Source organism: Metarhizium acridum (genome assembly GCF_019434415.1).
Source record: "Metarhizium acridum strain ARSEF 324 chromosome Unknown scaffold_13, whole genome shotgun sequence".
NCBI lineage: Eukaryota > Fungi > Ascomycota > Sordariomycetes > Hypocreales > Clavicipitaceae > Metarhizium > Metarhizium acridum.
The window spans coordinates 1,989,536-2,098,698 of record NW_027094016.1 but is presented as its reverse complement, the minus strand read 5'-3'; the positions used below and the strand labels follow the sequence as shown (position 1 = coordinate 2,098,698).

Sequence of the window (109,163 nt, the reverse complement as noted above, 5' to 3'; positions counted from 1 at the left end):
ACTGTTTTAAAGAATATATACGTTAAGTCCTTAGTATTACTTAATTCCTTATATAAAATGTAATAGGCGTATTTTATAAGTTTATTTATAATAACTAGAATACTATTATAAGCTACTTTTATTATAGGTTCTTTTAACTTTAATAGTTTAATAATAAAGTCTATTATAATAGTTTATTATACTCTTTTAAGTGGTAGTATTAGTTATAGTTCGCTATATAATGCGTGTTATATTACCTTTACCTTATTACACGTGTCGTATTTCTTAATAACTTCTTATACTATTTTTTTACTTTTTAGGAAGTTATATAATCTTCTTAGCCTACTAATCGTTTTCCTTACACCCTAATATTCGTGTAATAGGTGCTCGTATATTTTCTTAATAAGCTATTCTTAAAGTGTACTAAGAATATACTATTATTTATTATATAAGAAGGTCTTACCTTTCTTAAATAAATGCGTTTTCGTTTCCTAATTATTTAAGTAGCTATTATTCTTAATATATAATACGATTTATTATATTTATGTTTTATTTAGCTTAACTTACTAGGTTATATTAATTTCTCGGGTACCTAGTATAAGGTTTCTATTCTTAGTAGCGCGTAATAAGGGTGTATTACTTACTTGCTTATTTAATTTTAAGTTCTCTCTTTAATTAAGCGCGTTTACTCTTTTGTTTTTAAATTCTTTATAGTATATAATCTTAAAGTTATAATTTATAAGGGTTTTATACCATTTAATCTATCGTTTATTTAAATCCTTTATAGTTAAGAATAATATAAGATTCTTATAGTTAATATAAACCTTAATTTAATGCTTTACTCCTATAAGATAATGTCTTTATTCTTTAAAGCACTTAATAATAGCTATAAGTTCTTTATTATAAATCCTATAATTAAGTTTAGGTTTATAAAGTTTCTTTAAGAAGAATATAACTAGGTGTAATCTTTCTTAATTATCTTATTATTTAAGCTATTCGCCTAATATAAAATCTAAGGCGTTCGTTTTAAGCTTATAAGGTTTATTTTAATTAAGTGCTTTTAATATAGGTTTTAACGTAATTAAATCTTTTATTTTCTAAAATACTATAGCTTTTAATTTATTCTATTAAAAGCTAACTTCTTTCTTTATTAGGTTTATAAGAGGTTATAAAATGTCTTTATATTCGCTTAAGAACTTATAATAAAAGTTTATAAATACTATAAATCCTTTAACTTTCTTTAGATTCTTTAATATAAGCTATTTCTTAATAGTTTTAATCTTATTTAAGCTTATTTATATTTCTTCGTGTGTAAGTACGTACCTTAAAAAGTGTATAGTATTCTAGTAGAACTAGTATTTTAAGGCTTTAACTAAAAGTTTATTATTCTATAGAGTTTATAGTATCTTATATATATATCGCTTATATTTCTTAAGGGTATTTAAGTAAATAAGGATATTATTAAGGTATATAACTATAAACACTTTTAGTTATTTTTATAAGATTATATTAATTATTCTTTAAAAGGTTATTAGTACGTTAATAAGCTTAAAAGGTATTACTAAATATTTATAGTATTCTCTACTAGTTTAAAATGCTATTATTTACTTATAGCTTTCTTTTATTTATATAAGGTTATAGGCTTCTTTTAAGTTAAGTATAATAAACTATTTAGCTTTTTTAACCTTATCTTTAATTTCTATTATAAGTAGTAATAGGTATTAATTCTTAATTATAATCTTATTTAAGTGTTAGTAATTAATATATAATTATAGTTTTCTATTCTTCTTTAATACGTATAGAATTAGGTATTCTATTAGGGACTTTAATAGTTATATATATCCCTTTTATAGTATATTCTTTAAATACTTTTTAAGCGCTTTATTTTACTTAGGGTTTTAAGAATAAATTTTATTAAACGTTAATTTAATACTAGGCTAGAGTTTAATCTTATAGTTCTAGTATAAATGCTCTAATAGTTTTATTTTTAGCTCTCTATTAAATAGCTTACTATACTTTAAGTATTCCTTAAGAATCTCTATTATCTTAGCTTTTAGCTCTCTAACAATTACATATATTCCTAAAGGCCTATTATAGTCTAAGTAAGGTGCTTTTTATAGGCTACTCTTAGCTTTATAACCGTATTCTAGTAAATTCTATTAAAGTTAGCTGGTTCTTTAATTAACTCGTGAATTACTCGCTTATAACTAGGGTATCCCTAATATAATATTATATTTTAAGATTACTATAATATTTAATATAACCCGATATTTTATACCTTATATATTAACGAGAAGTTACGCTACTTTTATATTAACTACTTCTTAGCTATACTTTATTATAGTTCCTTTTATAATTATAAGTTAATAGGGCTCGTCTTTAAGTGTTTAAGGTAATTATAATCTATTAATAAGATTTAGTAAGATAAAATTTCCTTATACTCTGCTATTAATTATTACTTGAATCTTTCGTTCTATTATAGTTATATTAATTATAAGGTATACTATACTACTAATATTTATAATATATAGAGACCTATTAGATTTTCGTTAAGAAATTAGTCTTAATTATAATAACAGCTATTATTTCCTAATTTATTAATTTTATTCTTATATCGTTCTTTAGCGCGTTATTTTAGGCGCTATTATTAGCGGTTATCTTTTAACGTATTATTAGAGCTTTCTTAGTAATCGCTTAACTTACTATTTATATTAATTAAACTTAAGCTAAGCGAGTTACTTATAGTTATATAATTCCCTTTCTTCTTATATTATAAGGTTATAACTTAGGTAGTATATACGTTATTCTTAGTATAATATAACTTCTCGTTTAATATCTTTGAATTAATTTATTATAATTTTAGTTGTATTATAAGGGTTATTCTCCTTCCCTTTTATTCTTATAGAAACTATTCGTTATCTTGCTTACTATTAAGGTACGTATAGTAATTATTATTATAATAAAAGGTTTAATTAAGAAGTTTATATTTAATTTTAAGTTTATCTTTCTTAGTTAAATAATTCTCTTCTTCTTAAATTTATTCTAGTAAAGGTTTACTTTTTAGTAAGAGTATCTAGTATTTCTAAAAGTTATTAGGTATTAATTAGGTTTTAAATTTCTAATCTTTATTTGAACTAATATTATTTACTAACGTAAAGCTTTTTTTATTACTTACTATACTAAGATTTCACGTAAGTAAGTCTTCTTAGTTTACGGTATAAAGCTTTCTGCCTTTAAGAATTAGCTTCTATAGCTTCTTTAAAGCTCTACATTTATTTATAAAGTGTTTAGTCTTACTATAATTATAATAAGTCTTCCCCCTTTCCTTATTTATAGCGTTAAGTTTTATAGGTTTAGCGTAGTACCCGTATACTATTAATATTTAGTGTAGCTTACTACTATTAGGTTTATTAAACCTAGTATATAATTTAAATTTCCTATAACTTTTTTCATAATATTACTTATATAAACGGTTATTTACCTTAATAACTATTTTAATAAAGTTATTAAATAACTTAAGATAATCTTCTTAATAAATGTTATTCTTTACTTCTTTTTTAAGTTCTTAATAGAAAACTTTTATTTTAGGTTTAATATTCTAGTTAAGTTTTATTATAATGCGTTTAAACTCCCTAACGTAATAAGCTATAGATTTAGTTTACTTAAGTTAAGTAAGTTATTATATAGCTTTCTTATACTTATTAGAATTTTTAAATGTAACGAGAAGTTATTCTTTAAAGGTTTTATAATTAAAGAAAATATAAATAACTTTCACTTTAGCTTTAATATTATACTTAAGATATACGCGAAGGGTTAGCTTCTACTATTCTATTACTTTTCTAGTTAAGAGGTTACTAATATAAAGAATTTATAACTTAAGTATTATATAGATTTTTTCGTTAACTTATAGGTAAGCTTAAGCTTATATAAGAAAGTTTCTTATATTACCCTTATAATTATTATATAATTTAAGCTTAGGGAATTTTAGTATATTATTATTATTAATAAAGGATATAAGTATAAGATTTTAAACTATTATAAGTTTCTCTTCTTATACCTTAAGTTTTTCGTAGAGATTATTTTATTAGTTAAGAAGCTATTAATTTTACTTTTTAAGCTTAGTAATCTTATTATAAAGGTACTTTATTATCTCCTTAAGGTTAATAGTCTTTCCGCTTAAAGTAAATATCTTAGAAGTTATTACTACTTAAAGTTTTAAGGTAACTTATTAAATAGAATTAATTAAAATGTAATAGTAGCTTAGGTTTTAAGGTATAATAGGTTTATTTCTTAGAAAGTAAGTTAAGTTAAATGCTATAAAGTAGCTTTTAAGTAGTATTATAATAAGGCTATTAAGAGTATAACTCTTAATAGTAAAACTATTACTTAAATTAATTAATAAAGAACTAGATTATTTAGCTATAGGAGATACCTTCTCCTTAAGTACTCGTTTACTTCTCTATTATAAATTTAAATTAATAGGCTTAATTAACTTCCCTTTCTCTTCTATTAAGTCTATTAAGTCTATTAAGTCTAAATTAATTAAATCGCTAGCCTAACGCCTTAAGCTTATTAAGCCGTTAATACTCCCTTAAGTCACGTGATATATCACGTGCCTCTCATTCCTTTCCTTATGCCTGTAGGCCGTGCCTCTCACCCTAGGCGGTGTGGTCCCGTCCCGTGTCCCATGCAGTGAAGTAACGTTCGTAACATTTACCTCTATATATAAGTTATAATATAAGAGAGTAAAAAACTTAATTTTAAATAAAGAGATATTATTAAAGAAAGAATTAATATAATAAATTAATTTAATATAAATTAATTTTTAAAAGAAAAAAAGAGTATATATTTACACTTAAAAATTAAAGCTATTATTAATAAAAGCTTAAAAAATGTTTTATAATTATTTTACGTAAATAATTTAATTTAAGAGAAATTAAATAAAAAGAATAAACTTAAAGAGAAGTTTTATAAGACTTAAAAAAATCTTTTATAAGTACGTATAATAATATTTTTAATATTATATAGAATTTAATTAATAAAGAGATATTTAATATAAAAAGTTTATATAAATAACTTAGAATCATTTATTTTATAATTATAGATTTTATAAGGGAAAGTTATAAATATTTATAATTAGTATAATAAAATTAATTTAATAATCGATTAAATAAAGAGAAGCTAGCTAGCTAGGTATACGAGGTATTATAATATTTATATATAGTGTTATTACCGCGGTAACCCCTTTACGGGTCGTCACGTGTGTAGCCTAACGCATTAGGTCAAGCTAACCTTTTTCCAACTAATCGGGGTAATTAGTGCGCGGGCGCGCTTGGCCGGGCCTAATAACACCACGTCCTAGAGTAGTAATTATTATAATAATAATTAGAGTAATTAAAGCTATTAAGATTTAATTATTAAATTTTAATTAATTAAAACTTAAAGAAAAGTAATATATAATAAATTTTAAAAGAGAGCTTAATATAATATTAAAGCTAACATTAGTTTTTCTTTCTTTTAAGCTATTAAAAGAGAAAGTAAACTTAATTGTATTATATAATAAAATAAAAGGTAATATTATTAGAGACGCTTTAGGTAGAAATTATAAAGAAGAACACTAATTAATATAATTAATACCTTAAATTATTATAATAGGCCTTAATATTACGCAGGTGGTAGAGACGTACTCCGTAGTAGGGTACCAGCTCGAGACGCCACAACTGTACGTTTAAATAGACGCCTAAAAATACCCGAGTATTTCTTGTAACTGAAAAATTCAAGCAATAGTAAACTTGTTTACATGGGACGTGCTTACTCTTTTAGTCAGCAAATCTATAACTTCGCGTTACAAATCACTCGATAGAGAAAATAAAGACTCAAAATTAGTTGAAGTCGCGAGTATGCTTCTTCAATCCATCTCATATTGGGATTATGAAATACTGCCCTCAGAGGAACCAGTCCACACTGATTGAGAGCCTATATGCCAAAGAGGATTTTTGTATCAAAAGGGCCAAAACAGAAACAAACTTCAGGTATCAAGTTGCCAAGGATACTATGCCCATCAACCAAACGCCAAACAATGCCGCAAAAGCCGCGCTGTCGATAATGAGATGAAGTAGAGTGGCTGTTGTTCCATTTATCCAGCCTTTTCCGGTGGCAGCACGTCGCTAGAAAAGCTGGACAGCTCAACTAAAACCGCCTGGTTCGAGAACATTTTCTTTCGGTAGCACCGACTCAATCCAGATTCAGTCCGCCCCATCCATATCCGCCATCCACATTTTGCCAGTCTCGGTGGTCCATTGCTCGTTCCCATCCCATCATCACTGCCAGTAGCCGGCAACCCATGGCGCTCACAGCACAGACGACCTTGGTTTAAGACTCGTTCCAACCGCAGAAGCTGGCGCATTACACAGACTCGATTGCTGACACGGCTGGCGAAGCCGTAGGGATTGGACTTTGTCGCAAGGGTTCCAAGGTATGTGGCGGCTCTGCCAGTGAGTCCAGCTTCTGTCCACCAGGCAACCGCACGCTGCCTCGAGATCCACGGATGATCTGCCCTGTTTCAACGCGGTCCTGGATCATCTCTTCGAGCATTCTATTCATCTCATCGACGCTCTTGGTCCGCCTCCTTTGGAATTGGTTGTTCGTAGGGCTACCTGGCGTCGTCATCTTGACCTGATCCGCGACTGGGGTTGGTCGTGGGTCGGCCGAGGCGTCGGCAGTGTCCCGGGAGCGTGCAGCACTCCTCAGAGCGGCAAGCATACGGTCTTTATCATCAAGGCGAGCGCGGAGATCAGCAATCTCGGCATCCTTCTCCTTCAAGGCAGCAGCGACGCTGTGGTCTTCGCCAACCATGATGTTCTTACTTGGCGCGGAAAATCCAACAGACGTTCGCGATGAGCTCGCCCGTCTCGCTTGGAGAAGTCTCTTCTCCAAAGTGGCAATGTACCGGTTCTTATCAACTAGGTCTGCCTGAAGCGCCCGATTTTGGGCCGTCAGAGAAGCCGTGCCGTCTCCATACTCCCCAACGCTATCGTCCTCGGCATCAATGGCCTCTCGCTCACATTCGCCAGATATTCTTTGGCCGCCGCTAGAACGTCGCCCAATTGTGGATGACGCTGACGTCATTGACGCAGTGCGCTCCAACAGAGGTTTTGATCCAATGGAAGTGGCAACTGATGATCTGATCGACCCCGTTAGGGAGAGTTGAGAGAATCGTGCATACTGTCCAAGCGAGCTTAATGAGCCGTTGGAATTGACCCCGATCGACTTGGAGCTGAGGATCAGTCGGTTGAGATGATCAATTCGTTCCTTCAGCGCTGTTCTTGCAAGCTGCATCTCCAGCATTTGCTCCTCGTGTCTCTCGACAGCCTCCATTTCCCTGACCTTTTCTGCTTCCTCGTCTTTTTCCTTGTCCTTGTCCGCCTCGCTGTCATTGCTACCCCTTTTGCCCTTTTGTGAATCAAGCTGCTGCCGCAGCTCCATAATCTCCATGCGATACCGCTCCAATAGCACTCTTGCACCGCCGTCGCCTCCTGCACCAAGAGCCTCTTCCGCTCTTTTGGCGTGACTAACAATACTGTTCTTGGCCCGCGAGGCAAATTTCAGAGTATTGATGGTTTCGGTCGTGTGGGTGTTTGCGGCCGCGGTACTTCCGGCGGCTCCAATCTGGATGGTGCAAAGGATGCTCACTAACGAATTGCCGGACAAGGCTCCCTGGAGGAGGCGTGTCAGTTTGCTGTCACGGTAAGGCAAGTGTTTGCCTTCTTTGTCGCTGCCTTTGCTTTCCTTATCCTTCCACTCGGATAACTTTGATATGACGGTTCCCAGTGTGAGAAGACTCTTATTGATGTGGGCGCCTTCTTGTCTCCGCTCCTTGGACTCGGCTGCTTTTTCAGAACCAGCCAGATCAATCAAACTCAGAGTGGACACACGAACACCTCCAGGAAGAATAGCTGAGCGCTTGGCTTCGTTCCCGCCAGCAGCGGCACCTGGGATTCGTTCGCGGCTTTCAACGACAATCTGAACGACTGCGTGGCTCCGCGAACTGCGGGCATTGAATTGTGTGCTGGCAGTTCGTCTCGCCTGGTCACCACGCGCAATAACTCGGAGCAATTGTGTAGGGCTCTGGACGATTTCTTCCTTTAATGGCGTGGCATAGACGCCACGCTTGCTGTCTTCGCGTAGTTTAATCTCGTCCTGCTGTGGAGCTCCGCCAATACCACTGCCCGTCGGCATACTTAACAAGTCATGAATTCTCTCGTTGTAAATTTCAAGATAGCTGACACGTAGCAGAAATTCTCGGGATGGCGTTTCCCGGATGTATGAAAAGATGTCGGTAATTGCCAGGGGAATGACGCCTGGTGACGACGCTGTTCCTTGCATCGAAAAGGTCTTGCCCGTACCGGTCATACCGTAGGCAAAGACTGTTCCATGGTAGCCTTCCATGACTCTCCGGACGAGTCGCTTTGCAATATGGTCATACACACGCGCATTATTGTCATGCGTGGTAAAGACATTGTCTACTCATTTGTTAACAGGGTGCTGTTTGCGTGGTACCAAAATACGCTTCGAGGCGCATGCAACTTTGGTGCAAATGTACATACCATAAATATAATCACCGCCTTCTTTTCCTTTGTACGCAATAAGAGACTTGCGTCCATCTACCATCCACTCTCCTTCGGGGTTTGACTGGCCAAGGGCGTTGTCTGGACGGACTCTCACACTGACAACCACATTGCCTTTGCCGTCAGATTTGGATGATCGTTTGTCGGAAGCGGAGCCAACAATAGCAGCACCTGCATCGACTTTTGATGCCGACCCTTCCCCAGGTTCATCATAAGTCGTTGCAGAAGTCGAGTATGAGTCTTGTGCGGAAGAGCTTCGGCTTTGCGGCGGCGAGGAAATGCTCATCAACCCATCCGACATGCGAGCGTTGCTGATGGATCTGCCCTCTCTGCTACCATTCAACAAACTCGGGGTAGATGGAGAGTAGGTCAGATGAGACAGCTCCTTGGGCGTCTTCGATCTCCGGGATCGAGTCTTTTCGCTGGCCAGCGGATTAGGTGGCAAGCTGCTAGACCTGCTGTCGCCTCGTGGGGGATGTGGAAATGAGCTGATGCTGACGGTTTTCCTAAGCGTCTTGCCCGCTGCGTTGACAGCGCCCACAGCGCTTACACCGGCAAGGCCCTTTGGATGAGGCAATGTCGTGGTCGGAAGCGGGGTCGGAGGTGCCAAGATACTCGAAGGAGCTCGAAGACCACTACTCCTTGGCGTGGACGGTGCAGACTTTGCTGGAGCATGCGATGGGATATTTCCTGTGCTTTTTCGAGTTTTGTGTACTGGCAGCGCAGGTAATGCCATATTTGGCGGGCCATTTGAGGACCGTGATGGCCGCGGCAAGGCTGTCGCCATTTCGAGTACTGGCTCAGCGGTTTGTGAGAGATGATGAAGCTTGGAGTCGAGAAAGTCGACTTGTTCACCAGAGGGCCGGTATAAAGTAAATAAGCCTGTGACGCGTATTGTGCCCATCCACACAGTCCAAGTATCAGAGCCGCCCGCTACCTAAATGGTCAAGATCTGGTTCGTGTACAATTCTAGAGGGTTGGCTGAAACACGAGGGTACCGAAAAAGGAGGACCGTCGTCTAGCATTTAGAGTGGTGGTCGAAAGGGAAACAAATGTCTGGCAAACAGGGTCGACTGCATAAAATTCGTGTCGTTGCCACGCAATTTATCGTCGCCCTAATATCCAGGGCGGTCAGTCTATATGATCCTGTAGGTGGAGAGCGGGTCGAGGGCTCAGGTCACAAAGCCGTGAGAGGCGACAAAGACATGAACCGGTGACATACGAAGGGGGGGCAAAGAATCAAAACATAGGCGACAGAACCCTTTGAAGGGGTGATCCGGTGTATAAACATACCAAGACCTCTGTTTTTTTTTTCCCTTTGAGAAGCAGAACAGAGGTTATCAAAAACAAAAGCTGCCGTATCTGACTGTCCGAAAATCCCACCCTCTCTCCTCGGCTTGTTGGCAATACCCGCTGATGAAGTCTTGGAATAATGCTGTATGTGAAGACGGGAAAACAAAACAATCAACGTGATGAAGCCCTGTCTAGATGAGAACCGTTACCGACTATCAGTCGCAAAGCTAGCGGGGCGAATCTAGCAAGATCGTTTTCTTTTTTTTGGTACCCTTCGGTCTCAGTCTAGGCTCGGCGAAGGGTTCGAGGGCGGCAGAACCTGGTTCGGTGGGGGAGGGTTGAATACTGTCTCAATTGCCTTCGATCCTCCTCAGGCTTTCCTCTCCGTCGTTTCGAAATGCGGCCTGGGACAACGCAACAAGCCTCCTGTCGGTGATGTCGCCGTCAATGACGGTGGTGGTTTGACGAAAACGACAGAGCAGAAAGTTGAAGTGCTCAAAAGGGGTGGGTACAACACCAAGGCTCCAAGTTGGTACTTCGTACCTCGTAGTCAGATGGGAACATCGGATGGCACTGGCATTGAAGTACTCTGCAAGAACTTACCTTGGTGGGCGCCAACGGCAACGGCAACGGGAAAAGCCCCGTCTGCTCCAAGTTTCCAATTTAACTAGGGAACTAATACCGGGGTTCTGCTCAGGACTGACAGTCAGGGGTGAATGGATGGAATACATAGAGTGAGCACAAAGCTCACCCCCAAACGTCACGTATCACAGTCCAAGTGGAGAGCGTGAAAGCGTCCTGAACGTCTTGGAGCGGCGAGCAGATGTGGTGGTCCTGGGTGGTCTTGAGTCTTCGGTTTTGGGTCAACTGTTCAAATGTTCAATCTTCCCCTTTTCCTCTGCATCTTGCATTGTCCATGTCCATCAACTGTCTGGCCAAGTGCCTAGTGGCCCAGATACCATGGCAAGTGATACCAGACAGACCCTTGGTAACGAACGGGGTGCCTAGCGAACTGACTGGTTCAGCCAAGACAGGCCCGGCCAAGGCCCCACTTCAGCAGCCAGGGGGGACACCGGAGCAAATTGAGTCCAAGGAGTCAGCAGAAGACGTGCAAGACAAATTGCGAGAAAGGAAACGAGGGAAAAAAAAACACATTGAGTCAGTACCCCGTGCATAAAGTAAGAATTGGTCACTAAGGTATTTGATCAAATGTTGAAATGTCGTAGGCCATGGAAGCATCACACATACAAGCACGCACCAAAGAGCTGAAGACACTTGCCATGTGCGGACGACTGTCAGTGCCATCGCTCGGCCGGTCCGTTGGCCACCCACCATCCACACAATCCACTAACATCCCCTGTCCCGGCCGCCTCCAACCTGGTAGTTCGACGCCACTCATTACTAGAAGCATGCGGGCCACGACGCTGGAGACGCATAGCGAACAAGATCACCTTGTAACCAGTCCATCCGAAACGGAGTCGAGAGAGCCACTCTACTGGTATTACTACTATGTACCAATGTTACTGTTTTTCTTTACTCTCGACCGAAAACGCGGCCAACAGACATGGCACAAGAGACCATGCCAACAAGTTGGTTGAAGCTTTTTCGTTTGCATGTCTTGCCCTTGACAGCCTATTAACGAGCTTTTAGACTCCGTACAAGTTTCTGGGTACATGCTATCCAAGGTCAATCGATATACATATGCGAGTCACGTCATTTTCGACAGCTCTACCGAATCATAAGGCACACTGCTGGCATTACGAAATAAAGGCAATAACTACGCGGCAGGCAGCTCAGCTCCAGATCGGGTCAAACGGTAGCTTATAAGGTAAACTCCTCCGTACTGGTCCCCAGCAAGCGTCCTTCGTAATACTAGCAAGCACGAGCTGGGAAAGTCGTGCAGTTCACCAGGTTGATAGGGCTTCTCTGACACTGTTGGAAATACTGGCGACACGAGGGATGGGCCTGCTGGCGCCCAGTGGGAGAGAGGGCAAGAAGAGTAATTTCCTACACATCACTCACTGCCGCGTGCCTGCAATCTAATAAGAGTACGGTATATCTTTAATTGGCCACTAGATTTTGTGCAAGCAAGAAACCCCTGAGCCGGCTGCTGATCTACATGTAGTACTCATCTTGTGGCTTTTGGCGTCGTACGAGGCACCCTGGTGTGGTTTTGGGTACAAAATGAAGCGAGGACTTGTGTGTGTGTGTGTGTGGGTGTAACTACCATATGTTATCAATGTTGCCCATGGCTCAGCTGTTCTTGTAATCTTGGTCGTCTTCTCATGCAATACCACCTCATGGACGAGCGAGAGAGGTTTGCGCAGGTTTCTCCGCATTAGTCACACTTGAATATGATACACGGTGCCCAGTGCCCATTGCCGATGCCTTGCCCTGACGCATTAATATTGCACTCGGTACTCCCTAAGAAAGACAGTAGTACTACGGAGTATTGAATGGTCTTGGTAGCTCTTGCCCTCGGGGCTTTGGAGAAGCTGCCAGCAACAGCCAGTCTGGAGAGGCAGGCTTGGCACAGTCGTTCCTGGCTCCTGCCGTAGAGGCCGCCTCCCCGCGTTCCCAAGGTCTGAGCTGATGAGTCATGACCTCCACTCGCTCCATCGGTCGTCCCATGAGCAGAGAACATTGCAGCGGCATTGTATTAATGGCAAACATACTACTCGACGCTCTGATGTTCTGTCCGATGTCAACTGGGCTTCAGAGCCTATCAGGAAGTATCATGCGTGAGTACTCCAAACCCCAGCCATGCCTCATTCCGGCGTTATTCGGCTATTGAAGGTCCGGTTGGCTGATGCGTTGAAAGTGCTGACACTTATTTTGCCTCATCTTTATTCCCCCTTTTCTTCTTTAGAAGCCAATCCGACCCGATCCGCCCCTCCAAGGCCAACGACATGGGCAAATTTGATACATCACTCTCCCCAGTGAAGCCAGCAGGGGTATTAGGCTAGTCGACAGCCATCCATCGCCAAACGTCCAAGCTCAAGAATGAGGACAGGGAAATTTGACTTTGTTAGTTTTCCTTGGTCGCAACGTTTTAGTGTGCAACTGTCAGGCGGTTGGCCTGCCATCTCAAGTTAGCATGCATTGCCGGACGCTGCGCTGAACCCTTCTCTGCAACCCTAACCAGATACGCTCTCTCTGACTAATTTCAGTCGAACCAGTGAAAACCTATCTTGTGTAATCTCCCCAATCGCGCTTGGAGACGAGAATTAGCCCGGTGGCCACGATCCAATCTAGTACTAGTTTGCTGTGGCCCGTTGCGGCCCCAGTGTCATATCTGGGTTGCTAGCTTTGCAGCCTCAAGTTTCTCACATTGTACTATAATATTAACAATGTACTCCGTACTCTCTAACTGTTATAGGATAAGTACGGACAACCCTCGTCACAAGCCGTCGCCCATAACAAGAGCTGGCGCCTCATATCAGTGGGCATGGGAGCGTGCAGCGCTCACTTGCAAGATGATTGCCCCTTGGTGGATGCTGCACATTGCCGCTCGGATGTGGTCGCTTGCCAGTTACGGAAGTAGTATCATTCAACGGGGAAAACAAAGAGTTGGCTAATCTTTATGAACTCGGCTAGGCCTCTCTATGTTGAGTTTCGCCAACTACGAACTAGGACATGGTCCCGTCGGAATCAACGTGAGCCTGCTCCATGCAAAACATGGCGATGCCAAGACGGCATCGTGGAGCAAATGGCCCGGCCGAATAGCCATTTAACAGAATTATTCTGCCTTGGGTTTCGGTTTCGAAATGATCACAGAGTGTTGCTACAGGTGTGGCGTCAACTGCATCGGCAGAATTATACTGTCTTCAAACCTTGACAACTAGTCTTCCTCCTTTCGCCACTTGCTATATTCCAATAGCCCAGTTGGGCCGGAAAGTGAGGCAAGGGTTGGTGCTGATGCTTTCTCCTTCGCATCCGAGCATGCTGCGCATATGCAGGCGAACAATCAGCAAGATTAGGAGACTTGGAACAGTGAGATCGGATCGTGGGTCAAGAAGCAATGGCAAGCATCGCCATCTAAGTGTCCAGACTACCTTTCCCGGCGCACGTTTTGAGACAGCCGGCGCGCACGTCCTCTGTACGAAAGCCCGACTTGGCTACTCCATAATTCTCAGTATGTTGCGTTAATAAATCATGTTTATAACCCAAAACAGGAAGGGGGGAAACACGCCACTAAAAAGTACGGAGTACACGGGATGCACATACGTGCCGTCGACGATAGTACAAGGCCAGGATACATATGCAGCCGAGCAAAATCTACCCGCTTCATGACCGGTTCAGCCCTTTCCATATCTTCTATCCTATGGCCTATTTCACCGCCCGCCAATCTCATCTCACCTATAGGCAGCAAAGGCGCTTCTCCGTTGCACACACCCATGCTTAAGACTTCGTGACTCTATTAAGGCTACATTGAGTCACACTCACTAACTCATACCAGCAGAAAGAGCTACCACTGACAAATACTTATTATTCGAGACCCATCATCACACAACAGCAACGCCCAAGCACCATCAACAACATGCATCTTCCCTGTCCATTTCTTGACGTGAGGGCAGATGGACTGTGGAGCTCCCATTTGCACCAAAGTCTGTATACAAAGCCAACCCCCGGGCTAAAACAGCGTCTCCCCCGGTTGCCGTAACGAAACGTCTGATCCTTGAGACTGCATGGGCGATTGACAATAGGTATGATCACCGGCGTGCTTGTTTGAGACAGCCCAGAACGGAATACCAAGCCATTGAATTTTGCGAATCACACCAAATCAGACCACCTCTCGACTAAATATAGGTCCGTGTCTTCACTCTATCGATGGCAGCTGTTTTGTCGTTGCAAGACAGAGGCCATGCTTTTACACGAGGCTGGACATTCGCCGTGAATTCCCTGGGATATTTTTACCCCACGAACCCTTCAAGGTCTCTGTTCGTGACGTGAATGCACCGATTTTCAAGGGAGCTTTTTTTCTTCTTTTTTTTCGTTTTCTCATATTACTTCCAAAATGTGAATATATCGGTGTTCGCATATCATAGCTACCTTCAGATCCATCGCTCAACCGCCGCCGACAGGGTAATATCCCACATCGACAAACAAATAAGTAGCGCAAGATTTCTGGTACAAAGATACATAATATTGTACTAAACCCGATCAACGGGTTCCATATCTACACAGGTAGCTAGCTCTTCTTCTGCAAGTGATACAAGTGAGACACGCATCGACATCCTGCATGAACCTGGGCGACATGGGCGTCCTCCCACATCAACATCATCTCCAATAATACCGGGATTAGAATCATACGGCTCCCCCTCCTCGTAGGATATCCGCCCGCCAAAAGGAACATTTCCATCACGGAACTCCTTCATCCACCCAACGCCCTCACACCTTTCCCTACACTGCCCGTCTCAAAAACCTCGACGACACCCAATCCCACTGCCTGACCCAACACCCACTCCCACTCAACGCCCCAAAACTCTTTCCACCTCGTCCCATACAGTCCGTTGCCCTCGAACTTCTCCTTCAACCACGATTCGGGGCCCTCTCCCCATTTCGTCTTGCCCAGCGCCTCGCGCACCCAGTCAACCGCCCCGTCCGCCAACTTGAGAAACCTCCCATGTCCTGGTACCGCGATCCGAAAGGCGGCCAGGCCACCGCCCCGTCTCGTCAGGGCAGGCGCGCCGCCTCCTCCCCCAGCGAGATGAATGGCGTTTGGCCCGCCGACGGCTGAAACCGTCCCGGACGCAAACCTAGACACGTGCTGGATGGACGTCAGCGTCGTGCGGTCCTCTGGCCGAACATGCAGCGTGCTCCCCGGCGCGGCAGTCGAGCTCGTCAGGAAGCCCGCCCTCACCAGCTCGTCCATCTGGCTGGCCGTCAGGCCATGGTCGCCGTCGCCCTCTCGCTCGATCGTCTGGGCGGCGGCGTTGCCCTGCAAGACTTGCCAAAACTTGGCCCTCGCGGCGTCTGATATCTCGCCCGACGCCGCCGCCCTGCGCAGCATCTCGTCCAAGTCGCCCGCCTCAATGAGCGCCTCCCCCATCCCGCCCCTCCTCTCAACCCGTACTTTTCGTAGAACCCCCTTGCCCACCAACTCCACGACTTCTCGTTCAATCCTCCCCGGCGAGCTGGTCAGCACGGCGTGTACATGGCCAGTCGTCACGAGTGGGGGGATGGACACCCGGTAGTTGAGCACCTCGGCGGTCCGGGTGGACGTGAATCCGGATCCAGGAACAGCCGAGAACATGCGTGAGCGGATGTACCGCATTGCCTGTGGCACGTCGCGGAGGGCAAGTTCCTCCTGGGGGGTCAGGATCGGTGCGGCGCCAAGGTCGCCGAACTTGAGGGGGAAGAGGGCATCGTCTTGAGATTCCGGAGGTGGCCTCTTCTTGCGTGGAGACGAGGACTGGGCCGTTTGTGAGGACGAGGAGCGAGGTTTGGGTTTTGTGACGCGTGGCCTGCCTAGTATGGAGCGGATGCTTTGGGGCATTGTGCTTCTGTCTCGGCTTTGTATAGCAGATGATGATGGACCCAAGATCGAGGTCGTAGGTTGACGACGGTGTAGGCAGCGGGTGGCACTGGCGGATCTGATAGCAACAACAATGGCGTGATGTACGTCAAAGCGCCCACGACGGGATGAGACACACAGAAAAGCAGCATAACTTCGCCAATGTACTCAAGAATTCTCTTCAGTTTGTTCTAGGATACATACATATATAAATACAATGTATGTGAGCATGTGATGATGCAACGAAGGTCGTTATCTCTACCTACCCTACATGGCGATTCAGTGATTTCGATTACTAACCATCAGCACAAAGAACCAATCTCACCCACTTCACACAGACGGCTAAAGAGCAGAACATGTGCAGTAATAGTCAATTGTACATGATTACATGTATGCAAAATCATACAATTTGGCCCAAACGCTCAAACACCTGCTATCCAAATGCAAATAGCCACCCACATATATGCCCAGGTACATACTAACTACATACATACACACACCTCGCTCACCCCGCTGTAGTTAGCATGTACGACGTGATAGAACTCATCCGCTCGCTCGTCAACTTCAATGATATCCTCAAAAACTCCCTTGCAACACTCGGCTGATCCTTTTGCAATTTATCCCACGCCTCACAATCCATTTGCCACACTACACAGTCCCTCTCCACCACCGCCGTCGCCGTGCGTTCCGTCTCCGAGAAGAATGGTAGTTCGCCACATGTAGTGCCAGCAACTATGCTTTCGCAAAGCCAGCCCTGCGGTAAGTCGTACTCCGCGCGAAGTATGCCCCGCTCCACGAGATAGAAGCCGTTTGCTTTCTCGCCGCGGCGGAATAGGACTGTCCCTGCGGGGTACTCTTTTCTCTTAAAGTAGGATGTTGCTTGGAACCAAAAGTCCTCATTCTTGCCACTCAAGCCTTGGAAAACTTGGAGCATCAGGCGAAGGGGCTCATTGAAGCTTTGCCATTTAGAGGCGTGAGGTATGTCGACACTCGTGAGGGCCTCGCGGGCGGCCTCGACGAGGTGTGTTTGTCGGGGTGAGTTGAATGGCGGGTCAAAAGATGAGAAGGATGATGAGTTTGCCGCTGTTGGGACGTCGAGACTTGGTGTGGCGATTCTCTTGGCTGAGTTGAGTTCTTCTTGTCTGGCGTACAGGGTCTTGAGGAGCTCGTTTTCGCAGCCTTCCAGTGCCGAGTTTAGGTTGGGCAGCATGTTGACCTTGTCGTTATCCAGACCGACAGCGCGGAGATTTCGCCCCAACTGGCTTTCTGCATCAACTCCACTGAGGACAAAGAGGACGCCCTTCTTGTCGAGGCGACGGCTGATTGTGTTGAAGGCTTCGCCAGCAGAGTAGTCCAGTCCGGTAACGTGCCACAGGTCTAGGATGAGGAACTTGATGGGCTTTTTGGAGAAGGCGTGGTCATCTAGCAGTGCTCGAATCTTTTCTTCAACGCTGACAATGGTTCCAAAGAAGAGGTATCCAGTTAGTTTCATGATGTAGATCTGCTGGCCAACCTGATTTAGGTAGTGGTGCTGTGATGGGTTGCGACGAACTGTCGAGCTAACGATTCCACCATCATATGATGCCCGGACGGCCGAGACTCGAGAGGTCTGAATAATCAACGAAACAAAAGCCAACAAGATTCCGACTCCAATACCAACAACAAAGTCGTGGATGCCCATGACGAGAACTATGACGATGACGGTTAAGTATTCGGCAACCTTGAGCTTTTTACGAGGAAGCCAGATTGCTTCTAGGAGAAGTTCGAATCCCAGGTCGAAAATGAGCGTTCCCACCATCATAACTGGGATGAAGCCGATCAGTGATGGCCCAATCATCATGACGCCGAACGTGGCTACGGCCAAAATGTAACCTGCAAGCCTCTTGTCTCCGCCAGACCGGACAAAGAAGATAGTGTTGGCATAGACAAGGTAGTTTTGGATACTACCCATACATCCTGACAGGATATTGGAGTAGCCATGCAGTTTGAGCTCCTTGTCGAGATCTGCATTGTCCTCTCCCGTGTTCAAAGCTAATGCGGGCACGTTGATGGGGACGTGGAGAATACCGAAGAAGGTCAAAGCCATCATTGCAGGCACAACCTCGAGAATAGCATCCCAATGTACCAAGTTGAACTCTATGTAGCAAAAGTTAGCCTGCCAAAGGTCTTGAAACCGAAAAGGGCAATAGATGTGTTTCCCAATTGAGCTTACGGTACAGCGTGTAAAAGTACCACCAAGGCTCCCCTTGTGGTGGCCCCTGAAATATCCAGCCGTTGTCACGCAATGCATCCACCTCCAAAGCGTCAATCGAGAAGACAAAGATGTAGAATATCAGTGGAATGGCTAGGATGAAAAGCGGTAGGAAGTACTTGGACCGTATCTTGGACTGCCCGTAGAACAGAAAAATAGCCAACACGAGCGGAAAGATCCACAGAAGGAGAGTGTCGGACCGTGTCAGCTTGTTCAGAGTATCCAGATTGTACTCAAGACCATCCAAACGTGCCGAGACCTCAAATCCAGTGGCAATCAGGAACCAGCCAACACCGCCAATGCAGCCGATGAGGATGTGCCTGGGGATGAAACCCACCATGTAGCCAAACTTGAATTTACCCATGAGATAAAAGACTAGGCCCGTCATGATGGAACTCGCGGCGTATGCGACAATGGTGGTGGCGATAACGGCATCAGGCCTGTCTTCACCTACATTATCCATAATCTTTTGCGCCATATTATGAAAGAAGGGAACAACTTCGATCTGGTGTACATTGGTTAGTCAAGGCGCCTGGATGCGCGAGGAGCCTTCAACGTACCAGTTCGGACCCGATGGCTCCCCTGAAGATACTGCCGGATGAGAAGGTGACTTGGGCCACAATCGTACTGACGTAGTAAATGGAGATACCAGCAGAGCCCAAATGCGAAAATAACTGCTTCCCAAGAGGGAATAGAATCATTCCTGGCAGGGAGTAAGCGATGGAAGTTCACAATTTTTCAAATTGGCTCTACAACAACTTACCGTAGGATAGGGCATCTAGGATATTGAGCAAGAGCCCAACAGTAACAGCCGGAAGGCACGAGACTGGTTCCACAACCATGTTATGCCACAAAGCCTTGCGATCCCATCGATGAGGGTTTACTGCCATCTTGACTACGTGCGAAACATGGCCCTCAAGTTTCTGTCCCTTCTCGACAAATCCGGCATACCATTTCCTGAGCTGAGTATCTTTTTGTCCCTCGAGATCGCCAATAGTATCGTCGCTTTCATCCGACACATGACCTAGAAGAGGCGTCTGTTCGTTGGCGGCAGGAGTTTGCTCGGGCCGTCTGGGCTGGTCATACTCATCTTCTGAAGCTTTCCGTCGCTGTCTCGACTCGACGGCTGGCGGCTCGGTTGAAATAGGAGCGTCGGCAGCGACAGAATGCGGTGGCGATCTTCTCAGAAGATTGGACAACATTGAAGGTCCTGTTTCCTCAACCGCAATGTCCACCGCAGTGTCTGCGTCCCGCTCCTCAGGAGACGCCGGCTCTGATACTTCTGGGATGGTGCCAGAAGCAGCAGCATCGTCTTCGGCTCGCTTGCGTCCATCCTGAGCCTGTTGAAAAAGATCCTGTGCCGACGCTCTGTTCCGCTGCAAGAATGATGGCCGCCTAGGAGCGGTGCCATCGGACAACAGGTAGCTAGCTAGCTCGGCAGTATCTTCACGGACGGTTCGGGCATTTTGCTCGCTGTCGACGGGAGCTGTCGCGAGTTAGTTGGCAAAGCGCTTATCACGACGGTCAGTATTGCGGTTGAGGTGGGACGTACGCAGCTGTCCTCGAACTGAAGTATGGAGATAGGATCGAATTGGTTCCCGATACGCCTTTGGTGATCCTGCAGAAGAAGACAAGCGTTGGGCGGAGTCGTCGTGGGAGGTTGCAGCTTCCGCCACATCGTCGTGAGAGGACTGCTGGCGGGCTATCTGCGAGGAGAAGCTGGAGGACCTGCTCCTCCAAGGTGAGAAACTGAGAATGGAAGTAGACATGGCTTGAGACTGGGGCAAGCGGCTCCCCCACGTGTGCCGTCGATGCGATCAGCTACCGGCGTCGCATGGGCGTAGTCGGACAGAGGGTGAAGGTCAAAAAGCACAAGCGGATAGCTCTGCACATGGAACACAACAGGAGCAGAAAGCATTTACTACGCACTCATGGAGGCGACAAGAGCCATCAATTCGTGTTATCGAGCTGGAAGAGTCCGTCCAGTAGTCTAGCGGGAAGCCATAGCTCCACCTTGGAGACCAGTTTGACACCTTTATCTGCGTGTGGATTGTTGCGTGTGGATGGACGGATTGGGACGGGGATGAGAGCGGCAAAAGATGGATTGAGGATTGGTGACAGTGGTAGGACAATGGTAGTGTGTCCGCCGGTCTATGGAGACGGCGAGACGGGTTGACGAGCGACTGCAGCTATCGTGACAGAAGTTGGGAGTGGTAATGGTGTCGGACAAGGGATGAGGAGGGAGTGACGTCGAAAAGGGCGATGATAGCGTAATGCAGATGGAGCAGGGATGAGATGCCGCAGCGCAACGCTGTTGTATACCGATCAAGATGGAGAGTTGCCAAGTAAATCAATAGCAGTACGTAGTTGTAACAGCCAACGATGCGGATGTCCGCGTTTGGCCCAATTCAATTCAAGATAATCTGCAATTGAAGACCGTTTGATCAAGTCCTTGGTCAGCGCTGGTCAACTGCCAACCTGCATGCATGTGTGCGGCCCCAACCGTACCACCAGTGGGCAGGACTCGGGAGTAACACGTACGTAGTAGGCACCGCAGCCCCTGTAATCGAACCTCCGGCCCCGCTGAACCGCTATCCGGGCAAGGGGGTGAAAGAAAACAAGAGACACTCCGTCGATGCAAGCGAGTGGTGAGTGTCTCATGTTTTTCTGCTACCCGCGCCATGCTGCAGCCAATCATATTCAGCCGATTTGTCTCTATTGGAACTGCTGCATGCGCTGTCGACTTGCAAGGGGGCTTTCAACTCGTCGACATTGAAACCGACATCCCCTCATTTGCCAAGTCCTTCTTGATTGGCCGACCAAGCGTGATACAGCGTGGCCTACGTACTCGAGCATACGGAGTAAACTACGGAGTAAATGCTTTCCATCAATCCCGTATCTGCAACGATCCAGATGTCGGCTTTCGCGGGAACGGCAAATGATTATTTGCCAGTCCGTCATCAACGCCATGCAGCTCGGACCTCTGCTCTGCGTCAAGCCAAAGCGCAGCATTCAATTGCCAACCAAATCATAATACCCGTCAACTACCTTCCTTCTCAGCGTTCAGATGTTCCTGCGGCCAAGCGTCGTCATGTCAGGCTCAACTACACAAGCTATTTCAACTTATGCCAATCAGACACTCCCAAACCATCATATCCAATAACTCCTACACATTCACCGTCGACAAGAATATTATACTTGTGCCCCAAAACAATTCCACCGAATCGGAAGTGACATTCTATTCTATACCCTTACTCCAAAACCCACTTCATTTCAAGCCACATCTGTTATTTGCTGTCCATCTTCATATCCCAAACGCCAGTCCCCATGCCATAGTATATCCCAGCCACTGTTTCTACATAGTCTTTTGCCAAGCCCTCTGAATAGCGGCCCAATATTTCTTGGGAAACTTCCTCATATGTTCCACGTGTCCACTCCCATCAAATATCTCCGTATCAGCCTTTCTCCCCAAGGCCCTCGACTCGGCAATATTCGACTCAATGTCCTCCCACCCGATAAGATCATCCTCCTTGCTGTACAGGTACAGTCTGCTCGCATCTGCCGCCTCATACTTTTCATTGTTCACAGCCTTGACGCTCCACGCACCCGCGCTTTCTCGTCCAATCGTCCACGCATATACCGAATTCACGCACAGAAACGCCGCCCAGATGGACTGCGTCACAGCAAACGGCCAGGGGAACCGGGCCGCCGTTCCGAGAGCCATTGCCCGCGACCAGCGCAAGACGTTTGACCATGACCAATATACGCTGCCGGGCGTCGAGTCCAGGCTGAGGAGCTGGTGAGGTAGGGGCTTGCCGTAAACCTCTTGGTAAGAGTTCAGCGTGGCGGCGTAGTTGATGGCTCCTGTGTTGGACTGGCGTGGACCAGAATTCGCTCGTTGTCGAGAGTCGTCGACTTGTTAGAAAGGGCTTTCAGGACCGGGACCATGTGTTCTGATCGCGTTTGGAGGTCGGAGAACATGGCCCGGGAGATTGGCGAGAGGATGACGATTTGTGTTGCGTGAGGGAAGAGTTCGCGGAACCCGTCGGCGTATTTGGCGACGTGTTTGGGGAGACCATCTCCCCAGCCGTACAGCAGAACGATGGTTGGGTTGATATCACTGCGCTTCTTTTGCTCCTCGGTTTCAATTGCTTCACCGGGTCGGCTGAATACTTGATCGGACAGCAACGTGAACCCTGGGAAGACGGGGTCTTTGTATGTCATTATTACCCAACGAAGATGCGACGCCAAGCAAATAAAGGTGCAACATGTAAGAGATACAAGACGGGAACGAAACTATATGTATTATGAAAGATTTCCAAGGCAGGCAGTTGCTCGAGGTTCTATCAGTACCCTTGAAGTGCTAAACCCATACCATGTCGGCTCTCGTTCACTTGTATATATATATGTGCTCATCGCCTGGTATCTTCAGGTCACCAGTGGGGAACGCGTCAGGCTTAGACGTCAGTAAAAACCACATAACGAATTCGCATGTTTCCCTAGTGTTTCGTCATCCCCAATCTCAACAATTTTTCATCCCTTGGCTCGCGCAATTATACTTATTTGTTAGTTCTGAGCTAGGATCGGGTTCCCAACAATACATAGATCACTTAGTAAGTGGGCTCGGTGGGTTGCCAGAGAATTCAAGGTAAGTAAGTGGACGCTTCACGGATGATGGGTCAGTGTTTGATGCTCGATGCCGAGGCACGGAGACTATGTTGTAATCAAACACCGCCTATTTGGGTAAAAGGGCCGGTCAGGCGGCGTGGACGGCAGCGGGAAAATTCCACTATCCCCGTTGACTTCCGGCCCGTACGGAGTGTAGTTTCTGTCATTCGGACTTTTGCAGAGACCACTTTGATGGATTGATTCGTTGCTGTAAACTCTGTGCGTTGTTGTCGAGAAGAACGAATTTTGGCACTCCCATCAAGGTTCAGTAGCTAGGCGACAGGGCGGCTGTCGCAGTAACGCACAGCCTTGCTGTATCCTAATAGCAACAGTCGACCTGCAGATGTATCCGTAGAAGGTTCCTTGACCGCCTGCAACAGGAGGTAATGACCAAGTCGCTTCATCCATTGGCAAGTGACTTGGAAGAATCTTTAAACCAATGGCTGGAGCCATGTCACCAGCAGGAACCAGTTTTGACACCCGTACTTGCAATGTCGTGATATTGACGTCTCAGCCCAACGCCCGCCCATGGGTAACGGGTTGGGGCTCCGTTGCTATTATTGGGGCAGAGCCACACTGCTCCATGCCAATGCGGCAGTGTCCGGGCTGCATTTGACTGTCATCAGTACTCCAGGGGTATAGCCTACCAGGAGCTGGCTTCTTGGTGTAGTGGTGATGACCATGCTGTGGTCTTCACAAGAACAAACTCCCCATCGCCCTGGCTTGATCGGCGGAGGGCCACCTCACGTCGTCTCCTTGAAAAGATTCTGCATAGTGGTCTGTGAAGACATCATGCGGCACTGTATCAGTGCTGATGAATCAACAGAAACAGGCACATCAGCCGAGTTTCTGGAGATATCCCTGAGCAATCAACCGCTCCACATCGCCTTGCCGAACATAGAACTGGCTGTTTTTCGTCAATGTAATAGCACTAGTGTCGTTGTCAGTTCGCCTTCGTGGCCCAGAACCATGCTTCCTACATACCCATACTCCGTCTGGATCTCACCAGCATCCTTGAGCACTCGCACGTCGATGAACAAATCCCGCGGCGGTTCCAAACTGCCAGTCAAGTCGATATCCGTCCATTGGCCCTTGTAAGCAGCCAGTAAATCACTATATTGCCGCACGTATTCTTCTTCTTGGGGGCTGAGACTGCTCGTCGAAGCATCCCCAGCTGCAGGCGCGCCGTTTGATGCAGCATTTGAGTCGCGTAGTTGCTGCCCGGAGAGATCAACAACGTCTGACCCGTTCCACACAAGCTCTTCCAGCTTGTCGGTCCGTGTTCTGTGGTATGCCAACAGGCAGCGTTTGTTGCGTCGCATTGACAAATGGTTCACGAGCAGGGTGCAAGCAACGGCTTGATCTGCGGACGGGTCGAAGGAGCCCTGGAATGGTTCAAGAAGGTCCTTGACGTCTTTGTCGAGATCTCTAACTTCTCTTGTCACCGCACGAACGAGCTCGGCTTGATATGGCGGTAGGTGGGCGAGGTTCTGCGTCCTTTTGGCGTGTTGAACCTGGCCATTGAGTTAGTTCCGAGGAATAGTTGCGGGATGCGTTCTCTCGAATCTACGTACCAATTTCACTCCCATGTCTCCGTACATGTTGGAAAAAGAGATTTCTGTCCTTTCTTGGCTGGGACAAAATTTCCGCGAATTTCCTTAACAAAGAAGAGGCCAAGGGTGGCGGTCGTCTTGAGATGGACGCGACTCAAGTGACGGACGCGGTCCAGGTGGGAGCACAGAGGTTGCCCTACCCCGCTAGATCACCAAGTAATACAATGAACGGAGTAGCGAGCTTGGCTAGCACCAGTTGAGAGGATTGGCGGTTGGCCCTGGCTGCCTGCCCCGCCGGAGCAAAATTGCCTGCCGGTGCTTGGAGATGGGGACATCTGGACCTCCAATTTCTTTCAGTATAGGCGGCGTGAAGAACATTGAAACCAAAGATACCTACCTACCTGGTAGGCACCGTGCAGCAGGCAATCGCAATACTTGGTGTGCAGTCGTGAAACCGCATGCCGGCTGGTTTCAGCACAGTGATAATGTCTCTGGCTGCGCTAGTCGCCTCAAATGATGCAAAACGACAATATGGAACCAAATAGTACGGAGTACGAAGTCCAGATGGGAAAGTGGAAAGTGAACAGTGCTCATATGACTGGATAATAAATACCTTTGTTTACCAAGTCATCTCCCGAGATGAGATGATCAGACCGCCAGGCAAAGATAGCCACATTTCAATTTGTTCACACCATTCCAATGCTAACTACAATCTACAACAGCTCGACGTACAGGGAGTGGCTTGCGCATATAGGCCGGGACTTGAGCTCAGAATGCTTTCTTTTTCTCCCTCTAGGATGGAAAGAGTCATTCTTGGCGAACGAGCTTTGTGCATCGCAATACTACGAGCCATGTCTAAATCAATGCCGACGGAATCTGTCACTGAAAATGTCAGTTAGCAAGCTTGTTGGCATCGAAACTCGGGACAAATATGAGCGAACGGACAGTGTTCAGAGATGCATAAATGCTTGTGATTTCGTCAGTCGGCGGGTCTTGAGTCCGCCTCCGAAACACGGACCAATTTTTCTCATCATCAAAGTCTTGGCAACTTGCCATCGTGGAGGAAGTAATGTCAAGCGTAGTCGGAAAATGGTAGAAACTTACATTTAAGAAACAATTGAGCTTGCAGGCTGAGCATAAACCCAAAGCTCCAACCAGGGTGGACACAATAAACGTATCCCACAAGCTACAAATGTAGGCAATTGATGCTGCGCCATTGCGGCTACATGTCTTTTCTTTCCCCTTTTTTTTAAAAAAAAAAGAGGTGCAGGTCGAAGAAAACAGAATGGAGTGGCTAGAAATTTTATCTAATTTGTCCCCAGCTCAATGTAGTGGATCCCTGGCCAACTTAGGACAAATGAGCGGAGAAAGCGTCGGGCCGTGGACCACCGTCACCACTTGAGCGCGCAGCGCCACTGCGCTCGACGTAAGAGCTCTGGCAGCCTATCGCCTCGAGTAGTGTGCAAGCTTCGTTTGCATTCTCATTCTCGGGTTCTTACAGTCGTTCAGCTCTCGATTCCTAACGCAACTCTTTGACACGGACCCAACTGGACTTTTTGCCAGAGCGAGACAAAATGCCTATTGCGCCCATCATCACCTTCAAGGCCGGCCAATGCGAGGTTGACGTACGTCACTCTTGTCCTTACATTGCCGTTACACTGTCTCCGTGCTAGTTTGACCTCGTTTCTCACTGACATCTCATCTTCATAGGACGGCTCATCGCGGCCTCTCAAGGTTAAGCCTCAGCCTCAGCCTGGATATCTCTACTTATATTCTGAAGATGGTACGCTCTTCCAATCTTTTTTTAGGCTGATGACAATTGATTCTAACACCTGCAAGACCTGATACATTTTTGTTGGCGCAAACGCGATCAGTCTCTCGATGAACCGGAACTTGATCTAGTCATGGTGCCAACTGATGGCAGCTTTGTCCCTTACGAACACAATGCACATTCCGAACCCACCGCAAAGACGAATGGCCGTATTTTTGTTCTCAAGTTCGCATCTTCGTCTCAGCGCTACCTGTTCTGGATGCAGTCAAAACCACAAAGTCGCGACGGGGACCCCAGCTGGTTTAGCCCCAGAGATCGTAAGATTGGTGACATTGTGAACAGACTGCTACAGGGTGAAGAGGTTAATGTGACGAGCGAGCTGGCTTCTGTCCGAAACGTCGACGATCGAGACGATGACGATGACGAGACTATGGAGGATGTCGAAGGCACGCGTGGTCAACATGCCCATCATGGTAGCGGGAGCGGCGGGGCCGGCCCTGATGCCACTGGAGGAGACGTCAGAGAAGAGGGCGAAGAGTCAAGAGAGGGTGGAGCTGATGGTGCCAGAGCGTAGGTCATCCCCCATTGCAAGGCGGTTTTCCCCCGAAGGGGCTGCTGTCATTATTTTTATTCTTTATTTTTTCACTTTTTGGCCGTTGCAAGCTATGTGGTGTCGGGAAGAGCGGAAAAGGGTACACAATAAATGTCCGTCCCAGTGACTGTATTACTACTAGAGCCTTGCATGTCGCAGCAGAAGAAAGCTAAACAGATGATACATCAGCATGTACTGGTTGATTGGGCGATCTCGTGATTTTAAGCTGACCAGCCTCTAGGGCTTCCTCGTCAGCACCAGACGCCGCAGCAGCCGTGAGAAACTTTCTGGAATCATTGAGAGGCCAGCAAGGACTTTCGGGGGGACACCAGCAACAGTCGGACGTGCCATATCCTCACCTCAACCATCTTTTGCCCACCGCAATCACCGTGCCAGTGATCGACAGCGCAGCACCTGAATACATTGATTCTTTGTTGAGCTTTCTGCCCCCGTCTGTCATTGTCCTTGCCAATGGAACAGCTGCTGCAGAAGAAAGCCAGGGGGAACCATCAGCGGATGCCATTGAGGCAGCCAAGGCATCACTCTCGTTTGACGACAAACGAAGCTTATTGAAGAGAGTTTTGAGAAGCCCACAGCTTAATCAGGCCCTGGGGGTTCTAACCATGGCGTTGAGAGATGGTGGACTTCCCTTGGTTGCGGATGCCCTTGGCATTAGTGTTGAGAACGGTGGCTACATGCAGGGCAGCGGAATGCCGCTGGGAGGAGGTCAGGCAGTCAAGGTTTTTGTAGACGGCGTTAGAAAGACTGTTCAAGAGCGGAGGCAGTGAACAAATCACTTAGAGTCCTTGAAAAGCCGAGGTGCGGTTGAAAAAACGGGACACACGTCCATGTAGTGTACCTGAGCGTGGCATGTAGAATACCGCTATTTGCATACGCAAGACTTGGACAAGACAGGCCTGCAAAAGAAATTGGACATGCTAAATACCAAGAACACACCTATGAAACGGGGATATACATTAGAAATGCTGTTTTTAAGTTTATTAAGCTGACATTGCTAAATAAAAATAATGTCCCAGCGAGTGACTGTGATTGCCACAATCCCAAAATGCTGGCCCCACGTACGACTCGTGGGTCTGACGTACAGACGGCAAGCTGTCCAGGAAAGCTGGCACCGCCCTCGGCGCGAGCGAGCACCTCTTTTTCGACATTCCATGCTTTGTCGATTGCGAGGGTAGAGCAGCGAAAATGGACTTGCCATTCCCGACCGATATCCAGGAGTTCGACGCCGACGACCGGATATCGTTTTCACGACTCGACAACAAGTTCATCGCTGTTCACGACGACGGCACCGAGTTCGAGTTTGATGCAGATCTGAAGCGATGGGTGCCTGCGGAGGAGGAACCGCTAGATCACGAGGGGCACAGCTATGGACAAGACTCGCCGGCACAAGAATTACAAGGCGGTGCAAGGAAGAGACATTTTGAGACGGAGAACGGGTCCGAGGTGAGCCCTTGTTAGCTGCAGCACCACATCGTGATATCGCCGCCTCTACGTCCATGAGAATGAAATAATGGCATAACCTGACAGTCACATATTACCAGGGAAGCAACGAAACACCACCGGCACGTCCGAATAAGAAGCAAAAAGCGCCTCCACGGCCGCGAGAAAACACGGCCGTCTATGTCACCGGCTTGCCTCTTGATGCAACGGTGTCCGAAGTCCACGATTTGTTCTCGCGCAAGGGAGGTGTCATTGCCGAGGAGATTGATAGCGGTGCGCCGAGGATCAAGTTGTACTCAGATGAGTCGGGGAACTTCAAGGGTGACGCATTGATTGTGTTTTTCAAACCACAAAGCGTAGAGATGGCAATTATGCTGCTAGACGACACGGATTTTCGCGTGACTGCCACGGGGACACGAGAAGGCAGAATGCGAGTCCAGGCTGCAGATTCAAGTTACAAAAAGGTTCAGTACGAAGCGGACGGAACTCCGGGCGGTGGTAGCAACGGCGGGCAGCAAGACAAGCGGCCACAGAGAAGCGATCGCGACCGCCAGAAAATCATCAAGAAGACGCAAAAACTCGACGCCAAGTTGGCGGATTGGGACGACGACGATCCTTACCCAGCCATGACGCAGTCCAATTCAAAGAAGGACAGGACGGTTATCCTGCGCCACATGTTTACGCTTGAGGAGTTGGATGAGGACCCTGCCGCCTTGCTGGAGATAAAGGAGGACATTCGAGATGAGTGTGCCAAGTTGGGTACGGTGACGAGTGTTGTGTTGTACGATCAAGAAGAAGATGGTGTTGTGTCGGTGAGGTTCAAGGATACAGAGTCGGCTGCGGCGTGTATTAAGCTTATGCACGGGAGAAGCTTTGACGGGCGCGTGGTGGAAGCGTCCCTCAAGACGGGCAAGGAGAAATTCAAGAAGTCTGATAAAGATACGAGTAAGGATCATGATTCAGATTAATAGGGGACGGGTAGCTTTTGGAGGGGTGGTTCGTTTTGTATTAGTACTAGATTTGAAATAAAGCAGATACCCTCGAAATACATGTATCAATATCATGGCTCTCTGGAATTTGACGAAAAAAACTACGCCGTTGCTACTAGTTCCCCCACCGGGTACGCCATGGATACAACTAAGAGAGGGAGGCCTTTTCCTCCGAGATGTACCAAATCGCCGCTTCGATGATCCTATATACGATTTGCAACTCTTGTTCATCTGTGAAACGTTAGCAATATACAGACTTGTGTGTGAATGATTTATTAAAGGTGGTCAACACAACACATGTCACTTACTCCTCGGAGCATAAATCATGACAAAATTTGCCGCTACTGGCATCTGCAGAAACCAGCCCTTTCTCGCAAGCGGATGCATCTGTCCCCATCCCTTGGCCAACACCTCCGCAATATCATCCGGATGCAAGCACATGTGCATCGAGTGATCCGAGTCATGAACATGAACAATCTCGCCCTGGCAGTTTGTCCGCAGCGCATGTTTCGCAAACAAGGCCAGCCCGTGTTTTTCCACGCACGACCTCTCCGTCCCGAACTTGAGGGGGCTCCCGTTGCCCAGCTTCACCATTGCCCTCCGCAGCGTCTGGTAGCTATTCCGCGCGCCGTGCTGGTCCAGCTGTCGCTGGGGAGCGATGCCCACCACCCGGGGCCGAGGACCAGACCGGTAGGGCAGGTTTTGTGAGCGCAGCATGCCCGATGGCGAGGCATGGTTGACGGCGAGGTGGGCGGGCGGTGTGAATGGGTCACGGAGAGCCCAGAGACGCCACCACGATATCTGCAGGTAGCCGTAGAAGGTGGGCGATGTGCCTCCGGGCCCGAGGCTGAGGAAGTTTTCGTAGTCGTTGTGGACGAGCACGAGGAGAGGTGTCAGGAGGATGAGCCATTCGGTGAGGGTCGATCCCAGGCAGTGAATTGATATAAGGAGGGCGGCAGAGAGGGTGAAGATGCTGGAGCCGGTGAGGGTGACCGATATTGGCTTCTGGTGCAGTTGATATGATGGTGATGATGACGGTGGTGGTGGAGGAGGAGGAGGAGGAGGGGGAGGTTGCAAAGTTACGACGTCTTGCTCGGGAGTTAGAGTAGACGTGGCTGACGCGATAGTGACGGACATGTTTGCTCAAGAGAGACGAGTTACAGATGTTTATTGTAAGTAACGACTTGGTCCAACACTCTATACGGTCCCAATGGACACAATGGACGAGACGGGATTCGGCGTGCTGATGCACAGAGCTCTCACGATTCCATCTCAAGACGGGGTTGTCCCAGAACCCGTCTTTTATGCCACACGCATGGCCTGGCACGTCCCAAAAGCCACCTACCCAAATCTGACACATCCTTTAGCATTGGACGATCTAAATCCACGCCATGTTCTCCGTGATAGGCCCTCTGCAGGAGAGGTTTCACACTGCTCCCCCCGGTGACTGGTTGCTGCTTGTTGGCAGCTGCATCTAGCAATCCCTAGCCACCGGGCCATCGGGTCATCGGGCTGGCTGGTGTGTCTTGCTAGATGCGAAGCCAGTTATGTGCTGCGCTAGGTTAAACGGTAGCGCCCTGTGAGTTCTTGGCCAGTTGAAGAGAGCGGTGTTGCGGTATCTGACCAGCCATGGCGTTGGGTTGCCGATGGTGGTTGAATTTTGGGTTTTGGGCTCGTCGTGATTCGGGAGTCGAGACTCTCTTCTCCAGCACATGACATGTCGTCTTGCCATAAGCGGGGACCGTTTTCACCTTTATTGCGAGGGCCGGCCGGGGGATTACAGTCCAAGTGTCAACCGGTACACTTGCACGTTTGAATTTCAACCAGACTCATGGACAACAGATACTCCAGAGAATGAATGATACTCCACGGTGGTAAACCATCAATCACTTACAGTTCCCCATGGTAGTCCATTGGGCCTCAGCACACCATGCAGGGTCTCAGCTCCGTAGGCGAAATCTCTCTTTCCACTTCACAAAGACTCCACGCAATGGCAAGCAAGCGCTCTAGACTTTTTGACAATGCATACACACTTCAAAGGACATCCCGCAATCGGACACTGGAAATGTGCAACCCGCCGAGCACGCTGTTCCCGGGTGGGTGAGGCATGGCTCGTCACCTCGTTGCTCGGCAACCGCATCTGATCCCCTGCCAACACACATGGTCCAATCCACAGCCGACATTTGCCTGGACTGAGACGTCTTTTTGCTGTAGGATTTCTCTTCATGCTGCATGACTAAATATCGTACATGGCCATTTTGTTGCGTTTTTATCCCACCACTGGAACGCAACACACACGATAAGACTTGGAGCATTCCAGCATCAGCACGTGGATGATCCATCCGCTCGCCTAAGTTTACCTTGCCGCATACCTTGCGCGCTCCCTATTGCGACACTTCACCAACGAAGAATACAGGGTCCACAGTAGGTTCGCTGCTCTCTCATCTGATGAAACTTCCGTTTCTACAAAAGTCTTTACTAACGATAGATATGTAGTCGGCACGCCACCGCCCTCATGGGGCTCCTCTCAAACCCTCTACGGTCCCGCGAACAGCGGCTGCCGCTCTACGAGAATCGACAACCACCGACCAAAGAACGTTACTCGGATGACGAATACGACTACTCAGACGACGAGTCCGACGGATCATACCGCTCGGAGTCTTCATCGCCGTATAGTAGTTCGAGAAATGTATCCGACTCGGGGCCCAGTGGGCTGTTGCTACGGCCGAAGCGAAAACTACTACAGCAGCCTCCCAAACATGGCATCTCACGACTATACCCCTACCGGCTACCGACAAAAGTAACCCGGTGGGTGCTCATCGGTGTGATTGGCACAATCATCCTCATGGTGCTCAGTCTTGTGCGTGCAAGCCAAGTTGAGAATTGGAAAGTGGCAAATGGGCAGGTGAAGACGACGACACCGCCGCCGCCGTTGTGGGAGAGTTTTCCGTTTTTGGAGAGATATTACGGTGGGATCCGGACGTTGAGGCCGTTTAACGAGAGTGAACCGTCGTATCCGGTTACGAAAGAGCCCGTGGTCTCGTCGACCTCAGGAGACGAATCTGCTGCTGTCAAGACTGCTCGGAATGTGATTGACGAGGAGCTGCCCCCTAGCTTGTCGTGGGAGACGTATCCTACTGCGAGGAAGGAGCCTGGTATTCAGGAGTGTTTCATTGATGCTGCTGGAAAAGTACGCGTGCCACCGTTGAGGTACTACAATGGCCGAACTCACGGCTTTCCTGAGCACGTGTCGGGGTCCTATGAAGTTCTTAAGCTCCCCGAGGACATTTGTTTTGAGCGGTATGGCCGATACGGTCCGTACGGCTTTGGGTATTCTCAACGGATGGGCGGCCTGAGCACCGGGGAGCACGGTGAGAATGAGGGCTTCGATGCCGTGTGGGAAAAGACGCCACGCGTGGACTACCGATCTGTGGACTGGGCTGATGTGCAGCGTCGATGCTACAATGCCAATGTTGGACGATACAAGGCTATGCCACCCATGACGCCTTCTTCTCATGGGTTTTATATCGGCCAGTCCAGCGCCGAGAGTATCTTGGCTCGTCGGTCCGAGGACATTGTTACCGTCAGAGGTTCCAACACTACTCAAGAGGCCGAGAAGCCCATGGCCACTCCTGCCTTTTCCAAGAGCACCAAGGGCGGCGTCAGTACAGGAAGCACTGCCAGAACGGCGATTGTAGTTCGATGCTGGGACTCGTATCTCTTCCGCGAAGATGACATAGCCAACGTCCGCTCCATGATTGCCGAGTTATCCATGGCATCTGGCGGCAGATACGACGTCCATCTCCTTGTCCAGGTCAAAGAGGACGGCAAACACCCCATCTGGGCCGACCACGAAGCCTACCAGAAGCGGATCAACGAGACCATTCCCAAGGAATTCCAAGGCCTCGTCACCCTCTGGACGGAAACCCAAATGCTGGCTCTCTACCAGGGCATTTACGATCTGTGGACTCGCGGACCTGATCTGCCCGTCCACGGCGTCTATAGAGGCCTCTCCATGGCCATGCAACACTTTGCCTACCTGCACCCCGAATACGACTACTTTTGGCAGTGGGAAATGGACGTCCGGTATACTGGCCATTACTACGACTTTGTCACCAAGCTCGAGGAATGGGCCAAGGCGCAACCTAGAAAAGGGCTCTGGGAACGCAACTCCCGGTTCTACTTCCCCAGCGTGCACGGCACCTGGGAGGACTTTTCACAAATGTCCCGCGTGCAGAGCGAAATGGGCACCGTCGGCGCTGACAATGTCTGGAAGAAGATGCCGGGTGAAAAGACGGCCGACACGACGGTGTCTAGGGGCTCCCGGATGGTCTGGGGACCCCTTCGACCCGTCGACGAGCAGGACTGGTTTGAGACCGAAGCCGATCCCGTCGCCCCGACCACATATGAGGCGGACAAGTACAAATGGGGCGTCGGCGAAGAAGCAGATTACATCTCGTTGAACCCCATCTTTGATCCCGAGGGCACGACATGGGTCCTCAAGGACGACATCACGGGGTATAACCGCACACAACCGCTCCCGCCGCGCCGCGCCGCCATGATCACTACGTCTCGCATGTCGCGGCGTCTGCTCATGAAGATGCACCGCATGACGGCGTTCAAGAAACAGTTTGCGTTCCCGGAGATGTGGCCCGCCACCGTCGCCCTCCAACACGGCTACAAGGCCGTTTACGCGCCGCACCCCATGTATGTCGACCGCAAGTGGCCCGTCGAGTACATGGCGCAGACGTACAATGGCGGCCGGGACGGGTCCAGCGGCGGCTCGAGAACTAGCGTCTTTGGCGAGCGCGAGCACAACCTCAAGGGGCTGAGCTGGTTCTACAACTCTGGCTTCGCGCCCAACCTGTACAAGAGATGGGTTGGGCTGAAGGTGAACAATGACGGCGGCGAGGAGTTTGAGAGGAACCTGGACGAGACCAAGGAGGGCTCGGGCGTGGGCAATATGCGTGGTGGTGAGGGGAGGATGTGCGTTCCGGCCATGTTGCTGCACCCTGTCAAGGATGTCGAGCTGCCGGTTGAGGCGCCGCCTGAGGAGGGCGATGAAGGTGTCGAGTCAGACCCGACGGCATGATTGGGGCATATCTGTTGTTTGTGTATGTGTTTTATTCTTCTGTTCTAGATGGACTTGTGTACAGGGCGCTGGGAATGGACTTTTTTTTTTGCCACGAATTGGGTAAGGTAATGCGGCCGGACCACATTGAACGATGTCATGTCGTAGAAGCATCTTGTATGTTTATACGTATGCGCGGATGTAATAAAGTCGGCCTCACTCAGGTACGACTGTTTGAGAGCTTTGGTTAACTGGGAGATTGAGAGGCGTTTCAGGGCGTGTACTTTGTAATCGTGGTCACAAAAAGAGGTTTTGTCTTCTAAGCGATACGTCGAAGATATGACGTGAACGGGCTTTTTGTGTTTTCCTCATTCATTATACGAGTAATAAAGACGCATCTATTACCGCTTAATCTTACATCATCGGCCACTCACCCTAAATCTTTGGAAATGCTCACCCTTCCCGTCATTCACGTGTTCCCAAGACCATTCCCGTTTACGCCAATATGCTGCTCGCGAAAACCAAATAACCGCGTTTTGACAACTGCCCCAAAGTTTGAAACAGTTGGAAGACCAGGCTTGCTTTTTGCCGTGGTCCAGTGCTTGTCGCTTTTTATTCTCTTGTGAATAGGATCGAATGAAACAAATTAAGAATACCGCCCCATCCCCCTTTATACGACACGCTTGACCTCGAAGAAGCGGCGCAACCACCAGACCTGGAACAGAGACTCGCCGAGGACGACTCCAATGACAAACAGGTTCCACCACTTGACACGGGCGTTGGTGCTCTCGGCGGTGTTGCGGTGGGTCCGCTCCCGCATGATAATGTATTGTTGTTCGTCCTTGACTTGGGCAAGGAGATCGGACAGTTTGCGGACTGCGGATGGCATCGTTAGCTTTGCTGTAGCCTGAATGGGATGAAAGTCAATCAAGAGACTGTCTTGTATAGTAGTACCTTCGGCTTCAATAGGGTCAGATGGCATTTCGGATTCGCTGACATAGACGACACCGTGGACGTTGAAGGAAACCTCCTTGGTGTTTGCTCCCCAGTGCTGATTGCCGAAGCAGTATGTGTATTTGCCGTCGGTGTGGGCAGTGAAGGAGTGGTCGCCGGTAGAGACACTTCTCTCGTTGACCTCGTAGCCACCGCTGGGGTTCAGTATCTGTAGGCAGTCAATATTAGAGAGATCAAGTACAAAAAATAAAAATGATGCTGATATCTCGTGATAGCAACCCCCCCCCTTCTTCCACCCCCCCTTCGTATGCAATGGTTCGGATAACATTTGGGGGGGTCGGGCAAGCTCATACCCAAAAGTCGACATCGAGATTGCCAGCGCTGCCAAATTCCCGATCACCAGTCTGGAAGGTGACAGTCATCTTGTCGTCGCGATGCAGGCTCTCGTGGAAGCACTCGATGCCGTGGGCGGGCAGCACAATGTTGTGTGCGCTGACGGCCTGGAAGGCCACCGTCGCCACAGCGAACAGTGACCTCGCAGCCCAAGGTAGATGCATTTTTGATGTCGTGTGGTCGAAACGTATAAATTGACAACTATGTCTCCTTGCCCTCGTCTGCCTGCAGGGCGTTGCAGTGATGGCGAATCGAAGCAGGCAGAATGTAATTATCGAAGCTGGGGAGCTGGTAGATGCGCGAACGTGACACCTTTTCGCCGGCGGGTTGGAATAATTGGGTGGAGGTTGCTCCTGCTGTTCAGACAGGGGTTGGCCAGTGGATGATGCTTAGCACGCACTACATTGCTGCCACGGGTGGTGGGTGAGGGATGAACAAAAAGTGGAACCTAGACCTCAGGAGCTGAGTGGCTCGTCCTTGTGGGCAAAGATTCCAGGTACCCACCGTTGGCTTGCACTGAGTTTGCTCGACTCAGGAGATCTCAGGAGAGACAAAGTCTTGTGTGTACATTAGCCTCCACGGATTATCGTTTCCCGAAGTTTACGAGGCAGGCACCATTTGCCTCAGGGCGGCAGAGACTTTTACAGTATTTACGCACAGTGGAGTGTTAGCACGAAGTGAGTATTTTTAATCATGAGCTCTGGACTCTCATGCTGCGTACCAGAGGGCTTCGCACTCGTTCAGCGTGGGGAAATAGTTCATTTCACTGTATGCCCCGTTATTTTTGCACCGTAAAGGCGTGCTAGGAGTTCGCACTTGAAGACAGGCAGAGCCGGGGTTTTGTGGCAGCGTACGGAGTAGTTGCAGTTGTCTACTTGTAGCGACCAGACAGTGTCCGACGGGAGGCCACAGCTGGCAAGTTCAGAACCTTTAGGGCTGCGCACAGCCCTGAGGAGAATTATTCAATGTTGCGGTACAAGTGTCTGGTGGGGAGTTGCGGCAGCCTCTAGCGAAACTGGCCGCCCACTTGTAGGCTAGGTAGTTACCTACTTCGAAGTAAGTCCTGGCACGTCCTCGATAGCACGAGCACAGAGCCAGATAAGCCGCATCAAAACGGACCATAAACCAGGGCAGGGCCAATTAGGACCAAGTTCCTCAGTAGATACTTGTACCTTGGGGGTCTTGGGTAATAACTTAGTATGGTGCAAGAAGATCTCGTGCTGGGGACCTTGATTTCATCAGCGTGCGTCCACTTGGACTGGACCACTTGACCCGTGCCTCTCGCCGCCGCTGGGTCTGCACCCACCAAGTGGTCTCAAAGCACCGCCGCCTCTCTCTCCCTGCCTCTTCACCGACCTGGCCAAAAATTATCCTGCCCACGAGAACTCTCCTTCTCCTTATCCACTCCTGCACGCCCACCCTTCAAAACCATCCCGCGATCCATCGACCAAGGAGTAAGTCGTCTCTGCCCGCGCCCTCGATTCTACCCGTCGTGCCCGTCATGACCCTTACCTTGTGCACCCGAGCCCAACAGGAATACTTTGGGCTCTTTCCTCACTGTAGCCGTCGCCGTCGCCTTGCACGACATCTTCGTCGCTGTGAAGACCCTCGTCGAGGCTCAAGTCACTCACTCAGTTCAAGTCGGTGCCGCACAGTGTGTGAACCCACCCACTTGACCACTCGTTGAAATGCGGCAGCCTATCCCTGGACATGTGTCCTCTGTCCGCGCTCGAGTATATCAAGTCGCACCCCCAAGACTCACTTGCTGACTTGCCGACGAGCCACAAGTCGGTCAATTTCCACTTGTCCTGCATCGACCTTGTTCTCGTCATTGCATCATTTTCTGCCTGCCTCCATCCTCCTGCCCGCCGACCTTCAGCCCACTACGAAGAAAAAAACCCCTCCTGGCTGGCTGGCTTACTTACGCGTGGCAATTAGGACACATAGATATCTCTCGCTCGATCGCTCGGTAGATCTCTTTTGCTCTTCTTCCTACACCCACAACCGCCACCGCTACAAATTATACGACTAGCCGCCCTCATCGCCCCAAGTCGCAATCATGGGTCTCACCTTTTCTAAGCTTTTCGACAAGTTGTGGGGGAAGAAGGAGATGAGAATTCTGATGGTTGGTCTCGATGCCGCCGGTAAAACCACCATTCTGTACAAGCTTAAGCTTGGCGAAATCGTCACCACCATTCCTACCATTGGTAAGGTTCCCCCAACCACTCTTGGGCCCGTCTTGCCAATTACTCTCCTCCGCTGCTCTTGCCTTCTCGCATCCCGAAGAGCACCTCTCCATACTGTCATGCTAACTCCCCCCCTTTTTTCAGGTTTCAACGTCGAGACTGTCGAGTACAAGAACATCCAGTTTACCGTGTGGGACGTCGGTGGTCAGGACAAGATCCGTCCTCTATGGAGACATTACTTCCAGAACACTCAGGGTATCATCTTCGTCGTCGACAGCAACGATCGTGACCGTGTTGTCGAGGCCCGTGAGGAACTCCAGCGCATGCTCAACGAGGATGAGCTGCGAGAGGCCATCCTGTTGGTCTTTGCCAACAAGCAAGATCTTCCTGTAAGCTATCCTTATCCTCCTCTAATGCGTTGCTTGCGTCGCATGACAGTTTAGCTAACCAACTCGCCTTAGAACGCCATGAATGCTGCCGAGATCACTGACAAGCTCGGCCTCCACAGCCTGCGGCAACGCGCCTGGGTACGTCCACAAAGCAATCTCAAGCTCGTAAACAGGTCACTAATCTTGGCGTCCAACAGTACATCCAGTCCACTTGTGCCACGTCTGGTGACGGTCTGTACGAGGGTCTTGAGTGGCTCGCCACCACCCTCCGTAAGGCCGGCCACCAGTAGACATCACCTGCGAGAAGCCTTTGATCAACTCCCGCCTTCTCATTCGTACCCCCTCAAATCACGTACTCTCTGCAATACCGGACTTCGTTATAGTGAGGTTTCGGCTGTAATTTGAAAAGCTATCGATCAACCAATCGAATCAAAATTTAGTCTTTTATTCATCCTTCGTCCCTGTCCGACTTTGACCATTGTCTCTCTTTTAGGTGTTGTCGTGAGGCACATATACATGTTGGGCCTTCCAAATGCGGCTCTTTGAAAAGGCTTGTGCTACAATGGCCATGGATGTTTGGTTGAATACATCCTGCATGAACCATTAGGACAGGAGTAAACAGACGGGCTTACTGAGTCATACTGTTACCTGGATCAAGGTTCTTGGCAGCATATACGACGAATATTGACGGCTTTGGATGTACTGCATGGTTAGATGGAAATCGGCATGGAAGGAGGGCATTTGTGCAAGGCAAAGACCGTGGTTTACGCTGTTATACTTTAGTCCTGGTTTGACTTACTCTTTGTTTCCAGTCGTCTTGTCTCTTCATTGCGCTAGATTAGCGGCGTTGGGTTCGTTGCACAGGCCTCCCGGCTGGGAAAGGATTCGTAGCGGAATGACAGAAGGATGAATTGGGCGATGAACGGAGAGAGGGAGTTTTTTCTAAGAAAAATTGGTTCTCGATGTTCTTTTAAGCTTGTGGCTCATTTTTGTTCTGTGGGAATTGGTCTGTCTTCTATGGCTCTGGTGTGTTTTGACTCTCCGCTTCCTGGCATGGGTTCGTTTTCGGCGGGATGGTTGGAGGTTATGGCAGACAGAGGATGAGTGAGAACAGAGCGACTGGTAGATATATTGGAGAATGGAAAGTGTTTCATGTTTAAAGTATGGTGCTCATCATTTCCAGGGAAGTGCTTATTTCATAAATCAGATTTAGTGTGTGTGTTTGTGCTTGGTATGAAACACGTGGATATCAACTGAGAGGAGTAAATACAAGTAGCACGTGCTATAGACAACTCTCCAAATCAGTATTCTAAAATACAGAATCCGAGACTCCATGCTCCCAGTGAAATGGACTTATATTACATTATATTACATTATACTGCAGTCTCAGAAGCATTAACCACTTCCAAGCCCGTGTCATCCTGCTTAATCTTGACCTCAGCAGCTTGCCCCATCTTCAACTGCCCACGAATAATCTTATCAGCGAGCCCGTTGCCAATCTCGTTCGTGATGAGCCTGTTCAATGGCCTCGCACCAAACTTGGGATCGTATCCGCGCTCGGCGAGCCAGTCCTTGACTGTATCCGGAACAGTGAGCTTGATTCGCTTGTCATCCAGACGCTGCTGTAGCTCCTTGAGACGAATGTCGACAATATCCCTTATGGCAGATTTCGCAAGGCGTTTGAAGATGATGAAGGAGTCGATGCGGTTGAGGAATTCAGGCGGGTATGCCTGTGCTACGACGTCCATGACGGCTTTACGAACGGAGGGGTCTATTTCCCCGTCGGGACTTTCCTTGTACGGGTGGAATTGGTTCTGCCCGACGAGGATGTCGGCCCCAAGATTGGACGTCAGCACAATGATTGTGTTTTTGAAATCAACCTTGTGGCCCTGCGCGTCGGTAAGGTACCCCTCGTCGAGGACCTGGAGCAGCAGCGCGGATATGTCGCGGTGCGCTTTTTCGAATTCGTCAAATAGTAGTACGGCGTAGGGCTTGCGACGCACAGCCTCGGTGAGCTGGCCGGCGTCTTCGTAGCCCACGTAGCCAGAGGGGGCGCCGATGAGACGCGATATGGTGTGTTTTTCTTGGAACTCGGACATGTCGAAGCGGACGACTGCGGATTCCGTGGAGAACAGGAAGCCGGCGAGCTTCTTGCACAATTCTGTCTTGCCGACACCCGTGGGGCCGAGGAAGAAGAAGGATGCAAGAGGCTTGTTCTCGCCGCTGAGGCCAGCGCGTTGGAGGCGGACTGCGTCGGAGACGGCCTTGATGGCGTCATCTTGGCCCTTGACGGCTTCGCGCAGCGTGTCTTCCATGTGTACTAGCTTCTCGATGTGGCCAGAAGTGAGCTTTGATACGGGGATGCCGGTGATTCGGGAGACGACGTTGGCGATGTCGTCTGAGGTGACAGAGTCGTGGATCAGTGCATCCTCAGATTTCGATTGCTGGCTCTTCTCTTCCGAGGGGAGTTTCTGTTCGAGAGTTGGAATGACGCCAAACCGGAGCTCAGAGGCGCGAGCAAAGTTGCCCTCACGCTGTGCTTGTTCCAGATCAAACCTGGCCTTGTCGAGCTCTTCCTGGACCACTTTGACGGATTCGATCTCGCTGCGTTCCTTTTCCCAACGAGCGTTGAGTTGAGCAATTTCATCTTGGTACCCTTTCAGATCTTTTTCGAGCTTCTCTCTACGTTCCTGGCTCGCAACGTCCTTTTCTTTGCGTAAACTTTCGAGCTCAATCTGAATGGTCATAATCTTGTGGTCAAGTCGCATGATATCTTCGGGCTTCGATTCATGCTGCAGTTTCAAGTGACTGGCTGCTTCGTCCATTAAATCAATTGCTTTGTCCGGCAGGAAACGATCCGTGACGTATCGATTGGATAAGGTTGCAGCCGCTACTAGAGCCCCATCGGTGATGCGGACACCGTGGTGTACTTCATATTTGTCCTTAATACCACGGAGGATGCTGATAGTATCCTCAACCGAGGGTTCGCTGACAATGATGGGCTGAAACCTGCGAGCCAGAGCTACGTCCTTTTCAATCTGTCGATATTCGTTGAGCGTTGTGGCGCCGCAGCACTGCAACTCGCCTCGAGCCAAGGCAGGCTTTAACAAGTTGGAGGCGTCGATTGAGCCTTCAGCTTTGCCCAGGCCCAGCAAAGTATGTAGCTCGTCAATGAAAAGAATAACCTGTCCTTCTGCTTTTTGAACTTCGTCAAGGACCTTTTTCAATCGCTCTTCAAAGTCGCCTCTGAATTTGGCACCGGCTATCAGGGAGCCCAGATCCAAGCTGATGACTCGCTTGTTCTTTATACTTTCTGGCACGTCGCCCCGAATGATCCGAAGCGCAAGACCTTCCAGAATAGCAGTCTTCCCTGTACCGGCATTTCCAATCAAGACAGGATTGTTCTTGGTTCGTCGGGACAAAATTTGAATCGTTCGTTGGATCTCGGCATCTCGTCCAATGACTGGGTCAAGTTTGCCGTCTTTGGCTCGAGCCGTGAGATCGATGCCAAACTGTTCCAGAGCCGGTTTTTCCTCTTCACCGCCCATATTCATACGATGCGTTCCTCCGGGGGGGTGAGGCCGTCCGTTTGCGTAGCATCGTGTAGCAGTTGTTGGGAGAAACCGAAGGGGTGTTGTGCAAGCTCTCCGAGCTGCCGCCAGTCGCAAGGCTGGTCGTGAAGATCGAGCCGTGGCACCAACTACTCGCTGGGCCGAAGCTATTAACTGGCGTCTGGCTTGCATAGTAAATGCAAGTATAACGTTACTACTGTCCTACTAGTACAGTCCCAGTGGACATTAGTGTGTTGAATGAAGGTGCAAGTGTGGCATACATTCAACCCAGAGCTTAGACTCGGAATATATACCTGGAAACCTTGGGCCCCAGAGATCCCTCCCCCGGTTCTGAGAACTTCACGGCGACACCACCAGCTTCTCGTATGTTCCGGCTCTGAACTGCTAATAACTGGGGGCACCCAGCAAGACCCGCAACGGTGCCGTCACCGTCTATCTTATCATCACGTGCTGCCAGCCCCATGTCCCACAAGTTGGGCGGCCAAAGTTGGGCAAGGACGACAGCCGTAAGCGGTTAGCGCCTGAGGGTTCACATTTTGCCTCCCACAAACTCGCTAGCGGCGTTCACAAAGAATTCCAACATTTTGGGCGAGCATCATCAAACGTGTCTTCCTTTCCTCTCCACAGCCCAACAAGACACAACCCGAGAGTCACCATGTCGGCGAAGCCCACGACCAAGAAGTTCGGGAAGTCGACCCGGGAGGTTCCCGCTCCCTCGGCCAAGGCCCAGAAGTGGTATCCTGCCGATGATGAGAACGAGGCCAAGCAGGTGAGTTTCATGGTGATGATGATGATACTGGTGATGTGATGCGACAAGACAAATTTCATGGTGGTCTCTACCCGGAAAAGCACAAAGTATGGAACGATGGACAAGCGCGCGATGGCGACAACGGCAACTCGAGCATATGACAATGGCAACATACTGTCGGTGACCAACAAACAACCTGCTTCGTGTTTACAATTCGGGATGACTACGCAAGCAAAGTAATGAGATGATTTCAAGGATATCCAAGTGCAATCCCCAATCGCACAGAGAATGCAACTATCGATATTGTGCAATTGGACAACCACCCAGTGCAAAGGGCTACCATCAGAGTTTATATGCGCACACGCAACTCAATATCATAATAGGAGATAGCTAACCAAGCGTGTCAAATTCTCCAGGTCCGCAAGGCAGTCCGTTCTTGGGCCCCCCGCAAGTCCCTCCAGCCTGGTACCGTTTTGATCCTCCTCGCCGGTCGCTTCCGTGGCAAGCGCGTCATCCTTCTGAAGGCCCTCGACCAGGGTGTCCTTCTTGTCACTGGCCCCTTCAAGATCAACGGTGTTCCTCTGCGACGAGTCAACTCCCGATACGTCATCGCCACCTCCCAGAAAGTCGATGTCTCCGGCCTTGACGCCAAGAAGGTCGAGGAGATTGCTCAGCCCAAGTACTTTACTGCCGAGAAGGCCAAGGAGAAGGCTAGTGAGGAGGCTTTCTTTAAGCAGGGAGAGAAGGCTCAGGTATGTTGTTTTCGAAAAGCCTCAAATCCGAATATTCTCTACAAGAGACACGATTCGGTTTAGAGGTGACTGTTGGAGCAACGGCACAGGAAACTAATGTATTCTCTGCAGAAGAAGCAGATCAACAGCAGCCGTGCTGCCGACCAGAAGGCCATCGACAAGCCCCTGATCGCCAACATCAAGAAGGTCGACATGCTCGCCAGCTACCTCGCAAGCTCCTTCAGCTTGCGAAAGGGTGACAAGCCCCACGAGATGGCCTGGTAAACTCGGCAACAACTAATTTTGTCTTTTTGAAAACCAAAAAAGGATGAGAATTTGTTGCTAAGTTTACAAGTTGCACAATCGGACGAGGGGTTTAGAAGTTGGGGCATGTGTGGAAGAGCTAGCGCGGTGTGGTACCGAAGGAACGGGGTCGTTTTTAACGGTGCGACAACGGGTTGTAGAAATGGGAAACGGGTTCTCCGAACACATAGGGCTGGTTTGGCCAATTGCATTTGGAAGGTTGACAGGCATCGGTCACATCTTGGCGTCTGTAATCAGGTTTTACAGTCAAAAAAAAAACAAACGAGCATAAATGAAGAGTTCTACCAGGGCAGTCTGGTGAGCCGTGATGACGATCCAAAACACTAAGTCCAAGGAATCCATGAATCCCAGTCCCCGCTAACGATGATGTGGGATTGAGAAGTGCTATGATCTATATATCCTGAAGTACATGAATATGCAAACCCTCGCTATTGGAAGAAAGCCGGATGGCAGATCTTGACGTTGGCAATTAGTACCTCATTTACATTTCTTCATGCCGATTTGGCATTCTAATTTACAATGTAGTTGTCATGATTCAACTTGCCTCGACTCCCCGTGCCATGTGGCGTCGATTACAAATCCCTGTCAACCCAACTCTGGATAATACCAACAAGACTAGGATCGTAATGCTTGATAGAAACCTTGCCAGAAGCCTCATCCAAAGTCGTATTGGCCTGAACAAAAACCTTGCGAGGCTGCTTGTTATCAAGGACAACATTACGAATTTTGGTGCCCCAGAAGTCCAGGTCGACCTTGGTCATCTCATTATAGAATTTGGTGCCGGTCTCGACATCAGCGGTAGACTTGTAAATGTGAAGCTTTTGCAGGTAATCAGCAACGGCTTTGCGGCCCGCTGTGAGAATCTTGGATCGATCGAGCCGGATGGTCAGATCAGACAGATCGTCCTTGGTATAATGCAGCTTGCAGAAGTCATCGTCGGCCTCGAGGAAGCACTTCAGGATAGAGAAACGAGCTTGACTATGAGCCTGACCCCATTTCTGGCTCTTTGGATCCCACAGTTCCGTAGCTGCAAGGCCAGCGCGGGCCATGGAAAGATAGGACGCATACAAGACATCGCCAGCTTCACCGTCCATATCCAAGCTGCCATCCCCGAAACCAAATATTTTTAGAACAGGGAACTCGCAGCTAAGGTGCATGGCAACCAGCTCGGCTCGACACTCTTCATATGAGGCGGCTACGCTGCCAAAAACAGAGCCCCAGGTCTGACCAGGTTTATACCAAGTCGTGATCGGCTTTTGGGTTACTGGGCTGATAGGGGGATTCTCTTTATCAAAGTTGAATACTCCAGGTGCCGTTTCCTGGAGGAGTTTACCACAGCCGTGGCCTTGGAGGACGGGTTAGTCAAATTGAAGTTTTCTTCGTGGGTGTAGTTCTTTCAATAACTTACCAGTCAATTCGTGGAGACCGACCTGGACCTCAAAGGAAGCGTCACGGTACTTCTTATAGACCTCCAAGTCCTCATCACGGATAAAAGGAATCTTCTCATCGGGCGCCTTGGCACTCAAGACGTTACCCAACGAGACATTCTTGAAACCCTCAGTCTGTCGAATGTCGTCATAGTTGGGGATATTAATGCCAGCAGGAATACCAGAACCAGCAAAAGTCAAGACCTCCAATGACGTAAAGTCAGGAGATAGGAATTTGTCCTTTTCAAAGTCCTTGCTCCAAGGGAGGAGAGGGATGAGAGTGGGAGCAGCAGCGACAAGTTCTCCAAAGGCACGAGTGCGCTCTAGGTTGACCATGGATGCAAATCCCTCCCACTCACCACGTACTCCGGCAGGGTCACGGTAAGTCTCAACAAAGCCAATATTGCACTCCACCATGGGGCCCTTGTCTTTGATCCAGTTTCTCTGGGCATCTTTGTAGGCTTCAAGAGAGCCGCTTTCAAAGGACATGTTGTAGTTGATGTGCATACGTCTTTGAGTATCGTTATCAGCATTGTCTGCTGCCTGTTTGATGTAGGCGGCAATGTTCTTCATCTCCTTGGCATAGTCGCCGTAGATGAGTCTGATAGTCTTGCCCTTCAAAGCACCATCTTCAACCGTGAACTGGGTGTCTTTGCCGATATCTCCACCTTCAGCAGGAACGCTAGTAACCACGGAGGCAATGAGGATATCGAATGAGCCGTCGGCATTCTTACGCAGTCTGCTGTTCTCGGGTAGCAACCCCTTCTTCTCCATCCACGCGGAAACGCTCTCGATCTCATCCTTGGTAATGGTGGGAGAATCAGGATAATATGTAGTCATGTGGCCTGCATCGATGAACCCGAGATGCAGCAAGCCAGGCTTGTCATGGCTGAAGATGCCACCATTGGTCGCCTCATAAAACTTGGCCGCCTCAGGAGAAGTGGCAGCAAGGGCAGCAACAGCTTTATCGCTGCATCGAGGAAGAAACTTGGAATCACCAAAGCTTTTATAATTTCCGTTGTTGCCGAGAAACATAGCAGCATACTCCAAGAAGCTGGTAAGCTCAGCGTCGTCAACACCGGCCTTCTTGGCCAGAGCATCCCAATTGCCATTGCAGCTCTTATGCAAGGTCAGGATGAGGTCGTAGATGGGCTCAGACTCGGGGGAGATTTGCCGAAGAACAATTCTGGTTCCAGCAAAGCAGGCTCTGTGCAGGGTTCATGAGAGTCAGAGCCAGCTGGCACGGTTGAGAACAACGTCGTTGGCGGTTCACACATACTTGCTAATAAAATGAGCATAGCGCTTCTGTTTGTCATTCAAGGCCTCAAAATGTTGCTCAATCTCCAGTCTGACCACTGACGGGGGCTGGTCGGCGAGGAAATGCTTGAGGTCCGCAGAAGCCATGGCGGAGAAGGGCGATGACGACAATCCCAGGCAACGAGGGGCCACGCAACGAAGAGGAGGTCGTAGACAGGATACGGAGGGTCTCAAAACGGCTGGTCTCGCAGATAACAGCCTTCGAAGGACCGAGGACGATGTGAGGGACATGAAGGGATCGGAGACGGCAGACGCACGTAGCGCGACACCAGTTGACCTTATGAAGAACAGGTACGTACAGTAGCTTCCCTGCAAGGTCAAAAGCCCCTCTCCTCGATAGAGGCTGGGTCTGGTTGTTTGCTGGCTCACAATTGGGCTGCGTAATACAGATTGAGGCCAGCGTCGGCCTGCTATTGGCGATTGGCGGTGCAAAATTGCTGTATCGGATCAAGTGCTTTCTCGCGGCACCAAAAGTGCCCTGGGTGGCTCCTTCTCGTGGAAGGTCATGACTGCGCTACGGCCCTCTGATAGGCTCCCACGAGCTGAACAGCCACTAAAGGCGGGGGAGGCGCAGGCAACATTGGAATCTCGCCCTTCACTCATTCACAGCCAGCGCGACATGCCAATTGTGGCTAGTTCAGCAGGCACGGCGCAAGAGAGAGGAGATCATGGGCGGCGTGGAATATCTTTCTCTGACAAAATTCGGAAGCAATGAGAAGGGGCAGGTCTTATAATTGTTTCATTCCCCAGGGAGCGTGCTCTGGGCTGTCTGCATGTATTTCAATTGCTACCAGGCCCCGCTATAATTGGTGTCCAAATGTCAGGCAAGAACAGCTTTGCGCTCCTGCCTCATCCTCCAACGTACATGAGACGTCTCTCGCACCCCGCCGCGGGATTGGACTAGAACCGTCGACCATGGCATGAACATGGCTGTAGCGTCCAACTTTTGCAAATTCATGAAAAATGTCTTCTTCAGCATTTGGTGGCAACTTGTTTCTTCCATACCATGGGTGGCATTCGAATCAGAAGACCGTTGTCCAAATACCAGTTTTACTCATCTTTTCACGCGTTGCATCAGTCGAACTTGGGTTCATGAAGCGGCTTATCTAAGTATGTTCTACCTGCATCCGAGTACTGTTATGCAGGGCCGCACCTTTTTTCTCCCCGTTATCTTAAGCATTGGTACCAAGGTCCGTCATATTGAATCCGTATGACAACGAGGTCATATTATGATCAAATTGTTTGTTTGACAGAAGGCATACGTGACATGTATATGGTTTGGCATACCGCCTGGCTGACTAAACACACTAGGAAAATTTCTCGGTACCGCAGCTTTGGTCATGGATAACAACGCAATGATGAGCACTTGAAGAATGTCAACAATAGGCATCCAAACAATTCTATCCAAAGTCTTGGGCCAGGCATGGGACAATCAATGAGACGACAGACTATGCCTCTCAGACACTCGCTACTACGGAGGCAGTGTTTAGGATCCAGGTTGCACATTCTTGCTTGTGCTTGTGCGCTTTCTACAAAAACTGTCGACGTTCCACCTCCTTTCCTTGGATAAGCAAACGCATGGCGCAGTTTCGGCGATTACATTGCAACCATGACTATTTCAGTCGCTATCAAGCCAACACAACCTAGGCAGCGGCTCTTCCCGCTCTCTATCTTCAACCTCAACTTTGCGGGCACGAACTACACACATACGGGTAGGTATACCCGCAAGCTCATGTCAGTACAATTCGCCAAGCGCTGCTGCTGCAGTGTACTACCTACGTTCTACCATGTTCGGAGTAGTACTCCGTACTCCGTACTACTCCTCCATTCACCACCCCAGCATCAACCCCCACGCACATGAGTTCCCGCGGTCAATGTTGGGGTTCAATGACTCCCCCCACGGCCCCATGCCAATGTTTCGGCGTTTGGACGGTACAATCGGTTTGCCGATGGCAAAGGTCAAAATCGCGCAGAGACCGCCATGACTGCTGTGTCCCAAAGTTACTGTTGAGATTCTTCTCATTATGCAAGGGATACTTATTGTTCGTGCCGTTACTGTTGTCAACAGAAACAATCCGTGACCACAAAGAGCCAGCCAGTTCAATTGTTATGTGGTAGCCCCGTGTGGAGTGGGCAGAGTTGTAGACTTACTTGGTCCGCCTTTTGTCCGCCCATCGCGAGGCGTCCGGTCAATAGCCGATGCACGAGCTTGTCCAGACTTGCCAAACTCAGTATTCGCCGCCGGGGGTGGGAAGTCTGCAAGATCGATTGCGCCACGTTTGTTTTGGGAGACACACCACACCATTTCTCCTGCTGCTTGTCATGCAAGACGTCGTCACCAGCAACTAGACAGCACCTTGTTCAGATTACAAGGCAATAGAGTGCGAGAAGGATGTTGAGGCCAGTCGCTTACTGGTGTCCCGCAAGCAGCAGAATGCAAGTTTCAGGGCTCAACGGCCGTCAGCAATATTTTGTTCGTGCATCACCATACTCACAATGGCCAACGACCATGACACAAGGGTGCTGCTGGCTGGGGTTCATGGGCAAGAAACTGAGGTCAGCTGCCATGTACTCCGAACCGGAAGCGCTTCCGGTGTAGCGGGTCCCCAATTCCCCATCAAGGACCGGTGCTATGTGCGGATGTATGTACATACGTAGTCTTGATATGGTGGGAGCTACTAGCTTGGAACGCTTCCCAAGCAGCCCGGATATGACAGATGTTGGTTATTAATGACATGCGCTAACACTCAGATACAGGGAAAGCCTCAATAAAGAGTTCAAAGCGGCAGACGGGTTCGCTTCGAGACGAGACTGCATGTTGGACATTAGACACGGCGGCGGAGGAGGCGGTGGGATCCCTGGATGGTGGAACCACTGCTCCGCTCCAGCATTTTACAACAAATGGTAATTGCACGAATCATGCCGAGTAGTGCCGCTTGCTCAATTACATGCATCATCCACCATATTAATACCTACATCCGTAGGTAGTAACTAGGTAGTTGAATCCCGGTCAGCCGTTGTGCTGCGTGTGCTGCTCCAGTCATTGCCAGCGGCAGCAGGATACATGCAACGTTAAGGCTGAGAGGCAACAAGAATCACAATTTGACAACGGTGGCTGCAGATTTAGGAATTGATGCAGCTTGGTCAGCAGTCATACCCACACTGATCCCTGGCCTTTGCTCAACGGCATGTCGGGCCATGAGGACAGAGCGCATCGATGCCAAACCTCAGCCGGTACGGAGTAGTACTCCGTACTACTAGTACTACTACTAGGACTGCCTCCAGATTCTTCAGTCCATGTCAATGATGAAGAAAAAAGCAAGACCCGACGCACTGGCTGGCCCCTGTCGGATGCACCAGAGATGGATAAGCCCATGTAGTGTTCCAACGGTCAACACTAGCCATGTAGCCACTTGAGTTGAGCGAATGCCTGCACATTGCTACCAATAACCAGCAAATGCTCGCCCAGACAACAAAGGATTCAAAGCAGGCACACTTCCACATCCGCTGTTGATACTCACTGGGGCGCCAGCTCCGGAATCGAGAAACTTGTCTTCTTAAAAATTGTGCGACACGCCCCTTCCCCACTCCCTCCCTTGGGACGCCATGCACTCCATATTCCGTCATGGTACAAAGTCTATTAAAAATTCTAGCGCAGAATTTACGGAGGACCCGCGTATGCATGTAGTCTCTCGCCTAGTAGCCTTGTCACCTCGAGCACAATTTTCTTGTCCATGTCCGGGAGGCTAAGATCGTGACCTGGCGCCACGACCTCTCCTCACCTCTTGTACTCCCCTTGTTCTCTCGACAAGTCCAGGGTTGTTTGCTCTAATAAGCGGCGTGGCCCGGGATCGTGGGAAATCATCAAGCCTGCTTGCCCCCCAGATTTAACCAGTCTCTCAGCTGCTTCAAGTTTCAGTTCCCTCTATTCCTCAATCTCTTCTATCATCTCCACTACGACTTCCCATTCCACCTTGGTTGATACCGCCATTTCCCACTTGGGCATTCTCGATTGCTTCAATCGCTCCTACCCCTTTGCCAACTTTGCCCAGTCGGCGTTTCCGCCTTGAGCGTGGTACTCATATACTCGATTCATATATCACAGGCCTGGAGTTGTGTTGACTGCCAGCGTTCCGAAAGAATTCACTCTTCCCCCAACCTCCAACGTCCTACATCTTCGGTATCCATTACACCACTCTCTTGGACCGTTTCGACCCTTTGAGCAACACCTACGTCACCGTTGCCGTTGCACCTGTGAATCGATCATTTCATCTGTGTAATCGTACGTCATTATATTTTACAGCATGTTGTCCTACGATAGTGCGATGCCCAATGGACAAGATCAGGCGGCTGCTCCATTGCCTCCGACCTCTGTCAAACCTGTTGCGGCAACCGCTGCTGGCGCCGTGGTGGCCAATAGTCAGACACAACCTCACCAGCAGCACCACCTCTGGTTGGTTACTGGCCCTGCAGGATGCGGCAAGACGACGGTAGCCGAGCATTTGGCCAATGCGCTTGATATTCCTTACATTGAGGGTGACCTGGTAAGTCATTGTCGTGGTGTGGTTACACTCGGAAGAGCGCAGGCGCAGGAGTCCCTGACTGACTGACGCTGTATACAGTATCATCCCCAGTCCAATATCGACAAGATGAGCTCCGGTATCCCTCTTACCGACGCCGACAGGTGGGATTGGCTTACCGAATTGCGTAAGCAAGCTAACAGCCGGATCCACGATGGGGCGAAAGGAGTGGTTGTTGCCTGTTCCGCTCTCAAGCTCAAATACAGAGATGTTATCCGGGTGGCTGCATACTGGGACCGTTCACTGATAATCCACTTCATATTCCTCCATGCACCTGCGGAGCTGCTCCTGAAGCGTGTCACTGCGCGCAAGGGCCATTACATGGGTGCCAACATGGTCAAAAGCCAGTTTGACATCTTGGAACGTCCTAGAGAGGATGAGATAGACGTCGTCACAGTTGACGCTAGCCGTGAGGTCGACGAAGTTAAAGAGGACGCCCTGAAGAAGGTGAAGGCAATGATGGCTGCTGAAGAGTGATGGAACCACTCGATTACCTCTCGTTTCTTGTGCTCGGGGGCTTTCAATCCGATACGCACCAGCGATTTCTTTTCTTCTTCCTTGTTATCACAATCTGACGTGGGCTTTTCTAACCTGAGCCACGTGTTGTTTCGAAATCATTGGGGGTTTGGACACCCTGTTTGTTGGGCTTATTGCAGCGTTTGATTTACATGATTTTTTTTTCTCTTCTTTTTTTTTTTTTGGATATGGTTTTTACTTGGATTTCGTGACGTTTTTACAAGCCATCAGGCTTCCCCGTTCGAAATATTCCCGTTGCGCGATAGTCGTACAGCTTATCGTTCAGGCAAAGAAGGTTAAAGCAATAGAGAGAGATATATATATGGGGTAAGAACCACAGTCTGCAAAGACCACCAGCTCTAAGCCGCCACTTTTTGTCGACCTTGGCTCGGCTGGTTATGATTGGGATATACAGTCGGGATTTCGGGGAAAGAGGCCAAGGGCCTAGACTGAGCAGCAAGACGGCTAGTGCCGGGATGGGGAATGGCTTGGCAGCAAGGCGTCTGGGAAGATGGAGGACGGAAGACGGGAGACGGAAGACGGAAGACGGGAGACGGAAGACGGAAGACGGGAAGACGGAAGATGGAGGCGAACCACGAGTATGTTGCAAGGCGTGATATGCAGATGAGAGAGGGTGTTGATCGTCGGGAGCGAATCAAGAAACAGTTCAACGCAGATCCTTGCATGCTTTGTTCGGCTGAAGTGCAGTAGTTTGACTGAGACATAGACAGCAATGGCATACAGAGAGTGTCCTCGTTTTCGTCGATGAAGGCGTCGAGGGCATGCAAAAATGCACATGCGCATGCGCTCGAAATATGCAGGTTTGAACAGCGGTCTGGTGCCTTGATTCCCCGTTAGCGGATTAGGCCGTGACGAAGATTGCCCAATGGCCCCAATGCAGCTTACCTCCTACGCGATGCGGCAATTGATGTCATGGGCTAGGTATTGATGCCGGTGGGCCACGGGGCGGGCGCATGACAAGTTCTACATTTGACGTGCGACGTGGTGCCTCAGCCGCTTGCAGTATGCGAGGTGCTGGGGAAACGCCAGCATCGGGTCCTCACCTTTGTGTGGGGAAGAAAGAATGCTTACATCATGTGCCATGTGGGTGATGGGGATGTGAGAAGTGATCGGGGTGTGCTTTAAGATGGGGTGTTGTGCCAATTAAAGAACGATTTAAAAGGCATCAGGTGTCGGTGAAGCAATGAACGTAGGGCCTGGTGGTTTGCATGAAGGGTCAACCGTCTGGTCTGGTTCAATGGTCCGTGCTACGCGGGCTTGGTAGGGGATTCAGTAAACCTCCAGGTGGGCCCTGCACGGAATCGACAGCAGGTCAACCGGTCTACGGAGTAGTCTGGTCTGCATGTTGTCTCAGCACTACTTGGGTGAGTCTGTGATTGGGGAGGAGTCCAGGCGACGTCGCGCGGGCAAAAACAGGCAAGAACGATCAAGAACGAGCAAGAACGAGCACGAACGAGCAGGTGTGCTTGCCGCTCTAAGCGCGCCTGCCTGCCTGCCTCAGATGCCTCTCACTTCAATTTCTTCTTTCGATGCGATAGTTACTCCGTACACATCATGTGAGACTCGACATCCGGGCTTGCATTCGTTCCCCTCTAATGTTTTTAGCCGTTGACTTTAAAACCAAAGCCAGGTTGATTTGGGCAGTCAACCTTGGCGAGCACCCTATTACTATCACTAGCCGCCTCTCTGTTGCAAAAGCCCTAGTCTCTTTGGCTCATCATAAGTCGATTTGGACTCCTCGCAACGACGGGGGCTGATAGTGGCTCAAGCTCGGCCCGAGGCAAACCTTCCGGTGAAATGAGAATTTTTAAACAAATGCCCAAGCTCCTCAATTACCGATGAATCATGCTGTCTGAGTAGCACTTGAGGCCTATTGGCCTGTCAGAATCCTGCAGCTACTACCGAGTACTTGAACGTATATGTATCTGGCTGTCCGGAGGCTGGCCAAATGAGAACAGCCAGTCAACTGGTATATATTTGGCGCCCGCGCGATTTCCTCACTTCGTCTCTCATATTCATTATTTCACCTGGCTGACCTGTGTTGCATTACCATCAATCACCATCCCAAAATGCAGCACCTCCGTGACTCTCTGCTGAGCCCCTCACCCCAAGGGTCTCCCGAGGAAATCTCATTAGACAGCGCCTCTAGAGATCGAGAGAAATCACGAGAAGCCACCGCTCAGGGGCAGCTTAAGGAACACGGGGAGCAGCATTCTTTAATCGAACCTGGATCATTGGAGTCGGTACTGTGAAATTGAAAATGGGGTGGCCTCCCTCGAAGGTTACCCTATTTTGAGCCTTGTACGGGTTGTGAGAAAGCCCGAGGCCGATGCACTTTCTCAAGCCTCGTTACCCTCTACACCAACATCTCCTAGTTATTATTCGATATCTGAATCCTTCCATCAAATTCGACGCATGCCATGTATCTAGAAGCCTAGGTTCCGACTCATCAACTCACTTTCTGCCTGTTATTTGCAAAAGACTGCTACATACATGAGCCTGGTTGTCTCATTTTTTTTTTTTTTGCACCGCAATAGTCGACGAGCAAATAGTTGATTTCAAGTAAGAGATAAGATTCCGGCCACGACAGGAGGAAAACTGCGGAGTGATAATATCGCAGCAAATCGTCCGAATCCAACCAACGTGCTGTGACTTTGGTAGATCATGTTAATGCGACCGTTCCTGAATGATTAGGGCTGCGACACAGACGCGATCATCGACCCTCGTTGTATGAGGCTGTCACGATACATACACAGGCCCGTTTCGGACTAAAACGTAACCAACTACATTCATCGATCAAGGTAAGACGCTGGGCTTACTTGTATATGCAACCAAGCGAGGTGTCCACACACACCTCTACTATAATTAATATAGACATTACATCTACAAGGAAAAAAATGTAGAGGAACACTGTAGATATCTGTGAGTTAATGAGCATTCACAAGTGACGCCCCGTCGCTTTCCTGGATGACAGTGAATGACAAGTAGTTGTTAAGCCAATTTGATGTGTTATAAGTGCCATTTCGGACCTAGTGCTCATGAAAGTGGAGCATCGACTCGTCTTGTCACTGTAGTTGCTTTGACAGGGTCTAGAATCGACCAGGCAGGTTTAAGTGTACCGATACATATATTGGCCAGGAAATGGCGGAGCCTCGCAAATTCGAGATGTAGAAGTAATCCAGTATAATACGGACTTGCTGGTAACCGGCTAGCACGCAAACTACTAACTGACCGACTTATTACTACATTGGGAACAAGCACGGACATGGTCGTGTATCTGTGGTCAAACCATCCATGCATGTTTGACGGTTTGACAGTTGGGACGGGATCGAGATCTTGAAAATTATTGCAGTCGTAGTCTAGTTATCCTTTCTACCTCAGGTGCATAACCATAATATCCGGCTCTTCTACCACCGTCCTCACAACCTCGGCAGCTCTCGCCATAGTGGCCCCGTCCACGACCCTGTGGTCGGCACTCCAGCTGAAATTGCACACGTGCTTCTTCACAACGTTGTCATGCTCGTCAAACGCCGGCACGGTCCTCATGCGGCCAATGCCCAGGATAGACACCTCCCTCTCCACAATCACGGGGCTCAGGTACGTACCGCCGATGTTGCCAATGTTGGACACGGTAATGGTGCCTCCGGACATGTCGGCCGGCGTCAGCTTGCCCTGGTGAGCGAGCTTCTGGAGCCGCACGAGCTCGGCGGCAATAGAGATTATGTTGCGCGAGCCGACGTCCTTGATGACGGGGACGAGGAGCCCCTGCGGCGTGTCCATGGCCACGCCGATGTTGTGCTGGGAGCGCATGATGAGCGCCGGCTTGCCGTTGGCGCCGGGCGAGTCGACTTCCACGCGGGCGTTGAGGATGGGGAACTGGTAGAGGGCCATGGAGACGGCCTTGATGATGAAGGGAAGGTAGGAGAGTTTGTCGGGCTGACCGTCCCGCACCGTTGACGAGGCGAGCACCTTGTTGAGGCGGGTGCGGAGGGCGACGAGGCTGGAGAAGTCGATCTCGTCAGCGTAGAGGAAGTGTGGGATGTTGAGGGACCGCGTCATGCTCTTGAACATCATTTGTTGGGTTTGGCTGAGCGGTGTTCTGGTTTCCGTCTGGACTCCAGGAGTGTGGGCTGGGGCGGGAGCAGAAGGGCTTTGTGTGCCGCTGCCACCTTCTTCTCTGGTCTTGACAAACTTGTAGATGTCCTCCTTGAGGACTCTGCCATCCTTGCCGGTGCCATCGATTTCGATAATGTCAATGTTGAGCTCCTTGGAGAGGTGTCGAACCGCGGGTGTCGCCAGCGCGGCCATCTTGCCCTTGGGCTTTGGTGCGGCAGGGGCATCATGGCCGGATTGTTGTGACGGTGCCATGGGAGAAGCAGCACCAGCGCTGCCTTGTCCTAAGGGAGGCTCTGATGGCGAGGGCGCTGATGGTGTCGAAGGTGTTGATGGAGCCGAAGCCAGTGGTTGCTGTCCCTGACTCGGCGCCGGAGCCTCGGGCTCTGCATCTCCCTCAATGTCAATGTCGACAAAGGGCTTGCCGACCTTGGCCATCTCGCCAGCGTCGTAGTACAGCTTCTTGACGGTGCCGGTGAAGCGGCTTGTGATTTCCACCGACGCCTTATCGCTTTGCACCTCGCACAGAGGCGAGAACTCTTCGACGCGAGCGCCGGGCTCGACGAACCATTGGATGACTTCGCACTCGACGATGCCTAGTTACAGTAGCAATGTTAGCCGTGACGCTTTTCGTTTCCACACGTTAGACGTCGTGTCCGCTGCCCCGCCGCTCACCAACCAACAAGCACTCACCTTCGCCAATATCAGCCAGCAACACTGGCTTCACAGCATATAACCTCCTTGATTCCGTGAACCACCGCGGCGTCGTAGGCCCCGGCGCCAAAGTGCCCCTCCCCGAGGCCAACTTGCCCATGGCCTTGGAGGTCTGCAGCTGCCTCCGCAGCACTCGCGAGCCGCGCTGTAGAAACATTGTTGGTCTGGCGAGCAATTGGACCTGCGGCGGCAACAAAATTGTCGTCAAACCTGACAGTTCCGAGGGCTTCGATTACGAAACTACGAGCAGAGGTTGGGGAGTGACAAAGGCGAAAATGAAAGGCGAGAGCTTCAGCTGCAGGACGAATTTGTGTAGAGCCGTCATTGCAATAGGCCGAGTATAACATGGCTTCAATCGGCATTGGTGAGTGGGTGATTGAGCCGCCGCGAATAGCCGAGTCCGGGGGAGCAAAGCGACATTGAGATTCAACAGAGATTTGGTGGGACCGGGGGGTGCTGAAAGGTCTGTCGACCATCGGTGGTCATGGCTTTTCGGTTGCAGCTCCCACTACCCACGCCGCCAAGTGGCCCCAGGAACCAATACACGGCCCAGGCCACGGAATGGGAGTAGGATTCCATCGATGGTCAGCACTTGGCTGGTCGCCGTGAGTGGCACGCTCCAGACTTGGTGTCCTGGCTGACTAAGCGAGCAGAGCCTCAGCGGCGGAGTATCTGTGACGAGGGACCAGTTTGCACGTGCGGGGCCCATTGAAGCCTCGAAGCCGTTGGATCTGGGTCAAATACTCCGTACAAAGCACGGCGACTTCAGTCCACGCCGCTCCGAAACACGTCCTAGTGCCGTGACATGTCGTCACCCAGGTTGGGACTGGCCGTCGCCAGCTTCGCCTCCCGACAATCGCTCTCCTCACCCCTAGCGACATGCATCTACTGCCAATGGCGTCGCGGCTTCACGGCCTCTGCGCTGCAGGCGCGAACAGAACCTCCCGCGTCCGGAACGTCCATGGACCCCAAAAGCAATACTCCTGGCGCTCCCATCGAAGCACCGAGAAGCTACGGCAAGCGAGTGGACGAGAACTTCACGCCCAAGCCTCTCCCTCGACCGATTGGCATGCCGCTGCCCCCACGGCCCGGCGAGAACACGGGCATCGACACTCGGTCCTTGAAACAACGAAAGGAGGACTTTGGAGACTATGAGAAGCACATTGCAAGACGGAAGGAACTGTACACTGCAACGCCCCTCTACGCTAACATCCCCAGCCGCCGCTGAACAAAATACTGACGCGATCTTTCCAGAACGGCCAAGATATCGAGGCCGTACTTTCGCGACTGGGGCAATCTCCAATTCCACCAAGGCAAATCCTTCATTGCGCCACCCCGACTGTTCAAGGCCGAACTATCTCTCTTCTTTCCCAACCTATACGGGGAAACCCTCGTCAAGACCGACAAGGCACCCCGCGACACCACCCCCCTGCTGACGGGGAAGGCATCCGTCGTTTCCATCTACAGCAGCCAGTGGGCGGAGCAGCAGGCCGCTACGTTTGTGTCTAAGGAGTCAAACCCGGCTCTGCACGACGTTCTCGACAAAAGTGGCCATCTCGCACAAATGATCCACATCAACTACGAAGATAACAAGGGCAAGGCCTGGCTGGTCAAGCTGTTCCGTGGCTCTCTGAGAAAGAGATTTCCAGAGAAGGATTGGGACAAGTATTTCCTTGTCCAGCGAGGCATCACGGATGACATCAGAGAGTCGATTGGCCTGCTGAACAGCAAAGTCGGCTACACCTATCTTGTCGACCACCACTGTCGCATTCGCTGGGCCGGAAGCGGCCCTAGCCATCCCGAGGAGAATGCAAGTCTGGCAAAAGGTCTCGCTCGATTGGTCGAGGAAATCAAGAGGGATGCAGCTCGACCCGCTGCAGCGAGGGAACAACTGCCGGGAAAACCTCACCTTGAAAAACAGAGCGCATAGGCGTGGTTTGGAACATAACATTTTAAGGAAACGAAACTGTCCGTCAATCAAAGGACATTTTGTGTTCTAACAAATTATGACGTTGGGTGTCCTCGAGCCCCCTTTTGTACTGTACACTAGAAGAATAGATAAGCCAACCGCTGATACCCCATATCCATAAAAAACGCCGGCCCAACATGCGGATGATGACGAAATGACTGTCCCAAACTTTCTCCCCCTTCGCAGCGTGTATTTGTTTCCTTACTTTTCTTCTCTCTCTTTCGCAACTATGAGAACCAAAAGAAGATCAGAAAGCAGAGTGCAATAAAGGACCCCATGATGATGCCATCTCTCCTCTTTCTCGCCGATATCCTGGTTATCAGCCCGTTGATACCAGGCACTTTGCTCGCAGCCATGGTGATTCGCCGATTAATATTGGCCAGCGACTCGCGCTGCAGGAGAAAATTTTCCCGTACCGCGTACGCCTGGCTCAGCACACTATCCGCCATGTTGTGGCTGTTGTCGATACGGTTTCGCTCCTCGAGCATGTACTCGGCCTCCGCAGTCTCGGGGTTATTGGCACGAAAGTTGTCAATGTCAGACTGGACATTGGTGAGGAGGTTGGCTCGGTCCCGGGCTTGCTGGAGGGTGCCACGCAAGCGGTTGAGGTCGTATCTGTGGGAGGACAGCTTATCGCGGAGCAGCGAGAGGTTGCTCTGCTTGACGCCAGATGCAGTGAGTGTTGTTTCGGAGTCGAGAAGCCGTGCTAGCTGGGAGATTGTTGAGTCGCGCTGGGCCGGGGATGTTAGACGATTTAACAAAGCTGATTACATGACGGCTATGGCAACCGGGGAAGAATAAAAAACCAACCTTGTCTAGTAACTCCTCAATCTTGGCTTCAGTGTTGCGCTCCTCTTCTGATGGTTTGGGCGGGATATTGACAGCCGACGAGAACTGCGAGTACGTATGGAACAAGTTCTCCGTCTGCGGTGGGTGGTTAGCCAGGGGTCTCCATCCGTCATGAGAGAATGAATGGTTTCGAGCGGTGCAAGTGAACTGCGCCCGGCCTCAGACATACCTGGGTCTCTAATGATCTCGCCTGCTGCCGCAGCTGTGCCCAGACCGCGCTCGCTGATGATGCGGCCATGTTGAATCTGTATTATTTTTTTTTTTTTGGTTGGCGACAATGTGTAGTTGTCAGGATGCGGGCCGATACGGACTGCGAGAAAGAACACCCAAAGCCAGGTGAGACCGTCGTCACTAGTCCCGGGGGCAGGCTAGTACCAGACCCGCCTGAGGAAAGACCGGCAGAATCCATCAATTCACCGCCCGCCCCTGGCACCCACTTGCAGGGCACGAGACACTCCACGTGATGCTCCGTTGATCCACGTCGCCCCACACACCACAGCCAATGAAAATTCTACATTTGCTCCAGCCGGCGCACACATCCGCAAACCCTAGGGCAATTTTTCACCGTCTCGGCAAACTTCGACTAAATTCTCAGAGGCATACGATCCATCGCGACAAGGACGGTCACGGTCGAGGCTGACTTCTACTTACGCACTCCGTCGACACACTTCGCACATCACCCATCGAAGACCATCAAGATGGTGAGTCAAAGCTCCTGTTTCTGCTTGAGACGGCATGATTCCCCATGGCAGCATTTATTTCCGTGACGCTGGCTGCAACGCCAGCAGATTCGAATATATCGAAATCTGGAAATGTCACAAATGGCGGAACCGAATATCCTCATCTCACCACCAACCCTCGCAATTGCTCGACAATGACACATTCGAAATACGCTCCATCTCAAGTCCTCGCCACAAAATGCTGTCTGGGGAAGAACATTGCCCTCGCCACGACGGAATTCGTCAAACAAATCACACAGGACTACCCCGAAATGCTGACGCCATGTGTCTCTAGTCGTCGGGCAAGGTTAAGACCGTCCAGCTCTGGGACAAGAGCAAGGATGATTTGACGAAGCAGCTCAGCGAGCTCAAGACTGAGCTCGGCCAGCTGCGCATCCAGAAGGTCGCTTCTTCTGGCAGCAAGCTGAACAAGATGTGAGCAAACACACCCACCATTCCGCACCTGATTTTTCGCCATCCGAATATCCAGAAACAAACATGACGACCGCATAAAAAAAACGACGAGGAGGAAGAAGAAAAAGAAGGAAAATGGCGTCGGTTGCACGATATTCCAATATGCTGATCATGTACAATAGCCACGACCTGCGCAAGTCAATCGCCCGCGTCCTCACCGTCATCAACGCCAAGCAGCGCTCCCAGCTCCGCCTCTTCTACAAGAACAAGAAGTACGCCCCTCTGGACCTCCGTGTCAAGCAGACCCGTGCCATCCGCCGCCGACTATCACCCGAGGACAAGGCCCGCGTCTTGGAGAAGACCAAGAAGCGCAACACTCACTTCCCTCAGCGCAAGTTTGCCATCAAGGTACGCCGTCAACCTAACGCTACACGGATGGATATGCAATTATCACATACTAATTGCGTACCTAGGCCTAAGTGCTCGACAATGTACTAGGTGTTTGATGGGGAGAGAGAAGAAGGAACTATTATGGGTAGATCTGGGTACTTTTTTCCGAGTTTAGAGGCGTGGCGTCCTTTTTTCTTCATGAGGAGAACGAAACGGCTTCTGAAAAAAATTTTGCATCGCATGGCTCAAACAAGCAAAGGAGGGGATTATGGAACCGTTTCTTCGGTCTGACGTTGTGTAACCTATTTCCTGGTTTGGGACCTCGTTCTGGGACATGAGAAATAACTTCACGGAATGTCGTCCATGATTGGGGTGTAAAGCTAGATCAGCAGCCCTAAAAAGAACAACAAAAAATTCAAAACGAGGTCATGATCATAATCGTTGTCCGAGTCTTCAAGTGTCGTATCGTCATTACGCAATACCTGTGGAGTTCAAAACGGATATCTCGAGTCGCGTAGACGCGCCCTCACTTCGGCAATCCTACCGGCACAAAACCTGCGTGCGCGCAGCACCGACAACGTTCTCGTCACCAACATACACTATGTCCGGGTATCTCAGGCATCTATTTACGCACTACCGTACGCCTCCTAATCTCTTTCTGCGCAAAATACTGAATAATGGCCCAATGACATCAACAACCCAGACAAAAACCGCCAGTCGTCTCCAAGCTGCAACAACCAACCATTCATATGTGACATATGTACATCCTCATGATATGCATAATCCACTTCCGCCTCCATAAATCGTGAAAACCCAGTTTAACCCCATGTGTATTTCCGTGTGTGTGTTTCCCAATTCAGTATCCCCAGAATGCCGTCTATCATCGCCAATATGCAACGTACAAGTCCACCCAGCAACACTCAAGCCATGAGAGAATGATCATGGTTGAATGGCGACTGTATGGATGGAATCTTCAATCATGTCCATGCAATCATCTTCGTCGTCCAAATTCAGCAATAGTTCAGGCTTGGCCTTGCCATCCCTACCCTTGGCTTTAGCTTTCTTCAGTTTTGAAACTTTGTTCGCCTTGATCTTGCTTCTAGCTTCGCTCAAAAGAGCATCGACCTCAGCGGGCCTGTCCTTATGGTTTGTGCCCATGTGACGACGTAACTGATCAAGCCTGTGGAAATCTTTGCCACAGAGCTGGCACTCATGCATACCCTTAACATTGTGGGTTCGCCGGTGCTTGGATAGATTCGACGACTCGCTAAACCGCTTGCCGCAAATCTCACACTCTAAAGGTTTGTCACCAGTATGTGTCCGCTCATGCATTGCTGTCGAGCCTGTTAGCATTCGGCTTGGTGAAGTATTATAGCAAAGGGGGAGAAAAGAGGGGGGCCTACTAAGAGCACTTTGCTGCTTAAAGGCGCAGCCACAGCCGGGGTACTTGCACACCCATGGTGTTTCTCCTGTGTGAATCCTCATATGTTGGTCAAGAGCCTGCTTTGCTGACAGAGCAGCTCCGCAAATGGTACATTGAACGGGTTTGTCTAATTCAGTTTAGTAAAATTGCCACGCCCTAAAACTACATACAAGGTGTGCGGGACATCACTTACACCCGGTATGGACCTGCATGTGCCGCTCAACTTTGCTCCGCTGAGTAAAGCAAGTGTTCCGTGTGCAGTTAGCCCAACCACATCTGAAGCCACCATTAATCTTCTTCAACTGCTTCAGGTGGTCATGCTTGCAGTGTTTCTGTAACTGTTCGTCATTCTCGAAGCGTTGTCCACAAATGGAGCCACCCTGTCCCACCAGCCATCGACAAAGAAACTGGTCTTCCTGTGCCATGACCTGAGGCTTCGATTCAGTCGAAGGACTCAAAACATTGGCAGTAGACGTGACGTCTGTGAGAGGGTGTTCAGAATCAAGAGGAGACGGTGTTGGCAACGAGGCCGGAGTCGCGGATAATGAAGGTCCCATAGACAAGTTTGTCAGTGGCGACATTGACGGAGAGAAATGTTTTAAGGTAGGGGCCGCGTTATAGTTGAAATAAGGGCCATGACCACCCTGGTGTTGGTGAGAAGTTGGGCTGGTCAAGTGTCCATGAGAGTGAGAAGAGCCAGAGAACGCAAATTGATTTCCCTGCATGAACGTCGACCCATGCTCTTGGAAGATGTGGTTGGCGAATTCATTAGGGCCCTGGACTTGAAAACCACACTCGTGAGACTGTAATTGAGGCAGAAATGGATCCGCATTGGCCATGTCATTGGGGTTGAATTTTGGCAAAGTACATCTAGTGATTAACTGACTGGGGTCGTTGGCCACGCATGATCCATGATTAGCGAGCCCATGTGACGGGTCGTGATACTGCATGATATGGTTTGCCAGAGCATACTCCAGAGGCGTCGGAATTGGCTGGTTAGGGAAACTCGGGTGACCGTTTACGTTTGCAAATATAGAGTCCATGGAAAGACTGCCACATGGCAAGCTATGTGGCAGATTTGCGAAGTTTATGAACCCGTCTCTCGATGTTGAGTGGTGTTGTGGCTGCTGGGCGAGGCCTTGTTGAACGGCATGTAGGTTGTTACCGCCAAACGATGCAAGCGCGGCTGCCGCCGCCTTGTCGCCATCGGTCATAGCAGATGAATGTTGTGATTGTTGTTGGTTTATAGATGGGTCCACGACGCAGTTTTCATCCGTACAAGGCTGACTTGCTCCTTCGCAATGCTCGTCGACACAAAGATTTGGGCTTCCACAGGCATCGTCATCGCAACAAACAGCGTGGCCAGTTTCGCCACACTGGCTAGGACAACTGCCCTCGCAAGCTGAGCTGCAAGACATGGATACGCAGTCATCATCTTTGCAGAGGCCAAGACCACCACTTCCCTGAAGGTTACACACATTCAGAGCACTGTCGTCGAAGATGTTGTCCCACGAATAATCTTGCATGTGATCCAGATTGGACGGGATGTCCACCTGGCTCTTCGCTCTGCCGTGTTTCGTACGGTTGGATTCGGGTCGATTCCGGGCAAGAGTGGAAGATGAAGTGGCCAGTGGCGTTTGTGCAAGACTTCCTTGCGACTTGCCCTGAGCTTTGCTAGGTTGTGTAAAGTGGAGGCAAGAGTCGTCGTGGATACATGGTTCATATGGCCCAAGACCAGAATTCAATGCGTGCTCGGTGGACAGGAGCGTGTCGAAATCGAGATGAATATTCGCCATTTCGTCATTGGACGAGTTATTTGCTGAGCCCATCAGGCCATCGAAGGCCATGTGCGAGCCGTCCATCATTGTCATCCGATGTAGCTCAACATGAGCAGCCAGAGAAGTGGAGTGTCGAGGAGGCAGGAACGCAGGAGGCGAGGACAGACAAGGCGAGGCCCGAAAGACGGTGAAACGGTTCTACGGGGGAGAATAGGAGCAACTCCGACAAGTAGATACCGCCGTTCCCAGGATATACGGAAAAGGGGATTGAATACAGCCAGAGTAGGGAGGAGCAGAAGTCTTCAAAGCTAGAAAGAGTTGTCGGGACGGAGAAGAGGGGGGGGGGTAGTCTTGGGATTGGAAGTCGCAGAGTTGGGGCCAAACGAAACAATGCCAAGCATATATTTACCGTTCAAGAAGGGATGAGTGACTGGTCGGCAAGAAGGCTGAACCTCTCGCCCATAAGGCTTGTCTTTGAGCAGAAGAAGGGTGAGACAGCAGGGTCTGAGTGTCTGAGTGCTGATTGCTGATGAAGAAAATGAGGCGGCTGAAGGCGAGCAGCAGCAACAACAACAGCGACAGCAACAGCAACTTAAGAGGGAAAAGAGGGCAGCAGAAGCTCGGACACTATGGCTGTGAGACTGCTACGGACTCGAGGCATCCAGAAACGAGAAAAAACTGGCTGGTTGAAGAAAATGGCCGATGCGCTGGAGGCTGGGATGCTTCGATGCTCTGATATCGGGGCGAAAGCGGTTCTAAGAGAGGAAGAAAAGAAAGAGACGAAGCGTCTACGAGTCGCATGGTTTCTTACTGGACAAGAATTGCACATTTGCGCCTCTGTGTGGACGGCCAGGACGAGCAGGATGGGCTTGCTCAATGTGGTTGTTGCCCGTATCCTGGTGCGCAGCTGAGAACCCGGATGGTCATGACATGGAGGAGCGCACTTTCCCTTGCACGCGGGAAAAAAAAAAGAGGGCCCGAGAGGGCAGCTCATTGTAGTTAGTAGTCCGCACTGCCGGGAGGTGGAGCTCGCGAGCTCTTGCCTTATCCAATTTAGGCGTTGCCCACATTTGTGACCAAACTACGGAGTATTAGAGACGGTTTGACGATAACAAAAGGACCAAGCGGCGGAGAGCCCACAATATCAGCACAATGCTAACAGTACATTATTCGACTGACATGTTTTATTGTCCCGGAAACGAGATTTGAAAAGTTACTCCAATGCTACTGTGACGATGCTCTTCTATGAAAATACGTTCGAGCTGAGTGTGATATGGGAGCAAGATTGAGCTGATTGATTCGGGCTAAGCGTACTTTAAACCCCAAGAGCCCAAGATATTCAACTCGGTAAAGTCTGGAAATACAGGAAACATAATTGTCTTGCCAAGATACCAATAGATCAAGAAAGCCCGCGCGAGTTAGCAAGCTACCAGCTTTCCGCCCTCCGGAGGCGGAGGTTCCGGGTAGGACGCCGGTGACGGGCACGGCCCCACAAAATACGGCCATGCCAAAAGGCGGTTACCGCCATGTCGGTTGCTCTCGCGAGGAAGCCGCCAAGGGGAGTCAAAATGCAACTTGGTCCATGACAGCCGTCACCCCCTTTCGCCACCGTTACCATGGCGAAGATGGAAGCAGGTTTTGCAACGCTACATATCTCGGGTCCCGCCGTCCAAAAGCTACACCAGAGGCACCAACAACAATCTACCCAAGTCAAGCACAAAGAAGAGGCCAAGCTCGAGTGGGGCAGCCAACTTCACCGCAGAGAAGACAAGAGAGAGGGGAATCCCTCTCACCACCAACCCGCATAGCCAGCCACGCAAACCTCAACACCTCGGCTTTGAAACCCAGCCATCCAACCCCCGTCCCGAAAGCACCCTCGCAATGGGCAACATCTGCGGCAAAGAAGAGCCAGACACCTCGCCGCCCGGCCGCGTCCTCGGCTCCGCGCCCGCAGCACAGCGAAAGTCCACGGTCCCCAGAAAAGTCGGCGGCCCCCCGCGAACACTCGGCACCGGCACCGGCTCCGGCGAAGCGACGACACCTTCCGGCGACGTAGGCGACGCGAGAAGGAAAGCCGCCGAAGCTGCAGAGGTGCGCACTCGCACATACATGCATATGCCTGCCTAGCTACCCTCCAGTGAGACTAACAAAAGATGGGCAGGCCAGAGCAAAAGCATCCGGCAAACCAGGCGGAAAGCTACAGAGCCAATTATCCGCACAGAAGCGTCAGTCGCGAGCAGATACCCTAAAGCAAGCTAGCGCGGAGGAGCAGCGGCGGAGGGAGATTGAAAATAACGAGGCCACAACGTATAATTAGGACGCATGCGCTTTTCTTCATGTCACTCCCATGTTGGAGTCGCGTCAAGCTTGTCGAGGGTGTGATGTGTAGAGATGTATGCGTGAAGAAGAAGTGTTTTAGAATTACGGGGCATGTATGCCGTATATATATAACTTTGGTGTTTTTTTCGTCGAGTATTGGGCGGTTTTCTCCTTCACCCAGAGAGCACTCTTTAGCATATCACCAGCGATGTTGATTTAAATTTATCTTGTTTTTTTTCTTTCCTTTTCTTCTTCAAACTGCAATTAACGCTGAATTTTATTTCTACTCTACTCGAGTGGACTTGTGCTGGCATATTAACATATATATTCCCCCAAACAAACTCCTAGCTCCGGTCAACTGTACGTACATATTCCCCCAACATACCATAGAATCTCCAGCCAACGTCCTCATCCCATGAAAAACTCTTCTTTTTTTTTCAAATTTCAACTGACTGTGTAACGACCACTTGCTGGCGCTCTGCTATCCGCATCTGCTGCCGCAATGGTTCCCTCTCTTAGCAATCTCGTCATTTCTTGAAGCGCCGACCCGACAGCTAGTTCCGTATCACCTTCAATGAGAATATACAGCTTCGGGTCCGCGTTGGGAGGAACCTCCTTGCCGGGAGGGTAGAAACTGCCCTTGGTCGTGATGGACGTTCCAGTGGAATCCAGAATCTTGGCCACATTGGTTCTGTTCGTGACGGCCCATCTGGCCTTTTGCGGAAAGTCGTTGATTTCCAGAGTCGCATGGAATGCGCCAGCGTCGGGACCTTTATTGTCGATGGGCTGACCAGATCGGAGCTGCCCTGCCTTGCCGAGGCGGCTGTTGATGGCGCTGACTGCGGAGCTGACCTTGTCAAGGGCATCTTTGGTCTTGTCCGCGCCGCCGGTGGCGGTATTATCGCCACCTTTTTGACCATCTGCGGCTGGCTTGGATGTGTCCCGGGCTTGTACACCCGATGCAGCTGCTCGGATGGCGTCCAGGGCCCTCTCGGCCTTCTTATTCTCCTCTTCCTTGTCTTCCTTTTCTTCCTCTTCTTCGCCCTCGGCCTTGTGTGTCCTGCGCTCTCTGAGACGAGCAGCTTCTCGTTCCTGGTCAAGACGATCGAGACCCTTGCCACCAAAGCCAGACGAGTCCTTGGCCTTGCCGGACTTGACCTTTTCACGATGTGCCTTTCTCATCTCGTTGAGGCGCTCGGGCACAGGCTGCTCACTCTGCTCAAGGGCCTTGGCGATACCCGGGGCGCAATTCTCCTGATCCGGCGTGACAAAAGTAACCGCAACGCCGGTGTTGCCAGCACGACCTGTTCTGCCGGCACGGTGAACATAGTCCTCGAGATGGTTCGGCGCATCGTAGTTGATGACAAGTTTCAACTGCTTCACATCGAGACCTCGAGCGGCGACTGATGTAGCAACAAGCAAGGGCACGACGCCCTTTTTGAAATCGGAAATCGTTGAGTCGCGGTCCACTTGATCCTTGCCTCCATGAATCGACATGCAGGGGTAACCCTTGACCATGAGCTCCTTGAGCAAGTCGTCGGCCTTTTCCTGCCGGTCCACAAAAATCAATGCGCGGGCATCCTCGTCTCGATCGTACAGCTCGCCCAGGAGCTCCAGAACGCGGAAAAATTTGGTACTCTCCTCACGGACTTCCACAATTTGCTCAATCTCCTTGGCCACGACACTGCGGCCACCGACAGTAATTTCAACAGGGCTCTTTAGGACCTTCTTGGTCAGCGAGTCGATAATTCGAGGCATTGTTGCGGAAAAGAGAATCGTTTGCTTGTCGGGACGCATGCCGGCAAAGATCTTCATGACCTGAGGCTCGAAACCCATATCAAACATTCGATCTGCTTCGTCCAACACGACATAAGTCACTCTCCGTAGGTTCGTCACTCGGCCCTGGTTCGCAGCAAGCAAATCAATCATTCGGCCGGGGGTGCAGACAATGATCTCAGCACCACGCTTTAATTCGGCAATCTGATCTCGGATTGGCGCACCTCCATACGCACAGACGGCACGCAGCCCCATGCTTTTCAGGAACGGCTTGCAATCCCTGTGGATTTGTGTAGCCAACTCGCGAGTTGGCGTCATAATCAAGCCAATGGGACCATCAGTGTCCTTGATGGGCGGCTGGTCCATGATGTGGCGGAACATGGGGAGCAGGAATGCCACGGTTTTTCCAGAACCAGTCTTGGCCACGCCGACGACATCACGACCAGACATGAGCGTAGGGATAGCCTGCATCTGAATAGTTGTTGGCTTTTCATAGCCCAAATTGTCAATGACATCCAAGGTCTGGCGCGTGAGGCCGCATTGGGCCCATTTCTGGACCGGTTTGGGCACGTCTTTGCCATTGACCTTGATGCCGTCGAGCTCTAGGCGCAAATCCGCCAGTTCTTCCTCGGTAAGGGCGCTCAACTCGGCCGGCTCAACCCAGAAGTTTTTGCGAACTGGTACCAAGTCAATCTTACTGTAGTCCACTGTGGGAATGTCCTTCTTTTTGCGCTTGTTTGCAATAGCAAGGATGTCGGAATCTCCTTTCTGCTCTGAATCAAAGTTGTACTCGTCGTCGCTAAAATAGGCTTCCGGTTCCTGAGCTTTCTTCGCGGCAATGACAGGTTTGACAGGCTTTTTTGTTTCCGTCTGCTTTAGGTCGGCCATGAAGGCATCCAGGGGATCCACGTCCTCTTCTTCTTCGTCCACATCCATACTCGGCTCCGGGGCGTCTTCCTTTTCTTCTTCTTCCACGACAGCACCATTGCTATCTCGTACGCCGTTTGTCTCTCCATCAACTTGCACGTTGTCTTCTTTGGAATCTTCCTCCATGGGCTCACCTGGCTGGGGTTCAGCTTGGTTCTCCGCCTGCTGTCTTCTCTCGTGCGCGGCACGTGCCGCGGCAGCAGCCTCCTCTTCATTCTCCGCGAAATTGTCTCCATCCGAGTCGTCGTCCTCATCCTGATCAGCATAAGGGGTATCATCAGTTTCCATAGGTAGAGCGGGCAGCTTTGTAAGCGTTCGTTTGGTGGTATCCTCTTCGTCGAGATCGAGTTTGCGCTTCGTGGGTAGCTTGTCCGCGTCTGCATGGGACTTCCCGAACCCGAACGCACTCGTCTTCACTCTGTTGGCGGGCAAAGCGGAAGCTTTTCGACCACTGTTAACAACAAGGCTGAGTCCGCTGGATGTTCTGAAGGACTGGCACTCACCAATAGTCTTCTGTTTGACAGGGGCAGCCAGCTGCTCTTGCTGGACATCAAGTGAGCCCAATACAGACTTGGAAGTATCATGCGTTCTCGATGCAGCAGATTTCTTGGCAATGGTCTTGGGGTCAAACTTGCCAGCATAAGGAACAGCAGGGGATGCGCTGCCGGATTCATTCATCGCCACCGGTGAGGCGACTGACGAAACACCGGGCGAGCCAGCAGACGATGAAAGTCCCATGGCCTTCATATCCATTTCGGCTAGGAGGCTTCTAGTCTGACTAGGATTTACCTCCTTCTGCTTCTGACTTTCGCTTTCCTTCTTTTTCTTCCAAGCCTCCAATTTCGCAAGTCGCTCAGCCTTCTTATCGGCATCGGACTGAGGAGTCGCCACTTTGTTCTTTGCATGATCGGATCCAGGTTTGGCGCTATCAGCCAGGGGCGTCTTTCGACTTCGACTGTCGGGGCGGCTGCCGCGGGTATAAGTGTCTGCAGTGCCTTCACGGCGGCCGCGACCCCCATCACGGGAATCAGGCCGCCTCCTGGGATCCCTGTCATCGTCACGACTGCGGTTTCGTCTGCGTGCAGGGGAGCGAGGCCTGTCATTATACCGGTCACGCGACCTGCGTCTATCTCTATCACGGTGATCTCGAGTTCCTCCGCGGTAGTGGTCGTTGTCACGTCGATCTACAGACCGTTCTCTGCGGCGGTATGAGTCCCGATCGCGATCGCGATCACGGTCACGGTCGCGGCCACCACGGTCACGGTATCGATTCTGCTTGTTGATAATGAGGTCAGAGTACAGGCCAGTAGGTCTATGCAGATCAAATCTTCTCACATCAGGACTGCGCGACCTCGAGCGCCGGCGGTAGTCACTCCCGTCATCTCGACGGTCTCTATCCCGCCGATCGTCATCTTTTCGGTGGCGACGTGAGCTGTATTGACTTCCTGCAGGACTTGGTGAGCGCGAGTCTCTTGGCCGAGCCATGGCGGCCTCGCAAGCTCAGGAAGAATCTAGGTTGGTGAGTAGTACTTTTTTTGGTCTTAGTCTGGTTCTTTGAGGGGGAGTTCCCAAGGCCAGCTCTGGCGCAAAGCTCCACACAACTTTAGCCACAGAGGCCCGAATAAACGGAAGCCCTGTCCTTATTTTTTTATGGCGCGTAGCTGATGAAAAGAGTGAAGCGGCTAGCGGGTATCGAATTCGGAATAGCAGATGGCTGCGCGTGGCCAGGGGATGATGACGGATGATGGACGGGGGATCGTCGAGACTTTTTCGTCTCGTGCAAATGACAGACTGCAAGTGATAATGCGGCTGAGTGGCGGGTTCCTGGCACCGCGGTTTTGCCGTGCCAATGGGTGGCTTGCCTGCGCTAAACCAACCTGGCCCGCCCAAGACTCAACTGGGCTCTCACTCATCCATCTCATTCGGCTACTTAAAACTCAAGCTTGTTGAGCAACCGCTCACTTACTTCATCACTTCTTGGCCCAAATTGCTTTTATTCTTCCTCCCAATATGGCAGGGCTAGTGGGCTACGCCAGTAGCGATGAAGACGACGACATCTCCCAGCATGCCCCATCCCCCAAGGTATACTGCATGTCCAACCTGGTTCAGCCTCAGAATCTAATACACAATCAGATCTCTTCTCCTATTGAGGACGTGGAAACAAAAAAGACCACAAGTGAGCGTTCAAAAGAAGGTATTTACTCCTCAATCCATTGATTGATTAGTAATAAACGCTAAGGTATCCAAGAACCTGCCTCAAGTCAACAACAACCATCTCACTCACTAAATCTTGTGGAACACCCATCTCAACCAACTTCAACTCAACCAGAACCACCACAATCGTCCGCAACTCAGCCACAACTACATAGCATCAGCCCTGTGCCTCTCGATTCATCCATACCACAACCGGAATCCATCCTCCGCGACCTTCCCGAACCGCCAGAAACATCCGCGCCCTCATCCCCATACACAGCAACCCGCAGCCTCATCCACGACCTCACCCTTCCTTCAGTGCCTAACCTCGACATCCCGCCCTCCCCGCCGGGCTCGCCGCCTCCACAAACAAGCTCCAAGTTCCAGCAATTTCTCACCCTCAAACGCCAAGGCACTCACTTCAACAGCAAGCTGGAGCAATCCACGGCGCTGCGCAACCCTTCTCTCACCGACAAACTCCTCTCCTTTGTAGACTTATCCGGGCCCGCGCAGTATGAAACCACCCTGCCGTTGGAGTTGTACGATCCCAGCGGGTTTCCGGAGTGGTCGTACAAGGACAAGCTGCGGAAGGCGAGGGAAGACGTTGTGAAGTCGAGGGAGGAGAAGGCCGGGGGGAGGAGTTCAATAGAGTTTGTAAGCGGTTCTGTGCATTCGCCCGGCACTGGAGGGGGCATCTCAAGAGAAAAGCGGAAGGGTGGGTGGAGATGATAAGAACGGTTCATCAATGACTCTATGGTACTGGTATGGGGATATACGTCGAGCGTGTGGTGAGTGAAGAAGAAACAGCACAGGGGCAACATGCGTCAGCGGCAGGAAAACACGGGCATCTAGAACAATCGTGCACAACAAAAAACAAGTAAAAAGTCATACCCCATATGGTATTCAAGATTATATTCAGTTTGGCCGTCGTTGGCCGGCTCATTGTAACAACAGCATCGAGGTATCATCAATCAGAATGCGCCTCCCGTCTCAATCCAAAACAAAATCCTCCGACCCATTGACCTCCTTCATGCCCGTTTTGTCTTTTCCCGCTATCGCATTTCGACCAGCGAAGCAAACACGCTCGGCCATTGACAACGCGCTGTCGAATTCGTACATATGTCCCAGGGAGTAAACCGAGCACGCAAACGAAAGCCCCCGAGGCAACCAACGTGGGGAAAACATGCAATCGATTCACTCGGTCGTTCTTGATGACATGAAAAATTTCCCAATTAAATTAAAAAAAAAGGCGTCATAAAAACCTCGCCAACCATATCTCAGGAGCTGCAAGTAGCCTTGAAGTCGCCAAGACCAGCGGCCTTGAAGGTTTCGGCGAGGCTGAGCTCGACAGTCTGGTTGGCGCTGCCGAGAGCATCCATAAGCCAGGGAATCTCGTTGGTACCTTGCCGGACATGGGTGCCCTGCAATTCAACGGTGATTTTGCCAGTCTCGCAGTAGGGCTTCTTTGTGGCCGCGGAGATGATGATCGTCTGGTCGAGGATGGCAGAGACGGGAACGGCGTTCTGGCCGGGCTTGAGGACAAGGTTGTTGATAGTCAGGTTTCCGAGGAGCTGGTTGTCGGCGAAGTTGTTAAAGGTGGCGTTGCCAATGTCAATGGTGTAGTATGAGGGGTTGGTGAGGGTGGCGGTAGCATTGAAGTTAGGGATGCCGTCCTCAGCGGTACCAATCTTGATCTTCATGTCGGAGAGAGTGGTGCCGTTGAGCTTGTTCAAACCCTTGAAGGTGACGACCTTGTAGAAGTCGACGTCGTACTTCTTGGAGAGACCAGCAGGCTTTACCTTGGTCTTGCCGTGGATAGCAACACGCAGCGTCTCGTTCTGGAAGAAGGCCTTGTTAAACTCAACGAAGGCGTCCCTTGTCGGTGATTTGAACTTCTTGGCTGATGTTGACAGTCTGGAACTTGTTGGCGTTGGTGCTGGGAAAATTGAGCTGGACAAAAGGTCTAGCACCAGGAACATCGCGGAGGGTAAGGTTGCCGACAAAGGGGTCAATATCAGCCTTGACGGTACCGTCTGTAGTGATGGTGGAGTTGATCTGCATGGTGAACTTGGTGGGCTCAGAGTTGAGGATGTTGACGCCCTGGATCCTAAGGTCGGCATCATTGATCTTGTCCTGAGCAATGTTTTTGACGCCAACGAAGATGCTGCGGAAAAAAAAAATTTAGACAATTAGCTGGTGCTCCTTCTATAAAAGGTAAATGAGACGAAGGCAAAAGAAAAAAAAAAGAAAAAAAAAGAGAGAGAGAGAGAGAGACTGTAGAGTTGCAAGATGAGTGGTCAGTCGGCCAACCAGCCTGTGTCCCGTATTCCATGCTTCCGTCAGACGTAGACCAACTCGCGTTTCCACGATGACCAAAAGTAGGAGCACATCGCCCAACCTGGTAACCTTAAAAAACAGCAAATTTCCCGACTCCGCATCTCACGTAGTACACACCCGTGAACAACAAAACAAGATCGAACCAACCATCAATGCGTCGAGTGACATGGCAAGATACTCACACAATGCAAATGACGGCAGCAGAAATACACAGGAAGATGATCAGGTGAAGCCACCAGAATCGCTTGCAATGGTTCTTGAGGGCGGCCTTCTTGCCACCGCGAACGGGGCCATTCTCGGTCTGGGTGATCTCCTGCTTGTCGGACATTCTCGCCAAATGGTCTTTCGGACGCGTCGAAATCAGGGGGCACACTGCTTCGTCTATTGGAGGATGGAAGGGGGAGATGAAGAACAAAAAGAAGGAACGAGAATGAAAAATGAAAATGCTCGCGAAAGACGTGGTTTATCAAAATCTCTAGGTAGAGCACGAACCAGCCGACGACGACGAATAGGACAACACAATAGGGAACCAGCGGGGGAGAGGGGAATAAAATTCCAATCTGAAAAAGGACATTGAGAGTATTTAAGTCAGATTAGCGCGATATGTTTAAGTTCGCCATGAGGTCGGGGATGCGGCTTGAGATTGGGATTGGGGGAGTGTGTGCAGGGACGACTGAGATCAATTAGCCTTGGGGCTATATTGGGCATCTGGGGGCAAGTGTACTCAATACCTAGCAGCACGACCCATCTGCTCGGCCACTCAGGTAGCTAGTACAAATGGGGAGGATGGACGACTGCCCGGGGGGGAGTGGCGAGTGGAGAGAAGCGCCAGAGGAAGAAGGCGTGGACTCTGGCAATCTGGATGACCGACCATCGGCACGCACACCAGACATCTCTCTGCGCCCTAACTCATGCACCTCCATGAAAGTTGGTGTGAACCCCGGACCAAGAACCAAGATAGGCACGACGATGGAACCTGCCATGGGCCGCTTGACGTCGTCTGTGCTCTGGGATTGGATGCATGGGGGATGAAGACGTGGGCTAAGATGCGATTCGGCACAGACACACTCCCCTGTGGGCGATTTGCCTTAGCAATGCAATAGCTGTGTTTGCAACACGAAGAACTGCATGTACGATGCCGCAACTACTCCTTACAAATATTGTCATGTGCAAGTGGACATGCTTCCGCGATAAGCAAGGAGCCGGGCATGACTAGCACGGTCCAACTTTGCCGAATCAGCATCATCTACAGAGTGCGCAGAACCTAGACTTCAACACGGTTCTTCTTCGCAGCTTCACGACACTGGACCAGGTCTAGCACGCACCTCAGCACAGAGTGATGACGGGATCATTGGGTGATGGTGCCAGCTATCGACAATATGGCTCATCTGCAAAACCCTTTTATACTCCATTTTCCATCCCTTTCCATAATAGACCATGGAGCATAGGCTGCCCGTCACCGGGTTCACAGGCTCTCCCCATATGTCCGTGAAAAGCCCATCATAGTGGCCCGAAGCCTTCAAGCCGCCGCCGAAGCAAGGTTCCAAGCTGTCTTGCCAACATGAGCCATGATATCCGCATCCCTGCAACCCATTGGTGGAGCCGAGCCGGGGGGTGTCAACTCCGAAGGACGCACCATGCCCGAGCTGGTAATGGGCCGAGCAGAAATCTCGACAGGCTCGACGCCATCCCCAGACTTCAGTGGCCAAGAGCCCCGCCACATCTCTCAGGACGACATTTGCTCTTCCCAGCGAGCGGCGAAGTTCGCGGACGGTCGGCCATCCGACAGCCCCAGAGATGCCGCCACTTAGTCCCTGATCCGGACATATCGACCTGGGAGGCAAGCCAGCCAAAAGGCTGAGCTGTTGCGTTGCTTGACGTACTAGATTTACTAGAGGTTGGAGCACCAAGAGGAAGAGGCTTGCATTGACGCCCGCTAGTCTGTCCGTTCCCTCGGCAGGATTGGAAAACGAAGCACGTGAAGACTCCTTCATGTCGAGACAATTGGACTTGGCGTGCGCCCAACAAATTTGTTGCGATTAAAGGGGCATTTTCCTAGCACGGAAAAGCGAGAAGCCAGAGTGATTAAGACAAGGAAAAAAAATAACACATCCATGTCGGGTTGCGCGAAAACGAGAAGTGGCTCAATGGCATGACTGCAACTCTATGATATAATATTATTATTTGGTTGGAGCGCAATTATATATTGTCGAGTCAGAGGTGGCCTGTTCCCGAGCGTGTATTCGGCGAATTTTTTCTTTCTTGCCCTACCCAGCGCCTGGAGAAGTCGATGGAAGTCGATGGGGAAGCCCAGGCCAGAGAGGGGCTCCCCCATAATCCCATTTTATTAGTACTAGTACCTACCAACCTACGGAGTGTAGTAACTTACCACCAGACGCAACCACCGCACGGCCACACCGAAAGAACAAAAGAACCCCCCTCAGATCCTACTAGACTTTCCAAGAAGTACCTGACACTCCCCTCCAAAGGTCAGCTGTCAAGCCAAGGCCGAACGCTGGCGCCTCGACCGAACCGAACAAATACTGGATTGGCTGCGGAAGACTGGGGGCTGTCTCTAAAAATCGACTGTTTGGTGAATGGGAGGCATCATCTATCTGGTGGTCGAGCTTTTTCTCTAATGCCAAGCAATGTGGTGAGCGCCTGGAGAGGCGTTCATGTTGTGTCGCGTGTCGTGTGTGTAAAAAATGCCTCGGCGTGGAAGAGGAAAACTTTGGGAACTTTGAAAGTAGAATTGCGAGGCGTCAAGAAAGTTTGTCACCACTGGATTGGCTATTTGCTTAACTACCTACTAGGTAGGTACGGAGTTCGGGTTGTTTTTGATAAGCAGTAATGGAGTGCCAGTCAACAGCATCACATCTTCAGAGACAGCATTATCGTCGTGATTGAAGTGGCAGAAGCACATGGGTAGAGAGTCTTATCAGTGCCGGCACGGTAACTACTCCGCGTACGGAGTAAGCGACATTGAAACGATCAATATCCCGGACTGACCTTTGCCAAACATCAACAAGACGCCCCAGTCCGCCATGCATGCTCTTCCGGTGTTGGCCATGGCCTCGAAGCTTTGATTAAATCTACGGGGGCATCGCGGCCCGGGATTCCCTTTGCGGACGATTGTGGACTCTGCGAACCACAAAAGCCTAGCAACGGCGGTACACGATGCAACACCCGACGTGCTCATGGATGGTGTTTGAGCACCCACGCACAGCGCAACAGTTCGGCTAGTTGTGAGGCATCGTGACCCCTGGCGGTGGCGTGGTTTGTGGACCGAAGATTGTCGTCCCGCCCCGGCCTCATATTACTAGCTGGCCAGAGCTATTGCTGTCGCCAGGTTGACCACGGTGCGTCCTGTCTCTCATCTTCAGGGTTCCAGCTGTTGGGAGCGCCCTTCCCTACCCGTTCCCACTCCCCGAATGAATGCTATCCCCTATCCACATGCGAAAATGTCGACAGCACACGGGCAGGCACAGCAACAGGCATCGTCCCGCGAGTCAAGCCACGACACGCCCATCTCAAAATTATACGGATGAGAATGCCCTCGCCTACTGGTTTCCCTAAAGGCGTTGTCCTAACATCATGACGACTCCCTCAAAAAGCTCCAGCTGTTGTTAGCTGAATCCTACCTGCCAATGACCGATCACCAGACAGACAGACATATTGGCGCGCAGACTTGGCCGTGACTACTCCGTATTGCGATTCCTCGTCAAAGACTTCGGGCTAGCGCGACAAGCTGCACGAAAGAAGATTGTGTTACCTACCCATGGCCTCGAGCCATCCCCACCTGCTGCTGCTCTAAAAGTTGACCAGGATGCTGGGGCTACCAGTCACAGGTGGATGATTTTTCATCTCATCATACTGTAAACACCCGGATCAGTCAACTGCTGCTACATGATCGATGTCGATAGAGTGCAACTTTCAGAATCTCAGGACTGGGCGGATACCTATTTTGGCGGCATAACTACTTACGCAACCCACCCCAGAATCTCTGGATGTAACTAAATGAGAGTGTGAAACGTCAAAACTTCTCACGGTACTCCGTAATCCGTGGCTTCTCCCAAACTTCCCACAGCCGATTCCTTGGCCATGGTCCATGACTGTCGGCCCAAAAGGGTCACCGGCGCAGTTCTTTTCGCCACCTCAGGCCGTCACCTCCGGAGCGCAGTTCCTGTGTTGTGATGAAATCATGGTGCTGCTTCTGCGCTGCAAAGTTGGCGTCAATTCTTTGTAGCACGGTACCCGGTCCCGTGTATCTGACTCTCCCACTGCACCTTGCTGTTGCTTATCACAAAGGCCCGACAGGATTCGCGAACTCGATGGCCGAGTGGGAATGGACAATACGACCTCGTCAAAAAACAAGCGACTGGCCCATGCCAGGACTCCTTGTATCCGGAAGTGTCCCAAGCCAGCGGCAATTATTCCATCACGGGCCGTTTCCGAAATGCGAGTAGTTGTCATTATATTATACTTTCAACACAGAGGAGAACGATGTCCTGCCAACACGAGCTTTCCATCGCCTAGTTGGAGAAAAGTTGGTGTTCGAGTTGGACAACCATCCTGGTCTGGCGTCAACCCACCTAGTCGCTTGAATGAGGACATGAGCAGTATCGGCTGCAATAGCGTGCAGCAACCCGTATCGACTGCACCATGACACAAGCGCCGTTGGTCCAGGGGTCAATGTCACTGTACAGTATTCCCTGCTGTATGGTTAGTCCAACAATTGTTTCTTCATGATACAGTGTACATTCGTTCTGGGCCCTCGTGAGGCTGTAATGCACTTGGATTGAGACCAAGTGAAGCCTACAAGAGTACCTCTAACGAGCACTGACTATCACGCGAATCTGCTCTTAACCTTCCTTGGCTTAGTACGCCGTTCGACAGAATACAAATTATCTGTTTGGTTTGGTCGGGTGCCTCCCGTCATGGTTCCTATCGGCCAAATGCCTCGGATAGTGCAACATTGCCTCGTAAGCAAGGGACCGTCTGAGAGGAATACCGGAGCCTTGGTCAATCATTGTCACAACCCACTAAATAATTTGGTACTGGCTGCCGCTTCTCGTCAATCCCAATCTCAGGGCGATATACATGCAGAGTGTCGTACTACTGAGCCTTCTCGGATCGGCATTTCAGGTGGACGTGGTATGGTGGCGTCTGTTACGCTTCCGATGCTGCAAATCTTGAGTGGTATATTATCATGCTCGTTCTGCTATTCATCTCCCGAAACTGCCATGTCCCCGAGTTCCACACCCTGGAGTCGATTGCCAGTCTGCAGGGTCCCCGGTTTCATATAATAAAGTTGGTGGCTGTGACGGGGTACAAGGCCGCCTTTTTGGCGATTGGTTCCACTTTGTCATTTTCACGAGCGGCCGAGGTAGTAGTTTCGAGATATTTGAATATTACTGCGCTGAGAGTGAAGATGATTTGCAAGTTCGACTCAAAGCTTTGACCTTGTCCACAAACCCCGCTTGTCCAACCCCGGCTCCCCGTCGTAAATGTCTCTCTCCACACGTCGACTGTTGATCTAAACGTGGGGTAACAAACCACTTGTTAGAGACTTATCGTCAAGGGTACTTCAAGGATACGACTCTGCAGTCGGAACTTGCCCTCTGCGAGCCAGGAAGGGGTAAGAAGAGGCACTTACGAATTTTGGTCCTAGCTCCGATATCTTCTTTACTCCGAGCAGTCGCATGCATGTGGCAGTTTCAGCCTCGAGAACTATGTTTCACAAGTGCTTGTTAGTAGTCATTCATGGACAGAAGCACAGCGTCGGGCAAAACAAGCCAAAGATAGAGTTGTTGGCGGTGGCTGTTCCCAAACAGCTGGCACATGAAAACGCCCAAGGACTGAACCGCGGAAACAAACGAACTGGAGCATGAGAGAATCGATGCAAACCAACACCCGCTCGGGCCTTTGAGATGTCCGGTAAACAGGAAAGTTGGTTGGGAGTCATTTCCCAAGAGCCACTTACTTTCTAGTGTTCTTTCGACGCCTGCCTGGCCTCCAGCCCCCAAACCAAAAAGAGCAGCCCGTCCAAGACCAACTGCTTTGGCGCCGAGACACAGAGCCTTGACAATGTCAGTCCCTCTCTTGATACCGCCATCCACCCAGACCTCAATCTTGCTGAACACCTCGGGGCAGTATTTGCGAATCTCCAGTAGCGTGTGTACAGCAGGAGGAGCAGTATCCATGGCCCTTCCGCCGTGATTGGACAAGATGATGGCTTTCACTCGAGGAGCATGTTGAGCTGCCAAATAAGCATCCTCGTGAGTTTGGATGCCCTTGAGGACAATGGGCAAGTCGGTGTGCTGTGCCAACCAAGGCAGGGTTGTCTTCCAGGTCAGATCACACGCGGTTCCAAAGAACAACTGCTGGCCAACGCCGCCTCCGCCAGGTCGCTGAGCATCACCGCTACTGGTCGCCGCCGCTTGAACATTGTTGCCCCTCTCAAAGTTGGACTTTTCATCCAATTCACGCTTCCCTGGCACCGGAGCGTCGAGGGTTAAGCAGACAAATTTGAAGCGGTCCTTCATGGCATTGATTCGCTTCAGCATGGCCACGCTCTTGTCTCGCTGGTTCTGAACGTAAATCTGCCAGCCAAACATTTGTTCTGAGGGAGAGCCTTGCACGATTTGTTCCGGAGTCATGGAAGCATTATTCGAGATGACTTGCAAGGCATTGAAGCGAGCAGCGGCTTTGGCGATGCCATGCTCACCATCTGGGTGCGCTAATCGTGCCATTGCAGCTGGTGCAACAAAGAACGGGACTCCGACTTTGTGACCAAGCAATGCGGTTGACAAGTCACATTCTGTGCAGTCGACAAACATGCGCGGCCGCAGCAGGATGTCGCGATATACGGAATTGTTGAACGTCTTGGATATCAAGTCGTCACTAGCTGAAAAATAGTACGCCCAGGCTTTCTTGGGAATTCGCTTGGTTGCCTCTTCCTCAATCTCGTCCAGATTCAGTAGGGACTCTAGCGGCGGGCGATAGTCGTCTGAGGGCACCTCGGCTTCTGGTGTAGACACTGGCTCTGGGAGAGTCTCTGGGTTGATTTGGCCTAGCTTGGCCTCGGGCTTGAGATTCTCCTCGAGAGTGCCAGGCGGATGGACAGGGTCGTAGTCCTCAGTTGCATCTTGACCGGCGAGCTTCAGGATAATCCTGGAACCGCCAGGATGAGAGGGAAGAAAGTCGGTGACGTCGTAGACATTGCCGTACAAAACGACCCAGCAGCTTTCTGGGGTATTGTGCTTGGCGACTATGGTGAATCAGCAGGTTTTGGATTTTGAAGCGAAGCTCAATTGCCGAGTAGAAGCGGCTTACCTTCAGCGGCGTCAAACAGCTTGGCCATCTCTAGTCGTTTTCAATGCAGCAGCTCTATTAGGTCACAATATACAACAAAATGACAGCGAGCCAAACAGAAGAGAACATGGAAAAAAAAATGGCAATGGCTAACAATTCACAGAGCTGTATTTGAATCAAGAATTGTCGAGTTCCGTGGCTGTTCGCCGGGTAATAAAGCGACCACGAAAGCCAAGCGGAGTCGGAGATGGAGCGCCTTTTGGCTGGCGGCCGAGAAACGTTATGGGGCATTTGCCGCCGAGGCCTGCCAAACGCGGCAATATCCCACCTCCACCCCCACCTCCACATCTACGGCGGGCAGCCATTGAGATGCGGGCTTGTCAAAGAACCGACGCTGATGGGTGGAAAAAATAAGTCAAGAGGTCAAGGCCCGGCAAATGGACCTCGTTTTACTTGAGAAACCGAGTAGAAAATGTTGGTCTGCTGCCGGCCATCATGTCTCAGCAAGAAATGCCGAGTCATACATAGCACTTGAACAAGTAGCTGTGCTTTGTGCTCTGCAACTACATGATATGCCCAACACCAAAAGCTGACCACTTGAATTGTGCGGCATCGGATTGGTTGAGCCGTCCCAAGCCGACGGGTGGATACACAGGACGTGGTAAATCCTCGGTCCAATTCCCCGGACGGCTCCCCGCGTCGGGCTTCGGAGCTCCGTCGTCCTTGAGAGAGGAGCGTGCGAATGACTTCATCACATTGCAACCCTGCCATGTTTTGCATTTTTAGATTTTCCTTTTTGCATATTTGCATGACTTCACCAGCGCAACAGTGCGACGCGCCTTCATCCATCTGGTGTCACATCATTAGGAAAACCATCGCATCTTGCCTGATCCAAACCTTCCTTCTAGTACCCTTCTTTTGCAAAAACATGCGCGCCATCTCCGCGACACAACGCATCTGCGGACGGTGCCGCCTCCACGCCCAGACGACATCGCCGCCCGTCGCCGCCGTCTCGCTAGCCGCAGTGAAAGCTCCCGCGCCGCGAGACCCGGCAGTCCACCAGACGCGGCGATTCACACAGCGGCCTTCTCTCGCCTCACCGCCGCCCTCGTCCTCGTCCTCCTCGGCGGCGGCGGCGGCGGTAGCAGAAGCCAACACGGCCCCCAAGACGGCGCCGTCACCACCGCAAACCCTCTACTCCTTCTTCCCGCAAACCCTCCCCGACGGACCGCCCCCGAACGGCCACTTCCCCATCAATCTGCGCTCCCTCCGCGCCGAGTTTCTGCGCCTCCAGTCCCGCCACCACCCGGACCTGCACCCGGCTTCGTCCAAGGCGCAGGCCGAGGCGACGAGCGCCGCCGTCAACGAGGCCTACAAGACGCTGTCGAACCCGCTGCTCCGCGCGCAGTACCTCCTCTCGCTGCAGGGCGTCGACGTCGCCAACGACGAGACGCTCAAGGTCGAGGAGCCGGAGCTGCTGACGGTCGTGCTCGAGGCCCACGAGGCGATTGAGGAGGCGCGCAGCCCTGCCGACCTCGAGGGGCTGACGGCGGAGAATGAGGAGCGCATACGGAGGTGCGAGGAGGTGCTGGAGGAGGCCTTTCGGGAGCACGATCTCGAGAGGGCCAAGAGGGAGGCTGTCCGGCTGCGGTACTGGGTCAACGTGAGGGGGGCCGTGAGTGACTGGGAGGAGGGGAAGCCTGCCGTCTTGCAGCATTAGGATTTGTTCATGCTGGGCTGTGCAAGGGGGCCCGGGGGGCCGGGGGCAGGGGGGTGCGTTTGTGATTTGGTAATGTATATTATGGGCATATAGACGACAATGTGCGTTTGGACACGCCTACAAGGACAATCACCGCCTTTTCTCATCGGTTAGTGCCATGGTATTATTCAAGTGTGATTTGAATGTGTTGTTGATTGGGGGGTTTGGTATCGTCTCGGAGCCAGTCATGTCTACACGTAGTACATCTAGGTAATGTACACATGAGCCGTCAGAAAACACACAATGCACATCTTGGTAACGGCCTCCAAGTCCAGTTATTACAGAAAAAGTAATCAAAACCCATGGCATTCTTGCCAAAAACCCCGATGCAAAACCAGATTCTCCACGCCATATACATAATATACCACCAAAACTCCCATGCTCGCCATCAATCAAATGGGGACCCCTTGTTCCACCTTGTACATTGAATCCAATTTTCGTATGCTCACGCCGATATCTCTATAATCTCGAAACATGAAATGGACAAGAACCAACCTCTTATATACAATATAGCGCCCCTCCCTTTTGTTTTTTCCATCGCCTCATCTGTGATACGCCGGTAATTGTTCCATATGCGAGTCACCGTCCCGAGATGAACCGGCGCCGACGCCATATCCAGGATATTCATCTGCATCATCGAGATCAGGGGCTGTGGCTTCGTTGGCAGCATCTGCTGACGAGCTACCTCTCGGTCGCTCCATGTCATCTGGAAACTCTGGTGGCGCGCTAGCTTCTTCCATTAGCCTTCGACGCTCGAGCTCTTGCTTGTCCTCCGTCGGGTGGCCAGCGGTTACTTCGTCCTCTGTGGGTGCGGATGGAGCAGCTTCGGCTTCGTCCGTGGTCGGGACAATGGGGCCAGAGGATGCCGCACGAGGCGTGTCTTCTGCGTCGTAAATATCGTCGTCTTCCCCTGGTGTTGAAGGTCCTGCTAGCGGTTGACTTGGTAATAGCCTCGTTTCAGCTTGTCGTATTCTGTCCTTCTCGGACATGTTGGTCTGATCAGGCATCTGAGGCGGCGGGATATAGGACGGGGCGGCCTGCGGGCGATGGCCATTTACTTGAATGTCTCGTGATGAACCCGCCGTAGCCAAGGAGGATTGCTGGTGGACATCGGCGGGATGCGGAGGCGGGGTGGTGTAGTCGAGTTGGGTATTAGGTGGCGATAGGTGTGATTGCCCATTGGCAAGTATTGAGTTGAGTGGATGGTGAGGGCAATTATGGGATGGGGTTTCAGGCTGGATACTTTCGTCCTCGTCGGCTTCCTCCGCAATTCGAATGGTTCTTGTTTTGGCGACTGGCTTCGCAGCTGGTCGTGCTTTGGAGCTGTCGGTAGTCCCCACCACGGTTTCAAACGACAACGATATGATGCCTTTTTCACGTCTGACCTGCGAGGTATCTGCAATGTTGGAGCCCCTCTGAGGGCCGAATGAGCCTTGATTTGACTCTGTATTGCCACCACTGGACGCGCCAAATCTTGATTTCGAACCACCAGCCCCTAGCTGAGTCGACAGCCTGCCTCCCAGGTCGACAATCACTTCAACTTGATACTTGAAGCTGATCATATCACCTGGCACAGCCTTGATTGTTGGGAAAGCATCGTCAGGCACCCTCACGGAGACGGTGACAGAAGCCTGCAGCGTTTGAGGGTCGATGATGAGCGGTGCGGCATTCTGGTCCAAGTCCTTGCGAAACACGCTCGTTGAGCCGCTTGATGATAATGACAGCCCTGCCAACCCAGTTCGTGACTTTGGATATGGGTCGTCTTTGTGTAGCTTCCTTGCGAAGTGGACGCCTTGGGCGACCAATGATGGCGGTGGGTTTGTATCAATCCTCCCCTGCCGAAACAGAGTCGCAATGACACCAGTCATGCTCTTTACCCTCTTGATGTGTTGCACCGTAACTCTCACGGAGACAGTGTCACCAGGAAGGCAGCCGCCCTTGAGCAACTCGACAGTCGCTGTAATCGTCTTGTCATCCACAACCTGTTGCTTTGCTGCGGACGTAAGTGTCGAGCCCACGTGTGATAACTGGGTGAACTCGGCCCTACTGGCGGTGCTGACGCTCCGGCCACTCTCGCCGCTGATTTCGCTATGCATATCGCTTGGAGCAGATCCTGTGCGCGTCTCAATTGGCGAACTGTGAGAGTTATCACCGCGGGTAGAATCCTCCGTGATGACGGATGAGTCGGCTTCGGAAGCAACATCATTGATATCGACGGAAGCAGAGCCAGATGGCTTGTCATTGACGGCAGGCTTTTTTCTTCGGGTCCGTTTAGAGATGGGCTCTAGGAAAATGGTTCTCGACCGCGGCGGTGCAAGCAACCCGACGTCTATTTGCTGAACAAGAGTAACCTTTCTCTCACAGGTTGATGTCGGCGCGATGGTCGTGGGTCTTGTTATTGTGGCGGTAATGGAGTATGAAATAGTTCCCCGCTCGAACTAATATCCCACGTTAGTTTCCTTTTTTTGTTTCTTTCTTTCGTTCTTTTGTCTTCTTTCTCGACGACTTGGATTTTTTTTTTTTTTAATAAAAAAAGAAAAGAAACAAAGAGGAGCATATGAAAAAGTGGCTTACGTCAATGCTGCTAGGCAGGCCCTTGTCCGGGAATATCAAATCGAAGCCAAACTCATATTTGCCCGGCTCTATCCTCCCCTCACCGCTAAGAACCTGCTCGTCTTGAAACAGACTAATCAATCCATTGCCCTGGTACTGTGGCCGCCGTGAGCTGCCAGGCGGGGGCAGAGTGGTGACGCTCTGCGCCTTCGCCACGGACGTGGGGTCCTTGAGGACTCGGACAAAGCCATGCAGCGAGACGACGAGGTGGGTAATACGCAATGGCTTGACGACGACGAGAACAACGGCACCGCGGACGGAATCCCCGGCAGCATACGTCCTGTGCGGCTCGTCACAGCGGATGTGGAAGTCGACGACGTTGCGGTTTCTACTCCGGAGGGGCAGCGGCAGCTGCAAGGGCAAGCTCAATCGCGACAACAGGCTCGGGCGCTGAGGAGCAGTTGGCGATGGTGACTTGACCAGCGACGGCGCAGGCACGGCCGGCTCGGTGGCTGCCTCGCCGGCATTTTCGGGATCCCCAGAGACTCCAGCCGCCGCCGCGGGCGTCGCGAACGAGGGCGTCGACGATGTCGAGAGACGGCCGCCGGCTCCGTCCCGTGGGGGATCTCGCGGCATTGGGCGAGCACGTTGGACGGCTGCGGGCCAGGCCCAAGGGCAAGGCTCGCAAACGCAAGCGCAAATGCAAATGCAAGATGCAGGCGCAGGCGCAGACGCGGTGCCTGAGAGGAGCAAGCGATTCCGTCGGTGGTCGCTGCCCTCGACGGCTCGAGGTTGTGATACAATGATGCTATGATGCTATGATGCGGACGAGCAAGAAGATGTCCGGTCAACGGGTCAAGTCGAGTCGAGTCACGGCAGAATAGCACAATCCCAAAACTAGGCGTGCTTGGCGGCGGGCTGGGGCGGGAGGTCTGCTGCATCTGCGCCGTTGGGCGAGGGGGCTTGGGGGCTTCCCGGAGCGCTCCCAGGGGTGTGTGTGTGGGGTGGGGGGGGAGCACGGCCAAGGGAGGGGGGCGTCGCGGCCAGGGCTCAATCTGGTAGCCATTTGATTGATCCATCAACATTGGAACTCTGGGACGGCCGGACATGTCGCCGAATACCACCAGCCCTAAAATCAAACCATAGCCCTTTGAAAAGGGGAGCCAAGAGCAGTTATTAAGGAGCAATCGACTGCACACCACCTGTCGACAGTCTTCGCCCGGCCAGACAGCCAGCCCCCCACGTGCCTTTAGCGGCACGACTCTGCCATCATGGTGGCATCACCGTGGCATCGCGGTGGCAGCGACTGCAACAACGGATCAAGTGGAACAGAATCCACCACACCCTCTCATCCTGTATCCGATAAGGGGGCATACCCGAGGCGGAACAAAAGAAAAAAAAAATAATAAAAGCAAAGGCAGCGGCAGCGGCAGCGGCAGCGGCATGTTCTAAGCAATCAACACTCCAACTATTGCTCCCTACCTACCTAGGTACCTAGTACCTAGGTACGGAGTACTCCGTACTGATTGATGCTTTGGTCCTTGTGCCTTGTGCCTCGTGCCGAAGCTTTGCCAGCTCCCATGTCGGAAAGCTGGGACCAAGGTCCGTGACTCTGTCAGGTCGCATGTTCTCAGTTGACACGTCATTTTTCTTTGTTTGAGGCACAGCGGGAGAGACCTACCTTTGCCCATGGAACCAAAAAAAAAGTTTGGTTCACAAACAATTGCTGCAGGACTATGACAACCCCGGAACGCAAAGCGATGGTAGAGAGACGCAGGCCAGGCCAAGTCGCCATTGTCATGCTTGACTCGAGGTTGTCGCCCGCGCGTGCACATGTGTATTTCTTTGTCGCCGTCTTTTCTCCCTCCCTCCTTTTATTGTATTGTCTTAAGATTGGCGATGCCTGCATCTTCTAGAATTCCACAGTGGGCTAGGGGCCTGGTTCAACGACACGTTTTCTGCATCAACCGTCATAGCTCCCGCGTGGCGCGCGACCAACCAACACAGGTATGTTTCTGTACAAACATGTGTACATCTCGAGGCACGAATGCCCTTTGTCCTTGTCCTCTGTACTCCGTATTCATCCGTCTATTCCCTCGCACACGTACATACATACATACTCTCGTATCCTCAGAACGGCCCGGATGCTCTGGTTGGGTCTTTGCCAACTGCCAAGAGCCGTGGGGAAGCCAAGAAAAGCTTGGTTCGCTTGAACTTTTGCCTTTCTGTCAGCCCTCAAGCCACCAATGCTCCATCGTCGTCCACACTACGGAACATTTTCTATGAGGGAGACGTGGCACCTGCCAACTGCACTACTAAAAGTGGACAACTCTCCTGGTAGCGCAGGCTGTTTGTCTCTCTCTACATGCATCACATTTTCCAGGGAATCGCTCCCCGTAGCTGTAGTGGTCGAGTTCGACTTTCATATCGACGTAGCAAAGAGAAATATTACAGCATCAGTATATTTCTTTACTCGTGTTGGGTATCATCCTACGTCAGCCCACCACACAATTGTACAAAACACACAACCTGCGCCATTAATGCCATCAATGCGTTCCATCTAATGCTCCTCAAATCCCAAACGCCTGTGCCAAACCCATGCCATGTATACAAACCAGCGCCAATTCCCCTCAATATAAAACACTCTGATTATGCAAACAGTGCCTTCATGTTCCAAGACGGCCGAGTCTCCGTCAGTCTATACCTCAGTCCAATGCCTCACCTGACAAAATACTCCTCAAGATTCCGGCGGCTGGTCCGTCGGCCACCGACTGGATTTCCTTCTCTCCCGTGCAGCTAGCGACACGCTTCTCGCCCTCACTGCCAACAGTCGACTTCCGGCCACGCTTGCTAGGTGTCTGTGCCATATTGAAGCTGCCATTCTTGCCATCCACAGCAGCAATGAGGCCCAAAGTCTCCAAGCTACCAACAACCTCTCGGAATTCCGAGCTTGACAGTGGGTGCAGCAATGAGTCTCGGGTGCACAACTGACAATATGTGTCAAATAGTGTCTTGATTGTCGGCGCCAATGATTGGGACTTGGACGGGGTGGCTGGCGTGTTGGACGCCCTCATCAATGCTCGACTCCTGTTTTCGTACGCTGTCAGAGCACACAGGGCAACCTTTTGTTGGAGATTCAGTGTCTTAAGCCGTTGAGTTGTGCCGTTGCTAAAGGCTGCAGCGGTGACCTTGTTGAGATGTCCTATCGACGCCCGAGGCGCAGTCTCTGCCGTCAAGCTCTTGAGAGAGCCGGCCATAATCTGCAGAACACTCCTCGCCGATCCAACTCCCGCAGCCCCATTCATGTTTTCGCCCAAGGGTCGCTTGGATGGCGTCATCTGAAGCAGCTTCTCCCGAGCCTCTTCCTCATGTTTCGATCTGGTCTCGGTTTCGATCAAGTCCAGTGCACGGCGACATATCTCAAAGGCCTTTCGAAGATCTCCAGTCTGGCTGGCGACTTTTCGAGAACACAGCTCAATGGCGGCTGGGTGAATAAAGGGAACGTAACCCTCCTTGCCAGCCTCGGGCATGAGAGACTTGAGCCTTGTGGTGATGATATTCTTAACCTGGGCGGCCGTGTATGGTAAGAATGGCAGGAGATCTGGCTTCAGATTCTTCGACTTCAGTCGTGGCAGGAAGCGATCGGTCAAATCCAGAGCGTTTGCGATGCCGATCAGGGCCAGGCGGGATGATTTTTGAAGAGACCACTCAAATACCCGGTAAAGGCTCTCAAGGCCCATGGTCATGATGTGATCGATTTCGTCCAGGACGATTAGGTAAACTGAAGATGACTTTGTTTTGGGGCAAAATGCCAGTTGTAGTGTTAAGATGGCTTCACTCTCTGATGATGCGTTGGCGTCTTCTCCGAGCTCGGTGAGCAAGGTGGTGTACAAGTCTTTGGAGGACTTGATGCTCATGCAGTTGATGTATACACTCTTGATACCTTCTTTCTCGGAGAAGCCCCGAGTCATTTCTGTGATCATAGCGCTCTTGCCGGTTCCGGGTGCACCACTGACGTAGAGACAGCCGCTCGGTGTTGACGAGCTGCAGCGGTTGAGGAACTTGATTAGCTCCATTCGCTCAGATTCTCTTCCGATGAGCTGTCCTGGTTCTGCCCCACGGCTAAAGAGTTGCCGTGCAGAGTGGTAGATGGTCTGGATGGTAGACGGCGACAGAGGAGAGTTTGGAGTTAGACGTTTGAAAAGTTTTCCCGCCGACATGACTGCATGCCGAGGAGTGGTAGGATAGGCTGACAGCACATCTCGATGTCGTGGAGTCGATGGCGTGACTGGGTTCTTTTTTATGGATGTTTGTGATTCAGATCTCTGCCTCTTTCGGGGAGCATCCTCGACCACCTTCACCTCGATCCCGACGGTGTCGTGAGCATCGGGAGTGCTTTGAGGGTCTTGGTTCTCCTCATCATGCTTGTAGAGGGCATATGCGTCGTGGTGACGGAATTTCTTGGTGGGAGTTGCAATAACGACTGCTGCTCATTCAGTTAGTCTCAGCCAATGATGTAGAGGATTCACCTTCGCATGGTGTCTCCTTCACTTACTAGAATCCCTATCGTTGCGATCCCTCTTTCCTAAAGCAGAGCAAGGCATTGTGATGGACAGTCCCTCCTGAATTATGGCAATGCAGTGCAATTGAAGGGCGGTTGTCCTTGCCGAAATGTTTGGAATTTGGAAAACATGAAGATGGGAAGTCGAAGGGGAGAGCAGGCCAGCGGTAGCCAGGGCAATTAAGAAGCATGGGAGGTCGTACCCATACCTGCCCTTGCGCAGCCGCGCCACAAGAGGCGTGAAGATGAACGGCGACGCGTTGGTACGCGTGATACGCGACCGAACGCGCAAACTCATTAAACTTTGTGACCCATGCACGTGGCACGTGACGCGCTCTTCAATGGCACGGCCATAGTTCATACACAACCATATATAATTTCTTTTTTGTTACTACAAAGCACACTTACATATGTGTGTCTGCGTAGCGAACAAACATGTGTATAGCTCGGGCACATGGACAGTCCATTGGATGAATTGCGGCTGTGTTTGCGATGCAATGGAAACCGCCCGTGCTACTCGATATTTTCGAACTTTGGCGTGTTGCTACCAATCCGAGTTTTCCACTATTCTCCGGCAATTGCGAGAGCGTGTCACAAATACATCTATTTCGGGCTTCTAGAGACTATTTGAGCAGTACGACGCCCTTGAAGCGAGATTCCCCCTGTTGATCCCCGACTTCGGCTGGCCTGTCTGCACATCTCAGTCACTCCAATCGACCATCACACAGTACATTGCCCTCTTTGAAGAGACTCCAGTATTTTACTATCTTCCTAGATGTTGCCTGTGAGCAAAGTTTGTTCTAGAATTCATCGCCTATGGAGCTATGAAGCATTAATCGACTTTTGTGGAACCATGACAGGTCGATGGGCATCATGAACCATATGCTTGGCTTTGAGACCTGGCAGTATCGTAATAACGGACATGTTCGATGCCGCAACAAGCAACTCCATGTTCTCTGCCAAAAAGCAGGCTGACTTGTGAAAGCGTTAGGGCAACACATATCCCAGTGTGATTCTGGCAAGGCATCATCATTCAGCGAGAGTTGCGACTGCAGACTCTGAAAAATTATGCGTTAGTCATTCTGGGCTTGTATAAGAGGAGAGTGATCCAAAACGCTCAGAACTTACCAAAAGGGTTTCCAGTCACACACAGGCAAGTCGAATTCCTGTCGTGCTGGCAATGGAAGACTCACAGCTCGTCATTCTCGTCACGCTACTGACATACGACCATACCTTTTGGTGAGTACGTGTTTGCGAAGCTTTATAGTCTGGAATCTTAATATAGTCATTATACGGAGTACTTCACAGGCATTTAATTTTATTCCTTCGACAGCCTCGTGATAAACAGGGGTTCGAGGCGCCGAGGCGACAAGTTGTCCTGATGTCTTGATCAACCACAAAGCTATGCGAACAGAAAAAAGGACCGAAACTTAATAATGCCCAGCATTTATTAAAATCTAACTACAGCATCTAGTTAGACGACACCGGGGGCTTGGAAGGAGTTGGTCACTCTGGCAGCGGCGGCCTTCGCCTTGCTCGCCTTGTTCTTGTTTGCCTTGGCGCCATTATTCTTCTTCTTGGTCGCCGCGTTTGCGCCCGCCTTCTTCTTGGCTGCCGTGTTCGCGCCCGCCTTCTTGGCCCCCTGTCCGGGCGTCCGTGCCACTATCTCGACGTCCTCGACTTCAACATCGCGCTCGTCGAGGGTGATGGTAGTGTCGACTTGTCTAGCTTCAACAGCATTCGCGATTGCCGAGTCGTCAAAGTCTCTAGCTGCGACGTCAACGTCGCGCTTCTCGGAGTCGAAGTCGGAAACGACAGAAGGCGCGGCCAGCGCGCCGGTGAGGAGAGTGAGGACGAAAGCAGATGAGACCTTCATATTGTTGGATTATGCAGTAGTTGGTTGTAAGAGAAAAAAGTAGTAGAAAGTTGTGAAAACGAGGAGTATTTGTCGAGTTGCTTGTTGTGGTTGTTGTAAGGATCCTTTCTATTTTGGAGTCTTGATACGACGACTCTTTTATATTTGTAATTTTTTCTCTCGTATATCAGCCAGGTCTTGTACCCGAGTAGTAACCTCAACCTTTTCCCTCCCTATCTGAACCATTACTCTGTGACGGTCTGCATGACGGATCGTTTTCAACCGAAACAAGATCCACCGTGTCAGAGAAACTGGGCACAGAGAGAGATTTCCCAGTCTGGCATACTCATCCTGGCAAAAGGCAAATATGACTTTCGTTAGCCGGGCCTGATCAGTGATGAGCGGTTCAAGGTTCGGCAGTAGCATGCCGCTGGTTTGTCGCATAGAAAGCTTAGCTGGTCTGAAGTCTGGTTTCAGCTGCGTCTTCTCGCACAGATTTTGATGCTTGGGCGAAGGCACCTGGTTGCCCTGCCAAATTCCCCGTCTCGTCTTGTCCGCTGATGCGCTCTCAACATCAGCCACGGAGTCGCGAGCTCCGTACAGACTCGAGATGCCAGCCCGAAACGACAAAACGTCGAGTCATATCCAAGCATCTTCGTCGGGGTGGAGCTCAGGCGTAAGGCTGTGCCGAAACGACCCCCAAAGCTCGCCGTGATGATGCCGCGATACTCGAATCTGGGTTTCAGCACTTGTCTGAGTAGCTTCACTTGAAACACGTCAGACCCCTCCACCACGACACATCTCCGCGCCATGAGATGGAAGGCAAGCCATGGCCGCGTTGATTTCTTGACAGATTTCCATGATTGTTCCTTGCCCATCGGGCGGCTGTGACAGCCCTTGGCGCCATTGATTGGCCGTTTCGTCTCCCCGTTTGGTTGCTGCCTCGTGGCATCTCGGCAAGCCTCCGTCAAAAAAAAACAAAAAATGCCAAGACAACCACTTTAAAATCTCTTTTAATTTACCACGGGATATTGATCACTAAGATCGTCTCTTGTCTCTTGTTTGATATCGAGTAAGAACTGACACGGACCCAGTTCTTCGCCGTTTGATGCCACGAGCTCAACGACGAGTCCAACGTCGAGCTCAATATCGAGCTCGACTTTGTTCGAGTCCTTCTGGAACAGGAAATCCGCAGTTTGCCTGGAGTATTGCATCTACTGACGCGCCGTAGAGAGGTAATGAGGTAATGCTACCGCTAACGGCGAGCCCGAGGCGCTTTTTTTAATTGCGGATGGTGCGGACGGCCTATGATTCAATAATCCCAGCTACATACACCACATTATCAATAAGACAGGCATGTATCTGTGCAGTATGGTAACTCACCGGTGGACAATCAGATGATATCTATTCACCAATACTTTCTTGAGCTTCATTCCTTCGTATTTGTCTCGCGATTCAACGCAGCGTCTCGAGGATAATATTATGAGACACGAACTGGGCGGTTAAGTCATCGTACATAGTTTGTGGACGTATACAAATTTCAGTTACAGGAGGCCTCAGTGCTGGCTCCAAGAAATCAAGCCATATTTGGAGTATGTTGCGTAATTTTGGACGTTGCGTTCCCTGCAACACTGCGTGTGGTAAGGTGTAAAAATGGGTACCCATGGGTAAAAATTTATGTAGCAGTACATTTATATGTATATAAATTTAGGTGCCTATATATGTCACAGGGAGACCCCATGGGTACCCAAAACCGCAATATTTTACACCCTAATAATATATCGACAATCTAGACGTTGCTAGACTTGAACTGTGCTTGTTTCCCAGGCATCTCTCTGACAAAAGGCCAACCACTCATGGCATTTCAGCTTCGTCTTGGCGATGCTACTTATCAATCGCATGCCTGGGCCCTGATGTCCCGTTGACATGACTTCTATCTGGCGCCAAAACACGCTGGTTGTGAAACGACCAGAGGCTGAATACAATCCCATTGCCATCCGGATGTCTATGGTCTACCAAGTCTTGGCCTGGCCCATTTATCTTGACAAAAGAAAAAAAACATTATGCGGCCCAGCAGAACAAACGGGCCAGTATTGAGGAGATGGCGATCGCCATAGCAGCTGCGTCAACCTTCTTTGAAGCAGCCCTCTCACTGCATTACGAGGACGGACAGGATGGCGCAGATTGAGCCCAATGGCACTTGATCAAGCCCGTAGTAGAGTCAGAACATATCATGAAGTTCTTAGCTCGTGCTCGGAAAACAAACAAGTTTCCCTCCTCTGATCTCCGCATGGATACCAGCAGAGGCCTCATTGACATGGGTGAGAATGTCAATCCCCCCTTTACCACATCTAACCCAAACAACAATGAAGATCAATTGGAACAATGGGGTAATGGGGGTGAGTGTGACTCGCGAAGTTGCAGCGATAAAGAGGACTCCGTCAACATCATGCACCACGTGTAGATGCCACACGCAGTGTTGCAGGGAACGCAACGTCCAAAATTACGCAACATACTCCAAATATGGCTTGATTTCTTGGAGCCAGCACTGAGGCCTCCTGCAACTGAAATTTGTATACGTCCACAAACTATGTACGATGACTCAACCGCCCAGTTCGTGTCTCTGAGTACCCATTATCTCGCTTCGTGTCGACTCCCCCATCACCTCACTCCTCACAGGCTCCGTTCCAGCTGTTCGCGCAGGAGTAAGCGGAGCCAACTGCGTCGTTGACCAGTTCCCCAGAGTCGTAGAATCATACTGCGACTTTTGGGCGCGCTGCAGGTTTCCCTTCCTCCTCTCTCGCAGGAACAACGCCGCAAAGACCGCCGTTGCGCACACCAGCGAAACACCAACTCCGATACCAAATGGTGACGGCGGTCGCGATAGGCACAGTCCCTCTGCACCGTTTCCATGGCGCGCTCGTCGCGGTTGTCAACGCTGCAACGTCGTTTCGCAGCGCGTCATTGTCGACGATGTTGCCCCCCCGGGACTGTGAAGTTCTGATGCTGCAAAGCGACAAATGACAGGCGAACCTGTGATCTGTTATTTCCACATGCCCACACGCCCGAGTGCTGTTTGCCTGCTGCCAAGTGGCTCTTGTCAGTCAGAATCTTCTTTCTTTGGGCCGTAACGTGCTTGATGCCATACCAGACGATTCGATGCCACTGTTGCCTCTGTGACCTAAAGTTCTTCTCCGTACAGCCGGCACGGTATGTGGTCATGTTGTGCGGCTCGTAGCAAAGGCCCTTCGATAGACAATAGTGGCTTTCGTAGCAGCATGCCGAGGTTGACTCATCTGGCCCTTGGCCGCATGGACGCAGATTAGTTGCCTCGCTACCGTTCGGCCAGCAGCAATCATGTGCCCTCAAAGTCGACATGAGCGAGAGGGGCAGTAGAAAGATTTGGGCGAGTTCCATTCCAGACAATGCTGGCCTTGGATACTCCCCCATAGTCGGCGGTGCTCTGCTCCGTGGCTGTTGCGGTGACAATTCGCCAATGGAACCCATGCGGTTGGAGGCCGATTGGTCCATGTAGTTGTAATTCAAGGGCTTTTGGAAGATTGACCTTGAACTAATTGGGAAACAAGAACGCCTTGGATTCTTCTTCTCTGGCGTAGGCGTCAACCATGACTGGCAACCCATAACATATTAGCTGCTGACCTCGGCTAAATCTCACCCTACTTGTGAGTGGTAATTTAGATGATTCATAACTTGTGCTACGTAATATTGTGACTTGCCAAACGCCAAAAAAAGGCCGCTGAAGTAATATATCATCTATCGCTTGCAACTGCGGCGAGCACGAGCCCAGACGCACACCGCAAATCTCGGATATAGTAAGAAACAACAAGTACCAATCAATCACACATAGAGGCTGAGAATCATGTTCGCATACATGTAGAAATTGGCTCCAAAACTTGGCGGTTTGAGCTTCGAGGTGAGCACGTGGCATATAACAACATGCAAGAAGCACTCTTTGACACATTATGAATGTCTGGTGAGAATACCATGCAAAAGACTATGCGTGCTGGCAAATAGGAAAGCTTCATTATTCTAGATATTGAAGATCTTTCCCCACCGGCTCCAGGAACCATTGTAATAATAACGTGAATCAGAACCGACCAACTAATAAAGACACAATCGCCGCACAGCCTGCAGGCAATGACACAACGGAAATCCGTTCATTTACTACCGTTATTACGTCTAAATAGTCAAGGATGCGTTGGAATAGGACCACGTGCGTATGATTCACATGTAAAGCGATGCAATCTGAGAAGCTAGGCCCCGTACTAGACGTATCTGTCCATGTTCCCCTTGCGAGCAAATTGTAGTTGGAATCAATGACAAGCGGCTCTCAAGTTCACTATCCCAGACTGTTAATCATGTGCTGGAATCGGACTCTATCAGTGCGCAGCATTCCCCGAACCTGGACTTCATTGCTCAGGCTCACATACATACACATGGAACATCGCCAGCCAAATGTCAATTATACAATTCAACCAGCTACTATCTAACCGCAAGCTATGACAAGGCTAGTGGTTGAAAGGAGCTGCCAGAAACACGCTGGTAACCACCTAAAGAAGCAGGATATCACATTCACCTCCCTAAAATCATTCAGTCATCAACAACTGCGTCGTCGTAGAATATATCATATACAATACAAATCAAACTTCTGGCATGGGTCAGCCCAAAACTAATAAATACCGCTCTTGGCATAGCCACAATGCTGGTGATGCAATAAAACGACCACTGATCCCACATTCAGGGGAAATAATGCGTCCATGCTCATCCCGCCACTCTTCGCACCCACAGCGTTGTAGGCTCATATTCAGCGTTCTTGTCTTGGCGCTTATAAGCACGGAATAACTGAAGGCCTAGTTTATGCTCTTCACTCTGGACCACGGCCAATTCCTCCCGGAGACCCTCGACCTTTTGCTTTTCCTCTTCTCGCCTGCGCAGAACTTGATCGCTAGCCAACAAGTTGTCCTGAGGCATGAGCTCTGTCATCTGTTTGATGCTCTTCTCAATGTTGGCGCGGCGGTGAGCCAGACTGTTGAGTTGAGCGTTCAGTTGCGAGACTGGATCGTCAGCGAGCGACAGCTCAGGTGGCGCCGGGGGAAGTGGCTTAGACATTGATAACGTAGACGCCCGACGGTCTGCCGATTTCATGTCGCTCACGGACCGATGATATTGACTTGTGGCATCATAACCATCAGAACGAACCTGAGATGCTCCCACAGTCGTGTATGGGCTCGACATCGACACCACCGAAGGCCCCTCGGAGCTAGTTGGCCTGTATCTGTGGCCACTCGCTGGCCTCCCAGTATTCGCAGAGCTGGAAGCTGGTGGCATAATTGGTAGTGGCGGTACGTCTTCCTCGGCGGATTGTCGAGGAGTGCCTGGATTTGATGTTGCATAAGTGGTGATGCTGAAACGCGAAGGGGGCGGCACCCATGTCTCTTCTGGACGGGCTGGAGACGGCCGGGCAGGGGTGGCTAAATTTCCCGCGCCGTCTGAAGATTTGGCATTTGAGGGCAAGGAGTTCAGACTAGAGATTGCCTGGGTTGATTGAGGAGGCGGCTTCCTCTTGAAGGCTTTGATGGAAGAGGGGAGGGGCTCTGGTGGATGTGACGCGAGAGCTTGGTTATGCCAGTTAGGTGGAGGGGTATGACGAGCCCTGGGCTCGGGCGTTGGGAAGTCGCTATGGGGGGGACTTGGATACGGATTCTCGGCAGTGACAGGTTGCCGCTCAATGGAGAGCTGTGTCGGCGGTGAGATCGATTTTCTGGTTCTGTGCTTAGCGGTAAGAGGGAAAAACTTCCTCATCGTGCTTCCAGCGCCAAAAGACTCGGACGTCCCAGATCCTGTAGCTGCTGCCAGTGGTCTCCCGTTGCGACCGGGTCGTTTGCTGCTCTTTCGCGGAATGCCCAGTGGCGCAACATTCAAGTCGTCGCGAACAGGTTCGACTATCACAGACCGGCCACTAGCTCCATTCCAAGGTGGGCGGTTATCGAGTGGTTGCAGCTTCTCTTTTGTAGGCGCACGCATTTGTAACCCATGTGAAGGCGACGAGATATTCATATTCTTATTTTCGAGGGGGGAAAGAGGCGTGTTTGAATTGGTAGACATGACTGGACGCCGGGTATGACGAAACGAATCACTATCTGGAGGGGTGAGTACCCATCCAGTATGAACCTGATCGTTCCATGCTCTTCCACTAGCTGATCGAATTTCTCGTGGTTGAGTCACTAGACCTCCGTCTTCACGTTGTACAGATAGACTTGGTTTTGGTATAGCAGTTCTTTGTTGCTGAGAAGGTAGGTAGCGGGCATCATGGCTATTCCCACGAAATGCTGTGCGCTGAATGTCATCCAAGTCGTCATCGATAGGTGATACATCTCCAGCCGTAAGCCTGTTTCAGTGTTAGAATTGTGACAAGCTTCTCGCATCCCTCCCTCATCCTAACAAATACAACGTACCGGTCTTGCGTGGCACAAACGTCCGGCGAGCTGGGTGGTGATATTTGGTCAGCGGCAGAGCCGCCTAGGCCAGTTGAAGACTCCAGTTTGTACTTCGGTGCAGGTTTGAACGGTTCTCCGTCACTCTTGTCGTAGACTGAGGATGCTGGGCGCCAGGCAGGATTGGTTTGAAGTTGCGAGGATTGTTGTTGCTGCTGCTGCTGTTGGCGCTGTCTTCTACGAGAGCTTCGCCGAGGAGGTACGATATCAGGATGCACAGATCCAGATGCGTTTTGCGATGGCAAAATACTAAGACCGAGTAGTATCACAAATTAGATATGAGAAGTGTGAGGTTCGCAAGAGACATAATTTTACTCTGGCTTGGCTGAGCCATCTATAGCCGCAGTGAGAAGGGCTATGATGAGCAATAAGCTCCGCAAGCAGCCCCAAACAATGACAGGTATTGATTGACTTTTTATGTTGTTCACTTGAACAAACAATGCGTGGCGCAGGACAAGTCTGCCCTGGACCATGAACACCAAGCTCAGCTTTTGATGCTTAAAAATAGCTACCCATGACCGGCAAGTGGGTTAAAGACTCGAGCGCCACGCCAAGGCATTTGATGCAAGAAATAGCGGTGGGAAATCGAAAAGGAACGTGCGCTTACATGTCAACGTTGTGGTATCGGGGCACGACCTTGCCTCGCTGAATAGCGAATCGGTTAGGGCTGTGTGTATTGTGAAAAATACCCAAGTCGTCGAGTGGTTCGGGAAAGTTGTCGTCAACAGCGTCTAGGAGATGATGTGTTCTCCCCGGTCTGACGGCTCGCGCGCGCTTTTGGGCCACCGTGTGCTTATGAACACTGCCACCTGGATGGCGTCCCTGGAAGGCTTCCTCTGGGGATGACGAGGTTCGCAGGCGGTCCCACATGGCGGAATCTAAGCCTAAAACCTTGGCAGGATCCGCTGAAACGTGAGACACAGGAGGTGGAAGTCTTGATGGTGGTGGTGGCGATGGCGGGCAGCACTTCGTCCAGGCTCCTCAGACCTGCGAGAACCTGACATAAACGCGGGTTTGTAAGTCATTGGTTGGGTGGACGTGAGCAGATGCTTGGCTAGTTGGCTAGTCCTTGGAACTGACCAATTTCTAGACTGGTTCGAGCTTCAGTCTTGCAAACCCGAGGGTTATTCGCTTCAAAGCACAATATGAATGCTTGCTTCGTGCTCCGGAGTGCACAACACCAAGGGCCAAACAAAAGGAGAAGCCGTTTAGCTAGTTGTTTAGATGGTGCGTGGCGTGGCTAATATTGACTCTTGCGAGTGCTCCAAGCGGTTGCAGGGGCCACCAGAACATCCAGAGCAACTGGTCAGTGACGGCTTCCTCAGCCGTTGGACTACTTGTCTGGATGTTGTTGTTGTGGTGTTGACGGTTTCGTTCGTGGGCCGCTCGACCATGCGCGTGCCAGACAATGGAGTTGATGCTTTGGGCCAATGACGGCCGAAAAGCTGGCTGAAAAGGTTGCGAGGCCAAAAATTGAATATTGACCGTCTGGTTCAAAGCGAGCTCAAAGCTCAGCGGACATGTGCAAGTCAGCGGGTTGCACGTACCACAGGGAGGCAGTTACTTCCTTCCCTTTGTCTGTTCGCCGTGCCTTCCGATGGATAAGGCTTCGGAGTGGGTAAAACCAGAGGCCCGTCGAGTTGGCAGAGCCAAAGAGTCTGGTATTGTCAGTTTTTCAAGGCCGACATACGTGCAATGGCTTATCCCAGTTTATGTATGATTTTCGTCGTATAATGCCGGTACTCCATGCTCCATACATTCATACTGTTCCTGAGACTAATTATAATATCAGCCAAGGGGTCAGACCCCCCCGCAATGCCTTGTCGCCATCTACATTCAACCAGAGCCACTGGCCATGCGTTTGCATCCCCAGTCCGCGAAGCCACGCGCGGTTCGAAAAGTTACGGCAAAGATACCAGTTTGCCGATAAATCCCCTTCTGTAGCTGCAGTGCTGTCGGCCTGGTCCTTGATCGCACAGACGTTTTGCTACAGATGGCTTGTTTCCCGAATGGCCCTGTGTCCGGACTGAGATGGGTACATGTAGGGATCAGCCCTTGCATGAGTGCAGAATCTTTACCGCCTTAGACCAGCTCTTCACCAGCTCGCCAGTATCAGACGACAGGAGCCAACCGAGCCAAATAAAACATGGGTGAGTGTTCTAGTGTCTGGCGACAAACATTTTGGGCCACACGCTTCTCGCCGTCTCGTGTCCACCTCGGCTGACATCCTGTTCCATGTTGGTTTCAGAACATTAGGCCGAATGGCAGGTACTTGGGCAACTGTTGAAAACCATGCCTCGTGACAAAAAAAGAATGTCAAATAGATCCAATCCTCGACGAATTGATTGCAGATACAGAAAGGCCACATTACCTCACTCGTCGTGATGTCTTCATCGCCAGAAATGAGAATATCAACCTTCTCAAGATTCCGGTCATGTCCAATTTTATCAGCTCAGGGTCACATCGAAATGACTACTACTTGCAATGCCCAGGTCCAGTTATCAGTCTTGCCACTCACAAAACAGCCAACCACGAACATCGTCGTGGTTCACCTGATCGGTGGTGCACACCTGGGTAAAACAAGGCATTCCCACCATGATGCTATATGCGAAATTGGCAGCATTTCCGAGTTTCTTGCCCACTGTACTTACTGCATGGAGGTGTGTTCTGTGTTCCAGCTTCGTTACACGCACGTGGAAAAGCTCCGAGGTTTCTTTGTTGCCCGGCATCGACCACATCAAGCAAACACATCCAGTCAACAGTCAACTCCAGCCAATAGTTTCATGATCAGGTCCTCTGTACTCCCTACATACCATTGCACAGAGCAATGGCTACTGTTTCAGGCCTCGGCGGCGCCAAACCCTGGCAAACTCCACCACGCTCTCCTTATTCGCCTGAACAAAGCAGTTGCACATGACATAGCCAGCAAACGCTCCGCAAGCACAGACTACGCTATACCTTCAGGTGGCACTTGGGGTTTTCAAAATTGAGTTATCACTGCTGACTTTTCTGGGGATTCTACTCACCCTTGACGGTGAACAGAGATGGCTGGTACTCGGTACTCCTTCCGGACTGGATTCATTCCGTTGAAAGAGCACAAGATCAGGATGGGCTGGACAAATGACCAGTGGTCAACTGTCGAAATATTCCTCATTCGTACGAATGCGATATTGACTGCAGATTACTAGTGATGATGTCCTCTATAAGCTTGTATTGTGCGGTGTTCCGATCACATTATCGCGATCCACACTCCCAGTTTGGTAGTTGGCGCAGTTAATGGCTCCAGCGATGACAGGATTGTATGCCAGCACTGAAGTCAGCCTGGCCCGAAGACGACATTCCTTTTTAATACTGCTATCCAGTGTTGTAAGCGTCCTCGTGTTTCCAATTATTCTTGGCTGTATTCTGAATGGCAATGTAGAGGTACAAAAGTTCCACGCGAGTCAACGACTAGAAGCACATCGTGGTTGCAGTTCAGCATTAGACAGCTCCATCGAGAATGATTGTCACTTGATCGACCGCCAGCGTTGGGAGGTGAGACCTCTTATTTGCTGATTGTCCACGCCGTATACATCCAGGCAACTCAACCATCTGAGTTCGATGGGACTTGAACAACACGGCCAGGTTAGCGATATCCGCCAACGAGCAGTAGAGCATTTCAGGCATTTGGTCGGCTCATTTAGCGGCGCCCAGCTCTGGAAGGCATCAATGGATGTATCCATGAAATCAAAGCATTGCCCACAGAGTCACACCACCCGCCAATCCCCAACCAACATGGCTTAACAAAGGTCGACCATGGGCGCTCGCCGCGCTTCTCCCACCGGAACCATCCACTGTTCCGTCATGCTGGACCCTGAATTCGACAGTCAATCCAGACGGGGAGCATATCGTCCCGGCAGCGCAGTTCATCACCGCACTCCACTGACCACTGGCGCACCGTTGGAACGAGTTGGTCATGCAGTTCCATTGGCCTTCTGTGGAACAGGACGAGCCAACTGCCTGGGAGCGTTTGAATAAACTCGGCGGTGGAATTTCAGCCTTTTGAGCGTACGTATGAGCTGTAAGCATAGGCAAAAGTATGAGTGCAATTGCCGTTTGCATAAAAATTGGCCGTAGCTGAGAAATCATCATGTATGTGTATTTGTGTAAATGGTTGGCGTGGGCACTATGGATGACCCAATTCGGAAGAAAGAACTTGAACCGTTGGACAAGAACAACGACGGAAGTCCCAAGATGAGCTCTGAAGATTTCCTCTTTTTCTCTCTCTCTTTCTCTCTCTCTTTATTAAAAAAGAAAAGCACGAGTTCCTAAAAATCGGGACGTGGTGAAATTTAACCTGTTCACAATGGTGCCTTTCCCACCAAATTCGCTTCGTGACTGAATTGCTGCCCAGTTCGGTCGGACCCATGGCCATGGACGTGTGTACACCACATTGGCGGGATCGAGTCACGAACCCACCCGATTCATTCAGGTTGGGACAGCTGGGATCGAAGCGGTGTATTGGGCTCGTGCCTGACGCGACCATGGTAGGGCTGGATTGGGCTACGGGTTCCGGCGATCGATATAAGTGAGACATTGGAAAATTGTGGGATTGAATCTGCGCCCTGAAATAGTGAGTTTGGCCCCTTTTTTTTTTCCGGCTGTAATTTTGAGACTTGGATTCTTTGCGGGGGGGATTTGAAGAGCTTCTCTAGCCCAATATCTTTGCCTAGCAGACGACTATGCAAGACTTATCAGTGCCATTACTAGAGCGCCACGGAGAGTCTCCTCCCGTAATCAAGCCCCAAACCAAGAGTTTGAAGCGAAAAGATGACTTGTGTTAAACGCCGTGGTTAAGGAAACCTACAGTTGATATCCCTTGGAATCGTCAACTGTGCCTCACAAGGCGGGCGAGGGTGTGCAATATAAAGACCATCACGCTCCGAACGGTCTCGACCATACTATCATCAGACTAGTAGTCCGAGCATGATCCGCAAATGTACAAAATTGATATAAAACTGAGATGAACCTAGTTTCTTTGGCGGACAATTTTGGATGCGGTAGGAGAGTATATATGCCCAAGACAACCCGACAGACTCGAATTTCCCCCTAGGCCACGGCACATTCACCAACGGCGTTGCAATATCAGAAAGTCGACGTTGAGATCTCCTTCCAGGAAAGATGGCTCAGTGGCCGTGTCACAGCAAAAGGGGGAGATGTTCCAATACCATAATGTCAGCTTCCTTGACCACTTGCCATGAACTTGTCCCTGCGAGTGTTTTGAGTCCTTGTGTACCGGGCAGAGATTGTCCTGCTTCCGCTCAGTCCCTCATTTGTTCGGAACCACTCTGCCTGCCTCCACGGTGAATCCTTTTCAAGCAACACCGTCTTTCCTCTCGGCCGTCTCAGCCTCCCCTTCAACCCTCGTAGTACGACGAAGTCTCTGCAAGACAAGCAACACAGCCACTGCCGTCAGGGCGAGAGACAAGACGCAAGTCACCAAAACTGCCACAATAACAATGGTTTCCTTGTCGGCCGTGGACGAAGTTTGTATGGTGATTGCCGTGCCGTTCGCGTTGGGGAAGTCTGTCTCTGAGTTCCACATTTTGAGGAATTGTTTCTGAAGCAGAATTTAGTAACTGGTTTTCACTTATTCCGGCCGTGATTTCTTACTGGCAAGCCTCAAGTCGTTTTGTGCTGGTAGTTATGGGCGGAATCGCGATTTGCGAGATTGCGTTGCACAGGTTGATGTTTCTGACATTTATCGTGTTTCGGGCTATGACGGCCTTTGATTTGGAATTTATGAGGTTTGATATTGTTCAGCGCGTCGATATTGTTGTTGCCGCGTGAATTCGCATCATTCAATCGCACTAGTATTGTCGCAAGAAGTGAGCGTGATGAGACGGGCATGCATATCTTGCTTTATAAAAATCCCTTTCACGTGCATCTAAGGAAAAGACAAAGGAAATCCATCAAGTATTATCATTTTTGTAAGATTGATATTATTCCGTCTATAGACATTATATACCTAGGTAAAATGGCAGCACATCCCAGCGCTTGGTGCGTGTCGCCACAACCAATTGACAATATGCATATATACATATATGCATGCGTATGCCCCGGTAATATCCTAAACTCCAGTTGCCATGTGCTGCTAGTATTATGTGGTGCAACTTTCTGATGCCCTCCTCCATATTCTACATGCGTCTTACAAGGTCTTCTCGTCCATGTCTGCGATTCCGTCTCCCATTCTCATTACTTCTTACATGCGTTTCAAAACATATCGGGAATGTGGTGAGTTTGTACATGTGAACTCATTAATAATTAATGAAATAATCTTAAAGACGCCGGAATCGATGAGTAGCGGTGCCATTCCATGCTGGGTATGTGGTGTGCCACTTGCCATTGTCATAAGTATTTGTTGAGGCTAATGAGGATGAGGGCGTGAGGAAGACAGTTCTCAAAGTCGTGGGGACCCAGGTGGTATTAGTCGCTATGGGCACAGGAACCGTTGTTGACGTTTTTGGTCTACCACCGGTTCCAAGAAGGGTCGTTGTGCGCACGGCTGTGTTGGTGGTTTCTGAGTATGGATATGATGTGCTTGTTGTGTGATTGGAGCTTGGAACAGACCAAGTTTTTGTTGACATTGGAGCAGGCGGCGTCGCAGAGAGCATCGAGTGGATTGTATCCGTGGGAGATGTTGGGATGACGACGCTAGATGTTGTGGAACTAACGGACGGTATGGGCGTTGCTGCTGTAAAGTTGGCCTGAGTGGAAGTGGTAGTGAGTGTTGTTGTGGTTGCTGGAGCAGAAACTGATGTCGTGGTTGTAGGAGCAGCAACTGAGCTCGTCGTCGTAGAGGTGGCGGTTGAGGTCGTCGTTGATGCAACAGTGGGTGTCACTTCGGCAGTTACAGTGATCGTAACATCCGGTTTGCCTCCAATGGGAATTATTGAGATGGTGGTGGGAGTCGGATGCGTGACAGTAACAGGTTGGCCAGTTTTGGTGACTGTGTGAGTGACAGGATCTTGAGTCTTGACGACCGTCTTGGTCACATCACCGCCCTTGGAACTACTTTCACCATTGCCATCGTTGCCGCTTTGTGGATCATCATCGCCAGGCTCAAGAGGTACAACGGAATACTTGGGCTTAACGGGAGTAGTAGCTGCGGCTCGAGGCACCATGTCCAATTGTGGGAGTGCAGAACCAAGCGTGGCAAGTGCTGAGAGCACGGCAACGAATGGGACGGGTCCACGCATATTGACGAAAAATGTCCCTTCAAAACTGCGCCGGCCGTAGTTATGTGGTTGTGGTTATGATTGTGATGATGTTTCAGATGGCAGTTGAGAAAATCCCAAGACAAGAATGTGAATGACAACGGATAGTGTTTAGTGCAGTTGACCAGGAATGCCAAAAAAGGACAAGGCAGATGATGACCACTAGAGGCGGTAAATATAGAAAAGAGAAAAGGCATGCAACGCCAGATGCGCAGTGATTTTGACATATCGTCGGTGCACCCGCCCATGGATGTGGACTGGTGGCACCGAGTCTCGAGATTTCAAGGTGGCTGGTGAAATGTGGTGGTTGGCGACGGCGCGGCAGGGGGTTGTGCTATTTGTGCGGCAGAAAATCGTTATTCGTGCGGCACCAGACCCGATTCAGATAAGTGGCTAGTTGGCCACACCCCACCATACATTTTCATATACACCCACATGGAAAAGGCTATAATTCAAAAACTTAAGCTGGATATCAATGAAAATCTATTAACTTTTTAATAACGCGAGCCTAAGCGAGCGCTGGTAGGGCTTAAATCACTTAAAAACGCGATTTCCGGTGTTTTTAATGAATGTGTACACATTCACGGGCCGTTACTTATTCCGCTGCCTCCGAGAGCGCTGCCCGGGCTCCTAAGGGGTCATCCATTAAAGCTGCAGCTCTTCCGGCTGCGTTTGAGGGATAATTTCCTTAATTTCCAGCGACCCTAATACTACCGCTTGCTCTATAGCTTATCTACTTGTTAATTGAGTTTGTGTGTTATTTACAGCGTTTATTGACCGCTGCCTTGACCGTATTACGAGTCTTCTTTGTTATTGCGTCCCAAATTGTTGTTCTAGCTCTGCCTGCGTTACTGTGCGCCGGATGCTTGGATTTACTCGGCCTTAATAACTTTAAGAGCTTAATTAAGGCCTTTAAATTGGCTATTGACTGCTATTATCATCGATTTTAGTGTTGTGTATTTAAGGGTGTATTTGAGGGCGGAGGCTGCAGCCTGATTTTTTATTGTGTGCTGGGCGGTCATTGTGAGGTATCTTCGTGATAATCCTTGCGTTGCCAGGCTAATGGGGTGTGGCAGCTGGGGGGTGCACCCCAATTGGGCTTAGTGCCGCACGAATAACGATTTTCTGCCGCACAAATAGCACAACCCGCGGCAGGGGGCAAGGACAGTGCTGCTGAAAGAGGCAGGAACGGGAGTGGGGCAGTGTACGGAGTAACTCCGTACATACCAGCAACTTGGTGCCAGGGGTAAGTCCGTGGAACATGGGGAGCTCTTGGTGGTCGAGTACTAGGTACCTAAGTACATGACGGGGCGACTTTGGCGGCGTGGTACATGTATGTTGTGCTACTAGCTCTGTTGCGAACTTACAGAACATGGAAGGGTCCATTGACCGATCCGCTGGTAGGAACACAAATTGAAATGTTGAGGTTCCATGTGCAAGGCCGAGGTTAGTGGCGCTCGGTGTTGCTGCTGGCACTCAGAGCGCTGGTGGTCAACGGCGGTTGGCCCCAGTTGAAAATTCGGTGTTGCCAGACGGAGTGATAGTACCCCACACAACCCTGCTGTATCGTCCCCTGGTTGGTTCGGCAGCACCCGCCGAGGCCAGCCAGCCACCTTCAAATGATGTTTATCAGACCAGATCCTTTGTTTTCACAGCACCAGGCGCCTTCAGCACCCAGATTTCTCCAGCAAATAGGATCAGATGCCTCGCGCCCATCACCTTTGTTCCAAAACACCAGACTGGTCTGTCTCGAGACATATTGGCCATTTTCATCCCCTCTCGAGACAGACAATAGGCTTTTCGTATGGCTGGAGGAGCGCCTCCCCCAATGTTGCGGGATAAGGCTTTCTTTGTTGATGTACGGAGTAGTTCTTGGCCAACGCCGTGTGCCGAGTCTCTTTTCCTGACTTGGAGTATGTACTCGTGCCACGCCCCACATTAGGTTGTTCAGCTAGCAAAGCCCTCACCACCTAAGGTGGTGCTTAACACTAAGGCAGGCCACTCAGTAAGCCGGGCTAATTTTTGACCTAATAACTCAATTAACCTCTTCGCGTATAATATACACCCTTTTCGTCCTAAATTTCTAGTGAATTTAGTATAAAAGTTTAATGCTATTTACGTGCCTCTTTTATAGCTTTAAAAAACGCCTTTTTAGCTAAGTTATAGTGTTTTTTTTTAATAGCCTTAATAACCTAATAGGCTTAACGAACGCTATTATTAGTTTTTTACTTAATTATTTTACGGCCGTTAATAATTAGAGTATTAGAAGTAGTGTAGTTTTATAGTTTTTAGTGAATTTTAGTGTAGTGTAGTATAGTGTAGTTTTACTACACTATATTACATTTTAAAAATTAGTGTAATGTGTAGTGTTAATTAATTTATAAGCTATTATTAGCTAATATAATTAGTAAGCTAAAATAGAGCTAAATTTACTTACTAATATTAGTATTAGTAAGCAGGGATTAGCTAGCTTAAATAAGCTAAAAATAGGGATTAAAAAACTAATAAAAATATAAAAATAAGAGAAAGTATAAGGGAAATTTAAGGGATTTATATTAGGTAAGTAAGTATTATTTTATATTATAATTATAATTATAATTTACTTAATTTAATAAAGGAAAAAAATCCTATTATTTATATATAAATATTTTATAAAAAAAGAGATTTAACTTATTACCCTATAACTTAAATATAAAAATATTAAATATAAATTTATATAAAATATAAATTTAAATAACTCTTTATATAGTTAACTTTAAATATTACTTTTTGAACTTTTATAAAGCTAAAATTTCACTCTTTTATATAAAATAAAAAATAATGATAAAAAAACCCTTTTAATATTAAATTAAGTATTAGAATTATAAATATTTTCCTTCTCTTCTTCTTCTTCTATATCCTTACTAATATCTATATAATTAGACTTAGAAATATCCTTATTTTTATTAGAATTAGTTAAAACTTTATTCTGATCTTCTTCTTCCTCTTCTTCTTTTTCTTCTAAATTTCCACTAGAATATGAAAATAAATTATAATATCTCTTATTTTCCACCCTTTTATTCTTATTTTTAACCCAGTTTTTTAATAATAAAATAATTCGAATATTTTCATGTAATAAAGCAGTTCTTCGCTTAGTAATAATATTAGTTCCCTGGTTAAAATTCCCTTTTATAGCTCTTAAAGTAGCTGGAATAGCTAAATATTTTCGAGCTATTATAGAAAGAATTAGGAAAGATTTAATGGAATTAGCCTACTAAATAAATATATCTTACTATTAAAAAGTAGCTTATAATTATAAATGTATAAATAATATTATAAAGATAAAAAATACCGTATCTTCTTTAAAATCAAGCTTTAAATAACTAGAAATCTTATTTTTTCTAGTTTTTTTAATAGCTTTAGTTTTTTGCTTTAAAAATAAGTTATTAAATAAGCTAGGCTTTTTTTAAAGCCTAATATTATTATAAGAAGCTGAATTAGCTAGTTATTATAAATTAAC

The 109,163-nt window shown here is 50.0% G+C and overlaps 36 protein-coding genes across 37 annotated transcripts; 13 read left to right on the top strand and 23 right to left on the bottom strand.

Moving 5' to 3' along the window:
• Positions 1–5,854: 5,854 nt before the first annotated feature.
• KIP2_1 (Kinesin-like protein kip2) lies at positions 5,855–10,761 on the bottom strand. The gene is made up of 3 exons (XM_007815246.2): positions 10,503–10,761; positions 8,586–10,434; positions 5,855–8,501 (listed from the first exon to the last, which is right to left on the bottom strand). The coding sequence occupies exons 2-3, from the start codon at positions 9,508–9,510 to the stop codon at positions 6,385–6,387; spliced, it is 3,042 nt and encodes a 1,013-aa protein (XP_007813437.2). The 5' UTR covers positions 9,511–10,434; positions 10,503–10,761; the 3' UTR covers positions 5,855–6,384.
• A 4,265-nt stretch (positions 10,762–15,026) lies between these two features.
• J3458_003252 (uncharacterized protein) lies at positions 15,027–16,649 on the bottom strand. Its single transcript, XM_007815245.2, has one exon. It carries the CDS (start codon positions 16,396–16,398, stop codon positions 15,274–15,276), a length of 1,125 nt encoding a protein of 374 aa, XP_007813436.2. The 5' UTR covers positions 16,399–16,649; the 3' UTR covers positions 15,027–15,273.
• Positions 16,650–16,726: 77 nt separating this feature from the next.
• J3458_003251 (uncharacterized protein) lies at positions 16,727–21,057 on the bottom strand. The gene is made up of 5 exons (XM_007815244.2): positions 20,220–21,057; positions 19,431–20,153; positions 19,228–19,370; positions 18,629–19,172; positions 16,727–18,552 (listed from the first exon to the last, which is right to left on the bottom strand). The coding sequence occupies exons 1-5, from the start codon at positions 20,434–20,436 to the stop codon at positions 16,922–16,924; spliced, it is 3,258 nt and encodes a 1,085-aa protein (XP_007813435.2). The 5' UTR covers positions 20,437–21,057; the 3' UTR covers positions 16,727–16,921.
• A 965-nt stretch (positions 21,058–22,022) lies between these two features.
• On the bottom strand, positions 22,023–22,391 carry J3458_003250 (uncharacterized protein; the record flags this gene model as incomplete). The annotated part of the gene is made up of 1 exon (XM_066117655.1): positions 22,023–22,391. One exon carries the CDS (start codon positions 22,389–22,391, stop codon positions 22,023–22,025), a length of 369 nt encoding a protein of 122 aa, XP_065977444.1.
• A 113-nt stretch (positions 22,392–22,504) lies between these two features.
• J3458_003249 (uncharacterized protein) lies at positions 22,505–22,891 on the bottom strand (the record flags this gene model as incomplete). The annotated part of the gene is made up of 1 exon (XM_007815243.2): positions 22,505–22,891. The coding sequence occupies one exon, from the start codon at positions 22,889–22,891 to the stop codon at positions 22,505–22,507; it is 387 nt and encodes a 128-aa protein (XP_007813434.2).
• A 1,281-nt stretch (positions 22,892–24,172) lies between these two features.
• On the bottom strand, positions 24,173–26,130 carry PSF1_1 (DNA replication protein psf1; the record flags this gene model as incomplete). Its single annotated transcript, XM_007815242.2, has 4 exons — positions 25,993–26,130; positions 24,910–25,770; positions 24,320–24,849; positions 24,173–24,266 (listed from the first exon to the last, which is right to left on the bottom strand). Exons 2-4 carry the CDS (start codon positions 24,934–24,936, stop codon positions 24,173–24,175), a joined length of 651 nt encoding a protein of 216 aa, XP_007813433.1. The 5' UTR covers positions 24,937–25,770; positions 25,993–26,130.
• On the top strand, positions 25,453–26,124 carry J3458_022445 (uncharacterized protein). Its single transcript, XM_066123027.1, has one exon. The coding sequence runs from the start codon at positions 25,588–25,590 to the stop codon at positions 25,996–25,998; it is 411 nt and encodes a 136-aa protein (XP_065977443.1). The 5' UTR covers positions 25,453–25,587; the 3' UTR covers positions 25,999–26,124.
• A 208-nt stretch (positions 26,131–26,338) lies between the features above and the next one.
• J3458_003247 (uncharacterized protein) lies at positions 26,339–28,277 on the top strand. Its single transcript, XM_007815241.2, has 4 exons — positions 26,339–26,513; positions 26,599–26,671; positions 26,728–27,229; positions 27,493–28,277. The coding sequence occupies exons 1-4, from the start codon at positions 26,463–26,465 to the stop codon at positions 28,037–28,039; spliced, it is 1,173 nt and encodes a 390-aa protein (XP_007813432.2). The 5' UTR covers positions 26,339–26,462; the 3' UTR covers positions 28,040–28,277.
• Positions 28,278–28,367: 90 nt separating this feature from the next.
• On the top strand, positions 28,368–29,692 carry J3458_003246 (uncharacterized protein). The gene is made up of 2 exons (XM_007815240.2): positions 28,368–28,715; positions 28,814–29,692. The coding sequence occupies exons 1-2, from the start codon at positions 28,458–28,460 to the stop codon at positions 29,678–29,680; spliced, it is 1,125 nt and encodes a 374-aa protein (XP_007813431.2). The 5' UTR covers positions 28,368–28,457; the 3' UTR covers positions 29,681–29,692.
• A 157-nt stretch (positions 29,693–29,849) lies between these two features.
• Positions 29,850–30,838, bottom strand: J3458_003245 (uncharacterized protein; the record flags this gene model as incomplete). Its single annotated transcript, XM_007815239.2, has 2 exons — positions 29,850–29,932; positions 30,010–30,838. The coding sequence occupies 2 exons, from the start codon at positions 30,836–30,838 to the stop codon at positions 29,850–29,852; spliced, it is 912 nt and encodes a 303-aa protein (XP_007813430.2).
• A 982-nt stretch (positions 30,839–31,820) lies between these two features.
• On the top strand, positions 31,821–36,614 carry J3458_003244 (uncharacterized protein). The gene is made up of 2 exons (XM_007815238.2): positions 31,821–32,125; positions 32,198–36,614. The coding sequence occupies exon 2, from the start codon at positions 32,217–32,219 to the stop codon at positions 34,791–34,793; it is 2,577 nt and encodes an 858-aa protein (XP_007813429.2). The 5' UTR covers positions 31,821–32,125; positions 32,198–32,216; the 3' UTR covers positions 34,794–36,614.
• Positions 35,443–36,283, bottom strand: EMP24 (p24 complex component; the record flags this gene model as incomplete). Its single annotated transcript, XM_066117654.1, has 3 exons — positions 35,443–35,648; positions 35,727–35,934; positions 36,080–36,283. 3 exons carry the CDS (start codon positions 36,281–36,283, stop codon positions 35,443–35,445), a joined length of 618 nt encoding a protein of 205 aa, XP_065977442.1.
• Positions 36,615–37,439: 825 nt separating the features above from the next.
• On the top strand, positions 37,440–39,852 carry ARF1 (Arf GTPase arf1). Of its 2 annotated transcripts, none has more exons than XM_007815236.2 (4): positions 37,440–37,573; positions 38,058–38,694; positions 38,767–38,832; positions 38,892–39,852. In XM_007815236.2, exons 2-4 carry the CDS (start codon positions 38,179–38,181, stop codon positions 38,982–38,984), a joined length of 675 nt encoding a protein of 224 aa, XP_007813427.2. In that variant the 5' UTR covers positions 37,440–37,573; positions 38,058–38,178; the 3' UTR covers positions 38,985–39,852. The 2 variants fall into 2 exon arrangements, with proteins under 2 accessions (XP_007813427.2, XP_065977441.1); XM_066117653.1 differs by having other exon boundaries at positions 38,058–38,326; positions 38,450–38,694; positions 38,767–39,831.
• Positions 39,853–39,859: 7 nt separating this feature from the next.
• On the bottom strand, positions 39,860–42,612 carry HSP78 (chaperone ATPase hsp78). The gene has a single exon (XM_007815235.2). The coding sequence runs from the start codon at positions 42,435–42,437 to the stop codon at positions 40,068–40,070; it is 2,370 nt and encodes a 789-aa protein (XP_007813426.2). The 5' UTR covers positions 42,438–42,612; the 3' UTR covers positions 39,860–40,067.
• A 210-nt stretch (positions 42,613–42,822) lies between these two features.
• On the top strand, positions 42,823–44,423 carry RPL6 (60S ribosomal protein eL6). The gene is made up of 3 exons (XM_007815234.2): positions 42,823–43,035; positions 43,431–43,766; positions 43,878–44,423. Exons 1-3 carry the CDS (start codon positions 42,922–42,924, stop codon positions 44,028–44,030), a joined length of 603 nt encoding a protein of 200 aa, XP_007813425.1. The 5' UTR covers positions 42,823–42,921; the 3' UTR covers positions 44,031–44,423.
• On the bottom strand, positions 44,383–47,233 carry J3458_003239 (uncharacterized protein). The gene is made up of 3 exons (XM_007815233.2): positions 46,776–47,233; positions 45,478–46,703; positions 44,383–45,414 (listed from the first exon to the last, which is right to left on the bottom strand). Exons 1-3 carry the CDS (start codon positions 47,042–47,044, stop codon positions 44,642–44,644), a joined length of 2,268 nt encoding a protein of 755 aa, XP_007813424.2. The 5' UTR covers positions 47,045–47,233; the 3' UTR covers positions 44,383–44,641.
• A 3,884-nt stretch (positions 47,234–51,117) lies between these two features.
• Positions 51,118–51,870, top strand: J3458_003238 (uncharacterized protein; the record flags this gene model as incomplete). The annotated part of the gene is made up of 2 exons (XM_007815232.2): positions 51,118–51,357; positions 51,436–51,870. The coding sequence occupies 2 exons, from the start codon at positions 51,118–51,120 to the stop codon at positions 51,868–51,870; spliced, it is 675 nt and encodes a 224-aa protein (XP_007813423.2).
• A 1,384-nt stretch (positions 51,871–53,254) lies between these two features.
• Positions 53,255–54,527, top strand: J3458_003237 (uncharacterized protein). The gene is made up of 2 exons (XM_066117652.1): positions 53,255–53,486; positions 53,536–54,527. The coding sequence occupies exons 1-2, from the start codon at positions 53,273–53,275 to the stop codon at positions 53,685–53,687; spliced, it is 366 nt and encodes a 121-aa protein (XP_065977440.1). The 5' UTR covers positions 53,255–53,272; the 3' UTR covers positions 53,688–54,527.
• Positions 54,528–55,136: 609 nt separating this feature from the next.
• J3458_003236 (uncharacterized protein) lies at positions 55,137–57,103 on the bottom strand. The gene is made up of 2 exons (XM_007815231.2): positions 56,737–57,103; positions 55,137–56,639 (listed from the first exon to the last, which is right to left on the bottom strand). The coding sequence occupies exons 1-2, from the start codon at positions 56,912–56,914 to the stop codon at positions 55,303–55,305; spliced, it is 1,515 nt and encodes a 504-aa protein (XP_007813422.1). The 5' UTR covers positions 56,915–57,103; the 3' UTR covers positions 55,137–55,302.
• Positions 57,104–57,356: 253 nt separating this feature from the next.
• On the top strand, positions 57,357–59,138 carry ATP10 (Mitochondrial ATPase complex subunit atp10). The gene is made up of 2 exons (XM_007815230.2): positions 57,357–57,939; positions 58,012–59,138. Exons 1-2 carry the CDS (start codon positions 57,563–57,565, stop codon positions 58,685–58,687), a joined length of 1,053 nt encoding a protein of 350 aa, XP_007813421.1. The 5' UTR covers positions 57,357–57,562; the 3' UTR covers positions 58,688–59,138.
• Positions 58,954–59,813, bottom strand: GOS1 (protein transport protein gos1; the record flags this gene model as incomplete). The annotated part of the gene is made up of 3 exons (XM_066117651.1): positions 58,954–59,457; positions 59,537–59,650; positions 59,745–59,813. The coding sequence occupies 3 exons, from the start codon at positions 59,811–59,813 to the stop codon at positions 58,954–58,956; spliced, it is 687 nt and encodes a 228-aa protein (XP_065977439.1).
• Positions 59,814–60,111: 298 nt separating this feature from the next.
• Positions 60,112–61,528, top strand: rpl35 (60S ribosomal protein uL29). Its single transcript, XM_007815228.2, has 4 exons — positions 60,112–60,276; positions 60,590–60,729; positions 60,891–61,116; positions 61,182–61,528. The coding sequence occupies exons 1-4, from the start codon at positions 60,274–60,276 to the stop codon at positions 61,185–61,187; spliced, it is 375 nt and encodes a 124-aa protein (XP_007813419.1). The 5' UTR covers positions 60,112–60,273; the 3' UTR covers positions 61,188–61,528.
• On the bottom strand, positions 61,529–65,229 carry SUR1 (zinc-finger protein). The gene is made up of 3 exons (XM_066117650.1): positions 62,715–65,229; positions 62,502–62,648; positions 61,529–62,432 (listed from the first exon to the last, which is right to left on the bottom strand). Exons 1-3 carry the CDS (start codon positions 64,390–64,392, stop codon positions 62,038–62,040), a joined length of 2,220 nt encoding a protein of 739 aa, XP_065977438.1. The 5' UTR covers positions 64,393–65,229; the 3' UTR covers positions 61,529–62,037.
• A 951-nt stretch (positions 65,230–66,180) lies between these two features.
• On the top strand, positions 66,181–66,616 carry J3458_003231 (uncharacterized protein; the record flags this gene model as incomplete). The annotated part of the gene is made up of 2 exons (XM_007815226.2): positions 66,181–66,390; positions 66,461–66,616. 2 exons carry the CDS (start codon positions 66,181–66,183, stop codon positions 66,614–66,616), a joined length of 366 nt encoding a protein of 121 aa, XP_007813417.2.
• A 239-nt stretch (positions 66,617–66,855) lies between these two features.
• On the bottom strand, positions 66,856–71,107 carry PRP5 (pre-mRNA processing RNA-helicase). The gene is made up of 3 exons (XM_066117649.1): positions 70,657–71,107; positions 69,825–70,593; positions 66,856–69,761 (listed from the first exon to the last, which is right to left on the bottom strand). The coding sequence occupies exons 1-3, from the start codon at positions 70,804–70,806 to the stop codon at positions 67,063–67,065; spliced, it is 3,618 nt and encodes a 1,205-aa protein (XP_065977437.1). The 5' UTR covers positions 70,807–71,107; the 3' UTR covers positions 66,856–67,062.
• Positions 71,108–71,331: 224 nt separating this feature from the next.
• J3458_003229 (uncharacterized protein) lies at positions 71,332–72,243 on the top strand (the record flags this gene model as incomplete). The annotated part of the gene is made up of 2 exons (XM_007815224.2): positions 71,332–71,515; positions 71,570–72,243. The coding sequence occupies 2 exons, from the start codon at positions 71,332–71,334 to the stop codon at positions 72,241–72,243; spliced, it is 858 nt and encodes a 285-aa protein (XP_007813415.2).
• A 548-nt stretch (positions 72,244–72,791) lies between these two features.
• Positions 72,792–73,637, bottom strand: J3458_003228 (uncharacterized protein; the record flags this gene model as incomplete). The annotated part of the gene is made up of 1 exon (XM_007815223.2): positions 72,792–73,637. One exon carries the CDS (start codon positions 73,635–73,637, stop codon positions 72,792–72,794), a length of 846 nt encoding a protein of 281 aa, XP_007813414.2.
• Positions 73,638–78,229: 4,592 nt separating this feature from the next.
• Positions 78,230–81,401, bottom strand: J3458_003227 (uncharacterized protein). The gene is made up of 2 exons (XM_066117648.1): positions 81,187–81,401; positions 78,230–81,121 (listed from the first exon to the last, which is right to left on the bottom strand). Exons 1-2 carry the CDS (start codon positions 81,212–81,214, stop codon positions 79,602–79,604), a joined length of 1,548 nt encoding a protein of 515 aa, XP_065977436.1. The 5' UTR covers positions 81,215–81,401; the 3' UTR covers positions 78,230–79,601.
• A 533-nt stretch (positions 81,402–81,934) lies between these two features.
• On the top strand, positions 81,935–82,885 carry JAC1 (molecular chaperone; the record flags this gene model as incomplete). The annotated part of the gene is made up of 1 exon (XM_007815221.2): positions 81,935–82,885. The coding sequence occupies one exon, from the start codon at positions 81,935–81,937 to the stop codon at positions 82,883–82,885; it is 951 nt and encodes a 316-aa protein (XP_007813412.2).
• Positions 82,886–82,962: 77 nt separating this feature from the next.
• Positions 82,963–86,364, bottom strand: RIM8 (ph-response sensor protein). Its single transcript, XM_007815220.2, has 2 exons — positions 85,499–86,364; positions 82,963–85,362 (listed from the first exon to the last, which is right to left on the bottom strand). The coding sequence occupies exons 1-2, from the start codon at positions 86,111–86,113 to the stop codon at positions 83,467–83,469; spliced, it is 2,511 nt and encodes an 836-aa protein (XP_007813411.1). The 5' UTR covers positions 86,114–86,364; the 3' UTR covers positions 82,963–83,466.
• A 319-nt stretch (positions 86,365–86,683) lies between these two features.
• On the bottom strand, positions 86,684–90,227 carry CDC6_1 (AAA ATPase). The gene is made up of 2 exons (XM_007815219.2): positions 90,033–90,227; positions 86,684–89,960 (listed from the first exon to the last, which is right to left on the bottom strand). The coding sequence occupies exons 1-2, from the start codon at positions 90,079–90,081 to the stop codon at positions 88,183–88,185; spliced, it is 1,827 nt and encodes a 608-aa protein (XP_007813410.1). The 5' UTR covers positions 90,082–90,227; the 3' UTR covers positions 86,684–88,182.
• Positions 90,228–91,512: 1,285 nt separating this feature from the next.
• On the bottom strand, positions 91,513–91,914 carry J3458_003223 (uncharacterized protein; the record flags this gene model as incomplete). Its single annotated transcript, XM_007815218.2, has 1 exon — positions 91,513–91,914. One exon carries the CDS (start codon positions 91,912–91,914, stop codon positions 91,513–91,515), a length of 402 nt encoding a protein of 133 aa, XP_007813409.2.
• A 4,457-nt stretch (positions 91,915–96,371) lies between these two features.
• J3458_003222 (uncharacterized protein) lies at positions 96,372–99,659 on the bottom strand. Its single transcript, XM_007815217.2, has 3 exons — positions 99,016–99,659; positions 98,370–98,657; positions 96,372–98,302 (listed from the first exon to the last, which is right to left on the bottom strand). Exons 1-3 carry the CDS (start codon positions 99,276–99,278, stop codon positions 96,676–96,678), a joined length of 2,178 nt encoding a protein of 725 aa, XP_007813408.2. The 5' UTR covers positions 99,279–99,659; the 3' UTR covers positions 96,372–96,675.
• Positions 99,660–102,095: 2,436 nt separating this feature from the next.
• J3458_022444 (uncharacterized protein) lies at positions 102,096–102,696 on the bottom strand. The gene has a single exon (XM_066123026.1). It carries the CDS (start codon positions 102,537–102,539, stop codon positions 102,135–102,137), a length of 405 nt encoding a protein of 134 aa, XP_065977435.1. The 5' UTR covers positions 102,540–102,696; the 3' UTR covers positions 102,096–102,134.
• Positions 102,697–103,761: 1,065 nt separating this feature from the next.
• On the bottom strand, positions 103,762–103,992 carry J3458_003221 (uncharacterized protein; the record flags this gene model as incomplete). Its single annotated transcript, XM_066117647.1, has 1 exon — positions 103,762–103,992. One exon carries the CDS (start codon positions 103,990–103,992, stop codon positions 103,762–103,764), a length of 231 nt encoding a protein of 76 aa, XP_065977434.1.
• A 733-nt stretch (positions 103,993–104,725) lies between these two features.
• On the bottom strand, positions 104,726–105,646 carry J3458_003220 (uncharacterized protein; the record flags this gene model as incomplete). The annotated part of the gene is made up of 1 exon (XM_007815216.1): positions 104,726–105,646. The coding sequence occupies one exon, from the start codon at positions 105,644–105,646 to the stop codon at positions 104,726–104,728; it is 921 nt and encodes a 306-aa protein (XP_007813407.1).
• Between the last annotated feature and the right edge of the window lie 3,517 nt (positions 105,647–109,163).

Coding starts and splice junctions, on each gene's coding strand:
- KIP2_1 (XM_007815246.2), bottom strand. CDS start 9,510: ATGGGCACAATACGCGTCACAGGCTTATTTACTTTATACCGGCCCTCT. Junction 8,502..8,585: donor AGGCGGTGATTATATTTATG/GTATGTACATTT, acceptor ACAAATGAGTAG/ACAATGTCTTTACCACGCAT.
- J3458_003252 (XM_007815245.2), bottom strand. CDS start 16,398: ATGCCCCAAAGCATCCGCTCCATACTAGGCAGGCCACGCGTCACAAAA.
- J3458_003251 (XM_007815244.2), bottom strand. CDS start 20,436: ATGTCTACTTCCATTCTCAGTTTCTCACCTTGGAGGAGCAGGTCCTCC. Junction 19,371..19,430: donor CCTAGATGCCCTATCCTACG/GTAAGTTGTTGT, acceptor ACTCCCTGCCAG/GAATGATTCTATTCCCTCTT. Junction 18,553..18,628: donor GTACTTTTACACGCTGTACC/GTAAGCTCAATT, acceptor TTTGCTACATAG/AGTTCAACTTGGTACATTGG.
- J3458_022445 (XM_066123027.1), top strand. CDS start 25,588: ATGCTAACTACAATCTACAACAGCTCGACGTACAGGGAGTGGCTTGCG.
- J3458_003247 (XM_007815241.2), top strand. CDS start 26,463: ATGCCTATTGCGCCCATCATCACCTTCAAGGCCGGCCAATGCGAGGTT. Junction 26,672..26,727: donor CTACTTATATTCTGAAGATG/GTACGCTCTTCC, acceptor AACACCTGCAAG/ACCTGATACATTTTTGTTGG. Junction 27,230..27,492: donor GGAGCTGATGGTGCCAGAGC/GTAGGTCATCCC, acceptor ACCAGCCTCTAG/GGCTTCCTCGTCAGCACCAG.
- J3458_003246 (XM_007815240.2), top strand. CDS start 28,458: ATGGACTTGCCATTCCCGACCGATATCCAGGAGTTCGACGCCGACGAC. Junction 28,716..28,813: donor AGACGGAGAACGGGTCCGAG/GTGAGCCCTTGT, acceptor ACATATTACCAG/GGAAGCAACGAAACACCACC.
- J3458_003244 (XM_007815238.2), top strand. CDS start 32,217: ATGGGGCTCCTCTCAAACCCTCTACGGTCCCGCGAACAGCGGCTGCCG.
- ARF1 (XM_066117653.1), top strand. CDS start 38,179: ATGGGTCTCACCTTTTCTAAGCTTTTCGACAAGTTGTGGGGGAAGAAG. Junction 38,327..38,449: donor CACCACCATTCCTACCATTG/GTAAGGTTCCCC, acceptor CCCTTTTTTCAG/GTTTCAACGTCGAGACTGTC. Junction 38,695..38,766: donor CCAACAAGCAAGATCTTCCT/GTAAGCTATCCT, acceptor AACTCGCCTTAG/AACGCCATGAATGCTGCCGA.
- HSP78 (XM_007815235.2), bottom strand. CDS start 42,437: ATGCAAGCCAGACGCCAGTTAATAGCTTCGGCCCAGCGAGTAGTTGGT.
- RPL6 (XM_007815234.2), top strand. CDS start 42,922: ATGTCGGCGAAGCCCACGACCAAGAAGTTCGGGAAGTCGACCCGGGAG. Junction 43,036..43,430: donor ATGAGAACGAGGCCAAGCAG/GTGAGTTTCATG, acceptor CAAATTCTCCAG/GTCCGCAAGGCAGTCCGTTC. Junction 43,767..43,877: donor AGCAGGGAGAGAAGGCTCAG/GTATGTTGTTTT, acceptor TATTCTCTGCAG/AAGAAGCAGATCAACAGCAG.
- J3458_003239 (XM_007815233.2), bottom strand. CDS start 47,044: ATGTCCCTCACATCGTCCTCGGTCCTTCGAAGGCTGTTATCTGCGAGA. Junction 46,704..46,775: donor TATGCTCATTTTATTAGCAA/GTATGTGTGAAC, acceptor AACCCTGCACAG/AGCCTGCTTTGCTGGAACCA. Junction 45,415..45,477: donor CGGTCTCCACGAATTGACTG/GTAAGTTATTGA, acceptor CCGTCCTCCAAG/GCCACGGCTGTGGTAAACTC.
- J3458_003237 (XM_066117652.1), top strand. CDS start 53,273: ATGTTGTCTCAGCACTACTTGGGTGAGTCTGTGATTGGGGAGGAGTCC. Junction 53,487..53,535: donor AGTTACTCCGTACACATCAT/GTGAGACTCGAC, acceptor TAATGTTTTTAG/CCGTTGACTTTAAAACCAAA.
- J3458_003236 (XM_007815231.2), bottom strand. CDS start 56,914: ATGTTTCTACAGCGCGGCTCGCGAGTGCTGCGGAGGCAGCTGCAGACC. Junction 56,640..56,736: donor GCTGGCTGATATTGGCGAAG/GTGAGTGCTTGT, acceptor TACTGTAACTAG/GCATCGTCGAGTGCGAAGTC.
- ATP10 (XM_007815230.2), top strand. CDS start 57,563: ATGTCGTCACCCAGGTTGGGACTGGCCGTCGCCAGCTTCGCCTCCCGA. Junction 57,940..58,011: donor ATTGCAAGACGGAAGGAACT/GTACACTGCAAC, acceptor CGATCTTTCCAG/AACGGCCAAGATATCGAGGC.
- rpl35 (XM_007815228.2), top strand. Junction 60,730..60,890: donor GGCAGCAAGCTGAACAAGAT/GTGAGCAAACAC, acceptor CATGTACAATAG/CCACGACCTGCGCAAGTCAA.
- SUR1 (XM_066117650.1), bottom strand. CDS start 64,392: ATGACAATGATGGACGGCTCGCACATGGCCTTCGATGGCCTGATGGGC. Junction 62,649..62,714: donor CATGCAGGTCCATACCGGGT/GTAAGTGATGTC, acceptor AAACTGAATTAG/ACAAACCCGTTCAATGTACC. Junction 62,433..62,501: donor TAAGCAGCAAAGTGCTCTTA/GTAGGCCCCCCT, acceptor CAGGCTCGACAG/CAATGCATGAGCGGACACAT.
- PRP5 (XM_066117649.1), bottom strand. CDS start 70,806: ATGGCTCGGCCAAGAGACTCGCGCTCACCAAGTCCTGCAGGAAGTCAA. Junction 70,594..70,656: donor CGAGGTCGCGCAGTCCTGAT/GTGAGAAGATTT, acceptor ATCAACAAGCAG/AATCGATACCGTGACCGTGG. Junction 69,762..69,824: donor TGTCAAACAGAAGACTATTG/GTGAGTGCCAGT, acceptor GTGGTCGAAAAG/CTTCCGCTTTGCCCGCCAAC.
- J3458_003227 (XM_066117648.1), bottom strand. CDS start 81,214: ATGGCCAAGCTGTTTGACGCCGCTGAAG. Junction 81,122..81,186: donor GCTGTTTGACGCCGCTGAAG/GTAAGCCGCTTC, acceptor GATTCACCATAG/TCGCCAAGCACAATACCCCA.
- RIM8 (XM_007815220.2), bottom strand. CDS start 86,113: ATGCCGCGAGATCCCCCACGGGACGGAGCCGGCGGCCGTCTCTCGACA. Junction 85,363..85,498: donor GCCTGCCTAGCAGCATTGAC/GTAAGCCACTTT, acceptor GTGGGATATTAG/TTCGAGCGGGGAACTATTTC.
- CDC6_1 (XM_007815219.2), bottom strand. CDS start 90,081: ATGCCTTGCTCTGCTTTAGGAAAGAGGGATCGCAACGATAGGGATTCT. Junction 89,961..90,032: donor TCGCAACGATAGGGATTCTA/GTAAGTGAAGGA, acceptor AATGAGCAGCAG/TCGTTATTGCAACTCCCACC.
- J3458_003222 (XM_007815217.2), bottom strand. CDS start 99,278: ATGTGGGACCGCCTGCGAACCTCGTCATCCCCAGAGGAAGCCTTCCAG. Junction 98,658..99,015: donor CGATACCACAACGTTGACAT/GTAAGCGCACGT, acceptor ACTCGGTCTTAG/TATTTTGCCATCGCAAAACG. Junction 98,303..98,369: donor GTTTGTGCCACGCAAGACCG/GTACGTTGTATT, acceptor ACACTGAAACAG/GCTTACGGCTGGAGATGTAT.
- J3458_022444 (XM_066123026.1), bottom strand. CDS start 102,539: ATGATGATTTCTCAGCTACGGCCAATTTTTATGCAAACGGCAATTGCA.